The sequence below is a fragment of the Myodes glareolus genome, chromosome 4, assembly GCF_982192425.1.
Source record: "Myodes glareolus chromosome 4, mMyoGla1.1, whole genome shotgun sequence".
NCBI lineage: Eukaryota > Metazoa > Chordata > Mammalia > Rodentia > Cricetidae > Myodes > Myodes glareolus.
This window is the reverse complement of record NC_142029.1, coordinates 72,423,872-72,566,097: the sequence shown is the minus strand read 5'-3', so window position 1 is coordinate 72,566,097 and position 142,226 is coordinate 72,423,872. Positions and strand designations below refer to the sequence as shown.

The window sequence follows — 142,226 nt, the reverse complement described above, 5'->3', positions numbered from 1 at the left end:
CTGCACAAACAGATGAGCAGATATATTAGCTTCCCAGTGCTTTGGTAACAAATTATCACGAGCTGAGAACTTTCCTTATCCCCTTCCTAACTGTGGAGGCTGGATGTCCAAAACAAAAGCAACCGTAAGTCTCCTAGTCTCCTCCTCTGAGATTCTAGAGAACGTGATCTAACATTCTCCATGGAAGCCATGTCTATATTAAGGACTCTAGACTCAGCTTTGACCAAGCGTGGCTCACTGGAGCACTGTGATGGTGGAGAAACAGAATGTTTATCAAGGACCCGGGTTATCTTAACAGCCATTTACAACCAACCTCAGTATCTGACCGAACCTGCACGAGACTTTTAGATAACACTCTTGGAATGTGCTGTTCAGCTTGGCCCAGTCAGGCCTTCAGCAACCCTGAAGCTAAGGATGCTCTGAGATAAAATCTGGGTTTTGCTGCTTTGTTTTCTAGTGAAGGTATTGAACCCAGGGCCTTGAGCACTGCGGGCTAGGTTCCAGCGCCTCCTCCCTGCCCCTCAGATAGCATCAAGTGGAAACTGCAGCTTGCTGTAGCTTGTTAGGCTCCAATCAAGAGCTGGAGAGTTCTTCACAGCAGAGCGAGCACATCAGTCAGGACGTGGCTCAGACAAAACTGTTTCATTTCTTTGAGGCAAAGGTGTTGTTTTTACATTGATAAGAGAAATCTGGTCTGGGAATAATCTGTTATCTCTGCAATTACGTAGTTGAGGCGGGAGCTTCGTGAGTTCAAAGCTAGTCTGGACTACATTTCAAGTTCCAGACCAGTTTAGGTTGTGTATAGAAACCCTATGTTTTCCTTTTTCTTTCTTTCTTTTTCTTTTTTAAGAATCTGTTTCAGGGCTGGGCGGTGGTGGCACATACCTTTAATCCCAGCACTTGAGAGACAGAGGCAGGTGGATCTCTGTGATTGGAGGCCAGCCTGATCTACAAAGCAAGTTCCAGGATAGCCAGAGTTGTTAAATAGAGAAACACTGTCTTCTTCTTCTTTTTTTTTTTAAGATTTATTTATTTTGTACACACTGTTCTGCCAGCATTCCAGAAGAGGGCACCGAATCTCATTACAGATGGTTGTGAGCCACCATGTGGTTGCTGGGAATTGAACTCAGATCCTCTAGGAAGAGCAGTCAGTGCTCTTAACCTCTGAGCCATCTCTCCAGCCTAAGAAACACTGTCTTCAAAACAAAACAAAACAAAATGAGAAATATATTTCATACCTTGATTCTAGTTTCTGATGGCTTCCAGAAAGTCTTGGAGTTTCTTGGGCCTATGGGATGGCTTGGTGGATAGGAGTACTTGCCACCAAGTCTAATGACCTAGAAATACCTGGAACCCACATGATGGATGGGGAGACCTGTAGGTAGGAGGCCACTGGTTAGTTCCTGGCCACTTAGCCCCAAAATCATCACACAGAAACCTTATTATTTAAATCACTGCTTTGCCCATTAGCTCTAGCTTCTTATTTGCTAACTCTTACATCTTAATTTAACCTATTTCCATTAATCTGTGTATCGCCACGTGGCTGTGGCTTACCAGTTAAAGTTCTGGCATCTGTCTTGGGCAGGGCTACATGGCTTCTCTCTCACTCCATCTCCTTTCTCCCAGCACTCAGTTTAGTTTTACCCACCTTGCTCTGTTCTGCTCTGCTATAGGTCCAAAGCAGTCCTTCATTAACCAATGATATTCACAGCATACAGAGGGAATTCCACATTGGAGAACCGACTCTCTTAGATTATTCTCTGACTTCCATATGTGCAATATGACACACACATACCTGTATACCCCCTTACACACACACACACATGTTTAAAACAAATGAAAGTCTTTGAGTTTTTTGGCCTGTCAAGCATATCACATTTCATCTCTGACTCCTGTGACATTCTCTGCAGTGTGACCCAAAGTGAGACTCTTCTTTATTTTATTTTTAATTTTTCTTATGTCCTTTTCTCAAAAGAACAGCAATCATATTGTATCTAGGGTCACTTGAATTCAGTGACCACATTTTAACGTGATTATGTTTACAAAGAATCTGTTTCTAAACACAGTCACATTCATGTTCTCTGGGTGACTGTGGGCTGGGGAAGGACACTATTCAGTACTATACGAAGCAAGACCTTCTCTGAGGGAGACCAGAGTTCAGTGAGGGTGGAGCAGACATATCAACCTGAGTGATGGAGAGGCACATGTGGACACGTTGGAGCTGAAAATGGGCCTGGAGAAGATGCTGAGAAGCCTCTCAGGAAACAGCAGCTGGGCAAGGCAAGGGGGAGTTTCCAGGGGCTGGTGATGGAGATGGGCATTGGGGGCAGTTCTGGGGCCCCTCGGGCACCATGGAAGCCAGCAGAAAGTTGCAGACAAGGAACCATTGTAAGGAAAAATGTGCCTAAAAGATGACCCTGGCCTTAATGTCAGAATGATTCAGAGGAGAGACTGGGGGTGGACCAGCAAAAGGGTTCCAGGCTGTGACTAGTCCAGGCTAGTAATATCAAGCAAACTCCACAGTTATGGCTCCTGCGCAGTTTGTCCTGACTGTTCTTCCTGACACAAACTCCACAAATGCACAGCGCAAGTCTCGTTTTGTAGGTTGAGCATGACCTTCCTTTTTAAAGGAGAGTGAGAAAGACCCCGGAGACTTTTGGGGAGCTGGGTTCTACGGAGGCTTCCAGACAGGGTTTGCTGGCCTTTGGTTTTCTTGTGGGAATCTTCTCTATGGGACTGCTTTCCCCTTTTACCAGCCTAGCTCCTTCACACATGCAGTCTGGAGAGATGGGAAACTATCCCACAGTGTAGTGGTGAAAGAGCCCTCTGGCCTGTAGCTACTCCTTCCTGGAGACTGTGTAATGGCCTTCTTCCCAGGGCTGTAGAGATCCTCCATGTACCAATCATCACTCTTCAGGGGCCTCCTGCCTTATTCATTGGGGCTCGACTTGGTCGCCACTAATCCATAGCAGAGTCCCCATGCGCTTGGGTTACTGTGGTTCAGTTTTCCTCTTCCAGCCTAGATAGAGGAGACAGTCCACGGCGGTCCATGGGTGACAGTGGATGTGAATTTAGGAAGCACCAGTGTGGGTGGGGTTGACTGGCAGCTGACATGCTTCAGAGGCTTGACTGTTGGACACACACACACACACACACACACACACACACCCGCTCTCTGGTGGAGTTAGGCTGGCCAGGGATTGTCTGGGAATGAAATTTGAGGGGATGCAGATAGGGGTGGCTGGGGCAGCAGACATTACTTGCAGCGTTCTAAATAACTACTTGTTGGTGTGTTATACATAGAAAACAACAAACACAGAAAACACTCTGACAGATTGAACTGGGCCAAGATGGTTGGATGCCCTGCTAGCATACTTGCCTGGTCTCCTCTGCTGGGGCTTTCATTGTCTTTGAGCTATTTGACAAAGCTGTGAAAAATTCATAACAACACATTTGAGAAATACTGTAAGGGCTCACAGCAAGACCACGGTCTTCTGTTATGGCCGTCCATACAGACTAAAGAGCTATGGTAGAAGTTCTTTGCGTTTTTAAGGTTTTTCTTTTCTCTTTTTTTTCCTTCTGGGAATCAGTCTGGGAGTGCTTAAATCCTAAATTTACCCCTTCTAAGTTCTGCGATTTTTGGCAGGCTCGGCTAGCTAGCACCGGGATGCTGAGAGCAGGGGATCTTGACTCGAGCACAGGAAAGATAAATTCCAAGCCAACCTGGGCTACACAGTGACCAGCTTCAGCTTTATAATCTCAAATAAATTGCTGGGGGTTTTTTTATTTAAAAAAAATTAGTCTGTGCCTTAAAAGAGAAATAAATGAGATGCTGTGTGCAGAGCTAGGTTTAGGTGCTTAGTAAATGCCAGTCTGCTCATGCTTCCTGGCAGGGATTTTAAAAGTGCAAGGATGGCCCCCGACATGTCCTCCCCCCAACCCCAGTGATAGTTGAAATGCCTTTCAAAGAGGGAACCCCTTTCATTACAGGGCCAGCTAGCCAAGGGCTCTTGTGTAAATAGCCCGGGACAGGAAACCCAGAGCAGGCATCCCCAGTGTGCAATTTGCTGATGCTGGAACTTCTACTTGGAGAGGCTTCAATAGGAATACCCCCCTACTTTACAGCTCCCTTAATCCCCACAGCGCCTATTTGGGAGGGCAGGGCTCAGGACTAGCCTCATTCCATGGAGGAGGGACCTGGGCTTCCAACAGAGAAATCAGCAGCCTGTTCTCTTAGCAGGGCTGAGGAGACTGAACCACACCCCTGTAGAGGAGGCAGGAAAGAAATGGCAGGGTGAGGAAGGGTTATTTCAGGAGGGAACTTGGGGAGACCAATAGAATCAGCCTGGTTGGAGGGCACAGAGCCTATGGGGGATGTAGGCCAGAGTTCCACCATTAACATGCTGTGTGATTCTTATCCACATTGAGCCTTGATTTCCCCTTATAAAATAGGGGTAATTGGAAGTTCAGTTAGTAGAGTATATGTGTAGTGGGCAGGAAGTCCTGGATTTCATCCCTAGCATTGCACAGACAGCGTAGGCTGGGGCATGCCTGCAATGCCAGCACTTGGGAGATGGAAGCAGGGTGATCAGGAGTTTAAGATCACTCTCGGTTACTTAGTGAGCCAATGTGGGCTTTGTGAGACCCTGTTTCAAAGTCAGCCCATCTGCCAATCAAATAAAGTAACAGAATAAAATAAACTGGACAAAGGCAGGTGCAGGTAGGTACTCCTCAGTGTTCACTAAAGGAAAGAGGGAGCAGCTTGTGCTCAGTCCTGTGTGTTGCAGTCATGGGATGGAAAAGAACTCAGTGGAGTGGGAGATCACGGCGGCCTCCGCCAGACTTGAGGGTATCTTCTAGGGGCTGCGGGAACCTAATAAGACAACTCAGCTGCTTTCTAAATTTTTTAAATTATAACTCGACAGTGGTAGTGCACGCCTTTAATCCCAGCATTTGAGAGGCGGAGGCAGGTGGCTCTCCGAGTTTGAGACCAGCCTGGCGTACAGAGTGAGTTCCAGGACAGCCAGGGCTACATAGAGAAACTCTGTCTCAATAAAACAAACAAATCGATTATATTATTTATCTATGTGTGTATGTGCATCTGTGTGTTTGTGTGTATTTGTGGGCACACATGTGCCATGGCCAGAGGAAAGCCTGCAGACATAGAGAAACTCTGTCTCAATAAAACAAACAAATCGATTATATTATTTATCTATGTGTGTATGTGCATCTGTGTGTTTGTGTGTATGTGTGGGCACACATGTGCCATGGCCAGAGGAAAGCCTGCAGCAATCTGTTCTCTCTTTCCTCCATGCGGATCCTGGGGGTGGGGGGGTCAAACTCAAGTCATTAGGCCTGTCAGCAAGAGCCTTTACCCAGTGTGCCATCCCTCCAGCCCTGACGGCTATTTGAAGACTTGGGGCACTTTTCCTCTGGAGCCAGGATATTTGGCACCTAGGCCACAGCTAGAAGCACACAAACTAGTCCCAGGGGGCACTGGGGTCATACCCATGCAAGCCATCTGATGGTCTAAGCCATAGGGGCAGCCTCCAGGAGGGTGGGCAGGGAGAGCTTTGCTATGTTCCTATTCCAGGGGGTAGGGTCGTGGGTAACTACCATCATATCTTTTGAGAACAAACTGCTTCCTAGTTCCCATACCAGAGGCTGGGTGTTCCTTCCTTATTTCAGTTCTTTCTGGGACTTTCCTGGGACCTTACTCCAGTGCCGACAGATTTTCTTGTGGACTTTGCTTTCTGTCCCATTTGTTCCCTCCACCCTTCTCCTCCCTTACTTCCCTCCCTCCCTCCATCTCTCACTCCCTCCATCTGTTCCTTTGTCCCTCCCTCCCTTTCTTCCTTCCTTCTCCCTGAACCCAGGGCCTTGGGCATGCTGGGCAAGCACTCTACCACTGAGCTACATCTCTATCCCTTGTGGTTTTGTTTTCTTGCTATGTTGGGTAGTGTGGCCCAGGCTGGCCTGGAAGATCCCCTTGCCTCTCTGCCTCCCACATGCTGGGATTGCAGTTGTACGGTACCATATCTGGAGCCTCATTGTGAATTTCTGAATCTGCAGATTTGGAAGGAATGTGGGTTGAGGGGAGGCAGAGGGTTCCCCCCACTCCTGAGGCACTCAAGTCTCTGATCCCTCTCCACCTGAGTCCTTGCCAGCTATGCCATTCCACCCTGCTTGCTCCTTTCTGCATCATTTAAATTGCTCAACTCACAAAACAAAACAAACAAAACCCTTTCTCCTAGGGCCCCGCCTGTCTGCTCAGATAACATCTTATCTTTCTCCCCAGTGCAAATCTCTAGACTGTGTCTCTCCTGCTTTCTCTTTCTCTTTCTCCAGTACTTTTCAAGCCATTCAGAACTGGAGTCCCAGTGGCTTTCTTCTTAGGATCTTTACCAGTCTGCCCATTTAAAACTCAGCAGCCGTTCTCAAGGCTGCTGTCAAAAGACAAAATGGCAACAATTTAGCTTTGTTTTTAACTCTAGAATCAGGCAAAGCTCATTCCATAAAACAGAGTAAGTATTCAAATGGCCCAAGCAAGATGCTTCTGTTTCGCTCAGCTTCACAGAGAAGGGCTTAATAAAGAAAGTCAAATCCCAAACCAAAAGCGAATCGATCATTTCAGTGACGCTTCTTGTATGTGGGATATGGGAGACAGAACAATAGAGAAGTAACCGATTGGCTGATGTGGGGTTACTCCAGGTTACCTTTTCCTGTGTACATCTAAGGATTAAGCCAGGGGGAATTTTATTATCATGCCAGTCGAAACCAGCCTGTTTGGAAAATTTGGCTGTTATCTCTCTAATCCTGATTTCTCAGAAGAGGAGATAAACAGCTTAGTTTCAGTTTGGTGACGTAGAACTTTAGCATGAGTGACTCCATTTTGATTTTCAGTCTGGACTGGTGCTTAGTCCAAAACCATGTCTCCTAGACGTTTTACGTTAACTCTGACTTAGGCAGCATTTGACAGCATGGGCTCCTGCTCTGAGATGCTACCCTCTTGGGTTTCCTGAGGCAGACCCATACTGTGCTCTTAGTCTTCCTTTGCTAGTGCCCTCTCCCTACCCCTGTGCTCTTTAGTTATGCACAGGTTCCTCTCTTCCATTCTCCAAGTGAACTCACCCTCCAGGGGCCTTAATTATTGTGTGACAGCCAGAATAGCCTCTCCAGTGCAGGCTTGCCTGGGAGCAGCAAGCTGAGCATCTTCAGCGGACCTTCGCAAGAGTGCCTCGTGCGTGTCTTCTACGTGTGCAAACTTGAACATCCTCTAAACAGAAGTCCCTCCCTGTCTTCCTGATAGGGTCAGTATCCCAGCCAGCTCTGCCTCCCACGCCCCATCACACATCACAAACCCGGACCTTGTCTTTTCATTTTGTTTGTTTTGAAACAGTCTCTTTACACGGTCCAAACTGGCTTTGTGATCACCAAGCAGCAGAGGCTGACCTTGGATTCACGATTTTCCTGCTCTACTTCTGTAGTCCCGCGTTACAGGTGTGTGCCACCACGCCCAATAAGAGCTTACCCTAAAAAAAACTCAAAACACTCAAGGCTAGCCTGGTCTGTGTGATAAGACCTTATCTACGCAAGCAAACAGATACCAAAACTAAAGCCAAGAATCATTCGAGGGAGAATATCTTTCACGCAAGGTAGCCCAAGCTGTCCTCTAACTCATAATCTTTCTGCTTCTGGCTCCCTAGTGCTGGATTGCAGGTATGCACCACTATGCCGGGTCATTACTAACAAACATATATATATATATATATGTTTATTGGATTGGGTGTTTTGTTTTTGACATAAGGTCTTGCTATGCAGCCCTGGCTGGTCTGGAACTTGCTGTGTAGACAGGGCTGTCTTTCAGCTTGTGTGCTGCTCTTGCTTCAGCCCCGAGTGCTGTGCTTATAGACCCTCGCAGGCAGACCGTTCTTTAGGGACTTGCTCTGCCTTCCCTGCGTCCCCAGAATGCCTTCGGTGTGCCAGTCTTGGATTAGTGCTTTTCTATTTTGATGGAAGAAATCTGGCTGGTTTTCACATGCATGCTACAGAAATAGAATTATTGTTCTTTGGTTGCATCCTGCCTTCCGCTTTACCAGCGGCTCTTTGAGTGGGAAATCAATTGGACACTTCCCTTTGGGTTCCTGTGTCTTCCACACACCAGTGACTCCGCGAGGTGTCTGCTGCACTCTGCTGTGGGTGTTAATTCTGCTGTGCTCAGAAAGCACCACTCCAAAGTAGAGAGCTCAGACACGCTGAGCACTTTGAACTAGGGAAAAGTCAGCTAAAAACCCAGCCTCCCCAAGCTCACCCACTTTTTCCTTCTCCCGCGGAGGAGGCTGTCTCTGAAATCCTCTGTCTACTGAAGCCTGGGTCCTCTCGGGGATGATGTCACATGACAGGACAGGAGTTAACCTTTGTCCAGAGCCTTGATGACCAGGCTACTAGCTATTATTTTTTTACTCACACCTCCTCTAAATGCTTTTCTCTTCCTAAACTGCCAGTCTACCCCTTCCTGAGGAGGATGTCCAAGCCCTTAAGTCTCCCTGCTTGGGCCTCACTCTCCTGTGAAGCCTCATGAAACAGACTTGAGCACTTTTTCTCTTTGAAGGCTCAGTTTGAGATTTCAGAGGGCATGAGGCACATTCCTTTGACCTGTACAGATTCATCTTTTAATATTTACATTTTTTGGGACACTCATGTTGCTCAGGTTGGTCTTGAGCTCATGATTTGACTAAAGCTGACACTGAGTTCTGAGCTGCTGAACCCCCTGTTCCCACCCCTGGAGTGCCAGGAGCCTGGGTGGGCACCCCACAATGATGGTCAATGATGGTTCTCATACTGTTTAGACAGAGTCCCTTTATGAAGTCCAGGTTGGCCTGGAACTTTCTATCTTAGGTGTGCAGGTGTTTTGTTTGTGTATGTGTGCACCATGTGCTGGTGCCAGTGTAGATAAGAAGATGAAGTCTCTTCTTCTGGAACTAGAGTTACTGAGAGCTACAAGCCATCATGAGGCTGGTGGAAATCTTACCCAAGTTCCCTGGAAAAGCAGCCAGTACTCATAACTACGGAGCTATCTCTCCAGTCCTGGAACTGTTTTATAGTTGAGGCTAACCTTGAACTCTTGGCAATTCCATCTCTACCTCCCAAGGCTGGGGATAAAGGCATGCCTAGCTCTATCCTTGGGTGGGTTCTGGTAGTCCAAAGCTGGGCAGACAGGCTGGGATCAGCCGGAAGCCCCTATTCTGTCTTTATTCATGTCTTCACTTCTGAATCTTGAGGTATCTGTGCTGCCCAACTAATAGAGAGGAACCTGGACCACTGTTAAATGTAGGGGTGATCCTGGAACACAGGGGCCATATCTGATTGGCTCCAACTCAGGAAATGTATATACATGTAAGCCACACTGAATATGTGTGCTACTGTTGTTGCTGCTGCTGCGGGTGCTGCTGAATTTCAGATCAGGTCTCACTATGTACCCCAGATTAGTCATAAACCAAAAATCTTTTTGCCTCTGCTTCTCAAAAACCATTACATGTGCTACTGTGCCTAGCCAAGAAAGGTCTCTAAAATAGAAGAGCTTGCCTCTTGTGTTAGAAATTTGAGTCTAGATGTGAGGCCTGGAATTGTGGTAGCTATCTTGTGATTGTGAGAGTAGCTAACACGAAGGCAGTGTGGTCAGGCAGAGGCTACAAGAACAAAATTATACAAAAAAAAACCCAACAACTTCAAAAATCACACACGAGAGAGAGAGAGAGAAAGAGAGAGAGAGAGAGAGAGGGAGAGAGAGAGAGAGAAAGAAAGAGACAGAGAGAGAGAAGGAGAGAGAGGGAGAGAGAGAGGCAACAGTAATGTAATTCATTTGCCTTTAAGCAACTGGAAATAAGGCTGTTACATACTTTTTAAATATGTAGTTAATGAAACTTTTTACACAAATTGTAATCAATCCAGGAGCTTCTAAACCTGAGTATATGTAGCTGTGTTTTGAACCTAAATAAAAGTCTTTGCATTCATATCTACTTCATTTTATTTTTAGTTTTTGTTTTTTTTTAATATATTTATTTATTTATTTAGTATACAATATTCTGTCTGTGTGTATGTCTGCAGACCAGAAGAGGGCACCAGACCTGATTACAGATGGTTGTGAGCCACCATGTGGTTGCTGGGAATTGAACTCAGGACCTTTGGAAGAGCAGGCAATGCTCTTAACCACTGAGCCATCTCTCCAGCCCCTATTTTTAGTTTTGGTAATCGTCCATTTTCTACACACATGTTGGGCTGACGGTTTAACCGTTCAGGGTGTTTCTAGTCTTTCTTTCATTTGGAAAGTTTCAGCTTAACATTCTCTTTCAGGGAAGGAAAGTTGTGACTGAGTCTACTAGTGCAAGACTCTAGCTAGTCCTAGCTACGTAGGAGACTGAGGCAGGATGGGCTGCAGAGGGAATTTGAGGCCAGCCTGGCCAACTTAAGGTCCTTATGAAACAAGGACCTTGTTTCAGAATGGAAAAACAAAACAAAAAACACCAAAAACAAATGTTGGAAAGACAAAAAAAAAAAAGTCTGGGCATGATGTTCAGCGGCAGAGGATTTGGCTCAGTATGTACGAGTCCTGGGAAAAACGTAGGTGAGAAAGAAAGCTTGGTGCTTAGCCACACCACACTGGGTAGTTCTCAGTGCCAAGGGACAGACATTCTGAGTCACCTCTCTGCCTTCAAGCCCTCAGTTTCTCTGTGCTGTTCCATCTGGACAAGACCTTGGTAAGGTCAGGACACAGTGACTGACAGATGCATAGAAGGGGAAGTTGTAGTAACCAGCTGTACTGGGCCTGGGTGTTCCCAGCGATGTGTGTGTGCGCGCGTGCCCGCACATGTGTGCATGCGTGCATGTGTCCCAGCAATGTGTGTGTGTGTGTGTGCGCGCGCGTGTGCGCGCGCGCACGTGTTCATGTACACATGCACAGAGCTGGGCCTTTGTGGTTTTCTGGGTTCAGTTTGCAGAGCCTGGGATGTTTTGACTTGGGTTCAGCTCCTCTTTAGTCACTGGGGTCTTGAGGCACTAGCAATTTGAGAGAGGGAATTCACCCTCTCTAGTTAACAGTGCTTTCCGGAGGTGACATGATCCTGCTTTCTATTCAACACTGCTCATCTCAGCTGGTCTTCTCTTCTCCCAGAATGCTTTGGTCCCTTGGTGGTCCTTGAGAAGGGTGCTGATGAGACTCCTTGTCCAGTGTTCAGTCTTTGTGGTGAACAGTCCTTCCCAGGCCGTGGGCAGGTGTGGGAAGTTAAGGGCAGAGGCAGCTGCCAGCATTGCTCAAGTGTTCTTAGGGTCCCATCCACCAGTGCCATAAGACCTGGCTTGGGAGAAGTGCCTTATGCCAGGCCTGAGGGTTTGGATTTATGACTTTTTGGATTGGGTCTCCCCTAGCTAAGGGAAAGTCACTTGGAACTGGACTGGCCTAGATACTTCATTGCCCTTAGAAGGAGAAAAAGTTTGTAACTCGGTTCTTCTGGGCCCTAAAAGCATGGATAAAGAGACTTGGCTAGACCAGTGTGCCCCAGGCTCCGAGGAGCCAACAGAGGCTGTGATTTGGTCCAAGTTACTGGGCTCCTTAGGGGACCTGTCCATGATACCTAAGATGGCGGTTAGGAGTGGGCAGGGAAAAAGGCCTCAGGTTTGAATCTGGAGGCAAGCTGGGGGTACCGGAAAGCAGGGGTATCCACCACATAGGGTCAACTCTGATGTCCCATCAGTAACTTGATGGCTCAACCTGACCGATATTGAACTTGGCCGGCCAAAGGAGAGCCCGGAAGCATCTGTGAGAAGATGGGAAGCCTATACATGGTGGTGAAGATGGTAAATCTCTATGAATTTGCCCTACGCATCTTTTCCCATGTGGACTGTACGAGCGCCCACAGGTATTACACTCCTGTGCACTTTTTAGCTTGCCCCACATGGAGTGCTGGAGGGAAGTAAATTGTCCTCCATTGTAGAAGCTGCTCCCTGGTCCAGCTCACTTGTAGCAGGAGGGAAAGGGGGTGTGCCAGGGTGACAGCACTGCCTCACAAGGGCCAAGGGGATGAGCAGAGTCCAGGGAGGCCAGCGAGAGGAGGGTGGCAGACACTCCAGAGGACATGGCCCCAGTCCCAGTGCCGAAGTCTTCTCGGCATAGAGTGCGAGAAGAGGTGGGGACAGAGAGGGCCCTCCCGTGCCAGGCAGTTCCTTAACTCATTTCAGCTTACAGTGGCTTCTCCAAAATTCCCGGAAGTGACCTTCACTTCCCTTTCCACTGCCCAAGGAAGGTCACGTGGGCAAATGACAGAGTTTGAACTGATGTTTCCTTTGCACCCGTGGCAGGGGTCTAGGGGAGCAGATAGGAGGAAGATCTTTCCTGGGAGGTGGGAGTGGGGTCGTAGGTGGCAGTTAACTTTAGAACCTTGAAGGGAAGGGATCCTCTTTTGGATCCTCACCATGCTGAGTCCTGGAGGGGACACCTCAGGATGCCTCTCAGTGCCATCTGAAGTCTCCGTGTGGCTTCTCTGAGAGGCTCATCTCCAGGGACTGCTTCTGGTCTCTGGGTGTGGAGGCCGGGTGCCCTTCCTGGCATTTCCAGCAGGGGGAGCCCTGACCTCCGGTTACTGTTTCCAAGATCCTATAGACCTCAGGGTGGGAATAACAGGCGGCTTGTTTTTTAAACACAGTGAAGAGGGCTTTAGACTGGACATGTGCTGGCTCTTGGAGAGGACCCCCAACCAACCCCTTCTGCCAGGCTTACAACTCCTAGCCTCCTAGGAAGTTGGACATAGAAATCAGGCCATTCCAAACCTCCTCCAAAGGAGAACCTGGACCCTTCCACCTTCCAGGCTGGGAGAGAACGAAGTCTATCTGAAGCTGTCAGAGGTCCGGGGAGCAAAGGGCACCTCTAGGAAGGGAAGGAAGCTCTCGTCAAAGTTTCAGCACACCCCTACACAGAGAGCTGCTCTTTGGGGTAGAACTGTTCTCCCCCTGCCCACCCGCCCTGAGCCTGGTCACCTCTCGCCAGCACATTTGGAAGCTCAATGGAGGTTGGACTGGACTGGGAAAGTCGGGAGGCAGGGATATTTCTGGTTATTTTATCTCTCAACGTACTCCATGGTCCTGCTTCTGAAGGAGGCACTGCAGTCTGTGACTGTGGAATGGAAGAGGGGCTGGGAGGGAAAGAGGGTGATGGGGGCAGGATGGGAGTGACAGGGGCTGGGGAAACAGGGTGCTATGTGTGTGGCTGGTGTGACAGCCTCCAGCCCCGTGTCTCTATCTGCTGAGATTAATTAACAACAGCATTAGCATAACAAAGGCCCAGGTGTTGCAGGCTTGGGCCCCATTTTGGGTCATCCATCACCTCCTGTGGTTGGAGGCTCAGTACAGGAAAGAGCTAACTGGAGCAGCCACCTTCACAGGTGCTTCTGTGACTCTAGGCTTGGACATTTGATGCCGGTGTTGGAATTGGGGTTTGTAGAATCAGGAAACTGAGAAAAGAACGGATACGTTTCTGGTCCTCTTGTGGGGAGCCCCAGCTCTCCAGCATCAGAGCAAGAGAAGCAGAATCCAGTGAGGACAGAGGGGACATTTGGGCCAGTACTGGACACAGGGAATGAGGGAGGTGTGTCCCAGGTAGAGGGCAAGCTGGCAGCGTGGAACTTTATCAGTGTGACTTGGTGCTAAGCCACACTCCTTCTTCAACCTGAGATCAGTCATGTGGTACAGCAAAGACAACCTGGGGGGCATAGGCTAGGTTCTTGGCCATCCATGCCTTCAAATAGGACTCTGGGGGCAATCTTTCACCTCCCAAGCTGGGCCACTTGCTTGGTAAAACAGGGCCATAACACCTTACCCTAAATCAGTGAGTGGCCACATTTGGCTGCACTGCGGGACCTCTGAGGTCTCGCAGTTCTGTGAAATTATACTGTGTGCCTCCCTAAGGAGGGGTTGAGGCAGCTAACCTGTTATTTTGCAAATGAGAGAACAAGCTTCCTGAGGCTGAGAGACTTTCAGGAGTCAAATCATCCCTGGAGGATCCCTGATGTATCAGGCCAAGGACAGCTTCCTAAATGGTCCCTTAGCCCCACTTTCCACCCATCCAGGCACCATCATCCCTTGGGGGGGCATGGGGTGGGCTTGCAAGAAGGTAAGAACTATCCTTCTCAGTTGTGGGAGCCAAGCTAGAGGCCTGGGTGATCCAGCGATGAAGGGATGCGGCCGAGCATTTAGCAGAGCAAGGGCGAGGGTGGGGGGCTTTGCTGTGGCCACTGTATTCTGTGAGGTTCAGACTCAGAGAATGAGTGGAACCTTCATGTGGTTTGGGTTCCAGAAGGGGGATTTGGGGGCTTTTCAGGACAGCAGCAGGCTTATTCCTCTGCAATCTCACTTTCGTCTCTGTGTGCTGCCACACCGAGGGCCTAAATAGTGAAGAGTAGCAATTTATCCAGAATCTATTGTAAGACAGGCATAGTTGATTTGCTGCCTGAATTCTCTTCTTTAATCCACCCATTAGCCCCGCGAAGCCAACTCTAGTTCCATTTAAAATGTACTATAACTCTAGTTCAGAGAGGTTCAATGACTTCTCCAAGCCCACAGAGCCTACTAGGGGCTGGCTGAGTTAACATTACATATAGCTCATTTTCTGAGCCCAGGATCTTTCAGGCACACAGCCCCGGCTCTAGCAGCAATGATCTAGCTGACCCTGTGCTTCCCAGGGTGGGAGCATGTAGGACTCTGGCCTGTCAGGGAGAGTTATACTCACAGGATTGGGGGGAGTGCTCTGACAAGGCTTTGATGGGGGAGCCCGACTTTGATCTTCTTTTGAAGTTCTGGCACTAGGACCAGGGACTTCAGTGGGGAAAGCGTGTGGGGAGGGAGGAGATGAAAGGGTGGGTTGGGGGGGTAAGCATAGAGGGAGGGGCTTGGGGGATGGCCAGGAGGAAGAAACAGATGTGTGAACAAGAGGGAAGTCAGGCAGCTGTGGAGGCACAAGACAGACTGGTGGGAACTGGACTGGGTGGAGGGGCGATGATAGTGAGGGCCGTCTGGGATGGTCAGGCAGAAAGGGCAATGCTGAATGGCCAGGGTGGGGTGAAGGAGCTGGAGAGAGAGGACTGGGGTTTGGGCTGTGGGGCCCTCATTTCCTGTGTTCTACACAGAAGTCTCGGCTCAGGGTAAACCACACAGAGGTACCCCAGCTCCCTCACCCCCAGTCCCCAGCCTTAAGTCCTTCTTTCCTCTCCCAGGAGGAGGCTCTCAGGCATGGTACAAGTTCTGGACTGAGGCCTCATGGAAGATACCAAATGGCCCCAAGGTGGTATCTTGGAAGGAAGGAAGGAAGGAAGGAAGGAAGGAAGGGAGGGAGGGAGGGAGGGAGGGAGGGAGGGAGGGAGGGAGGGAGGGAGGGAGGGAGGAAGGAAGGGAGGGAGGGAGGATCTCACCTTGAGACTTCTATTAAGGGTCCATGACCGGGGCTTGTGCCCAGTTAAGGGAAGGAGTGGATGGGCTATGCACCTGTTCCTGTCTGACATTCCAGTTTTTGCTATGGGGCTGCCTGGAGGTAGGCCAGTGAGAACATGGCGGGAAGGGACTCACAGAGAGAATCCTCCCCTGTCCACTCCCACCTCATTCTTCATGCTCACCCTGCCCGTTATTTTTCTGGTCCTGTACGAGCTCTGTCAGCTCTGTAGTTCCTGCCTTGTCCTGGGCATCCTGGTTTGACTCCTCTGGGGCAAGGGCCTCTCTGGGCCTCACCCTCTACGTGGGAATGTTTGGCAAGAGAAGCCCCTAGAGGAGGCAGCAAAATCTGTCCCTTTCCTGGACTCCTGCCAGGAGCACCCAGGATTAATTCAGCCCCAGCCCCAAGGACTTCAGGGAGGCTGGGAGGTCATCCAAATGGGGATTTATAGGATTAATCGCTTTTCTGCACATCTTCTCCCCAGCCCCCCAACACCAGCCTGTCTCCCTCACCCTGAGCCTCACGCCTGGAGCCAGACCTCACAAGATGTTGCTGCAGCCCCTGGGAAGTAAAGAGGGCAGGTAGACACCCTCCCTCTTGCCCAGAGAACCCCTTCCTGGTGAGGTGATGCAGAGCCAGAACAGGCAACAGGCCAGTCCCAGAGCTGGGCTCTGGAAGGATGGTTTGCACATGACCCTTGTAAGGTCTAGCCTTTGCTCTCTCTTCTACCAGGCTAGAGGCCCAGTACCCTCCACCTGCACAGTATGTGGGGCACTGGCTTGCTGAGATTTAATGAGATACAGCAGCAGAGGTTGGGGGACAGTTTGTTGGTTTATGAACCCAACTGGCTGGTAGGAGTGAAAGACATTTTGCAGGGGCCTCCACAGAAGTCCCTGGGACTGGACCTGCCGGCTGCCAAGCCCATACCACCTCTCAGTTTGCTATCTGTCACTCCTGGCCCATTCTACCTCCTCCAACCTGTCCAAACTAGCTCAAGCCCAGGGCTACTAGGCCAGGTATATTCATCAACAGACAGAGGGTGCCTTTGCACCTCAGGGAGGTTCCTTGGATCCCCGCCCCCATCTTCCCTAGCCAATGTTCAAGCTCTCTCTGCTCTCTGACCTCCCTGTGACTTGCAGTACCTTCCAGGGCTCAGCTATGTTGAGCCTATCAGCTCTCTTCAGCCTATGGGCTCAGATGTCTAATGGGTACCATTCATGGTCTAGGGACTACCCTAACCTTGAGGCTCTCAGCACCATGCCTGGCATAAACAGGTGCTCAATGACAGTTACTAGAATGGAACTGTTCAGTTGGACTGTCAAATGTCAAAGACAAAGGTGGGCACCCAGGCCTGGTACCAGGGACTCCAGAAAGGAAGGTGGAGCACCTGGGTGTCTGGTGAGGGCTCAAGAGCCATCTGTATCTGTGATGCTGGCAGTGAACCACCTTCTACAGATGTGAGGGCCTCTGGAGCAGGAGGGAGCTGTGGAGATCACCGGGTCCACTCCTCTCTCTTCACAGGCTTAGGGAGAACGGAGACAACCTACCCCAGGTCTTCAAGGTTGGCGGTAGGAACAGGACCGCAGTGCAGACCTCTGGGATCTTGGTCTTCTTCTACCTCACCTGGCTCCTGCCCCTGCCCCACTGCTGGGACCCAGCTCTGCCCCGCTTCAGCCCACCATGTGGAGGGCATTGTTGTCGTCAGGAAGTGGGAAGAGTAGGGTGGTGCTGGCAGGATATACCTGTTGTCCAGAGCTGGGTGAGAGGCTAGGGGTCAGTGCTCAGGTGGGCTCAGCGGGATGGTGGCATACTCAACAGCTTCTCCGGGCCCCGACACAGCGGTCTGTGGCCCTGGTTCAAGTTCCAGGACTGAGGTGTCCAGCTCTGCATAGTGAACGTCACTGTCTTTTAAGCAAGAACTCTGGGAATTGGGCAGAGGGCGGAAGGGGGCAGAACGAGATGGGAGGGTATATGTATGTGCGTTTTGGGAGTGGAGGGTAGAATGGAGAATTGGGGAAGAGAGGGGGTCAGAAAAGCAATTCATTAGTGACAGCAGAAGACTAAGGAGGGGGAGAGATGTTGTAGGAGAGAGAGTGGGCCAGAAGGCATGTGTTCTGCTAAGCTGTGACCCTTTAGACCAGTGACTCTCACTTGTGGGTCACGATCCTTTTGGGGGCTGAACGACCTTTTCACTGGGTTTGCATATCAGATATCCTGCATATCAGATGTTTACATTGTGATTCATAACAGTAGCAAAATTACAGTTATGAAGTAGCAACAAAAATAATTTTATGGCTGAGGGTCCCCACGACATGATGGGTTGTATTAAAGGGTCCCAGCATCAGGAAGGTTGAGAATTCCTGCTTTAGACCCTGGGTGTGGGTTTGGAGGAGCCAATGGGCCTCTTGCTCCTCCTGGGCTGGGTTCTGAGAATTGATTTAGATCTCCCCTCTCAGTTTTCAGGGGAAGACAGGGGCTCTGATGTGCCTGGGGTCATGGAAGCTTTCAACAGCACGGCTGCAGAGGAGTTGGGACGCCTGCCTTTGGGTTGTAGCTGAGCCACTTGCTGTGACTTGCCAGGCAGATTGTTCAACCCACCCAAACTCAGTTTTTCATTTGTGACATGCAGACATAAAATTTATGAGCATTATCACCCCTGTTAGAGCCCAGGCTTCCCTCCCATCCTGGGCTATTTGCGGCACAGCTTTACTTAGGCTCTTGGTTTGATGTGGAAATTAACAAGAGCGGCTGAAAGGCAGACACCCTCTGCCTCTTGGCTGATTAATTCGGCACTGGAGCCCAGCCAAGCCCTTCTTCCCAGGCCTCAGTTTCCTTTCTAGCAAAATGTGAGGGTGGCCTGACAGTCCAAGGTCTCTCTGGATCTTACCTCTGGCTCTTTCTTCATGTCTGCCACCTCCTACAAGACTCTGTGCTGGTCTTTGGGCAGAAAGACAGACTGTCCTGTCTACAGAGTCCAGGAGGGCAGGAGGGATTAGGGATCCATGCAATTGGAAGGGGCCCCTCCTAGATTGGCCCTAGGCTGTGCCTACTCTTGGTTGGGTCATCTGAGCCACAGACAAGGTCCAGTGTACTGATTTTGGTTGTCCTCCAGTAACGCCAGGTGAAGCCCATCGGTGCCTGAGTTCAGGGACAGGGCAGAGCTAAAATGAGTACAATTAGCTTCCAATCTGTCACAGGTGAGAGTCACATCCTGGCACTTTTCTAGGCAGCCTCCTGTCCTCTGAGTCAGACTGTAGTGAGTGTGTGTGTGTGTGTGGGGGTGCAATATGCAATATCTCTTCCAGAAGACAAGAGCCCTTGAAGGAAGTTGGTTAGAGACAGAAGGAAGGGGAAGGGCCTGGACTGGCAGGTGTCTTCTAGGTTCTAACTCTAAGCTCAAGGGCCTGGAGGGTGGCTGTGTGTGGGAAAGAGAAAGGAAGGCAAATAGGGCAGTCTGCATTTAGCAATCATCAAGTGTAGGGAATGCTGACTGAGCGGAGGATAGTTGCATGCTAAGACGGCGTGGAGCCGTCCTGCTGTGGCAGGGGTCCGTCTGACACGTGGAATGTAAGCTCAGTTCACATCCCCTCATCACAAGGGAGCCTAGACTTGGGGTTCCAGTGAATAGGAGGCCAGGGGTTTCTGGGGACTTTCCAGGCTTCATAGAGCCCACCAAGATTTCTGTGGAGAGACCACCAGTGTTCTGGCAAGCTCTCTCTAGGTCCTTCCCAATGACGCTATCATATGGGGGCCACTGTGGCTCTGACCCCAGGAGATTGAAGGCAAGGTGCTGGCAAAGATGGTTTGGGAACACCTTATTTATGTAAGTGGAGGGTAGAAGGGGTGTTCACTTTACAAGTTTCAAGGACTGGGGGCCCAGTGAGCCCTGAACACATGATCTGAAAAAAAATTGAATAAAACCTCCTAGAGATGGACAAGAAAACAGTGACCTCTGGTTCCTGCTGGGTAATGCCAGGGGTAATCCAAGAAAATAGGGACAGAGGGTGGAATGGAGATTTGGGTCTAGTTTCCTCACTGCTCTGCAGTAAAGACTCCGGCTCCAGTAGCAAGTGGGGCACGGGGTTGCTAGTGCACATCTGTAATCCCAGAACTTGGGGGCCAGAGGCAAGAGGTCAGCCTAGTCTAAATAGGGAGTTTCCAGCCAGTGTGGGCTACAGAATGACACCCGATCTCCAAAAGCAAAACAAACAAGTGAAGTCCCCAACAACAAACAAACACAAAGGCCAGTAAGATGGCTGAGTAGGGAGAGCATTTGAGGCGCAAGCCTGAGGACTGCCTTCAATCCCTGTGGAGAACGGACCCTGGGAAGTTGTTCCCCTACCACCACACACAGACACAACCAAATTACAGAGAAATTTAAAACAAGCCAGTGGCCGCCCCCACCCCCTAATGGCTTGGCATGCAGCTTTGGCATGTAGAGGAAGCTCTAGGTCAGCCTGGGTTGTGCAGTGAGTTTGAGCTAAAGGAGACCCTGTCTCAACAAACGACCAACCCAAAAATTAAAACAAGTAAAAACAAAGCAGGGCACAGAGTCCCTAGCACAAGGCGGCAGCCACCACTGAACATTCCGCCAGTTGATAACCTGGGAGAGCATGTTGGTGGAGGGACCCTCTGAGATATAATGAGGCAAGAATGAAACAGATGCAGCGGACAGCGACTTTGGGGATAGCAGAGGTGACTTATTTTGAAGTTATGGGGACACTGATAAATGAATAGTGAACCTTCATCAGAAAAGCTCAGTAGGAAGGCCAATCTTCTGGTAGCTTCCAAAGAGTTCCTTCTGCACTGGAGACGATTCAGCTGAGACAGGACCTGGGAATAGGATTCACAGAGAGCCAGAAGGCTCGGCTGGGAGCAGAGTTTGCTAAAATGAGGTCAGAACAGTGCTCCAGACAACCCTAACCCAGTTGAGAGCGAATGGACAGAGGTCCTAGAAGCTGGGTCCCCAGAGCAGGCAGAGGCGGCTCCTCTTCCCTGCGAAGAGCTACTACTGCTTCATGCAGGAGGCCACCTCAGAGACTTCTTTCCCAAGGAACAATGCTGGCTGCGGGCTGGTAATTAGGATTAGAGCCTTACATGACCCAGCTGGGAGCAAACTGTGCCCAACTGAGGAAGAGAAATAACATCCCCGAAGTAAGGAATTAACTAGGGAGCACAGCAGAATCAGATGGATCCTCCCAGGTTAGTTTGTTTTCCTTTTGCAGCTTCTTTTGTAGGTTGATTGACTTCCATTTTCTGTCCTCCCCTCTTAGCCTCCTGAGTAGCTGGGATTACTGGTGTCCACTTCCACATTTGGATTCTGGGTGGACTTCAAGGATTCTGGCCCAGGGGGACAGAGCAAGAACCAGATAAGGAAGACATTGACTTTGGCGCCAGTTTCTCAGAACCCGGGGGTTGACACACCGGATCTTTGTTACGATTTGAGTCTGAAATATTCTCCACAGGCTCATACATTTGGTCCTTAGCTGAAGGATATTTTTTTCCTGTCGTGTTAGGACTGTGTCACTGCGGGTGGGCTTTGAAGATTCTTCCTGCTTCTGGGTTCTTCTTTCTGCTTCCTGGTTGGTCATGCTAGGAGGAGGAATGCCTCTGCTACCACGCGTATCTCGCCATGATGGACTCTACTCTCTGAAACCGTGAACCAAGACAAAACTTCTGCCCTTGACTTGTGCCTGCCAGGTATTTTGTAAGAGGATGGGAGAAGTGACTAGCAGCACCCCAGCGGGCAGGCAGTTCACCACCTCCACAGATTAGTGTAGTATTGGGGTTGACACACTAACGCCACATTGGCCTCTTGGTCTGTAGGGGAAAGCCAAGTAGAAATCACCAGAGCTGCCTGTGAGGCAAGAGGGTGTATGAAGTGTCACCCCTGAAGACCTAAGGACCTAAAGGATGTAGGCAGTGCTCTCTGTCTTAAGTCTAGTTCATTTGTCAGTCTAGCTTATGTAGAAACCAGCAGACTCTAGAGTGATGGCTGATGCCATGACCTGAATGCTGGTGGCCTCTAGTTCTCATGTTGAAATCCTAAGACGAGGATATTAGGAGCTGGAGCTCTGATAGATGAGTGGGGACCCATCCACTCTTCTACTATGCAAGGGCAGAAAGAAAATGCATCCTCTAGAAAATACAACATGGTGCCCAATGAACAATGAATCTGTTGTGAGTTGACTTTGGGTTTCCCAGGCTTTGGAGTGAGCTATGAGATACATATTCCTTTTATTTATAAGCCAACGGTTTATGAGATTTTTCTTTTTAAATAGCAGCCTGGGCAGCCTAGGACAGTCAACTACTTACTCTGGATTCAATCAACTGTAAGTCCCAGTTCATCTGCTGGAGCAGGCTCTCAAATGCTAGCCAAAGGACTAGCTTGGTAGCATACAAGCATACATTTAAGCATAGCTTCTGAGTTAGACTTATTTATGTGTGTAGGTGTGCTGGTGCATGCAGCAGGCCACAGCACATGTGTGGAAGTCAGAGGACAGCTTGCAGGAGACAGTGTTCTCCTTCCATCACATGGGTTCCAGGGTTGAAACTTAAGCCATAAAACTTGTAGGCAAGCACCTTTATCTGCTGGCCTTCTCTCCAGTCCTTTGGTAGTACTTTTGAAAGACCTCTAAATGGAGTGGTGTCCTTTATAAGAAAACATGAGCCTGAGATCCAAAATACACAAGCCAGCAGGAGTGAATTCTATTGGCCCCAGTACCAAGTGGGGAACTTTGTGTTTCCATCTCCAGATGGGGCTCTGCAAGGCAGAAGGTCCCATTGGGCCAGAACCTGGGGCTGCTGCCTGACCCGTAGAACTCCCTGTATTTAGGGTCTAGCAAGCAAGGTGAGGAGTCTTGTGTTGGAAGGGTTGAGAGCAGGAGAAGGCCAGCTGCTGCTGCTAGATGAAGACCAGGAATGTTTAGAACTTACACTTAGGCCAGGCAGTGTTGGTGCATGCCTTTATTCTCAGAACTCAGGACACAAAGGCAGGCAGATCTGGTCTACAGAGCGAGTTCCAGGATAGACTCTAGAGCTACAGAGAAAACCTATCTCAACAACAACAACAACAAAAACTTACTCTTGGTCTTCTTGACACATCTTCTGACCTGTGAACTAAGAAACACAAAACGCCTGGGAGAGAAGGGCGGGCTTATCGAAAACCCTGGGCCCTCAGGAATGGAGGTCTGATCATTGGCCGGCTTAGCCCTCAAGACCTGGCAAGGAGGTGACTGGATGAAGGGAGCTAATGGAAGCAGGAAGTGAGCTAAAGGTAGTGGTGCATGCCTGTAAACACAGAGCTTGGAAGGTCGAGGCAGGAGGATCAGGAGTTTAAGGTCTCCCTTAACAACATTTCAAGTATGAGACTACCCTGGGCAATATGAGACTGTCTCAGAAGCAGACAAAAGGAAACCAAACAAACAAAAATAAAGAGAAAGAAAGGTGAAGGCAATACCAATCCTGACCCTAAGGTCTTCCATAGCTGCAGGGCTCTGTCTCTCATAAAAAGGACCATATACAATCTGAATTTGGGTGGCCTGGACATCTCTGTGGTCTCAGGATGCTGTAGAAACTGGCTGTAGCCCTACCTGCCACCCTCTGGATCCCCCAACACTATTTGTGCTTAGGGTACATAGGCACATATCTACTCCTCAGTGAGGATTGGTCAGTGCAGGTCAATTCCTATGGGGTGGCCACAATGGACTAAGTGTTCTCCATTGCCTGGCCAAACTGTGTTAACATCCAAGATTTCCCAGGCAATTCTCCTCTGGCCCCCTTTCTTTCACGGGCAGTAAGGCAGCTTTCTGGTTGAAAACTCACACTTTATTCCTTCTGTATCCCTCAGAGTCGTTCTCTCAGTGACCCCCTGCATGCCTGATTTCACTGTGGTGTCTGCTTCTTGGGGGAGACTGGAGACGAGTTAATGGCTTCAGAGTCCCCAAGGTCATTGAGTAGCATCTTCAGTTTCTAGCCTGGACTATCTGCTCACAAGGATAAAGGAGACATAAGCCCCTCTCCTTAAAGGCAGGGCCCTGCCTCCTCTCCCCCTTCTCTCTTAGACATCATGGCTCTTCTGAGGTCCTCCCTAAGATCTAACCGAGGGCTGTTCAGCTTTCCAGTAGTACCTGGGTTCCTCCTAGCCCAGAAACTTCCACAAGCATCCAGGAGAGTGTCAAAGCCTGGGTTAGCATTCTTGGGTAAATGTGCAGCATGGTCTTGTTTCACACAGGGATGAGAACTCAGGCCCATTCAGCTTAGGGCTACTGAGCTTGGTTGAGCTTGGATGAGCCTGAAGTTGCTAGCCTGGAGGCTTCCTAAGTCTTCCTGGCCTCTCTGGAGCTCTGTCTCAGCGAAGAGCGAGTGCTCCCTGACTCCCTCTCTCACCAGTTGTTGAGGAAAATTGATGACAACATCAATAATGTGACTTGTATACAAGCGGCACGGACAACAAACCTGAGTACTGGGGATAAATCCTTTCCTGGCCAGTAATTGCTCTGTAAGGCAAAGGGAATTACACCTTTCTTGGCAACAAGAGTGGAGTCTCCCACGGAGCCCGGACTCTCCTTCCCCTGCAGATCTGCACACCCCACCCTACAGGCCATTCTTTGCGGCCTCTGTCCACACAGATATCCTTGTTACACTGCCTTCTGGCTCACGCAGGACACAGGGAGGAGACAGATCCTGATCCCATCTCTCCTGCCCGTGACTGGTGAGCAGAGGTAACTCCCTCTCTCCTCAGAGGCTCCTGATGGATACGCTTACAAAATAGTGCTTCTCAACATGTGGGTCTCGACCCTCTAGCATATCAGATATCTTGCATAGCACATGTTTACATTATGATTCATAACAGTAGCCAAACGACAGTTATGAAGTAGTGATGCATTGATTTTATGGTTGGGGGTCAGCACAGCACGAGGAACTATTAAAGGGGCGCAGCGATAGGAGGGTTGAGAACCCCTGTTGTAGAGGCTTCTGTTAGTCCAGTTGCAGCAGAGGTGGAGTGGGGCAGACTGCTCAGGAGGGAGGCTTAGAGCCATGAGTATGGGGCATGGTGCTTGGTGGGGACAAGGGAAGAGGAGCATGTAGTGGGGTCTGAGGGTAGGTTCTGCCCTTGAGTGGAAGCTGCACAGTGCAGCCTGGCTGCTTGTATGTCCCCAGGGAGGCCTGTGACTGCTCAGTGGAAGGGGCAGCTGGCCGAGAGCGAGATGGAGGAAGTTGTGGTGGGGATTAAGGCCAGGCACAGCTGTCTCACTGCATCACAGCGATTGTTACGGTATGTCTCGGTCCGCTCTACAGGGGACCCCACTGGAGTCTATCCACAACTTTGCAAATTGCAGACTTCCATCATCTTTTCTCCCTGTGCCACAGCCTGGGCCCCTCCTCCCTTGATCCCCCATACCTCAGTCTCGAGGGTGAGGTAGAAGGAAAATTTTGCAAATCTTGGAAGGGGGGTGATTTTCTCTTCTGGGGATGGTGGACCTCTTCACTCTGCTTTACCTCACCCACTCCCACACTTGCCTTGCCCACACTTCTCCTTGCTGGACTGGACAGGCAGACAATGGACCTGGGTCCTTCTGCACCAGTGGGAAGCAGGAAGCTGCACAGGGCCTGCTCCGGGTGCCTGTGTCTTCCTTTCATCCTGTATGTGTCTGGTGGTCGCACTGGCTACTGCACACACAGCCCCTTGAAGCAGGCTCCCGGGGACCTGGAGGGTGGATGGTGTTGTCCTTACTGCTCACTGGGTGGTCTTTGTCCAGGCTCTCAAGTTCATTGAGCCTCAGTTTCCTAATTTATCCAGTCAATATCAACAAGGCTTGTGGTTTAGATTGTTGGGAGATTAAATGAAGCAGTGTTTGGAGAAGAATTGGTACGAGGCCTGGGGCCCAGCCAGCACTGTACTGCTGCTCTGATCTCCTTTGTGGGAGCTGGCAGGGCCATGCTGCATTCCCTCCAGCGGGGATGGAAGTGGAGTAGGGCTGCTCTCTGAGGAGTCAGTTTCATGTCGCTTCTTGGTCTGACCAGAGGGTGGTCTTTTGTACCCTGCATTGTATCAGAAGGTGGAGGCTGGGCTGTCCTTCTGGGTGCAGTCCCTCGGAAGGGAATGTGACCGCCCTGGGGCCCAGGATTTGGCACCTACGTTGGGCCTTCACTGGCACTCCCAGCTAAGAGGGAGGATAGCTGTGTTGAGGAGACAAAAGCCTGACTTGGCCACCAGTGCCAGGAGAGAGGGTGTTATCTTTGGGCCCAGCCACTCTGGCCTGGGTCTCTAGGCTGGCACGATATGGTACCACCTTCAGTTCCCAAGCCTTCTGAAAGGAGCCGGCCGTGGGCAGAGGTAGCAGCCATTCAAGTGGTGCTGGCCCTGCGAGCAGCTGGGAGTGGGGCCAGGAGAAGGAGCCATGAAGGAGCTTTCTGGGGGTTGGTAGAGCCTGGAGACACGGGTGTAGGCACGGAGCTGGGGGTGATGCTTGGGAGAGTGAGAGCTGGGCATGAGGTTGGTATTAGCAAACTTGAAAGTCCTATCTCCCCTCTGGTATATGCAGCAACCCTTGCTCAGGGGGACTGAAGTGGGGTTTCCTTCTCCCCATCCCTTCTGACTAAAGGTCGTGTGTCCTTTCTCTTCCCCCACCACCCTGTGTGTGTGTGTGTGTGTGTGTGCGCGCGCACACACACACACACGCACATGTGCACACAAAAAACATGAAACGCATGAGCCACAGCATACGCAGAGGTCAGAGGATGGTGTGGAGTCAGTGTTCTCCAACCTTATGTGGGTCACCAGACTTGCCCTTCCAAATACTCTTACCTGCCCAGGCATCTTATTGGCTATTTTTTCTCCTGAGACAGGATCTCATTGTATCCCAAACTTGCTTCAAATCCCCTACATAGCCAAGACTGACCTTGAATTTTCGACTCTGCCCCCTTGACTTCCCAAATGCTGGAATTACAGGAGTGCAGCACTAGCCAATTGAGCTTTATTCCCAGCATGGCATCTCATTCTTTTGTCTGTTTTCTTTCCTCTAAGGCAGCTAGGCTGGGGGGGAGCTGGGTTATGGCCCTGTGCCCAAGGTTTAGCCAACCTTACCAAGGGTCGGTAGATGGGGGAGACTCCCAGGTCATAGTAGGGGGGCTGTAGGGTCAGATCTTCTTCCTGCTGTCTCCCAGGCTCTAGGTGGAGACCCTGGAAGGAAAGAGGACACTGCACAGACCATTCGTTCCACACTGTGCTCCAGGTGATCGTTTCTGCCCTGGAGTTGGTGGGGATGCTGCTCCTGGCTCATGGGCCCCATATTCACCATAGTGGCAATTGGTTTAGAGGTGATAAATGCACCCTGGCAGGAGCCAGCGCAGGTCAGACACCTCACAAGTGCTCAGGGATTGAGACAGTCTCATGTGGCAGAGTAGCCTCGAAGCAGCCAGGGCTGGTCATGAGTGTTCTTTCTCTTAATTTGATTTTTTTTCCTCCCTAACTTTCTTCATCTTTTTAGAAAGGGGTCTCACTATGTAGCCCTGGCTGGCCTGGAACTCAGAGATCCACCTGCCTCTGATTCCTGAGTGCTGGGATTAAAGGCGTGCACCACCACACTTGGCTTGGTCTTGAGTTTTATTTTGTTTTTGCTTTTTTGTTTTGAGTCAGGGTTTCTCTATAGAGCTTTGGCCGTCCTGGAACTAACTCTGTAGACCAGGTTGGCCTGCCTCTGCTTCCCAAGTGCTGGGACTAAAGGCGTGTGTCACCACCACCCGGCTTGGCTTGGTCTTGAGCTCTTGGTCTTCCTGCCTCCATGTCCAGAGCTCACTACCTTACTGAATCTATTCAGTGCTCAACCTTGAACCCGGGGCTTCATGCATGCTAGGCAATCACTCTACCAATTGAACTACCTCCCCCTGGGTGGTCGAGAGGCAGTGAAAGTTTCCTCTGAGGACTCTGGGTTCTGACTAGGCAGCCTGAGTTTGCTGTTTTTCAGCGTGGGGCAATGGAAGTCTTTGATCTAACCTGGGGACTCTGACTGGTGCATGAGGGCACCATACTCTCTCCCCCCACCCCCCCCCCACCCCGCATCCCTGTCTCCTTAGGCCAGGGATCTTGCCCTGTGCTGCCCTAGGCCCACCTGAAAGTCCTCAGGTGCTGATTGGCTCTGCCTGTCTGGAGGTGGCTCCAGCTTCTGGTGGGGAGACATGTCCATCCTAGAGGAACAGAGTGAAGGTGAGTTCAGTGCAGGCTCGAATGGGGACCTTTGTCCCCGTCAGGACACCTGAACATTACTATCCTCAGGGCCCTGAGTCCTGCTCCCAGGCCACCGCAGGTGGACAGTCTGAGGCGTGGCTACACAGCATGGTGAGGCAAAGGGCGACCTGTCCTTCCCAGGTATCCTTGCGATAGTCCAACCCAGTCTACCTAGGACACTGTAAGAATCCTGTGTCTCAGGTCTCCTAGCTCCCAGCAGTAGTGAGAACTCTACTGACTGCTCCAAGGGCCAGGGAAAGGAGAACCTAGGGACCAAGTGTGGGCCAGTGACCATCTCAGCCATCACAGCAAATAGTATTTAATGCCATGTTTTTCAAATGAAAGTTAGTGTAGAAATCCATGACGAACAAAGTAACATTTTAAGTAAAGAGAGGATCAGTAATAGCATGCTGAGCCATATTGGAGCCTGAGGCAATGGGGGAAAATCAGTCATTCTAACTCTGTCTCTATTTAAAATGTGGATGTTTTGTTCATCCTAGACTTTTTTAACACTGATTTTAATTAAAAAAAAATTGCATTCGAGCTTGGCATGAGGGTTGAGGCAGGAGAATGGTTTGGACCCAGAAATTTGAGGCTGGCCTGAGCAACATAGTTAGACCTTATCTAGAAAAAGAAAAAAAATACCAAAAAATAAAACAAATAATCCATCAATCTACACACAATATATACACACACATATAATATATAAAATAAAAGAAAAGAGTTAAAATGTTATTGATGGTGTTGGCTACAGTTTGGGGCTCCTCCATAAACTTTATACCTCAATGGTCTCTGACCCACAGCTCACTCTTGGTCAGTAACTAGGTCCAGCAGTTCTCAACCTGTGGGTCGTGACCCCTTTGAGGCACATATCAGATATTCTGCATATCAGATATTTACATTACGATTCATAACAGTAGAAACATTTCAGGTATGAAGTAGCAAGGCAGTAATTTTATGGTGGGGGTCGTCACAATATGAGAAGCTACACTCAGGGTCGCAGCGTTAGAAGGTGAAGCTGTAACAGCTAAATAGCTGTTCCTTGGGGCCACAGTCTGCCTCACTTTGAGCTGGTGCAGGTTGAACTGCGTCTTTGTGACAGGATGTAGGCAGAGTGACTGCGCACAGGACTGTTCTTCCAGCTGAGACTAATGCCTGTCCCCTCCCACACGGGCTGAGGAGCACTTGGCCCCCTGAATCCCTGAGAGGGCAAGTGCTTGCTGGGAGTTTAAGAGCCATGGGAGATAGATGGCAAGGGAGATAGGCTTGTCCACACTCACCCGTCTATGTCAGTTCCTAACTGGTTCTTCTGCTGCCAGCGGTACAGAAGGAAGACAGCCAGAGTCACGACAAGGACGAGGACCATGGCCAGTGCACCTCCAATGAGCCTGGCCGCACTTCCTGGGCTCCCCTGGAGGAGGGGCTTTTCTGGAACCGAGAGACCAGGGGGAGACAGAGGGAGAGAAGGAGAGGGGGAGAGAGAGGCTCATGAGCCAGGGAGTGTCAGTAAGGTCAGCAAAACCTAGAAATGAATAGAATCAGACCCTGCGACAGCATCCCGTGTCTCCCACTGCACTCTGGTTCTAGGAGGGTGATTGCCTGGTTGGACCAGGAGGTCAGATCTCTCCCAGAGCTGTCACTCCAGTCCATGCCTGGATCCAGATCTAGGGCAAGGAGGTGTGGGGGGGGGACGACCCAGGGTTGGCTGAGGGTGCTCCGAGATGGGGTCCCAACCCCCTCATTCCATTTCTGGCCCTGCAGGGGAGATCCCTGATGAGGAGTTTAATTCCTTCCCCTCCCCACCCAATTAACCAAGCAAATGAGCTAATTGGAGCCCTGCCCTCACAGCTTTGAAGAGGATGGGATCCTGAGGGGAAGAAGGCTAGGAGATTAGATGGGAAAGGGGTGCCTGGAGGCTCCTGAGGGAACCCTAGTCTCTTCAGTATGGAGGAGCTGAGTACACCTCCTGTCTGGGCTGAGGTGTGGGGGCGGCCCCTCTCAACTTGCTCTATATGGGGTATGCCATGTCTCTGGGCCTTGGAAAGAAAGGGGCTTTGGAATTGTTGGGGCATGGGGAGCTAGGTCCCAGTCTGAGCTGAGTTTCCAGCCCACCGTGCGCCAGGAGTACAAGCAGCCTTCCGACTCTGCAGATTTGGCACGTGAAGACACAGAAGGTGCCAGGCCCTTGTTCCTCCCTCTGCTGGGCTCCATGTCTCACCTCTGATCTTTGTAACACTCTGAGAGGAAGAAACTGAGGAGGGAGTCAATGAAGCCCTTTCTCTCCTTCCTCCCCTCCACCACATTATACCTAATTAAACATGGAGAGGACCTGAATAGAGATGCTAAATTGCAGTTTGCAATAAACATCATGTAGCCAATTTTCCTAAAGTGGATTTGACGAGTATCGTCCCCTCCCCCACAGTCCCAATGCTGTGAAGGAGAGGAGGAGGACTGTCTGGCAGGTACCCCAATACAGCCTGGCTATCATAGAATCGGTAGCCCCCTCCCCCTTTAGTTCCGGCTTCTGGTACTCAGGACAGTTTCTCCACAACAGCCCCAGTCTCAGCATCCCTGCATCCAGTCTCAGCATCCCCGCATCCATACACAGCTGTTGGCCTATGGCTCCATTGGGAGGGCTGGGTCTGCTGGAGGCCTTGTATGGTAGTTATAGGCTCTTGGTGCTGGGTTGCTCACGTGTGTGCATGGTGTGTGCATCTATTCACAGGAGCTAGGGTGCCTGAGGCTCCCTTAGACCCTCTGCCTCAGCATCATGTCTTTTGTTCACAGACATCTCGGACTGGGATACTCTAACCAGATAACCAAACCTTGTCGATCTCTCTTCTAAACGCTGGTATCTTGCACGAGCACTTCTCATCTGTACCCCCAACCTTCCTGCTCTTCCCCACCTTCTCTAACGCCCCTCTCTCTGTTCTCTTTGGGTCTCGCAGATGCAGACAGGTAGGAGCATCTGGATTATTCCACAGTTGCACCAGTCCTGGCCACAGAGATGTGAGAGGTGAGGCCGTGCCTCTGACCTCCACCAGTCCTGTCTACTTCCAGGGCTGCTTTATCATCAGCTGCCATGACGGGCTAAACGTCTCTCTGCAGTCAGTCTTGTCCCCTTGAGCTGTTCTCCACCCTCCATCCCAAGTGATATTATTTCCTTCCTCCCTTCTACTTTTTTTTTTTTTCAGACAGCGTTTCTCTGTGTAGCTCTGGCTGCCCTGGAACTCACTCTGTATACCAGGCTGGCCTCAAACTCCCAGAGATTCGCCTGCCTCTGCCTCCCGAGTGCTGGGGCACCACCATACCCAGCTTCCTTTCTTTCTGAGGATTCAGTCTCATGTTGCTCAGGCTAGTGACCTTAGACTCCTGATCCTCCGGTCTCTTCCCTGAGATTCTGGATTACAGGTGTGTACCGCCACAGTCACTTTATGCAGTGCTGGAACTCGAACCCAAGGCTTAGCATAAGCTAGGCCAGCACGCGCTCTACTGCCTGAGCTACATCTCCATCCCCGGAGTGATCTTCCTAAACTGCAAATCTGATCAGTTCCCCCCTCCCCCTTACAAGGTTTTTGAGGCTCGTCGAGGAGTGGTCCTGATGTTGCTGTGTCCTCCTCTGACTGTGCTGGATCCTCACAGCAGGATTTCGGCTGCCTCTCTTGCTCAGGTGTCGTGGGAGCTGACAGCAGGATTTCGGCTGCCTCTCTTGCTCAGGTGTTATGGGAGCTGGTTTTTGCTGGGGCCTCTCCCATAAACTCCTCTCTCTACTAGGTCAACCTGGCATCTGCTGTCCTCCTGTTTCCTCCACTCCAGTGGCTGTCCTCCCTGGCACTCTATTTCACTGTCTGGTCTATGGACTGTGCCTGAGTAACTAGTTTGACATGGCTGTCATGTGCAGGATCAACTAGTTTAGAGGAGGTTGGTTGACCGGTCCCCAAAGGGCAGTTTTGGGAGCGAGGGGGGCCAAGCACTGGAATATTACCTTCCACCAGGGGGTGCTCTTACTATGAGCTGCCTTCATGCTTTTCTGGCTAAAACCCAAGTATATCCGGTACCCTGGGCCCAGCTGAAGCAGGCTGGCATTTCGGAGGTGCTGAGTGGGTGGAATGGCAGGGGAATGAACACATCCCCTGTTTGGCACTCATATTGCAGATGTCCCTTCTACTAATCCACCTGTAGGGCAGCAGCTACACCAATGGAGCAGAAGGAAGGGGCAGCATTAGGGGCAAGGACTGGCGTCTGCTTATGCATGAAGAACCAGGATACAGGGCCTTCACCCATCACTCTCTGGGACCACTTTGGCAAGGAAGATGGCAGCTGTCCTAATAAAGGGCCTGGTACCAAACTGTGTAACATATAGCAAAACAAAACAAACAAGACATCTGGGAAGGGTTTGTATATGTACTGGAGTAGATGGGTGGGTGGGATTAGGAGAACCAAGGCCCACATAGGGGAGCAGGCTCCAAGCAAGCCCTCACATGATCCAGGGCCAGGGTGAAGGCCTCTGACTTTGTTTCTTCTAGGTTTGCCCTCTCAAAGACGAGCTACCCACATTGTCTCTGGGCTCTGCCTCACTGACCTGGAGGATCCCCTCCCCCGACTCAGAGGAACGGGTACTAGTAGAGAGAAGACAAGAAAAGGCATCTAGAAAAGAGAAGGCCAAGTTGGCTTATGTCTGTGGCTTGCCAGGCATTCTGCCCGGCGCCTTGGCTGATTTCTGGCTCATTTGATCTTTACATTAAGCTTACAGAATTAGATAATGTTATTCTTGATGAGCAAAGTCCAGCTTAGAAAGGTGAAGTCATTTGTTCAAAGTTCTCTAGGTGGTCCAGAGTAAACTGGGACCCAGGAGTGTGTGGCTTTCCCTGGCCCAGACTATCAGGATTTCTCAGAGATCCTGGTTCCCTTACATTGCACGGACCTGCTGTGGCCACCCTGTCCCTTCGCAAACAGGGCCCCACCTAGCCCTTGCCCCCAGTGAGGGCCCCTAGTTGCTTTGTCTCTGAGCCTCCTCTTGACAGCTGTGAGGAGGGGGTCTGGCGCTAGCCCCAGCTGGAACACTGGCACCAAGTCTCCAGACACTCTCTGGTTACACCGTGACAAATGTGTTCCCCAGCCTCAGCTCCACGGGGTTTAGAGCGGGCTCTGTCACCTGCAGGCAGCCGGACATGGCTGGGAGGAGAACCAGTAAGGGGCCAGAGGAAGCTGGGAAAGCATGGGAAGAGAAGTGAAGGCTTCCACAAAGAACCTGCACTGAGTGTGAGCCCCGTCTTTGCCAGCCTCGTGAGGCTGCCTGTGTGCCGTGCCTCTTGTTCTACTGAGGATGCTCAGAGAGATTAAGTCACCAGTCCAGAGTTCCATAGCCAGGATCACCACTTAGATCCAGCATGACTTTTTTTTTTTCATCTCCTCTCCTCCTCTCCCCTCCCCTCCCCTGTTCTCCCTTCCCCTATCTCCCCTCCCCTCCCCTCTCCTTCCCTGTACTCTCCTCCCCTGTCTTCCCCTCCCCTGTCTCCCCTCCCCTCTCCTTCCCTGTACTCTCCTCCCCTGTCCTCCCCTCCCCTCTCCTCTCCTCCCTTCTACTTCCCTCCTCTCCCCTGACTTGTCCTCTCCTCTTCTCTCCCCTCCCCTCTCTTCTCTCTTTCCCTCAGCCTCCTTTCCAGCCTCATGTAGCACAGGATATCCTTGGCCCTACTACATAGCCTAGGCTGACCCTGAACTCCTGTTCCTATTGACAACAAGCTTTCTCCATCCTGCAAACTGAGCAAGTGGAATCCAGTCAGTTACGAAAGGGGCCAGGGCTCAGGTCTGGTGGCTTGGATCAGAGACGGGGAGGGACCAAGGCTCCTTCAGGCATCAGTCCCATGGGCTCCCTGGGGAGTTGGGGATCTTATTCTCCCCTCTGTGCCTGTCCAGGTGACTGTGCTTTTGACTCAGGGCTGCAGCAAGCCTCCCAGCTTGCTGCTTGTTCCTGCTGACCCTCCTCTCCAGTCACACCTTAAGCTCTAGAAGCTAAGTGCTGGGGCAGAGGCCTTTCTTTGGGGAAGGTGGGATCAGACATAGACACAGCAAGTACCCCACTTTAAGATACCTGCCTCGAGAGGTCTTTACAAAGCCCAGGATGAGGATAGAGACGAGAGTGTTTATCTCTGGGAGTTCAGGTTTCATGGAGCTTGGACAGCTTGGTGGGGTTTTGAGAGTCTAATAGGAGTTCCCCAAAGTAGAAAGGGACAAACAGTACAGACAGGGGCTTGTGCTACGGGGACAGGTATATGGACTGTGAGGTGGGTGCATGAGAAGAAGCCTAGTTATTGCATATAGCAAGGGAATGGGCTCCAAAGTGGGTAGTGGGGACTGGGCAGAACATGCTTAGAGGTTAAATGGTAACAGCCTCTCTCACGGGGTCCCTGCCTGGGCACAGAGACCCTGCCTTTCTGAGCAGCTGGACTGACTGACTAGGCTTCCCCAGTATAGCTTCCTCAAGAGCTCTTTACCAAGGGCTGTCCTGGGTGGGTCACCTCCTACGAAGCAGGCCAAACAGGTGTTTCTGGGGGAGTCTATGGGTCATACAGGAAAGGAGCTGCCCTGGTCGGAGAAGAAGATGGGGTTTTCATTTTGGTGACTGTTTGGTTGGGAGGGTGGGACAGAGAAAGGGCTGGCTCAGTTCTCTGCTCAGGACCCACCCAGTGGGTCACATGGCCACTTCCCCAGCCCAGATGTACAAGGTGGCTTCTGTCTGCTGTTTAGAGGGAGGGCTGGACAGAGGGTACCATGGGAAAACTCCAGAAGATCCGAGGCCAAAGCCTAGCCTTCCACAGGGTCACCCAGTTCTCTAGGTCTAAGTGGAGCAGGTGTTTCACGATTTTTTTTTCCCTTGGCCTTTTGAGACAGGGTTTTGTTATGCAGCCCAAGCTGACTTTGAACTGACTGCTGCAATCCTCCTGCCTCAGCCTCCCAAGTGCTGGGATTGCAGGTCTGTATCACCACACCTAACTCATTTTAATATTGCAGTTGTACAGAAGCCTGGGTCATATGACCTGTTTCATGGGAACGAGCAACTTCTAGCGGTACAGGTCACAACAGATGTGAGGCTGGGGCCAGGTGATATACCGGGACATCAGGACTTCCAGTGTGGCACATCACAATCAGTAATTAGCAGCCACCGCCCCTACAGGCCTGTGGCCTTGGCATCTAGACTGAGTGCCTCATCTCCCTCGGACCGTGCGCGTACTCCTTAGCCTGACCCCAGTCATGTCCCACACAGCCCTGCAGCTTGCTGCTTGTTCCAGTTCTCTCCAACTCTTTGTCCCATTTCAGTTCTGTCTTCCCAGGACCCCAAGTGTAGCCGGCTGCTGTATCAGCATACTTGGGGGTTATAGGAATAACTCCCTTCTGCCTAGAGATGACTGTATCTCTCTTCTGCCTATGGGAGCCAACTCTCTCAGGCTCTTCCTTTTGACCTGGGCTGGTATAGAATCTACCTAGAGGCACATGGGAAAGGAGCCATAGTTTGCTTTTCTTGTTCTAAGTAGCCAATGGCTGTGTGACTCAGACACAGCCAAGCTCTGCTGTTTCCTTCCCTTTGGCTAGGTATGGTCTCTATTCTACCACCAAGGTGCTCCTGGGCTGGAGCTGCTAAGAGCCTTTAAGCACCTCATTCGAGAGCATCTGCCTAAGGTCGGGGCTGTCTGTGCCTGGCTTGGTGGCCCCTCCAGTAGGAAGAGCCCTTCTCCTTGGTGTAGAAGTTGCTTTGGCTTGGGAAGTGGCCGGAGGTCACTTTGTAGTCACCGTTTACAGTCCTCGTCTCTTTGCTCTCCTGCCCTTGACTGCCACTTTGCTTGCCTGGGACAGGCATAAATGATGTAAAGGGCTCAGCCCAGTGCCTGGCACATAGTCAATATGTAATAAATGGTTACTATTTTTGTTATTAGCTATTCAATAAGTAGCAATTGATGGTGGTGGTGCTGGAGTTGCTGATGATGGGGCTGAGGCCACCGCTGCTGCTGTTTGTGGTGGTGGTGATGGGGGGGGGTGATAATGGACACATTATCACTGCTTCTCCTCTCTTTGGAGATGATCTGGGTGGAGATGAGATGATTTCTTCTCTTCTTCCTCTTCTCTTTCCTCCTTCTCTTCCTCCTCCTTTTTTTTTATGTTTTGAGACGGGGTTTTATGAAGTCCAGGCTGGTCTTGAACCCACTATGTAGACACAGCTGGCCCTGAAGTACTGATCATCCTCTCTCTACCTCCCAAATGCTGGGATTCCATGGGTGCACCGCAAGGCCTGACTCAGAAACATGGTTTGACAGAAGTGACACTCAGCCAAATCATACTTGCCACTGAATCATCATATCAATTGTGTCGCACATATACTTTGACTTAAATTGTCTCATTTGACATCTCCACTGCTTAGCCTCTGTAGACAGATCAGTAACTGAAGCTCAGAGTTCATGACAGGGTCGAGGCCACATTGCTGGTGGAGATGAGAGAGGAACTGGGGAGTCCTGATTCTCAGGGCAGTGTTTTGGGTAGCATGAAGGAAGATCCTGCCTGAGTTCCCCGTTTGGACCCGCCTCCAGCTCACCAGGGCTCTGCAAGGGAGACAGGCCGCTCAGCCTTGCATTTCTTAGCAAGCCATTCAAAACCTCCAAGGGCCAGCATCTCATCTGGAAGATGGGAACAGTGGCACATAGGTTTCAGGTGTTATCCGGCTTTAGCATGAGTGCCTGGACACACTATTGACAAGCATCTCTTCTTGTAGGGCTCCTTAGGAAAATATGCACGCTAGTCTTTCTCCTGCCCATAGCGTTCCTTAGTCTCCTCACCATTATGATTCGCTCATAAAGACACCATTATGAGTGCTTTTATAGGCTTAGGATGAAAGACTAAGTGCGTGTGTATGTGTGTGTGTGTATGTGTGTGTGTGTGTGTGTTGACGACAGTCATTTTCCATTCTGGAGCTCTTCAGAGTGGCCAGGCTCCCTTGCCCCCCCTACCTAACCGTTGCACCTTGAGCTGCCGTTAGGAAAGAAGAGGCAACATCAGGCGCAGCTGGAGAGAGTTACTGGGATTTCATGCACATTCCTGGGGGAGGAGGAGCTATCTTCCTCGTGGGGACCTTGCCCTGCAGGGACCTGACCCTCCACCTCTTGAAGGGCAGGGTATGGCCCAGTCAAATGAGAAGATCAGGAGGAGCCACTATGTTACACAGCCATCCCTTACCCTTCTGGGCACCCTGGTTCCTCTCCTTTGTCAGCTCCTGTTTCTTTCCCAGCTGGTCTTAGAGAGATGCCTTAACTTAGGAGCAAGGACCCAAACTGAAAAATGTGAAGGACCGCGAGAAGACTGAGGCCTGATTCTCCACTTTTAGTAGCATGGCCTTCTCTGGGCTAAGACAGCCTGTTTGTGCCTCTCTGGAAGGAACAGATGCAGGGCATGATGGCCGCTGTAATGTGGAGAGGGAACAGGCCACAGACAGCAGTACCTGACAAGTCCCAGTTCTCACTGTTTTCTGGATAAGAATGGCAGGCAGGGGAGGGGGTCTAAGTTCTGGAGTCGCTATCCAGGGTCCAGCAGGAAATCTGGAGAGAGCAAAGGGCTCAAGACTGACCTCATAGAAACTAAACCTCACTGGTAGCATGGGGTCACCTGGGAACAATGAAAACCGCAGATTCAAGGCCCAGGCCAGGCTTAGATCACTGGAGTCAGGTCCAGGAGTCTTGGGGTTGAGTCTGGGATCTTTCCCTGGGATTTCTATCCACCTTCTCACGCTCAGCTGTGGGAAACCTTGGAAACCCTTGTATATTTTTCCTGGGAAACCCTTGTATATGGGGTGGAAATACCCAGGGAAGGCACCTCTTCAGCTTGCTAAGGGCTCAGATTCCCATGGCCTACCTTCCTGGGACTGAGGACTGAGAATTTTCTGCACCTCAGTTAGGAGAGTGCTTGCCTAGTTTACTTTAAGCCCTGGGTTCCTCTGAGGCAGTGCTGTGGACTTCCTGAACTTGAGGTACTTTAAGCAGATCTTGAAGTTTCCTTGGTAGGGAAGGACCTCAAAAGGTCATTGAGTATCAACCCATCACAGCGTGGGTGTGGAGGTCAAAGAACAATTTTGAGGAACTGGTTTTTTCCTTCCACCATCTGGGCTCCAGGGATGGAACCCCATGTGAAGATGGCATTCCTGGGCACAGAACCCTTGTTTCGTGTCTCAGGTGAACTCACAGGGACCCTGGAGGTGAACATCAGTGTCTTTTCTTTACTCTGTTGGCTCCAAGTCTTCAGTTTCTTCAAAGACAGCCTTGGGACTCCAAGGGACTCTAGACCCGGTCTCACCTTTGTGCTTGTGTGTCTAGGCTGTGCCCTAAGATTCTTGGCTACTGCCTCAGACAGGTCTGGAGCTTTTCTATGCAGCTAGTAAATTGCAAGTCAATGGAAACCTGTGGGCCACAGTTTCAGCTCAAATCTTTTTTAATTAGTTATTTTTATTTCATGTGCATTTGTGGTTTTGCCTTGCATGAGGGTGTCAGATTCCCTGGAATTGGAGTTATAGATAGTTGTGAGCCGCCATGTGTGTGCTGGGAATTGAACCCAGTTTCTCTGGGAGAACAGCGAGTGCTCTTAACCACTGAGCCATCTTTCCAGCCCAAGTCTTTCAAAAACAAACAAACCAAACAACATAGAGTTTCACTCTGTAGCTCAGGCTGGCCTTGCATTTACTGCAATCCCCTGTTTCAGCCACCTGACTGAGTGCTGGGTTACAGGCACCTCCTGACTGACTGAGTGCTGGGTTACAGGCACAAGCCTTTATACCTGGATCACCTCAGATCTCTAGTGAATGTTTCTAAGGACAAGAGTGGTGGAAGGAAGGAGGGAGTGTTAATAAGTCACTAAAACAATGAGTGAATGAGCTAATGAACACACTTGTTTCAAAAGCCTTCCTTGTGTGCTTAACTAAATTTCGGTGTGCTCTGAATTGTCCATAAAATCCCCTAGTTCTCAGAATATGAGTTTTCTCTCTCTCTCTCTCTCTCTCTCTCTCTCTCTCTCTCTCTCTCTCTCTCTGTGTGTGTGTGTGTGTGTGTGCGTGTGCATGTGCACACGTGTGTGTGTATAGTGAGTTGAATACAGTGCAGAGTGCTTGGCCTGAAGTCAGAAGGCATGAGTGTGAGTTCTACATCTGCTACACATTACTCTGTGACTTTGGGCAAGACGTCAAACACCCCTGACCTCGGGATGATCTCCAGTTAATTAGGTCAAGCAGGTCTGCCTCTTGCTTACCTATCCAGGGGGTTACGGAGATTATAGGACACAAGTTCCCATTTCAGAAGTCCAGAGAAGCTAGTCATTCGAATCCCTGCTTGCTGTTGACATGTTCATGCAGGGCTTTGCTTTGTCCTAGTTCTGTGAGTTCTGCCGTTTTCTCCAGAACATGTCTGTTTTACAAAGTTACACTGATATCATCTTTTCTAAGAAATCTTTCTTCATGATTCCTTCAAAACTCAATTTGAAATTAAACATGATTCTCACAAGCTCAGGCTATGCCTGCTTGCCTGGGGCACTTACTGTTTTGTGGATGAACAGAAACATGTATGGGGCCCACATTCCCCTCCCAGGAGAAAGTAAGTCTGGTGTGTGCCCCCTTTCCTGGACCTCTGTCCAGTGTCTCTCCTTGGTGTACACACACTACACCACACACACACACACACACACACACACACACACACACACACACACACACATCACTCCCCTCCCCAGAGTCTGCCTAAGTAGCAGCCTGACTTTGAACTCACTGATCTTGAACTCAGGACAATCCTCCTGTCTCAGACCCCTCAGCCCTGGAATTACAGATGTGGGTCACTGTATTTGCCCTTACCTTTATTCTTTGCCTTTTTTTCACTTTTATTGAATTTGCTCTACAACAATTCCATACATGTATGGCGTGCATTACGACTATGGCACCTGCTCACCCGCTCACACCCTGTGAGCCTCCCCTCCTACAAGCTCCTTTCCCACATCCGTAACTCACAGAGCCAAGGCTCTCCTCAAATACTTGATGTAGGTGTGCTGAGGACAACCTTGGACTTCCGATTTTCCTGCCTCTGCTTCCGGAGCACTAGAATGTCTGGACTGATTGTGTATCAGCATGTCCGGTTCATGCAGGGCTGGGAATTGAACCCAGCTAGACCTCAGACTAGTAAGCAGTCCACCAACTGAACCTCTGGCCTGTCTTTGGACTTTATAGTGTGACGGCCAGGAAAGGGGGGGACCGCAAAGAGGTTAGAGGGGTGTATAGCCTTTGAGGCAAACTGCCTGGAGCTGACGGCCAGCTCCTTACCAGCTAACTCTGTGACTTTGGACAATGCTGTCTGCTCTTCATTTCCCTGTGTCTTCGGATGATGATTGTAATACTAATGTCTCCCAGGACTGTGCTGAGGAGCTGACAAAGTAAAGTGTTCTGAACCAGACCCAGTCCTCAGTGCGTGATGCTGTAAGTCAAGTTGCTATTAATATAGCCCAAGTCACTGTGTGATTTCTAAACGTTATATAAACAGAAGGATTTCTTATCACATTTAGGTTCCTGGGATTCAGTGTCCTCATTTGAAGGCAAGGGGAAATGATGACTGAGCTTCCACCTGTTCTCAGGCTTTATACCATGAGCTCTCTGTATCTGTGATCTGTATTGGAGATCACCAAGTATCTGCGATCTCCAGCCTCTGAGGATATTCAGGGGGCTGGTGAGATGGCTCAGTGGGTAGGGATGCTTGTGCACACAACCAAGTGACCTGAATTTGGTATCTGGAACCCACATGGTGGAAGGAAATGACTGACTCTTACAACCGTCCTGATTTTCACACATGTGCTGTTTTACCCTCACAAACAAAGATGTGGATGTAAGAAGCAGGTGGATCTCTGTGAGTTCGAGGCCAGCCTGGTCTACAGAGTGAGTTCCAGGACAGGTTTCAAAGCAGGTTTCAAGAAACCCTGTCTCGAATCACCCCCCCCATGTAAATGTAAAAAAGTAAAGAAAATATTCAGAAGTAATCGTATCTGAGCGCAATTGTGTATGGCTGTCATCTCAACAGCTGAAGGACTAAGTTAGGGGAATTCCCATCAGGGTAAGGGTTAGGGCTATGAAACCTGGTCTATGTGGTAAGACTGCACTAAAAAAGAAAGCAAGGCATTGGCTATGGTTTGGGTCTGATATGTCCCCCGCAGACTCGTATGCTGAAGATCTGGTCCCTGGTGCTGACTGAGAGGCAGTTGTGTCACTAACCTCACAATGAAGTGATCCATTGAGGAGTTCAGGATGGGCTGTTAGGAGGTGCGGCATGGCTGGAGGAAGTGCGTCACTGGGCTGTGCTCTGGAAAGGTACAGTGTGCCCGTCCCCAGCTTTCTTTTTATTATTATTATTTTTTATTATGTATACAGTGTTCAGCCTCTATGCCTGCAGGCCAGAAGAGGGCACCAGATCTCATTACAGAGGACTGTGAGCCACCATGTGGTTGCTGTGGTTGCTCCGGAAGAGCAGTCAGTGCTCCTAGCCTGTGAGCCACGTCTCCAGCCCTCATCCCCAGCTTTCTGAGTCGTGAAGTGAACAACCCTCTTCTACTATGTGGCATTTGGTCTTTCTCACCCAGGCCTTGATACAGAACAGATGAGCAGTTTAAAACAGAGTCGCAAGGAACCTTCTCCCCCACTAAGCTTCCCTCGGTCGGGTATTAGGTCACATTGGTGGGAACACTGAGACCACCTCTGTACTGAGCACAGGCTGACCCTCCCTTGTCATCATTCTTGAAACCACGCACCACGACAACTCTTTCCATGCCACTTATGTTGTAGCCAGTGTTATGTCATCTAAAGACAGTGCGAGCTATGCGGGAGGATTGTGTGGGTTCTGTGCAAACACTGAGGCGTTTTATAGAAGGGGCTGGAACACCTATGGACTTTGGTATATGGAAGTCTTGGACTCTAATGAGATTAAGGATGGCTGTCTCCTAAAAACTAGGTGATAGATTTTTTTTTTTGCAGGAGATTTTCATGAGTTGAGCTTTGAGGGCAAAAGCAAAGGGCACAGGGCAGAACACCAGTGGCTTCTTCAGCTTTGAGAGAAGCCTCTCCGACCTCTGAGAAGGGCTGGTGGCAGGGGTTGGAAGGTGAGCTCCCTAGTTAGTTGGGCCCTGGTGCCATGCTTGTCCTGGAGCCTCCAGGAAAGCCAGTACCAACCAATTGGCTGCTCTCAGCAGCACAGGGCTTGAGGATGTCTCCTGAAAGACTTTTACATAAGCGAACCCAGTTTTCATTGCTTAAACCTGCTTCTTCCTCCAGTGAACAGAGAGGAAAACTCTGGGGATAGAGTAAAGGCACAGTTTTCTTGAGGGTCTATCTCTGCCTCCACTATGACATGGGAAGCCACTCCCGCTGTGGCTTTCCCTGTAGGAAGGACTTCTCTCCTCATCTTGTCATGGAGGGGATTTGGATCATTTTTTGTTACCACAGCAAATCCTTCATTTCTCTGCAGGGGAAGACAGAGTGGGGGCTGTCACTGATGAGGTGGGTCAAACAGTGTGACTGGCAGTTCCTTCCCCCACTGGTGCTGCAGCAGCCAGGTTTCTCTGCAAGCCTGCACTCACACTCCCGCCCCAGGCACCTGGCCTCAGCATCCACTAAAGTAGACATAGGCTGTGGAATCGGGCACGACAATTCATCATTGTCAGTCTGTGGGGAGCTTGGGGACTTGCTGTCCTGGCCCTGCAGCTTTGTCTCCAGGAGCACCTCAGAGAAGCCACTACGCTCCCATGTCCCCAGCTCTCTGCTTCACATGCAGACAGGGACTATGCCCTAGTCAGTTCTGTCATGGAATCAGAGAGCTTGCTTGGTGAGACACAGAGCAGGGGAGGAGAGCACAGCCCTGGGATTCAGCCCAGACCTCTCCAGTGCTTTCCCTGCCTCCTGCCTGGGGTACAGTTCTAAGCAACGCTCTTCCCCTGTAACTCATGATAGATAGTCATTGGAGAAGAAACGTGAGGTGTGCCTCCCTGTCCACTGCCTTCATTTTGCTACCCCCACCCCCAGGAACTCTGTGTTATGGAATATTAGTTTAAGATGTGCCATATTTGTTTATACTATGAAATGTTTGCTTAATAATACAAAGATGTGTTGCATTCTTTTATGTTGCATTTGTTTAAGTCTGTAAAGTTGTATTACTTTGCCTGCCTAAAATACCTGATTGGTCTAATAAAGAGCTGAATGGCGAATAGCTAGGCAGGAGAAAGTATAGGCGGAGCTGACAGGCAGAGAGAATAAACAGGAGGAGAAATCTAGGGACAAGGGGGAACAGTGAGAAAAGGAGAAGAAGAGAGAAGGATGCCAGGGGCCAGCCACCCAGCCACCCAGCCACACAGTCAGCCATGAAGAAAAAAAGAAAGAAAGGGAGGAAGGAAAAAAAGGAAGGAAGGAAGGAAGGAAAAAAGAAAGGAAGGAAGAGATATAGAATAAAGAAAGGTAAAAAGTCCAGAGGCAAATGTAGTTTAAGAGAAACGAGATAATTTAAGTTAGAAAAACTGGCTAGAAACAAGCCAAGCTAAGCCTGGGCATTCATAGGTAAGAATAAGTCTCTAAATATTTATTTGGGAGCTGGGAGGCAGGCTCCCAAAGAGTAAAATAAACAAACAACAAACAGAAAACTACAATTCTGAGTTATTTAGGAGTCAACCATGGGGGGTGTGGGGGTGGGGACAAAGAAAGTTTCTAAGCAAATTCTACTGGGCAGTCCAGGCGGCAGCCTTAACCCCTCAAGCCAGCCAGCCAGCCACTCGGCTGTCATGGTCTTTACTGCTGGGTTTCCTTCTACTCTTGGACAGCCCCTCCCCCGTCCTGGCTCTCTCCATCCTCTTCTGACTTCCTAAGTCTCCTAGTAGGGACTTGTCCTAAGAAGACTCCAGTTTACCTGGATGGGCAGACATCAGTTCTCCTTCTGGGAAACAGGTACCAGCGGGCTTCCAAACTCTGTGTGTGTATGTGTGTGTTCATGTGTGCGTGAAGGTGTGCATGAAGGTGTGTGTGCACATGTGCTCGCAGGTCAGAGGTGGATGTTGGATCTTGTAGCATGGAGGCCAGCTTGTTGGGGTATCTGTCCCGCCCGGTACCCCACAGCCGGCATGCCCCAAAGAGAAATCAATCACACAGAGATCTCTATAAGTTATAAACTGATTGGCCCATTAGGTCAGACTTCTTATTAGTCCTTGTAACGTGTATTAATCCATTATCATTATCTATGTTAGCCACGTGGCTCAGTACCTTTCTCAGTGTGACAGCTCATATGTTGCCTCTTTGGTGATCTGGGCAGGAATGGCGGAGGGACTTCCCCCTTCCTGGGATACTCCTGTTCTCATCGCCCCGCCTCTACTTCCTGTCTGGTTGACCTGCCTATACTTCTTGCCTGGCCAATCAGCATTTTATTAAAATACATGATTGACAGAATACAGATAATTCTCCCACACCAGGATCTACCTTCCTCTGTCACTCTCTCCCTTAGGTTGTGAGACAGGGTCTCTAACTGACTGTTGAACTCACTGATTTGGCCAGACTGCCTGGGCAGCAGTCCCCAAGGATGCTGTCTCCTGTCTCTGCCTCTGAAGCACTGGGATTACAGGTGCCCAACTCTTTTACTTTATTTTTACAGAACCCTTTCAAAAGATAAAATCATTTATCATCATGAAAAAAAAAACAATAAAAATGTCACTAGTTATCAGGAAAATGCACGCTAAAGCCACAGTAAGACACCATTAGGTCCTTGCTAGGATGACTGAAGAAAGAGAGATGGCAGCAAGGCAGTAGGGCCACGGGCACTCACACACTGCTGGCAGGGTTCTGCTTAAACAAACCGGGCTGTACTTCTGTCTCTAATCCATTCTCAGGCAGGTGCCAGCCGACACAACTGTGATGGGCCCCACAGTTTCACACGATGTGGTAGCAACTGGATGTGTAATCGTGTCAAACAGGCGATCCCTGTCCACAGAATAAAATACACTGTGGCCCCCACACACAACAGAATAATCCACAATGAGGAAACAAATATCAGAAGAGAACTGGCTGCAGCAGACTGTCCCTGACCTCTACACACATGCCACAGCAAAGGACATATGACATATATGTATCACACACACACACACACACACACACACACACACTACTACTACTACTACTACTAACAACAACAACAACAGCTAAAATAAATCTTTGAAAACTATCAAGGAAAGGTAAAGGTACACTTCATGGCTCCAAATGAGGGTCTTGCCTGTAGGTGTGGTGTGTATGAGCTTCTGTCTTGATGGGGAGTTGAATGTGTGTGTGTGTGTGTGTGTGTGTGTGTGTGTGTGTGCGCGCGCGCGCGCGCGCGCATATGAAGCTCAATCTTGACAGTCTAAGCATTTTACCCTTGCAAATGAGGATGCTTAAACATCAAGAGTGACTAACACAAAGTCCTGATAAGTAAAACAGACCAAAGCTGAGACCTGGTCTTTTACTTCCCCTAGGATATTTCTATTTCTTTTTGTAATTAATTATTTTGCAGGGCTGAGAATCAAACCCAAGGCCTTCTGCATGCAAGGCAAGAGCTCCATCATGAGCTACAGCTCTGGGCCCCTCTTTCTACAGATGAAACTTTGCAGGGGGCGGAACCCAGAAGTCTTTGCTCTGAAGTAAGCATGGTCTTTTGTTCCTGCAGTTGGTCCCAACTCCTCACTAATGAAGATAAACCAGTGTGGTGATCCTAGCCAAGGCTACCTCTGCCAGCTACCACACCCATCCTTAAGTTGGGATGAGGCAGAGCGGGGAGGAAAATACTGAGAGGGTGGTGGTTACCACGGCTTGTACGGTGCAGAGCTGGCATCTTAGCTGTGATTTGACATGTTCTGACAGCTGATGTTTTCATGACCAATCCTGAGATACATATACTAAAAGTTATGGTGAGAAATTTATCCTCTCATCTAAACCTAACTGAGCCCCTATCTGTCCAGGAATATATGCGGAATGCTTGGCAAGGAGGTTGTTTTCATTTGCAGTAGCCTGTAGGGAGCGCCACTCTTATTGGTTCTCCAAATAGTTAACTCTGAACCCATCTTTATTCATCCTAGCAACTTGTTGACATAAATCTCAAGGACAGCTGGCACTGTATGTAGGTCCACACAGCTGACATATGGACATAGGGCTTGAACCCTGACCCCTTCCTCTCAGTACATCTCACTTACATCCACAGGAGGTGTCTGTGATGATCAGAACTGATGGTAGAGTCAGAGTCCAAAAACATGGCGACAGGCTGAAGTTCTGACCCTGATCATTGAGATTACATGTAGCAGAGTCCCACGAAAACCACCACTCTGCGGTGAGGGGGTGTGAATAGGGTACCCTAGTATAATGTAATATGAGGGGGCCGGCTTGTTGGGGTTTCCATCCCGCCCGGTACCCCACAGCTGGCAAATCCCAAAGAGAAAATCAACCACACAGAGATCTCTATAAGTTATAAAGTTGATTGGCCCATTTGGTCAGGCTACTTATTAGCTCTTATAACTTATGTTACCCCATTATCCTTATCTACGTTAGCCACATGGGATCAGTACCTTTCTCAGCTGGGCAGGTTACATGCTGTCTCTTCAGTGGTCTGCACAGGAATGGCAGAGGGAGCTCCTGCTTCCAGAATACTCCCAGTCTCTTTGCTCCACCCCTACTTCCTGTCTGACTTTCCCGCCTATACTGCCTGCCTGGCCAATCAGCGTTTTATTAAAATATGATTGACAGAATACAGACAATTCTCCCACACCAGTATAAAGGCAAGGAGACCAGGTTAGAGTGGGGACATATAAAGCCTCAAAAGTCTAAACATCTGCCTGTCCTCCGACCCACCATTTTTTCTCCCTATCTACTTATCCACCTACTCACTCATCCAACCCATTGTTTCTTCCTTTCTCTCTACCCATCCATTTACTCACCCATTCTGTTCATCCCTGTCTCCATCCCATTGGTCCTTCTACCCCTTTCCCTTCCTCATTCCTCACCTACCCATCTACATTTCCAACCATCCATCCACCCACCCATCCATCCATCCATCCATCCATCCATCCATCCATCCATTCCTCCATCCACCCTCCCAATCTTTCCTCCCTCTTCCTTCCCTCCCCCTTCCCTTCCTCATTCCTCACCTACTCATCTACATTTCCATCCATCCATCCATCCATCCATCCATCCATCCATCCATCCATCCTCCCAATCTTGTCTCCTTCTTCCTTCTCTCCCCTTTTCTTCTCCTCCCAATCTTTCCCCCTTTTATCTCCTCTCCATCTACTCAGAAACTCAGTTACCAGGATCGAGCCTCTCTATGTTCCATGCCATGACCATGAAGACAGCTGCTTTGGCTGTGCCCACTGCACAGGAGTAGGTAGATCAGCATCATGGAACACACACAATTTCCCACCCCTGCACCCTAATCGTCTTCTGGTCAGGTAGTTGCAGGCCACAGTATTTCATCTGGCTCCTGAGGATGAGAGAGAGATGGTGTTTCGTTCTCCCAGGAACACTGGGAGAACTGGGGGCTTGTCAAAAACAGACTTTATTTTTTGGGAGTAATTTCAGGTTCACAGTAAGGCTATATGGAAGGCAGAGAGATTTCCCAGAGACCCCCTGCCCTTAGGTACAAACAGCCTCCCATAATCTCAGCAGACCCGCAGCGGAGTGGTACATTTGTTATAATGGATGAACCCATACTGACACCTCGTTATCGCCTGCAGTCCAGAGGTGACTGGGGCTGGGTGATGCCAGCTTGAGTGCTGGCTGCATCCTGGCCTTGAGATCATGCTTTTCCAGAGCTTCTGACCAATTTCCCCCAAACGTAAGCCCAACCTGGCCTGAGTCCCAAGGGCAGGACACGTGCCTTGTGGTCATGGTGCTCAGGGGCGGATCATTACTGTTCAGATCAGGGAAAAACAGTTGGGTAAACAGTGACCATTTCACAATATGCAAAGGGCTATCCTAGGAGGTAGGCTGAGTTATTCTGTGTGACCAGATCCATGAATGAGACTTGGGAAGGGGATTTTTTTTTCTGCTGGTCAGACAGCCCCTAGAAGGCCGGGTTACCCATGAGCTAAGCAACTACCCATCAACAGATGCATTGGGATGCTTAGGGATAGCCCTGCCTTGGGAGAGGTCAGCCTGTGTGATCTTAAGGTCCCTTGACTGTCACTTTGACAAATTCAATTCTACTGAATACTAACTGTATGTCCCTCTTGACTTAGTGCTGGGGATGAGGAAGGTGCTCTCTTCCTCTCTTGGGACTACCATCAAGTGAGGAAGGCAGCTTGTGTGGCTCCATTACTTGTTGCTCCTTGACTTGTAGACTGTGGGTTTCTCCTGAGGCCGAGGGTCCCAAGGATGTTGCAAAATGCAAAGGAGCTATGTGTCCACTAGTTTTATTTCAAGTTGACACAAACTAGAGTCATTTGGGAAGAAGAAACCTCAATTGGGAAAATGCCCCCATCAGACTGACCTGTGGGCAATCCTGTGGTGTGTTTTCTTACTTAGTGTCTGATATAGGAGGGCCAGTCCACTGTAGGTACTTACTTCACCCATGGCAGGTGGCCCTGGGATGTTAAGAAAGCAGGTGGAGTGAGACTTGGGGAACAAGTTGGTAAGTAGCGCTCCTCCATGGCTTCTGCTCTAGTTCCTGCCTCCAGGCTCCTGCCTGAGCTCCTGCCCTGACTTCCTTAGATGATGGGCTGTGATGCTGAAGTGGAAGTGAACCCTGTCTTCCCTAAGTTGCTTTTGGGCATGGTGTTTGACCAACAGAAATCCCAACTAAGACAAGCTAGATCCTTCCATTGAGAAGAAATTAGGCATGAGGAGGTCAGGGGACTTGCAGGGCTCTGAACCAGCCATCCTCCCAACGTTTTCACTTACTGGGTAATTAGGCCTTCTCAGGACATGTGGGGCCAGTCCTCAGACAGGGAAAAGGGCTTAAAGGGTATAAGCATGGCCACCTTTCCTATCGAGGGAACTCAGCTTCCTTCACTTCTTTCAGCACCATGGACCAAGAGTCTTCATTTACAGAGGGCCTATGGAACCTCCCTTCTCTTCTGGAAGATGCCTAGAGCTCCCACATCTAGGAGCAGTGTAGCATCACAACAGCTGCTCACAGCTATTGCTACCTCCTGGCTCCCTACTTACCTGCAGGTGGTGGCTTTTGTGACAGGCATCATCGTCAGGCCATCATGTTTTGAAGGGTAATGATGAGGGTGACTGATAATGATGATAATGACATAGTCGTTACCTAAGTCCTACGCACACTGTCTTGCCGTCATCCGACTACTCCTCCACTTTGCTGTTCCAGATACCACACTTGTTATGCACCAATAGGTCTCTCTCTCTTCCTCTCTCCTTAGAGTATTGCTTTCTATCCAAGGCTTGTGTTGAACTCACAGTCCTACCCCAACTTCCTGAGTTCTGGGATTATAGGCATGCATAGTCATGCTTAGTCCTTCTCCCATCTCAGGACCTGCTTTTTCTTCATGACTGACACCTGAGGATGGTCCCAACTTCAAGTTGGAGGCTTGAATCTGACTGTCTTTTAGACTGTCCTGGGTGGTTTACTAAAAACTCCCATACTCCAGAGGTTCTGCCTATACCTGCCTGGGGCAAGGCTTAGTGTTTTAAAACCTCTACTGTGGCCAGGTGTGGAGGTACATGCCTTTAATCCCAGCACTTGGGAGGCAGAGGCAGGCGGATCTTTGAGGCCAGCCTGGTCTACAAAGTGAGTTCCAGGATAGCCAGGGCTACACAGAAAAACCCTGTGTCAACAACAAAACAAGAGCCTGGAGAAATGGCTCAGAGGTTAAGAGCACTGATTGTTTTTCCAGAGGTCCTGAGTTCAATTCCCAGCAACCACGTGGTGGCTCACAACCATCTGTAATGAAATCTGGTGCCCTCTTCTGGCCTGCTGGCATACATGAAGACAGAACACTGTAAACAAAATAAATAAATAAATCTTAAAACAAAACCAAACCGAACAACTGTGATGGCTAATCTTGACTGTCAACTATGGAAAGAAAAGTCTGTGAGGGATTATTTAGATTAGGTTAATTGAGCTGGGAGGATCCATCCTACATGTGAGCAGCACTATTCCCTGGGCTCTGGTGGCCAACTGAAGGAAAGAAGAGAACCGAACATAAATGCTCACTCCTCTCTACTGTGGCCCCTCCTGATGTCAGGACTTCTTCACCCAGACAAAACACATTGTCAAAGACTGAGTAAGCAGGATCCGAATAAACCCTTTCTTCTTTAAGTCGCTTTGGTCAGCTATTTTGTCATAGCAACAAGACAAGTAATTAACACGTTGGGTGATTCTGGATTAAGTACTCTGTGCTCAGGGACACTTGCGATGTTCACAGATGGTTGTGTTGTCTCTCAAGGCAGATTGTGCTAGTCTGAGCCTGGAGTCCAGGGTGAACTGAATATGATGAGGCCAGAGGTGTGAAGTGTGTGTGTGTGTGTGTGTGTGTGTCTGTACCTGGGGAGGAGTGGTCGTCAGAGGGAGAAAAAGAGGGGACAATGCCTCTGACCGTCATCTAAGAGTTGGCGGCACAGATGAGGAGTGATACAGCAGTCCCCAGAAGACCAGGACTTGGTGGTCATCATCAAGCACATCAACCAGGTGGAGAGAATAGGGCTTGAAGACCTCAGAGGTCAGCATCAAGGACAAGCCTGAAGACTGCTTCCTGGAAACTGTTGGGCTCGGAGGCAGGTACCGAGGTGTTTCCAGAAGCAGGGTCCAGCCAGCGCTTATTCCAGCCATCAGAAACCTTCCTCCCTCCACTGTGCCACCATCCACGTCCCTGTCATTGTTTTAAACCAGCTGTTGGCATCTTTCCAAGGAAGTCTTCCTCAATGAGTCTAATACGACTGGCAGCTCTACTTGGTGCTCAACGCAGCCCCTGCATGCCTACCTTATGCTCCGCTGGGGGCTGGTATTCATTTTTCGGTCAACGGAAATTTGTTCTAGATCTGTTTTCCTGCCCCCTCAGTCTCTTGACACCCCACTTCCCACTCTCGGAGATGGCCCTGCTCAGCATGAGCAAGCTCAGAATACATTTCCTGGGGTGTGGCTGGGTTCCTAGCTTCCACTCTAGACTTCAGATCTCCGCATACAGAGTGAGGGGGTTGGACTGGCATGATCACTTTGGAACAAACAATGTCTAAAGTCTGCGGGTACTTGTGACCCACCAATATCTGCAGAACCCCTATGTATTCTTCAAGGTCAAGGCAGAAGGTCACGTCACCCCCTTGCAAACAAAGCTAGCAATACTCGTCCTGTGCTGCTACAGCTTTGCTCTGCTAGAGCCCTTGGTCAGGAGGCCAATGTCTAATTTGGAATCTATTGTCCTTGGTGTTCTGAATTCTCAGAGAGGCCATAATCACAGACTAGCACAGTGGTCTGGCCTCCAGTGACCCAAACTGTGTCCTAGGTGAAAGAATATGTGACCGAATATATGAACCCTGGACATCGAGTTTATTCCCTTAGTCACTTGCAGCGAGAGATTTGCTCGAAGAATGGTACCAGCTGGGAGTAGCCAATGGTGGCATGCAGTGGGAAGATGACCCTACTAGGGCAGGGAGTGTTTCAGGCTACCCAGCCTTGGGTTCTCTACTCTGGCCAAGGGTTTTGGGTTTGGACAGAAGGAGGAGCCATGGCCTAACTAGCAGGAATTTTCTCCTAAGCCTAACTCAACTAAGAAGTGAGAGTGGATGCTAGCTAGTATCCTCAAAGTTGGGTATCCAGCCTTAGGCTTAGGGAAAGTGTGGGTCTGGCTTCTTCAGCGCAAAGCTCCGCCCACAGAGGCTGTGCCTGAGACTAATTGGCTTGCCCTCCTTCCTCGAAGCTGGAGAAAGTCTTGGCTAATTTGCCGGAACGCTCTAGTTAAATGCCAATTAGGATGTTCTGTCCACTGCTCTCTTCCAATATATTAATAATGTAATTAAGCATTTATTGCTCGCACAAATTAAAAATTAACTTAAACAGACAGCCTGAAAAACTGAGGAAATAACCGCTTAGACAACCAATTTGCATCTCATTCGAATATCAACATCTAAACACAGCTCTGTCTGTCCTGGGTGCCTTGGTTTGGCCTTCCAGTGAGGGACTCAGCCAGCTGCCAACAGCTGCGGGCTCCTCTTCCATGCTGGATTCTGCCTTTCTTAGGGGATCTAATCTTAGGTGTGGAGGAGGTGGCCTTGTTCCCACGTGGACCTGAGGACTTGCTGAGCAGCTGCCTGGGCTTCTATGGTTCCTGCCGAGGCTCCATGGTGTAGATCTCGGTAAAAAGAGATGCCACCAGGGGTGAGCAGGAGGGGGCAGTTCCTGAAGCCCCCTGTCCTCCCACCCTCAGGGGCGATTTGTCCTGCATTCCAGCCCAGGAGACGGGAAGCAGATGTTGCTGGCATGGGGAGGAGGAGAGAAGGGAGGAACAAGAAGAGCTCCCCCAACCATCCCCCTGGGAGGGAAGGGTTAAGGCTGGGACCAGGGAGAGTTGTTGGGGGACAGGGCGGCTACCTCCTCAGAATAGAAGAGGGAAGGATAGAGTCGCCCCCCACCCCGCCCATCTCCAGGGATCTGTCTAACAGCAGGTGCTCTACTGCGTGTTTTCTTCTCCTCAGAGCCACAGGGGACCCGGCAGGGAGGAACAGGATTCGAAGGAACTGGGCAAGAGGGGACCAGCCTGGGAGAGAGGTGGTGACTGAGGCAAGAGCTCTGGAACAGCGGCTGCCTGTGGCTCGAGCCAGAGCACACCGTCCCCAGCTGTGTCCTTCTGTCATCCCTTTCCTGACCCCCACCCCACCCCACCCCCACATGCCTTGGCCCTGCCCAGCAGACGCCAACCATTCCCCCTGTGCCCTACTGCCGTGCCTGGCTCATATCTCCTCACTGCAGGATGGTGCCATTGCAGCCTACCGGTGCTCAACCAGAGATGCCGGCAAGGTGGCTGGTGGGGTACCTCAATGAGTCCGTCCTAGGCCCAGTTGTTCCGGTTATCTATAGTGTTCCTGCATCCTCTCTGCTGTCCCGCTGTCTTCTCTAGCTTTGCCCAAACCCCACTTCAGTGAAGGATGCAAATGGACTTGTTTTTAAACACTTTATTTATAAAAAAGTACATTTTTCTCAGTACATTTTTCAACCCATCTTTTTTTTTTTTAATACAAGTAAAAGGGGGTGGGACACCCCCCCCTCCCCAGGTCAGAACCAGGAGAATTTGCTGGGCTGTCCCCCAGGACCAAAGAGGAAAATGGTGTCAAAGAAATTGAAGCAAAGGAAGCTGGCCACACTCAGCGGTAAGGGTGGCAGCTTCTCCTGGATTTAGTTTCCATTGGTTAACATAAAAACAAAACTCACCACCCCGACCCCCGAAGCCCGTTCCTCACAGCCAGGGTCAGAAAGCAGCATTGGTGAGACTGGATTTCTTACCTCTGGGTGTCTCTGGCCCAGGCCAGCTTGAGCCACCTGCCCTCACTAGGAGAGGGTGTTTCAGTTGGCAGTCAGGCTTGGGGAAGTCTCTACCTGGACCCCCAGAGGCCTGGGAGCACCCCCCTCCTCCCAGTAAAGGGAATGCGGTATCTGCTGGGCTCAGGGCGGCCCCACCCACCTGACGTGAGCCCTGACTCTCCCACCTCAAGGGCAGCAGAAAAGTTATTGCACCAGTGACTGGGGCACAGAGGGATGGCTGGCAGAGGGGGCACCTTCCCAGGGCTTGAGTCCCCGTCCACTGTCTCGGGCCTGAGCATTCGTAAGGGCTTCTCATTCCTCATGTGTGTACTTGTGCACACACATGCCTGTGCTTGGTCTGTGAAAGGCGTGTGCCAGTGTGCTGGGCATGTGTTCACGGATGTGTGCTGCTGTTCTTTTTAGGGCCTTCTGGTAAATGAGACTCAGAACAATATCAACATCTGCAGGGAAACAGGAGTCCAGGGGCGGCAGAGGGAGGGCAATGAGAGAGGACAGCTGGAGAGGCCTTGGCACAGTTAACACACCGAGTTTATTCTCTGTGCAGCAAGGCAGATGCTCAGCTTGGGCTGGGGCCACGAAGGTGACGCAGAATGCCCTCTGCTCTGCTGCACTGGGCCTTCCACGGTCAGCGGGATGTCGCCACTGTCCCACAACACAGTGCCAAGAAAGCCCCTGCTCCTTAGGCCCAGCGACTGACGCCTGCCTCATTTCCTGTCTTAACCCAGGTAGCAGCTGCCTGGTAGCAGCACCACAGCTGGGATCCTGGATCCTGCTGCAGAGACCCCGTAAATTGTGCTTTGCTTGGGGGAAAGGCGTGCAGGTGTCTTAAGGGGAGCTTGGGTGCTTTGTCCGGGCCCAGGGCCTCCTCAGTCCGTCATGAGATAAGGAATAAGGGGGTGACAGTGGAAGGTTCGAGAGGTGCAGGAGGGTAAGTCTTTTCAGTCTATGGTTCCATAGGGGCAGAAATGCCTCTGTGGGGCAGTCAAGGTTCTGCCTCCTGCCTTGGGAGTAAGGGGAACAAGCAGAGGGGCTAGAATTGGCATGAGGAGGAGAGAGAGGTGCTTGTGACAAGGGAGGGTCACTAATACTGCTGGGAGAAGCAGCCCAGCTCCTCCATCTTCCTCTGCCCTGTGGCTAGAAAGGCCCTAGAAGTTTCTTTCCCGAACTCCACCCCATCCAGTGTCCCCAATGCCAAGAGGGGAGAGCCACCACAGGGCTGGCATGGCTTCAGACTTCTGCTACGTGGCTACTGGGCGGCCTGGGCTGGGACTAGGGCAGTGAAGGCCTGGCGAAATGGCCCCAGCTGGTGGGCTGAGGGGTGCCAGAGATGGCGCTTGGACTGGGAATTCAATAGCAGCACCAGGGAAGGGGGTGGGGCGAGGGTTGGGGCTCCCTTAAGAAGCCTATGGCAGGGTGGGTCAGTGCCTGTGGGGCACAGAGTGCTCTGCCTCCCTCTCCCCAACACCTGCTACCCCTCAGAGTGTCCCCTTTGGGCTGAGTTAGTTGAAACCCCAGCAGGCAGGCCCTAGGGCTCTCGCAGCCCACTTTGCCTACCCCAGGGCATAGGCATGCCCATTTAGAATGTGGGGAATTTGGGGCACAGATGGAAAAACTGAGGCACTTTGAGCTTGGGGACAGTGAGCTGGGAGGGCCTTTCTCCATGCACTCAAGGGAGGGCCCTTCATCGTCCACCTCACCTCAGAATGGCACTGGTAGAAACTGAGCAGGAGTCAGACTGTAGACAAGCAGCAGGTTCCGGGGTGCTCCTGCACTTTCTTTGACACCCATGACATCTAAGCTGGCCTTCCCGTATGAGACGTTAGCAGTCCCCTTCAGTCTACCAGATTGTGTTTGCGGAGCTTCCATGCGGACGCCCTCATCATATAAATACTTCTTTGCCTCAAATTCCTTCCTGGGATCCCAACCCCGACTTCCCAGAAGAGTCAAGTGTTGCTAGCACTTGACAGATAAAGAGAAATCCGAGAAACGTGTACACCGTTGGAAAGGTTGGAGCTACACTGAAATCTTAGAGCGGCAGCAGCTGGGTGGTTCATCCTCCCTGTCTCTGGATGCTTCTGTGGACTGATCCCTCCCTGAGCTGGGAAGGAGTAAGAGCCAGAGCAGAGGAGGGTGGGGCCTGGGGCAGTGTTTAGCCTGGGCAGGGCGTGAGAGCACTGGGGGAGACCCAGTGGTGTGTGTGCATGTGCTGGAGGAGGCATACAGGGACTGTGGGTAGAGTCCACCTGGGGTCACCCACTCTGTAGAGAACAGACTGGGAGCAAAGGAAAGCAGTATATGACAGTTATGCCAACCTCATTTTGTAGGCCAGCAGAACAGAGAAAGCATAGAGCCACTCTTGCCAGGAAAACACACTGCCCAGGACCCCAGTTGGAACCTCAGCTCCATCATTTCACAGACAAGACTCCCCTGGATACCACTGAGAACCCCTTATAACCTTCTAGGTGCCCTGGCTGCATCACCAGTTTAGAGTGGGGGGCACTGGGCAAAGGAGCAGCATACGGGGTGAGGTGAGGGTGCTCTTCATCTTGAAGCCCCCTCTGCCCTCTCTCCCCAGAGAAGAGAACACAAACAATTCCAGTGTTGGGGGGGTGGGAGAGGACTGGCTCCCCAAACCCTGGAGGGACGCCCAAGTACACAAGACAAGAACAGGGCTCCCAACACAGAGGGCAGTGGATAGGGTCCTTAAAGGAAAAATACAGCAACACCAAAGTCACAGTCGAACACAACACCGTGGGGAAGGGTGGGAGAGGGCGGAAATAAAAAAACGAAGCCAAGTGGGGTCTGCCCTGAGCTCCCCTGGCTCCCCAGGAGTTTGGGGCTGGTTTAGGGCAGCTGGTCAAGTCTCTGTTGAGCTCCTGGGGCAGTGGGCTGTGGGGTGGGCAGGGGGCGTGCGGGTAGGAGCCAGGGAGAAGTGGGCACAGACAGAGGCTCCGGAAGGTGGGCTACACATACCACTCCTTCTTGGAAATGAAAGACCCATCGTTCTGAGAAACCATGTTCTCAGCCAAGTCCAGTTGTTCAGGGTCGTACTGGTAGCCCAGAGTCCGGTCCCCATAGCCGTCCTGACGGGCCTCCGCTTCATCCACAGTGAAGTAGGGCCGTTTGGCGTCCTCGTCATATTTGGGGTGGGGTCCGCCCACCTTGCGTTCGCCCCCTCCACCGCCCTCCTCCTCTTCTTCCTCCTCATAGCTGCTCCCGCCCAGTGGGCCGGCCTTCTTTTCGTCATCTGAGTCATCAGGGTACTGCAGGTTCTGTGTCATGGGTGGGTGATGCTGGGGGATTCCTGCCTTGCTGTAGCCATTGCCGTAGACGTGCTTCTTGGTGCTGTAGTCACCCTTGAAGGTGTGCCGGCGCCGGCGCAGGGCCACTATGATCCCTCCAACCACAATCAGCACCAGCAGGACACTTCCTGCCACGCCCCCGATGATGGCTGTGGGCACCTGCCCCGAACGCCGCCCATGTTCAGGAGACGGGGTGTAGGGGAACTCTGGGTGAGGAAAAGAGATGGAGGGGAGAGAGTCAGTGTCTGCTCTTCAGAAGTCAGTAGGGGGTGTAGGGAGGCAGGGGAGGGAAAGGCCCAGGATAGGATGTCCACACCCCATGTTTGAGCAGTTCTGATTCCAGAGGTTCCTAGCACCCCACCTCCTTGAGCTCACGTCAGCTGCAGCACTGGGTGCTAGAATAAGGCAGGCGAGAGAAGAAAGGCAGCTAAAGCATCCAGAGCACCCAGCCTTCTATCCTGACCATCCCTGGAGGTAGTGCCAGTCCTGTTCCATCCCGTCATGGTGCAGGGGCACATCTGCACGTACCCAGCTGTGTGCCCCTCACAGCCACCACCCTCCAAGGGCGGTCCTGCTATTCGTTTCTATTCAGTGCAGGAGGCAGTTAGGGAGGTTAACTTACCCAAGGGCACTTAGCCAATGAGATATAGTATTGCTGCCTTTTTGGTTGTTTTTAAAAATAAACCCTGTGCACATGTCACCAGTGTCCGTCCCCTTTGCCTGACATGTAGACATCATTGTGCCAACACCAGGAGTCTAGTAGGTATTCCAGGACTGATTTCTTTTGCCTTCTGGGCATATAGAAAATAGGTATCCAACTTTTGGCTCAATAGATACCCTGTAAGTGCCAGTCATCTGCCAGTGTGCTACAAACCAGGGCTGCGACTCTTGGTAGTGGTCCTGCCCTGCAGAGCAAGGTGGAGATCTGTTGGGATTGCCAGGTTGGGCTATGGGGTTGAGACACCAAAGGGACAGACAGTTAGCACAAAGTAAGGACAGGCAGAACGGGGCTGTGGAGGCCCACATGTGTATTACAGACCCGGAACATACACATGTATGAGCATGTTTAATGGCCTACAGGCCGTGCCAGGCACAACACATGTGTGCACAAGGATATGCAGATAATGAGGACAGACTGAGCCAGGCATAACCACTCATACTTGTAATTTCAGGATCCGAGAAACTAAGGCAGGGGGACTGCTATAAGTTCAAGGCCAGTTTGGGCTATAGAATAAAACTATCTTCAAAAATAAAAAAAGAAAGAAAGAAAGAAAGGAAGGAAGGAAGGAAGAAAGAAAGGGAAAGAAAGAAAGAAAAAGGAAAGAAAAAAAAAAGGAAAAGTAAGGTCAATAATGTGGGCAGAGTAGAAATAAAGCTAATAAAGGTGGGGAAAGACTAAAAGAGTCTGGAAAGAGACGGCGGCGAGGTGGGTGACTTTGACAGCTCTGTGATCTTTTTCTCCTTTGTCTTCCAGGCCTGGGAGGTGGATGGGAGAAGGCTAAGTCAGGCCACACCAGGCCAGAGGCCAAGAGGTCCCAGGACAAGACACAGAGAGACGGTTCCCAGCACTACCACAGGGTGGCACCGGAGACCATGACTGGCCTTGGTAAGGCGCTGGGGTGTAGACTCAGGGCAAGCTGCTGTCCAGTCCTCTCTCCAGCCTGGCCCAGGAGGGCCAAGGCCAAGGTAGGATGCCTGTCTGGGCCCATGTGTCTGCTCCTGGGAGCCCGCTGCAGCTGGCTCACTCCCTAATTCAGCATCACTCACTCCATCGGAATCCTACTCCTCCCATGGGTCCCATGTGAGTGTGTGGGGTGCTGTTGGCTAGCAGGCAGGAGCAGGGCGGAGGTTCGGAATGGGGGAAAGGCTTTCCCGTGGCTCACGGGGGCCCCAAAGTGGGGGGGAACACTTGCCTGAGATCACATGGCTGAGTTGTGGCCACCCAGATGCTCCTGAGCCTGGAGCTGGTGGAGAGAGGCACAAGCCTGGGGGATTGGGTTCCCCGTTTGTCACCAGAGTGTCCTCAGTGTAGGTCACAGGGAGATGGTCTGTAAATGTTTACTGATATCTGTCTCGAACTGCCTATCCCTGCAACAGTCTCTGGGAGCAGTCTCAAGTTCTTCTTGGTTTCCTGGGTCCCATCTGCTTGCTCACTGCCCTTAGAAAGGAAGCACCTTACACATCTGTACTCTTAGCCTTCTCCGCTTCAGTTCTCAGATCTGATCCTCTGCATCTGCCTCCATGTCTTTCTTTGCTTGGTTGGTTTGGAACAAGGCCTCACTAGGCCAGGCTGGCTTTGAACTTGAGATCTTCCTGTCTCGGCTTTCTGAATGTTGAGGCTACAGGCTACCACCACTCCTGGCCCACCCTTACCTGTCTACTTCCTTATTCAGCTAGCAAATATACCCCAAATATCTTTCTCTCTAGTCACGACATTGCTATGGAACCAAATGACATGCTCGGAGTCTCAGCAGCAAGCAGGCATGGAGGGAACCGGCCGTAAAGTGCTCAGGAGTGTAGGAGAAAGAGAACATTGTGGCATGCACCCAGAAAAGGCTTCTTGGAAGCTGGACTTTGCCCTGTCTGGAAGGATGGTATGGTCTCAGAGAAGCCAAGATAGTAAGTGAGGTGTCCATAAAGAACTTCTGAACTGTGCCCCTAGCTTGCTGCGTCGAGATTCCCTGGGTCCTTGGCTTTCCCTCCTCAGTGTTCTGTAACCACGGGCACTCTTGGGCTTTCTCCAGCTGTCCTAGTGGAGACTTTGTCTTTGAACCTCTGTCCCACGCTGTCTTTGCTCATGACAGAGCTCACCTCCATTTCATGACTTAACTGTGATCCTCTGGTGTCCCAAGCCACTTCAAGTACACAGCTCTCACTCAGCTGCAGAACTGTATCTCTGAAGGTTTCTGGGATACAACTCCCAAACTGTACCCCATGAGACCTTGAGCCATTGACTCAGAGCTCAGCAAAAAACCAGTAGGATAAACGCTCTGAGAAACATTGGCTTCGATGACATACGGGAGCCCTTCGCCTTCTCCCACACCCTGGACTTTGAGAGAGATGCAGGGTGGAGTAATTCCCAGCTTCCTGGAGCCTGACACTATCTTCCCACACATAGGGCCATCCCAGGGAACAAACGTTTAGGGTTACAGAGTCGAGAAACTTCCGGAATCACCAACTCAAATCCCACCTGCTCCAACCAGGCTGTCTGTCCTCCTTCCTCATCCTCTCCGTCCACCGGTCCTCCACTGGGCTCTCACTGCCACTGGCATCTGTTATGCCAGTGTTCCTCTCTGGCTTTGGCTGTTTGTAGAAGATTCTCGGGACTCTCACCTTCACTGGGTCTCTACCCTCTTAGCTGTCCCACTCACAGTGAGCAGATTAATTTCCACTGTGTAGTCGTGGGTACTCTCTATCCCAACGACTGGCAGCAACTCCCGATTGCCTGCTGGGCCTTAGAACCTGGCCTCTTATCACACGGCTGTCCTCAGCAAAGGCCTGGGTGGTAAAGGCTTAGTTGCTAGTTCATGGCACTACTGGGAGGGGGTGGTACTATTAGAGCCTAGTGGGAGGAATTCCGATCATGGGGGGGGGTGTCCTTGAAAGGGATATGGGGACCCTGTCCCTTGTCTGTTTGCTTGCTGGCTTCTCACAGTCTTTCCATGCTCTGTCTCACGATAGGCCCTAAAGCCTAGGTCAGACAACCATGGACCCATGAGCTGTAACTTTTGAAACTGTATGCTAGAATTAACTCACTGCTACCCCAAGGACCCCTACTCCACCCCCACCAAAACAAGTGTCTCACTATGCAGTCCTGTCTGTCCGGAAACTCACTGTGTAGACCAGACTGGCCTTGAACTCACAGAGATCTGCCTGCCTCTGCCTCCAGGAGTGCTGGAGTCAAAGGAGTATGAACTTTTCCCCTTTATAAATTTGTTATCTCAAGTATTTTGTGACAGTAACGAAAAGCTGATTAACACATTATGCTTGCTATCTAAGTGGGTTGTGTATGTATGTGTGTTGTGTGTGTGTGTGTGTGAGAGAGAGAGAGAGAGAGAGAGAGAGAGAGAGAGCGAGACAGAGAGAGAGAGAGAGATTTAACATAGAGCCTGGCATAAAGCCAGGCAAGTACTCTACGACCAGGCTATATTCTTAGTTCTCTTTTACTTCATATTTTGAGACAGAGTCTCACTAAGTTTCCCAGGCTGGCCTTGAACCTGTGATCCTCTGGCTTCAACTCCCCAAGTAGCTGAGATAACAGACTCAGCTTCAAGTGAGTCCCTATTCACAAACAAGCTTTGGCTTACACCACACACTCTGCCCACAATTTCAGATTCCAATTTATTAATTAAAAATTCGTTACTAATAAATGCAAATTAGGATTAGCCACAGTTGGTTCTGATTCTCCTTTCAGTAGGGATAAGAGAAGGGCCGAGGGAAGGAGCCGCTCATCCTCTGGGGCTGACTCACTGCAGCATGACCGCTCTGCATAACGTAAGTTCCACCGTGGTTACTTTCCTGCTTTCCCAGAAAAGAACCAATGAAAAATATCATGCTCTTACATTTAACTCAGCTAGATTGGATTTCCTGACCCCACTAATCACAGAATGACAGAGTTTGCTATATCATCTGTCTGATGAGAATGGTTGGTGCCCCAAACTACTCTGTAAATTATATTTTGAAATAAATCTAGAATCTAGCCAGTTCTCACCATTCCATCCCAACCACCCTCATCCAAGACACTACCATCTCTCACCTGGGCGATTTATAGCTATCGACACCTAACTGCTTCCACCTTCAGCTTCTAAGGACTAAATCTGATACAGCAGCCAGCAAGATCCCATCAATGTGCAAGTCACATTCCATTGCTACCCTGCCTAGAGCTGTTAATGACTGTTTTCCTCTCAAAGAATGCCCAAAGTCAGAGTCTAGAATGTTCTCCATGACCTGTGCCCTGCTCTACCTCTGACACCATCTTGTTCTGCGTTCCTGAAGGCTGAGGGCTCTTTGCCATAGACTGGAGCTTCATGCCATCACCTACCTCAGGGCTTGGCTTGAACATCACCTACTCATGAAAACTTTCCCCACCTACCATCTTTAAAAATGCAACGTACAAGTCCCTCATCTCCTGCACAGTGACCTTTCTTTAGCTGTTCTTTTCCATATATCACCCCCAGGACCCCATAAACTTCACAAAGATGGAGTCTGGTGTGTTTTGCTCATTGATTTATCCCAAATGCCTAGCTCACATGGCAATGAAATCTCTGTTAAGTTAAAGAACATACTCTTTCATGCCATGGCTCTGCCTTAAAAGTGAGGCTCACTCCAGGCGGCGGAAAGCATTCAGTCCACAGATAAGGTGGGCCTGGGACACACTGGGGACCTCATTTCATAGGAGTCGGGGTAGGAGGAGAGCAGTGGCTTAGGGACTGATTATACTTGGTTCTCTACCTCTGAGCTCCTCCGTCCAGGTCCTCTACTTTATTTTTCCTAAGCTCTAAGTTTACTGCTCCTGTGGGTCCTTTTGTGACCAAAGGGAATCCACGTTACTCTGACTACTTTGGTGTCGGTTCTGTGTAGAGCAGAGGAATGTCCATGATGCCAAAATAAACACATCAAATGAGTGAGGCCGAAGAAAGGTATGGCTAATTCATGTGCCAGCAGGAGAGGGACATCCTGCCCCTCTCCTCCACCCCTCCATTTGTCACACCCAGCAGTATCTGTCTCTATGTCAGAAGTAGAACCATAAGGGCCACAGCTGCGTCAAGAGGGAAGAACCGAGCACTGGGGTCATTGCTCTTGTTCTGGGGACCCAGCTGGTCCCTCTCACATCCTCTGACAAAGTGGCCCACCTGCCTCTGCTTCTGAGGGGTTGCAGGCTTCTGAGATGGACAGGACCTCAGAGCAGTGGAACCTCTCATTCTGGGTCTGTAGTTCCCAGACTAAGATGGGTGAGGGGCTTTGGATAGATCTGAGGTGAACTGGAGTTAGGGTTTATAGTCTGGAACTAAGTTCTAGGTTTAAAGAAAATGTCTGGGCTTGCTTCCACAACCAGTGTTGAATGTTTTAGCTGGCAGGAAATGACCTACAACAGATCAGGCCAGGAAGTTGCGAGAACTACGTTTCCCAGCATGCAATGAGATTAGCCACAGGGAGACTGGGAAGGCCTGGGGTCATACCCTGAGAAACCCTGTGGTCTTCCTAGAGCTGAAGCAGCTGTGTAGTTCCTCCATTGTCTGATGGAGCTCCTGCAAGTTGGAAGAGGAACTCCTGGAGGTACGGACTCAGCTGTATCCTCAACTCCCAAACATGTGCCATTTGCTGGCTTGGAGACAGGCATATTTGCCCTCAGCATAGCCCCAGGCTTCCATTTGCACACTCAGCAGGCAGACAGTGGTTTGCCTGCTCACACTGGCTTACACATGCTTACAGAAGAACACACCCACACTCATGTCTGGGCACGCACACTTGCAGAGACACTCCCTGTGAAGGCCCACCATCCTTGGTCCAAAGAACTGGCCTAACTGGCATGCCCACAGGACGAGCCCAAACTTCACCGAGAATAAGAGTTGAGACAGACACAATAAGCTGGAGAAGCTTCCCTGCCCCGCTCTTGGGAGTGGCAAGAGGCTAATCTGCCACTTTCCTAATACCCTTAGGGAGGAAAGCTATATCCTATTTGGTCAAGGCCATATCCTGGATCCCTCCCTACCCTTAGCCCTTGTGGAAGAAGGTTGGTCCTCTAGCTACTATGCTGTGGGATCCCTTACCCAGCACTCTAAAACTGCTTCTCAGTACAAGGCTTTGAACATGGGCTTCTTTGAGTGGCCAGACACTGTTAAATGCATCCACAAATTCTGCTAGGTTGTTTCTACAGCTTTCTTATCCTTTGACCAGCTTGGGCCTATCTCACACGAGGGGTCATTCACTGTGACAGTGACTGACTAGTCCTAGTGACACCATGCAGCAATCTGAACATAGCCCTGCTATGTTGCTTCATCATGGGCCGTCCTCCTTCCATCCCCACCCTCCATGTGTGCCCCCTGCCTACTCCACCCCAGCTGCTCTTTGTTCCACTCTCCAGATGTGCGCAGGGCAGTCAGAATGAAATATTAAATTCCCATTTATCCCTTTCACTCATGCATTGCCTTCAGACCAGTGGGGCTGGGAACACAGGGCCCAGATATGCTCCTTGGGGGCGGTCCCCAGAGATTGCAGAGGCTACTGGCTGATGTGGGGAAAATGGCGATGAGGTCGCCTGCCAGTTAAAGAATCAACAGCACTGGAAAGGTTTAAACATCTGGCTGAATCCTTCAAAAAGGTTGAAAGCTGCTCCCTGTGGGGCTGACCCACAGCTCCTGAGCCCATCAGGACAGCGAGGAGTGCCATGTTTTCTTGTCTCTTGGTTCCTGACTAATAGATTTGCTAGCAACAGAACTGGCATGGTATGACCCTTTTCCAGCTGGAGCTCTGGGATGCTTTAGACCACCTATCCTCGAACACACTCCAGATGTTATGTGCAGGTGAGCACACACCACCACCTAGATAGATTTGACCGCAGGTCCCACAGCAGGTACTGGGTGCCCACGGCAGCTTCCTCCCCATGGCTAGTCTCTTCTTCCTTTTCCTCCTCTCTGCTCCTACATCTGAGCCCAGAGGAGCAGCCCTTCCTCAAGACCATCACCTCTGCTCCTGGGCTTTTGGAGAAGGGAGGATGCACCCTCTTGCTGGATTCTGAGGCTGGGCATACTTGCCCTAGCAGGGTTTCTGGTTGGTCTTCTCATGCTGAGAAGCAACATCAATGAGAGGATGCTTCCAGGTTCTTTACTTCCACCAAATTTCCAATCAGCTTTTCCCCCAGAGTTCCTGGGTGGCAGAGTGGGATGCTGTGGTGGCTCTGGTGTTCGTGTTGGAGGGAGCGCTCCATGATCACATGGACAATGGGATGTAAGTTGGACTACCTCCACATTACAAACCGGGAAGCTGAGGTTCAAAGAGGTAAAGAACTTATTCAAGGCCACACAACCAAGAAGAATCCCTGTGCAGACACATTCCTGGACCTCAGGTAACACTGCTCATCACACTTGGTCTGGTGGCTCTTCACAGAAGGCAGCTGTGCATTTCCTCATCCAACCCCACAGCCTCAGGGCCAGAGCTCTGGACCCTATATATCTCCAACTTGTCCCAGAAGGGGGAAGGGCGGTACAGTCCACTTCTGCTGTCTGTCCCTGCCCTGGCAGGTGACCTTGGCTATCAGCAGGCTCCAACCCTGGCACCTCTACTCCTATAAACATTCTCAGTGTCAGGGACAGGGTGCTGAAGAAAATAGCAAGCGACCACACCCTCTCGTTCCAAGGTGACAAGACAGCCCCAAGGACAGGCCAGTGTGGTCCCTGGATAGCTCCATCTGCTCCCTGTGCAGATGTGTTTGGAATGTATTCACAGATGATGTCCTCAGGGCTCCCCCAAACCTGTGTCTAGCTAGACTATGTTACTGCCTAGTTTCCTGGAAGCCCAGGATCACTCTGTGCAAATTACATCCTGTCTCCTTTGGTGGCAGTGGCATGCCCCTTCCTGTTTTTTGGAGGTTCTTTGTGTCACTTTCTCACTCTGCAACCAGCTCAGGTTTGATACTAAAAACACTCCCCCTTTTGAAGTTTGGTGGCAATTTACTCCTTGGTGCATTTGTTTTGATGCTCCTATTAATGACAGTGATAATGATGGAGGTCGCGACAATAATAACAGAGCCTTGGACACTTACTGACAGACTGGGTTGTGCTCAGTTATGTGACCTGCATTATGTGTCATTGGACAGCAGCCCTTCCTTCAAGGCAGGTCACACTACCCCCATTTTACAGACGAGGCTCACTCAGGTCACATCCCAGGTGAAGTCTCTCTGTGGAGCATCACAGCCCTCATTTCCCCTGACTGATTGATTCACCCCTCCCGTAATGACAGAGGAAGATCTGGGAAAAGAGCAATTTGGTCTCCAGATGTAAGTATCCAATGCCTTCAGGGTGCTTGCTCACTGTAGCCTCTACTTTCCTGTCTGTGTGGTGTTCTGCTGTAGGCGAGCCTCGCCCTGCAGCCCTGCAGGCTTCCTCAACTCCAGCTGCAGAACTTGGGAGGATGTGAGCCCACCTGCAGACCTGTTCCACCAAGACAGCAGGACTCCCTGATGCAAGCGTTCAGCCATTTCTGAAAACAGCACTTCCTGCCCCCGAAGGTCACTCTGACTGCACCCTATAACCACCCCCATCATAACGCAAAGAGGAAAGTGTGAAGAAAGAACCATGGCCTGAGCTGCAGAGAAGCAAGGGGGGTACAAAGACACAAACTTCCCACCGGGTGCAAAGAAAGGAGCAGATGCGGCTATGAAAGAACCTGAGGATGGGGAGCGGAGGGGAGGCAAAGATTCCTACCTGTGATATTGACCTCCACCTGGCCTGAGCGGGTACCAATGGGGTTGGTGGCCTCACAGATGTAGGTTCCTGCCAGGCTGTAGCTGATGGGTCCTCGGAAGAAGAGGGTTCTGTTCTGGGCCTCCACACCCTTGGGGAGAGAGCCATTCAGCCTGTAGGTATTGGGAGACACAGGGAAGGGTTACGAACGACTCGTCAACTCCAAGAGTCACCCCTGGGGCATCCACTTGGTTCCAGTGCTATCCTCTCTACCAGCTCTTCTGCTGAGTATTAGGGACTGCTTGGAATGGAGAAAAAATAGGAACAACAATAGTGTCTTGCATTTCAGTTTTCTATTCCTCAGGAATTCATGGGTTTTGAGACAGGGTTTTGTTCCGTAGCCTAGGTAGGTTCTGAACTTGCAGCAATCCTGAATGGGCCTCCCTGGTGCTGGGATGACAGGGTTTGGGTCACTATGCTTGGCAGTTCATGTTTGAGCATCTTGCCACTGAGGCCTATTCAAGGCAGGTGGGTATTCCTCCCGCATTAACAGATGAAACCCGAGATTCAAGGCCAAGGGCACACAGCTGGGAAGCAGCCGAGCGGAGGCCAGCTGGATCTGCAGGCTTCAGGAGAGTGTTTGTTCTACTGCTCCTGGGGCTTCTCCTTGGTCCTTGTCTCCTTGGTAGTGGGTTGACAACAGAGACACCTGGGTCCTGACCCTAGTCCTCCTTCGGTGGGGCCACCGAGGCCAAGAGCATTGGGAGAAGCTATTCGGATGTGAAAGCAGGCATGGCTGAACTCCTACTGATCATCTTGCCATTACTGGACATGTCTCAAGATGTGTTCGTGTGGGGAACGTTCTAGGAGTTTGCCAAGTACAGAAAGCCTTTGTCCTTCCCTTGTTAGCTGTTCTTCAGTAAGGTCAACAACTGCTCTGGCTACAGGGCTCACTAACAAGCAGGTTCTGCCCACCCTCATCTTTTCAGAAGCAGTTTTGTGCCTAGAAATGCAGGCTGAGAGGGATGGCCTGCCAGGGTCCTCTACTTCCTGGAAAACGGTTTAGACTCACTTTTAGCTGCTGACTTCTGGCCATCCATGTCAACTTTCTTAGCTCCCCCCCCACACCCTGAGTCCCACCTAGGTTTCTGGAAACAATGGTGGTTTGAGATGTTTAAGTTGGCTAGGGGGGATAGATTCCCCTCTGAAGGTCAAGAACCAGACTGTAAAGTCAAGAATGGGATAGTGGGACATGGGCGTCCACTGCTGCTTCTACCCAGAGAACCTGGGGTTGTTGTACCGAAAGACTAGGAACAAAGGAAGACTGGGGTGTTCCAGAACACCAGCTTCCCAGGGGACACCTTGGAAAAAAAAATAAATAATGGGCACTGGGGTGGAATGATTCACCAAAGAAAAGTGACAAAATCTTTTATTAGTGAGTGAAGGGAAGCAGGTCAGGAGGGACACCCCCGCTGGCATGATTATTATTAGTCCCAAACCCTAGTACTCCTATGCAGAGGTGTGTGTACATAGTCTGTGTGCGTACATGGGATCTCTTAAATTAACCCCCACGGAAAAATCTGAGCCTAGACTCTAATCCTCCCTACTGTCTGGAGGTGTGAGGTCCAGCAAAGGGTGTTTTCAAGGGATGGGTCCGCCTACAGCACTCACGTGGTCCAGTGGTACTCGGTGGCTGGGGGGTTAGCATCTGCTTTGCATGTCAGCTTCACATCTGTCCGCTGCAGGTACCAGTTGCCATCAAAGCCCTCAATGGTCACCTCAGGTTCATCTGTGGGGCAAGCGAGGATGTTGGAAGAGGGTGAGGTCAGGGGAGCAGGCAGGGAAGGCATAGAAGGAACAGGTAAGGAAGGGAGACGGTGAGGACTCAGGAGCAGCTAGAAGGAAAGGCAAGTTGGCATTCCAAGACTCAGAGCCAAAGCAGCAGGGGGAAAGGTCAGAAGGAGGGGGCAGTGACAGAAAGAGAGGATGGGGAAATTGCATCATCTTGGAGGAGAAAGTCGTGGGGAGAGACTAGGGGACAGAAGAGGAGGGCAGACAGCAATGGGTGGGGAGGGGCCGGCCCTGGCTCACACTGCACATTGAGCGTGAGGCTCTCCCTGAAGCGGTCCAGGTGATAGTTGACGATGCAAGCCAGGGACTGCCGGTGGGCTTCCCGGCTGGGCACCAAGCGGTAACGGCTGATGACTGTCACTGTGCCATTGGGGTTCCGAATTTCCTGGTACTCTGCCTCGCCCTTTAGCCGCGTTTCCCAGGACACCACACTGGGAGGCTTCCCGTTGGCTGAGGTGCAGGTGGCCACCAGGACCTTGTCATCCTGTCCCTTCCTGGCTCGAAGCACTGCATGGGTACCCTCGATCCAGTTGGTAGGTTTGGCTGTGGGCACAATACTATAGCATTAGTTGAAGTTGCCCGTCACCCCTGCCTCTCAGCTGTGCTTTGCCAAAGCCCTTTCCAGAATTTCCCTTGGGAAGTGCCTCATGCCAGCAAATCCTTCTTGCTGCACGAACAGCCCTGTTTTTAGACTTCCTAGAGTCTTGGCATGATCAAGCCAAGCAGTTTCCTTCCTTACTACGGTGTCCCATGTACCTGCCTGTGTCCTAGTCTCCAATACAATGTCCCTTAGTGGAGGCTTCAACCTAAATACTGCCCCTGCCCAATGCTAAGTAAGACCCCATCCCCAATCTTGGGAATTGTGGACAGTCTGGCTAGTCAAGTGAGAGGCACTTGGCTATGGGAACATGCCAACCTAACAGGGGTGTCTGGGGCCACTGGGGCACATGCTAAGAATGGTCAACCCCTTTAGACAGGCAAGGGAAAGAGGCCCAGGGCATCTTACCCATCACAGTGAGATTGAGCTGGCTCTCACGGTTGCCTGTAGGAAAGGTGGCAAATTCACAGATGTACATGCCCTCATCCTCCAGCTCCAGGCGGGAGAGGCGGATGGTGCCATCAATGAAGGAGGGTCGCAGGAACTCCACTCGTTTCTCATAGGGAGGCAAAACAGAGACGCCCATAGTTGGGTTGTAGATGGCCATGTTCTGCTTGGAGCCATTGGTGGACTTCTGCCACGTGACCTGGGTAATCTTCACACTGGGCAGTGGGTTGGCAAAGCTACAGTGCAACACCACGTCTGTGCCGATGAAGCCGTACATGGAGTCGTTCACCTGCACCATCTGCGTGTGAGTGCCTGGTGGATGGGAAGATAGGAAATGGTCAGTGGTCAGTGACAGACACTTACCAGTCTCTGTCCTTTGGTCTTAACTTTTACAGCAGTCATTTCTTTTATGAAAATAATACTGGGTCTGGTGGTTTGTGCCTAGAGTCCCAGCACTTGGGAGGCTAAGCAGAAAGATTGCTATGGGACTTTGAGGCCAGTCCAGGTTTCGTAGTAAGGTCCAGGACAACCTGAGACACAAATGAAACTCATTTAGAATCCCCCCAAAATGAATCAATTAATTACCTGATATAAAAACCACCTGCTAAGGTGGCTCAGTGGGTAAAGACATTGTTCACCAAGAATGATGACCTAAATTTGATCCCCAGAACTCACACAATGGAAGAAGAGTCCCCTTTAAATTGTTCTCAGACCTCCATGTACCCACCACAGCTACACACATATACATAAAATAAATGAATTTAATAATAAAATCTCACTCTAGATAATTCTGAAAAATACCAAGAAGACAATGGCATCATTCACTTGTAGCTCAGAATGGCCCTGGATTCAGGATCCTCATATCTCAGATCCCTTCCCCTCCCCTGAGACATGGTTTTTCTGTGTAGCCCTGGCTGTCCTGGAACTCACACTGTAGATCAGGCTGGCCTTGAACTCACAGAAATCCACCTGCCTCTGCCTCCTGAATGCTGGGATTAAAGGTGTGTACCACCACCAGCCGATGTCTCAGTTTCCTGAGTGCTGTGATTCTCTATTAATGCCACTACAATGCCTGGCTACTATTTGTGGGGTTTTTTTTTGTTTGTTTGTTTGTTTTTGCATGTGTATTACACATGCACATGGGGGTCTGAGGTTGATGCTAACTAGCTTCCTCAATTACGTTCTACCATATTTTTCTTTCTTTGGTCAGGGTCTTACTATCTGGCTGGCCTGGAATTCGCTGTGTTAACCAGGCTGGCTTCGAATTTGCAGAGATCTGCTTGCCTCTGTCTCCTTTGCGCTAGAATTAAAAGGCATGAGCTTCTCTGCCTTATATTTTTAGGTAAGATCTCTCAGTTGGACCCAGATGGTGTTAACTTGGCTAGCCAGATTGCCCCGGGGATCCCATCTTTGCCTCCTAGGCAGGCAACTATGCCCATCTGGCACCTGTGCAGGCGCTATGGCCCTAAAGCTTTTATGGCATGCACTTTACCCAGTGAGCCATCTCCCTAGCTCTCTCTATTTTTTTTTTTAAAAATTAGAATCATACTGTACAGATTGTCCAAATGGTGCTTTTCACTTAGTGATGTGGGTCAGTGTTCCATGTTAGTAACATACATCCACATGCTAGTTTATCCCTCTCGTTCTGTGGATGGAGACAACATGCCTGGTAAGTCTTCCACTACGGAGCTACATTCAAGCTCTGCCTTCCCTTGCCCGCCCCCCCAAATGTCTCTGAAGGCAGTTTTTGACTACATAGTCAAGTCTGATCTTAAACTAACCACCTTCCCGCCTCAGCCTCCAGAATTTTACGATATAAGGGGTGGCACCTTACTAACTTAGCAAGCTGTTGTTTTGTTTGAGGGTCGAAAGCTCTGCTATCCAAGCAGAACTCTAGCTGGGAGCTTTCCTGGGCTTTGGTTCCCTCATCTGACAAATGAGCCAGATAATCCAGTCTTCTCTACCTCACCCGTTGCTGGGGAACCAAACAGCATACAGGTAAGAAACGACAAGGGGGCAGGGGCAGGAACTGGAGAAGGTGCGAAGGTGCACAGATGCACGGCAGCGAGAGGGCCCCTCCCCTTCAGCTCCTGTGAGGAACCCACTCAGGCCCTTTTGTTAGGAAGCTCCCAGTCCGATCTTCCAGGTTCCTCCCAGTACAGCCTCCCTGTCTCAGAATACGGCTGTGTATACCCACTTCTCTCTTGGACTAGGAACTCTTGCAGGGAGTTCTTTCCCTTCCTGAGTCTCCAAAGCCCAGGCCAGCTCAGCATCTGGCTTACATAGCAGGCTTCCGTGTTTTCTTTTCTCTAGTGTAGCAAATATTTATTGCTGGGCAAACTGCAGTGGTAGTCAGGAGAATGGAGACTCCCAGGAAGGGCAGTGGGTGGCAAGGCATAAGTTCCCTCCAGTCTCCACATCTACAGAGTTCTTGCTTTTGAGATCCTTAGCTGGAGACAACCACCCCTGCCCTCCACTTCTGTCCACCTCTGAGTCTGTCCTGTGATTGACGAATGCATACATTTGTGTTCTTTATACCCCACATCTTCATTTTACTGAGTACCATCAGTACCTCTGCTGATGCAGAGGCAGGAGGATGGCTTTGAGAGGTCTGGGATCCAAGAGTGGGGAGCTGGGGCTTCCCCTTGCCTCCTCTGTGTGATGGAGAAGTGGAGGTTCTTGGGAAGGCTCCAAAGCCCACGGTCAGTTCAGCACATTGCTTCCCATCCCGCTCTTCCAGAAATCACATTGACTGTGGGATCTTAGGGGCTTATACTGTATACAACATGCTCTCAGGAAATGCATGCTGGGATGTGCTTGTAATGTTAGCCTTCGGGAGTTAGAGTCAGAAGGTCTTAAGTTCAAAGCCAGTGTGGACTACTATTGAGACCTTGGGAGGCATGTGTAGGTAAGGAGGAAAGGAGAGGTGTGTGTGTGTGTGTGTGTGTGTGTGTGTGTGTGTGTGAGAGAGAGAGAGAGAGAGAGAGAGAGAGAGAGAGAGAGCGAAGAAATATGCTGTTGGCTTTCCCAAGCCATGTCCCTGACATGGAGAATTTAATACATATCCCCATTCTTTCTGCCATTCACACTAGAGTCTTAACGAGTACGTTGAGTGTTCCTGCCCCCCACCCTGCCCCCACTGGCCCTTGGAAGTACCAGACACCTCAAGCAGTTGGGGGCTGGGGGAGCTGTGAGACAGGTGAGGAGGGAGTATGGCACATAGGTGGGGGCTGAATTTCCGCCGACCCGTGAGACCCTAACAGTCATTTCCCTTGCCTCTGTAAAGGAGCAGGCTGGCTGCCTGGGTCTCCCTACCCTTCTGGCTCTAACTGTCTCACAGCAACCCCGTCCACACCCTACCCAGAAGCAGCCTGAGAGGAGGTCAGTGGGTCAGATGGTCTAGCACTCTTGCTGACTGGTCAGCTGGCGAGCAATTAATTCTTCCATCCTCCCTGACAGGATAAATGGGTGCTCCCTGATGCTCCTCCAGCCTACACTCCCCAAGCCTGCTGGAGGCTGCCCAGCAGCTGAGATAATGTGGGCATAATTGGGGAACTTGCGCCACATAAAGCCAAGAACTGGAAAAGCCAGTTGGGAGGGCTTGGGCCACAACGTGAGAGTTGGGGGAAGGGGCATAGGTATCAGGAAGCATGTTGGTGCTAGGTATGGTGGGCCTGGAGGAACACTACCGAGTCCCACTACCCCATCTCCTCTCATCCCTTCTGCAGTTGTGGGACAGGCGGGGGGAGGCCCTGATGCACAGACTGATTGATATTCCCGTGCTGTTTCCCAAGCAGTGACCTCACCCTTCAGGGATAAGTTGGTGCCAGGAGGGGAGGTTGCTGCTGATGCCCCATGTAAGCTGGGGAGGTTTCTGTGCCAAAGCAGGTGTGTGTGTGTGTGTGTGTGTGTGTGTGTGTGTCTTCCCTACCTAAGTCTATGCTGGATAGAAGCCATTTTTCTCTCCTCTGGGTTCTCCCAAAAGCAGCTTCATGGCGTAGAGAGAAGCATTCCTGGTGTCCCCTCATTGTTCACAAAGGCATTTCTGGTCCTTTCTGGCCCTGCAATGGACTGGCTGGGGACATGACGACCTGTCAGTAGTAGGCATGCTCACATTTACTCTTGGCATCTGTCATGACTGGCTATTAACAGAGCCTAGGAGGTAGTCCACGGGTGGCATGTGGGGCTCCTGAAGTATTAAGGGTAAAGCCCCCAGTGTCTTGGAGTTGAGAGGGGAAGATTAGCACAATTAGGCCCTGCTTCAACATTCTAGCCTAAGGGACCCGGTTCCCAAGCTTCTGTGGGGGCTCCCTGGCTTGGACTAAGCATGCCAAATCAGATCTAAGTATCTAGCTCTTAGGCTGGGTGGCTTTCCAAAGAGAAAAGAGCTCACCCTTGAATATGGAGAGGAGGGGCTGGGTGGAAAGCCTGAGAAAAGGAACAGGATTGGTGGGTGCCTGCAGGGGCAGGTGTCAGGAAGGGAGGTCTTGAATATGCTCCGTTTTCTCCATGCCTGCTCCAGCTTCACGGTCTGGAAAACAACATGGGTGGCTCCCAAGCTCTGCACGGCCTTTCTGGCACCCCTATTTGAGGTGTGTGATGGGATTGGGAAGAGTCTGCAATATGAGTTTGCATTCTGCCGCTGCGCCTTCCAGTGGGCCAATGACTCGACCTCTCTGCGACTCAGTTTACACTGGGGGTACATATCTGCAAAATGGGCGTCCTAATAGCTAATGCCTGCCTTATAAAACTGCTGTAAGGATGAGATGAAGGCGTACACAGGACACTCAGAAAGCAGCATCAGCACAAAATAATCAATGCTGTTGCCGCCATCATTGTCGTTGTCATCATCACCAACAACACTATCTGTGAAGCAGTAGGCCTCCTTTTCTGGAACTTCAATCAACAGATGTTTACTGATTATCTGCCTGGCACGAGGCAGTGAACGGGGTGCTACAGGCCCCCTTTTCTGGGACACCAAGGTGATTCTCATTCCTGAATTTCTGGTGGGCACTTCTACTAGGAACTCAATGACATATCACCATGCAACTGTACCCATTACTATTTCCTGCACATGTGTGGAGTCTCTATCCTGTCACTCAAGGGATGTCTAGCTATCATGGGAAAAGCAGGGATGTCCTTGACCTTGGGCTGCTTTGTTGATCACATTACGTCTGCCATGGTAGACAGCACAGTTTGGGGAATCTGCTGACTCTCTGGTTACCTGAGCAATAAGAAAGTACTCTTCCCCTGCAGATTATAGACTAGTGCTTATGACATGGTAGTGCATGAGGGCTCAATGGATCAGGCAACCTGCTACTAACTAGGTCAGGAGTGGTTAGGTCATCTGCCCAAGAACAGACTAGTAGCCCCTCTGGCCTAATGCAATTCCTACCCTAAACCAGAGTCTGGTTCAATCTATCTCCCTGGGGACCTTGTTCTGGGTGGTGACCTTCTGGGAAATACCCTCAGAAACCTTTGAAAACGACACAAAAGCTAATCCCGATACACAGCCCTGGTACTCATAGGTGCCTCGTGTTGACTCGGGGTCAGAAATGGAATCTAGTGAGCTCAGGCTGGAGCACCTACAGAAGGCTCTTACGTGCGCAGTGGGAAGAGAAAAGAGTAGGGGGCAGGAGGTGCAGAAATCATAGAACCCACACCTACAGAAGGGGTGTTCCTACACCTTAGGGTACACGATGAATCTTTCCCTGCCCCGACCTAAATCACTGCCTAGATCCTCCCTGACCACCCTATACGGTCAAGGTCCAAGACTCAGGCCTCTGGGGTCTCAGTTTCCTTAACAGAGCACAGGCGAGGTGGTTGGGGTGACCTGGCTTCTCAGAAGTGCTGAGCCAGCAAGGCAAGCGTCGGACCAGCCCCCCGACAACGTCACAGGGCTGCAAAAACCCAAGCTCAGCAACAAGACACAAAGGCTCTTCAGTTGTGGCAGAGGAACCTGCTCCCCAGGGCCCTGCCCTGCTTGCCATGGAGCTGATCTGCAGGGGGTGGCAAGAGTTCCCACGCATCGGGTGTGGCCACACGAGCAGTCTCTCTTCCTGCCCTTTTTGACTTTAGAACTCCTGTCCTAGCTGGGCAAGCTGGGTCTGGGCTCCGGAGGTGGGTGTGTAAATGAGGGCTTTTGTGAGGACCACTGTCCGGGCAGATCTTCTCCAGGCCTTCATTTCCTGAAGCTTGCCTCAGTGTCTCCAGCAGCGGCTTGAGCAGACTGTTAGCACAGGAGAGAGAATAAAGTCTATGGGTACAGGTGTGGGCTGCTGGGCTCTCTGACAAGGACCTGCACCAAAACAACATCTCTCTTTGGGGAGGGTTTTACTTTGTTGTGAGACAAAGTCTCACACTGTAGCCTAAGCTACCTTAGAATAAGACTATGCAGTCTAGGCTGGCCTCAAACTCATGGCTAGTCTCCTGTCTTAACCTTTTGACTAAGTTTCCTGCCCAGTGTGGGATTTGTTACATGTGAAAGCTACCATGACCATGACACCTGGCTAGAAAAAATCAACACCCCTTCCCAAGTATGTGTGTGTGTGTGTGTGTGTTTAGGTCTGGGACTGTATTGGAAATCCAACCCAGGACCTTGCACATGCTAGCTAATTAAATGCCCTACTAGCAAGGTACATCCCGAGTTGAAACCAATATCCTTTGCTTCTAGGGCTTTCTAGGCATGCTCCCTCCCTCCCCTCCAGGAGCTGGCAGACAGGACAGGACTTCCGGTGGTGAGGAACAGCTAAGTGCAAGCAGGAATGACTCACAAAGGGGAGGGGGAAGGGTCCCTGAAACTCTGCTGAGTCAGTGAGGTGACCTGAAGCTTTAGGACCCTCCCTCCCCTCAGCACAGCTTCTTTCCGAAATGTGATCCCTCAGGAAGTCCAAGCGGGAAGCATTTGGGGTAGACTGGCAAGGAAGACATGGAACCAGGAAAGAACCCCCTTTCTGGGGCCATCTCTTCTCGGGAGGTTTTGCCAACCTGTCATCTGGATCCGATCGTTCTGCCAGCAAGAACCCATAAGGGCAGGGCGCTTGCTGAAGCCCTTTGAACTTGTCCTTTCTTGTCTCTACGCCCCAGGCATGGTTCCCCATTAATTCAGGAGCTCCTTGGCTCCCAGGCTGCATCGCCTGCTTCCAAACTCCCCTTCATACCCAGGACAGGGCCACAGTGACCTGGCTTAGAGGGCACCAGGAGCAGACAGAAGTATCCCATTTCTTATCCCAGTGCCCAGCCAGTCCTCCCAGGGGAGCCACAGCAAGAAGGCACAGCACGCATGTTTTGTGCACGGTGCTTTAGCATCTCTGTTTCTCGCCTCCTGCGGTTCAGGAACCTCTGCTGGTGAGAAGGCCTTGGGGACAGAGCTTCTGGGAGGACTCCAGGGGCTGTGTTCCTTGCACTTTCACCATCAGCCACTCACAGTAGTGATAATGTCCTATGATCCCACAGTCAGGGGCTAATTGCTACTGTCTGAGCCCAGGCGCCTCCACCCCCAGCTCTGGGGTCACAGAAACTGCCCATGTTTTCCTCTCGGCTAAATGTTCCCCCAACTCCCCATATGGAGTTGGCTAATGATGGGCTGTGGGGCTGGCGCCGGTTGCCTTTGGGTGGGGGAGCATGGTGCGTGGGAGAAGAGGGGGCGAGGCAGCCTGGGAAAAGACCCAGGAGGAGCCAGGGCCCAGGATCTTCCAGACAGACTGGGCCAACCCCAATCCCCCTGGCAGTGCAGAAGCCCGAGGGATGGCAGCAGCCATGGGGTGCTCTGACAAACCCCATCTCTTCCTGAAACCTGGCAGGACAGGCTGGGGGACAGAGATCAGTCAGGGAGCTGGACTTTGATTCTCTCATCAAGGAACAAGGGGTTAGGGATGCCTGAACCTCCTCTCCTGCAGGTTCGTTCCCTGTTGTCACCCCATCTCCAGGAACTCTGGCAAGCAGGGAATCTATACTGGTACCCCAAGAACACAGGGCCTCGCTCCTAGCTCTGTCTACTTCCATCTCTAGCCTTCAAACTGTTAGCTCTTGGCCCATTCTACTTCCTCTCTGGCATTACACCTGCCACATCCCTGCCACCTTTCCTCTGGGTAGCGGGAGACTGGGAGAGGCAGGCTCTAGTTCTTCCTACCTGGTCACTGTTGTCATCTGGGCTTTAGAAAGGCCAGTGTCCTTTTCTGTAAATGGGAATGGTGGACCTGAGAATCAGGGAGGGTTTCTATGGCTCTAACCTGCTCAGCTCTCCTCCTCCTCTGGATCTACGTTGGGGAACCTGTGGCCTGACCAGTTGGTCTCAGTCTTGGTATGCTGGCCAACTGCTGGAAGTCCTGCAGGATCAAATCCAGCCTGTACCCCAGCTTTGTTGTGGTTCTTTCATAGCCAAGCAGTTACTCAGTTCAGCCTACAGAAGGTCCTTAACAGCTCTGTTCCTTGTGCCACATTTGTCCAGATCTGAACTCCCCCTAAGCCGCCAGCACCCTCATCTCCAGTAGCCTCTCATTTAGTTTTCTCAGCATTCCTGGGCTGGGCCCCCATGCATAACCTCTTCCTTTGTAACCTCAACACGCATGTCTTATGCTTCCTTCATTCTCTGCAAGCCTTACCCCTCTGCCCAGAGCACCTCTCACTGGTCCACTGCAGGACAGCATTGAGTATATAGTCCCCTGACTAGAGCTCCCACGTCAGTAGAGTAAACTCCCTGAACTCCTCAAGATGAAGTCCCAGGTCACCTAAGTGGGTTTTGAACTCATGACAGTCTTCCTGCCTCAGCCTCCTGAGTGCCGGGATTATAACGGTGAGCCACTGGGCTCCAAGGGAAGAGGCTGAAGAGCCCCAGATTAGGAGGGTTGAGACAATGAGGACACAAGAGACGGCTAGAGTCTGGCTTGCTATCCCTGCAAAAAACACACACTTGTGACTTCTGTCCTTTCCAATCCCTCAAGACTTGACTTCCTGGAGCCCTCTCCTGGCTCTGTCATGGGTTATGTGCTTAGCACACATAGGTATATTACTGTCATAGCACCTTAGTCCAAAGCCTGACACTCAGAACTTACAGGGCACCCCCACTGGTTGGTGGAGAAGGTTGTCCACTTGTGGTTCTGGGCCAAGACTAGCCATTGTCTCAGGCCCAGTGGCAGCATCCTGGGAAATTCATTATTCAAGGGGCAGAGACAGAAAGCGAGCCCTTAGCTGTATGGAAGGGACACAGCTTAAGCCCTGGCTTGTCTTGGCTGCCCAGAAATGGGAAGCAACATCCCCACAGGATGTGGGTCAGTTTGACCACCTGCCCACCTTTCAATTTCATACCTTCCTGCTTGCTTCCCAGCTGACAGGCTTGATTCCCTTTCCCTCTCTTCTGTCCCAGTTCCTAGCACCCTGTCTCCCTTCCTTCCTCACACCAGAGTAGAAGGTGAAAAATTGTTTTCTCACCTAAGCTGCCGCAGAGAGCCCTCTCTCCCACCACCTAAGCCTGTTTATGCCCGCGTGTTCACCAGCTCAACGCCCTCCCTCCACAGCCATAGGCCACTCCTTGTCTGACCTGGCCTTTCTTGACTTGCAGGCAGAGAGGCCTCTGGTTCTGAGGCCAAGATTCAGAGGTTCAGTGAGGCAAGGGCAGCCGACACCGCAGTGAACACCATTGTCTCTCAGCAGACACGGCCTGGGTTTCCCTCCGTGAGCACGCAGCATTGTTACTGACACATTTGGGAAAGTGTAGGCAACAGCCTCTTTGGAAGACGAGTGCTGAGGAGGGAGGGGCTGGGGGCTGCTGAGAAGGCAGAGGAAGAATTCCCTAGGCTTCCCCGGGGGAACTTTCACAAGGCTCAGGACTGACATGTGCCTTCCTTGCCTCAGCCCTCAGAGTCCCAAATACAAATATTCAGCTCTTGGGTCTGCCCTGTACCAAGAAGGGCAGGATGGGCCACCCCAGCACCCACCTTTGCAGATACTCTTTCTTTGGGGATGGATGCAGGGAGGAGGGTTATCAGGCAGGTTCAGCTGCCTGCTGACAGGGAAGGCTCACTGTAAGACAAAGGACTTGGGTGGAAGGAGTGATGAATAGAGAGGGGGCTGAGAGATTTAGCGGCTGTGGTCTGTGGAGAGGATTGGGATGCATGGAGTAATTAGTCCATAAGCACTGACTTCCAGTTCAATTTGGGCAAGATGAGGGTTTGCATGTGCCACTCGTGAACTGGACAACTGAGTTGTATGGATCTCCCCAGTCCTCAATTTCCTCATATAGAAAGTGGGCTACTGACAGTGCCGTTTCCTAGGGCTGACATGAGGGTGGAATGAGTCCATTCCCATGTGCTCCTAGCATGGCATCTGGCGCATGGAGATGCTGCATGATGCCTGGGGAAAGAGCTGCCTGGATTCAGGTGAGCCGGCTTCCTGAGCATGGGCACAGCTGACCTAGACACTGCTGACATTTGGGGCCGGACAATCGCCTCTGGTGGGATCTGTCTTTGTGCCCTGTAAATCACTCAGCAACATCCCTGGCATCTACACACGAGATGTCAGGAGCACCACCTTCATTTGTGACAAAAATAAAATAAAAAATCATACAGAGACACTATCACATGCTTCTTAGGAGAACAAAATTGCCCTAGCGAAGACCATGGGACTAGAGGAGGGGACTATGAGCTCACGTAGGAGAGGTGAAATGCATGATGGGTATGTCTGGCCAGTCATGGCAAGCTGGGTGTAGAGGAGTGAGGAATACATACTACTGTGGGACGTTCCAATGGGGAAACCTTCCTTGTGTGTTCTGAGTAAGAAGAGAGATGCAGGCCTCTTCCTGTCTGAAGGCCAGAGCTGAGCTATGCACGGGGAGACAGGTGGTCAGAACAGTGGGCTCATGGGGTGGCTGTCTGACAGAACACAGGCTGAAGAGACTTTCTTGTCTCCGGAGGATGCAAAAGCACAGGGAAGGGCAGCCAGGGGAATGGATGCATACAAGTAGACCTGCTGAGGGAGCATGGCCAGAAGCCCTTGTCACAAAGGGTGGGGAGGCTGTGAAGGCAGAGGGCTTGGTACGCTCAGGGCTGCACTCAGCAGAACCAAGGTGAGGTAGCATCTTCCTTCGAGGGTAAACTGCTATCATTTTGGAAGGATTTTCACCTCATTTGGTTCCTGCTTAAGTGAAATCCACAACATGTGTTCTCTGCATTAGTGGAGTGTTTGTGCTTAATTAGTGGCAAATTCTTTCATATTAAAGTCATTAAGTTTTGCTGTTTGCTCTCCTCACCCTGGGCCTGGCTCTCCTGCTTTTGCTTTCATGTGGGAAGGCCTAGCCGGAGAAACACAGGTCCCTCCAGCGTGGTGGGCTTAGGAGGTATTCATGGAAACATATGCATACATTCACACACACACACAAACACACACACACGCGCGCATGCACGCACGCACGCATGCACACACGCACTCACACATGCATGCATCCTGTGGCATTCAGATTTCATTGGCCAGTCCTGATGGCTGTCCCACCCAGGACTGGCATCTGTCCCTCCTGGCCCTGTGTCCATACCCCCAGGCACCTGCACATGGCACCTTTGGAGCTACCTTATAGGAAAGGCTAAAGGTCAGAGGAGTATTCCAGACTACTGAGTGAGGGCCTGCCTCTCCAGCGGAGGGACAGGGACAATGCAATGTGGAACACACAACTGCACAGAAGGCTGAGTTTCCATGATCCAAGTGGGCAGCAGGACCGAGCGCAGGGAACCAAGGGCCACTGAGAGATCCTAAGATAAGACAGAAGGCAGGCCTTGCTCCTGCTCCAGCCCCTCTGGAAGGATCGTCTTATCAGTTCCTAAGGCTGAAATACAGAACTTGAAGGTGATGCTTTGTAGCCCAGAACTACAGTGACCCCAAACTCTTATATATGGCATGGATGCCCTTAGAATATTAGCTTTAGGGGTCATAGCCCAACTCCCCAACACACCCAGTGTAGACCTCCAAACCATTCTCCCACAGATACCCAACATAAACCCCGACAGCAGTTCCAGCCTAGTTTCATGGCAACCCAGACTACAACAAAACCAGGGTCGTGACTCCAACCTGAGTGCTGACCTCTTCCGGGTCTTAACCACAGAACACAGCTAACCCAGCATTCCAACCCCACAGGGACAATCCTAGTCTCTCCTTTTTAGACATAGATTTCCCAGGCTGGGTCTGGAATGGTGGGCTTGAGGGATCCTCTTGCCTCAGCATTCTGAAAAGCATAGCTGGGACTACAAGTGGGTGCCACCACGGTGGCTTCCTTTCAATTTTTGTGGAACTCCACGTCTAAATTCAGACAAGCTTACTGTCACAGAGAAATAGGACACTTATGACTTGGTGTGTGTGTTATGTATTTTGTGTGTGTGTGTGTGTGTGTGCAGGTCCGTGGACAGGTCCAGGTTCTGCACAACTGACTCTCCCTCGGTGGCCTTGCCCCCTAACACCCAGGAGGCTGAGGGTGTAGTAGTGGGTTCAGGTTTTCCTGACTGACCTGAATGGGCTCAGAGGTTCCCAGTGCCAGTGCCCACGGCCAAGTCTCATGCCCATCCCCAAACCTAGACTTTTCACCTCGACAGTGAGTCCCAGCGTCACTCTGCTGGGGTGAGGTCACCTCCCCAGTTCTGGGCAGCTTCCTCTGTTCCTGGCACACGCTGTCATTGTTCCTTCCTTCTTTCTCCACAGCACTCAAAATCATCACTTTACACTTGGCAAAATGCTGAGGGGAACACCTCCCTGTCGTCACTGCAGCCTGTCCTCTTCCTGCCCTGCCTGGCAGGGACGCATCGGGTGAGGGGACCCGAGAGTCAGAAAAAGCGCTGAGTCCAGTCACCACCCCGCATCCTCCCAAATCTCCTTCCCAGTTTCCCCTTGTGTGACAGTTTCAAGTGTGGGGTCTTTCCCACCTTCCTCCCCACACCGACCGTCCTTCTGCCCAACCTGAGTCTATCAGGAGCCTCACCCAGTCCTGCTTCCAGCTCAGACTTGTCAAGGTTTCAGGAGTCATTGGTAGGGGCTGGCATGCCAGGGCCTGTTCCTCATCCTGCCTTGCAGAGGAAGCCAGCACGTAGGCACAGGGCATGGCGCCCAGATGCAGAGATGTAGCCGGCTTCTGAGGCCACCTGCTTCCCTCTTTCCCGTTCCCTTGTCCTTCTGACCCTGCCCAGAGTGACCGGAGAGCCTAGGGGCAGCCTGTGGCAGTGACGTGCTGTGTGTGCAGCCATCCCACGTCCTTCAAGTGTGAGAGCAGTATCACCTGCCCCCTTCGACCACCAAGATGGGACAGTAACCTGAGCAACAAAAGCCTGCGGATTCCTGAAGAGACACAAGAGGGTCATGTTCCCTGCTGGGCCCCTCCTGGAGATGGCAAGAAGAGTTAACGTGGTGTGTCAGTCACCTGTGCCAGGCCCAAGTCTGGTAATTTGTTAATTCTCAGGACTCCTAAGTGCTAGGCGTCATTACCATTCTCTTCACAGAAATGAACTCGAGAGAGCAAGGAACCTGTTCAAGGTCAAACAGTCTGTGAGGTCAGTTCTGGTCTGGACAGCCTTCCCCGAGGCTAGGCCTTCCATCCTGGCACCTGATAATAAGTACGTGCCTTGCTCCTGTCCCTTTTGGAGGTAGCAGTGGAGGTAGCACTTTCATGACAGAAACACGGAACCTATCTGAGGCAAGGAGTCCCTACGGGAGTGTGGGCACCATCCCCTCTGCCCGGTGTATAGCTCCAGGAAGAGCCTGAGTCTTTCACCCCTGCCCCCTACCTCTGCCTGGCAGGGCTGCAGGCCAGCTAAGCTACAAAGAGACCTGACTGAGGACTGAAACACACATCATCTCTGTTCTTCCACGCTGCCTGACTCGGGCTTAGTTTTTCTAGTCCTCTGCTTCTCAACCTGGGAACAGTGTGGTGTGAGCTGTAAGGAAACGGAGACAAAACATTGAGGATTTCCAGGAATCATGGGGTGGAGGGTAATGGTGGCTACCAGACACCAAGGAGCTAGAGTCGGAGTGTAAGTATGTATGTATGTGTGCGTATGTATGTAGTATGTATGTATGTATGTATGTGTGCGTGCCCTTGTGTGTGTGTGTGTATGAATTTAATTTTTACAGACACTGCAGGAAGGAAGCTCACTCAGCTGCAGACCTAGGCAGGTATGTGACTACCACGCTGTCCTTTCCCACGGCTGGAGGAGGAAGGTGTTGGTTTTCTTGCCTGTCTCATCTTACCCCAACCCATCCTATCATCATCAGGGCCCCAAGTCCAGGAAGCCATGAGACCCCAGCCCTTCCCTGAGTGGGCCTGGAGCTCCACGGCTGCCCTCAAGGTGATCAGGGCTCGTCCCACCTCCACCACCGCCAAATGTTGGCCAGCTCCATCGCTGGCCTTCCCACCAGAGGCTGCTGGGATAGCATGCCAAATTAGCTTAATGAGTGAGGCCCCGGCTTTAATTGGGGCCCTGGGCTTTGTAGCACTGACTCCTGTTTTCATTTTTAAAGCTGGGAAGGGGTTGGGTTTTCTCTCTTCTCCCTCTCCCATGCATTTTCACCCTGGCTAATGGTTCCTCACTCAGAAAGGCCCCTACAACTGCTAATTGGATTTAATTACTGGGGTAATTAATGATTTGATTGGGAAACTAAAATGCGGTGGGTGAATTCTGGTACATAAATAGGAAAGTCAAAGGGACAGAGGACTTAGGTTGAGATCCAAGGAAAGTCTAGGGTGGAGAAGAAGCAGGTTATGGATTCTTCGGTGGTCCCTTTAGTTGGGAACCAGCTGTACTGGCTCCCCATGTGTTCAGGAGAAAAAAAAATCATAGAGGAATTAGCTGGTCCGACAGTTGTAAAGAAGTTGGTAGGGATTAGAATTGAGGAGCCGGTTGAAGAGGGGTGGGAAGGCAAGGCTTGGCCTGTGATGGCTTAATATGATGATAATGGCCAGGAGAGCACCTGGGGAAGACTTATCAGCCAGCCACAAGACCTTAGAAATGTAGTCTGCTTGTTTCTCTTGTGGTTACAAAGGCCTTGCCTCTGGGTCACAAGATAAGCAAAGATGGCTCCTCTAAGAAACCAGGTGCAGCCAGAGCAGTGGGTGTGTGGCTAGAAGGACTGGACGGCCGTCCGTCTCTAGTCAACGTCTCCAGCCATAACTCTCTCTCCTGCTTTGGTCTCTTTCTCCAGGTTCAAATGTTTCCTAAGTCTCCTGACCTTCCATTTCTTTCATGCTTGGTTGACTCTGCCAGGCTGCAGAACTGGGGAAATGGGGAGGCCAAAGAATTAGCCCCTGGAACTTTATAATAACTTAGGGACTTCCTATGACTTTCAGAAGAGGCAGATGTGGGAAGGGATTAAAGATAATAGAGGAGTGGGTAGCTGGACAGTGGCTGGGTCTATAATTTCAGCTGTTCAGAGTGGCTGATAAAGGATTGAGAGTTCAAGACCAGCCCGAGAAACTTAGCAAGAACATGTCTCGAAAGTTAAAACAACAAAACAAAACCAACCAATCAACCAGGAGCTGAAGAGATGAGAGAGAACAGGCTGCTCTTACAGAGGGTCTGAGATTCAGTTCCCAGCACCCACATAGAGGCTCACAACGGTCTGCAGCTCTAGGTCCAGGGAATCTGAACACCCTCTTCTGGCCTTCACGAGCACGGTCGTGTACACGATGCACATATATATGAAGGTCAACGCTCATGTATATAAAGTAAAAAATAAATACTACTGAGCATGTTGCCTGCCCATCACTCCCTTACCACCCACAAGACTCAACTCTTCAGTTACAGCAGTATAGTGACTTCTGTATAATTCTCCTTGCGAATTTCTAGATATGCTCTAGAGTTTCCAGTCTTTACAAAACTGAGGGACGGCAACTCTGAAGGCAGCGAACCTTCCCTGAGAAGCACCCACGTCTAATTGTGTGAGGTTAGGCAACAGATCTCACAAACACTCTGTTAAGGCAGGTGCCACTGTCATGCTGGGAAACTGAGGCTCAGGCTGGCAAAGTGATTTGTTCAAGCAATACTGCTAACAGGTGGATCTGAATGTAAACCAGATCTTATGACACAGCCTCCTGCCCTCTCCACTGCCGTGGGGCAGATCTAAACCAGTATCAGGCCTTCAATCTACCCCGCTTAAATTCCCAGCTTCCTCTCCTACCCCTCCCAGGTCTCCACCCGCCACACCTCTTTGAAGTGGAAAACTCCTACTTCCAACAGAATCACCTGTTCTGGTCTCAGATTCCCACAGCCCCTAGCTCCGCCTTGCTCAAAGAGTATTCTTTGGGCGCTCCATGATTGGCTGTGCCAGAATCAGAATCAGAAGCCTATGCTTGCACTGGGACCACGTTCCATCTGATCTCCCTGATGAACTCTGCACTGGAGTCCAACCCTGGGGAACAGACTTGGAGATGGTCCCCATTGGCTTCCCAGGTCACTAAGGGCTTTTAATCACGACTTCTTAGGAAGCTGAAGGATCAAAGGAGCACTGGGCTCCCTGGCAAAAGCCATGATTACTTGCCAAAAGAGAGAATTGTCTAAGAGAGGAGGGCTGAGAGCCACAGGACTGGGGAAGTATTCCCTCTCACCTCTGCTGGCCAGGCTGGCTAGCCAGGGCCATCCTACCACTCCTTCCTCCAGCCTCGTTGACTTTCAGCATCCAGAATCCTGAAGCAATCGAGGGGAAGTGCTGACTATTTTGAGGACGATAAAGTTGAGACACAGCAGAGTGACCTGACTTATAGTTAGTTATACAATAAATGAAAGAACCAAGGAGAACCCAGAACCCTTTTCACTTTGTAGAAAAATGGGGAAGCAGGGCCAGCCACTGCGTGAGAAACAACACTCTGAGAGTATCTCTCGGGGGCAGGGGGGCAGGTTGGCATCCCGTGCACACTGCTGGGAGACCCAGTACAGCAGGATCAGGGTGAAAAACGGTGGTGCCCCATCCCTCCGCCACCCCTAGGCTGCAGCTGCCCCGGCAGGGCCTCTTGTGGGTACAAACAGGAGGTGTTCTAGAGTTCAGCCCTGCCTTCCCCCAGGGTAAGGGGGGGGTGGGTGGGAAGGAGGCCTGAAGAAGCAGGCCAAAGCCAACTCTCTCCATTGCCCCACCCCCAGCAAGAGCAGCACAGCCAAGCCTGTAGGACCAGAACCCAGCACATTGTCCTGACACGTCCCGGAGACACAGCTTGAGTGGGAAGTGAGGGAGTGAGTCAGGACTTGGAGGTGGGTAGAGGGGGGTAGATTGGGGAGGGAGTTTGAAGGTCTGTCCACCTTGGAGGATCAAGGGGCTGGCAGGCAGCAGGCCAGGGTGGCATCTCCATGTGGGAAGGTGGCACTTAGAATCAGGGGTTCTTTGTCCCAGACCTCTATCTCCCTAGTATGACTGAGATTGTCGAGCAAGGAAGCCTCTAGTAGGTGAGGGGCAAGGCGGGAGCACCTTCGTACTTCCACTGTGCAGGGAGAAATCTGGCCTGGACTAGATAAAAGCGAAGAGAGTTGAGACTTGAACCCGCACAGCGCACTTCCAACGACAAGAAGCCTGGCTGTGTCCCCTCTTGGTCAGCACTCCAGGCACGGTCCACCATGGCGGCACAGTCTGGCCTTGGGAGTGGCAGAGTCCACACCCCACCAGGGAAAAACATCTTGCCCACAGTAGTGGTGGGGGCGGGGAGGTCCAAGTGAGGATTAGGGCGGGGAGACGCTTTGAACCCCAGAAAGACTGGTGGGAACTGGTTCTTGACTCACGGCAGAGAAAGGGGGCGGGGAATGGCAAGGCTCCTGCCTTTTTATTATTATTGTTATTATTATTATTTCTCCCTCTTTTATGAGATGTGGACTCAAGCAATTAAAAATACACATCTGACTTTAAGCCCTCATCTTTGCTCCAGCCCTGATCCCATCGGAAGGCCGGCAGTTCTCAGTAACCCTCCCTTTCCGAAACACAGATTGAATAAGCTTGTTCCCCATCCTTCAGGCTCTCTGAACCCTAAAACAACAAATACTGGTGGGCAGAGTTTGTACTTCTGCCCGTTTAATCAGAGAACTGATGGCTCTACTCCGGGCTCTTCCTATGCATTGGGCACCCTCTTCTGGAATCTTCCACTTTCACTGCCATCTTCTGGAGCAAATCTTGACACTCCCATTTTATAGAGGTGGAAACTGTGGCCCGAGGTTGGGTGAGAAATCCGCCAAGTTACACAGCCAGGGCAGTGGAACCAGGACGCGGCGCTAGCTAGGCCTTTTGTCTGAGCCATGTCCTGGGTCTTGGAGTTCTGCTCCCTGTCTGGCATAGCAATGTATTTGCTGAAGTCTGCAAATCTCTTTCCTAAGAGAACAAGGGCATTATAGGTTGACTTGCTCAGTAACATACCCAATCTGGGGTCCCTTTTACCCCTTTTAGGGGGAAGGAAGGAAGCAGGTGGGGCTTGGAGCGGCAGTGTTCTTAGATGGGAATCAGCTGGTACCCAGACAGCTGGGTACCATACCCATACCCGCCCAGCCTCACACGCTGCCCCAGGCTTTGGCTAGCAAAGGTGCCCAAGTGGACTGGAATAAAAGTCTTTGGAAAAGTGACCTGCAGATCAGATCTGGCTCTCTTGGCCAAGTAGCAGCAAAGAGAAATCGCGCCTTCCTTAGTCCCAGAAACTTCCCAACAGAGGGTTCAGAGAGGGGCTGTCATACACTGCCTATGGCAAAGCTGACCTCCTCACCTCCCACCTAGTTACTGACTGAGCTCCTTCTCCTTTCAGGGTCTCTGGAGTATGGTGCTTTACCACTGACCCTTTCACTTCTGGGGATGTCTGCCCTCAATTCTTCCTGCTGCAGAGGAAGCACACCCTGCTCCACTGTGTGCTTATTAGACCTGTTTGGCCAGGCAGCAAAGCTAGGGGTCATTAAACTCTTCCTCCAAAGGAGAGAAGTGCGAAAGTAGAGAGAGAGCTTGGGAGGCAAACAGAGCCTGGTCTGGGCTCTTCTTATTAACTAGCAAGTTGCTTCAATCCCAGGAGTCTCAGTTTCCTTACTCAAAAAGTGGGTATCGTATCTCAAAATGGCTGAAATAAAACAACACACAGCTGCCTGGTCAAGGAATTGCTCAGGAGGGGGAGTTTGATAGAGCTACCATGGTATTAAGGCTAGAGCCAGAACCTGCTTTTCCTTTTTTTTCCAGCTCCCTAAGGTGTCGTCTAGATTCATCTTTCTGGATTCTCTAAGCTGCCTTGTAGAAGTCTCAGAGCTGGACAGCTCAACTGCTCCCCATCCAATCAGCATCCTCATTTTGACCTACAGAGCTGGGCCAGGTCCTGAGGTCCCATAGCCAGAGGGCCAGAGACCCAAGGGAGTGCCACAAGGCACTGGACATCCTTCCCGTAGAGATTAAGTGCAAGGGGCCCCGAGTCTTGCCTGGTCAGGGTACAAGTGTGTGATAAGAAGCATGGGGCGTGGGGCATGGCTACGTGGTGCAAAGGGGCTTCTCAGTCTTCTCCTCAAGTTCCTCAAGTCCAAAACAGTTCCAAGTGGCCTCAAGGGAACTCTGAGACTCCCTTCCATGTTCAGACCAACGACACAGACACCAGCCTTGCCAGGCTCCCCTGTCTCCAGCCCCTTCCCCATTGGCCACCCAAAGTCCTCCTGCCTAACTTTGAAACCTGGAGAGCAGATTTCATCCCCCCCCCCCGCCCCACCATGCCAACCGTCTCCTCCACTTCTGCAATCCAGCACCTCTTCCTGGCAGGTGCCAGCAGGGCAGCCGGGCAACCCTGGTTAGAGTCACAGGATGGCCTCAAGGGCCCCATTCCATCCCTGCCTAGTGAGGAGGGAAAGTGGCAGGAGGCTGGGCGGGGCCTTTTGAAAGATACTCAGGAGATCACTGGGCACTGGAGCCACAAGAAGAGCACCACACCCGTAGCTCAGGGAGTCCTTACATTTCAAAAGCAGGTATTCTAAAATGACAGCAGGGAAACTGAGTCTCAGCTTCACTCAAGGACAGCCAAGGTCACAATTACAGGAAAGCCAGGATGCAAACCCAGGTCTGCTCTTTCTAGATACTCATACTGCTAATGAAGAGATGTGGCAGGGCCCTTAATGTCCCCAAGGTCAGAGGGGTGTGGGGGGGGCTGTAACCTTGCCCCTGGACACAAATTTTGTAGTCTGACCTCATTGAGCATGTGCCCCACATCCCCCAGAGGTTTTCTTGGTTCTGAGAGTCCCTGAGGTGACAAATTAATTTACTTTCAATGTCATTTATAAAGCCCTGACACCTGTTCATGAGAGGCATAGCCTGGAAGTTAGGAGACACAAGTGCTAATCCCGGGGCTGCGTTGACGCAGCCGGCTATGGCTCTTCTCTCTCCAGGCCTCAGTGTCCTCGTCTGGGTTACAGGAGGCTACTCAGTGTTCTCTCCCCTTAGCCTGGCCAGTCTGGGGAAATCTCAGCTCTGTGCAATCTCTAACCAACTCCAGGGGTGACCGGCTTGGGCAGGAGAGCGGGTTTTATCTCTAGAGTTCCTAGGCGTCTGGTGTTTTGTGGGCAGGTGACAATGTCTAGATGCTGTCGGTACTGTGGGACCCACAGAACAGGCTGAATTTTGCAACCCTCCAAGGCAGTGTCGACTACAAGGCGTGACCGTGGAGAGGTTTCACAGAAAACCACTCTGACACAGCAGGGCTGGGTCCGACCCTGGGAAGCAAAGCCAGGCTCTCACCCAAATCAAGGGGCAGTTGGGGTGGCTTCCCAGCTGGGTGAATTTGCACTCGCAACCAGGAAGTGAGACAACAGTTAGTAAGACTCCTTGAGGTGAGTCAGGCCTTGTGGTGGGGGAGATGGGTGGGCAGGGCTCGGGCGGCATGACCAGGGAGCTCTTGGGAGCTCTGTCCCTCCCCACTAGTCACTAACGCACATATAACCAACCCCTTAATCTGTACTCCGGAGACCACTGCGAATGTGAAACCCTAAGAACCTCGAGGTGAAGACTATTTTTTTTTCAAGACAGGGTCTAGACTCTATACAGCCCAAGGTGGTCTTGCGCTAGCAACAATCCTCCTGTCTCAGCTTCCTGAGTGCTAGGATTATGGGAGAAAACTACCACTTATAGGCTTAGGATGAAAGAAGAATTCTGAAGAGGTTCTCCTAAGCCCTGTCTCCCAAGTGTCTAGAATGGCACTCGATGCTAGACACAGTCCCCACAGCCTTGCATGAGTCAAGCAGTGGCTTTGCTTCAGTGACAAAGTGACATGAGACGGGTGTCCTGGGGCTCCGTGACCCAGGGAAATGGACAAGGGTCTCTCAGTTGGACTCCAGGGGCCTCCCTTTGAGTGACAGGTCTCTGTCCTCTACTCTAGGGGTGCTGTTAGGCATGGTTGGGACAGGGACCCTGAAGCCCAAACCTGACCTCTTGCAGACTTTCCTCTTTCCTGCACTGAGGGTATCTGGAGAGGAGACAAATCTCAGGGAGCTGTTAATTAGTTCTGACAAATTAATAAAGAAACCCTAATTTATTTTCCGTATCTAATTTCCTTTTCTGTGTTTTATTTTCCTGCCCAACAAGCTGGTGCTGGGGAAATGGAGGGGAAAAGCGAAAGCAGTGATGGGGTTGGTCTGAAGACAGCCCAATCTCCCACCCCCCCCCCCATCTCTGGCTCCATGCCCTGCCCCACCCCACCCTGCTCTGCTCCAGGAAGCCAGCCCCAGACATTAAGCTGTCAAACCGCTCCCAATTATCTCCCTCTATGCCCGCTGGCTTCAGGGGCGACAGTTGTAGCAAGCTGGTGTTGACTCATTCTGTCACCGGCCTGCCCTGCTCTGGGAAAATGCAATTTAATGAAGTCCAATGGCAGGGCTGGAGCAGATGGGGTCCTAGGAAGAGGGCGGGACCAGTGTGGGGACAGCCAATAGTCTCTCTTTTCTGTGGGACAGCGTCTTTGGTCTGTAGGACATGGTCTCACCTCCAGACTCTAGCGAGGTCAGCTTGCATACTTTCCCTCACTTCACCTCCCACAAGAGCTCGGAGCAATGACAGCATTAACCTTCTCTGTGAGGGCCTCCACCTTCCTGGGCTGCCCGTTTTAAAAGCGTATGGTCCTGACAGCTGGGAAGGTCTTCCTGCTGTTTAATCTCCATCCTATTTTGCTGAAGGGGAAGTCCATTTCCCCATACTTTTTGATGCTGAGCCCAGGAGTGGATCTGTTATGCCAGACACCACCCAGGCTAGGGTTAGAGATGGATACTGTCCATCCACTATCCAGTCACGTCCGGTGCTAAATCCTGGGAGATTCCCTTTTGTTTGGGTTAGGGCTAGGTCCCTCTCTCACGCTGCCTTCTTGTTCCACCCAACCAGGGACCCTTCGGTCTCACCGTGTAGCCGAGAACCCCCTCTCTCCAGTTGCTGGATCCAAAGCCCCCCTCCATTACACTAGTTTGTGTGACTACACTTTCAACACCATGTTCTCATCTAGGACCATGGAAAGAAAGCCAAGTATGGGAGCACACGCCTGAAATCCCATGGCTGAAGATGCTGAAGCAGGAGAACCATACCTTTAAGCTAGCCTGCGCTATCCAGAAAAACTGTTTCACTGAAGAGAAAGAGGGAGGGAGGGAGGGAAGGAGGGAGGGAGGAAGGGAGGGAGGGAGGAGAGGGGAGGTGGAAGAGGAGGGGAGAAGATCATTATTTCCTCATTCACTAATTAGTTATTGGAAAAATCAAATGACTAAAAAAATTAACTACATTTTTATTTATTTCGTGTGCACATTTGTATAGGTTGCTGTGTGCCATGGCACATGTGGAGGTCAGAGAACTCCTTGCAGGAGTCAGTTTTCTGTCTACCACATGAAGATTAAAGCTAGGTCCTTGGGCTTGGTGGTGGGCACCTCTACCTGCTGAGCCATCTTACTGGCTCTGAAAGATCAAAGGACTTTCTATAAGCTCAGTCTAGGAAGCTGACCCTGACTTGAAGCACCTGCTAAGTAATGCCCATGAGTCTCATGAACACACATGGTCCTTCCGTGATAACAGTGGGTGCTTGGAAGCTGCCAGGGTGTTTACCTGGAAGACCAATGGTGAAGAGCTGACTGATGAGCCATGTGACCAGGAGGCCAGGGCATCCTACTGATTCCCCAGCCCCCGGGGAAAGGACTGGGGCTTAGTTTCAGTAGAGTTTTAACCTTAGGTTTCTTTGACTGACCCTCTAGAGTCCACATGCAGAAGGCCCTAGCTGTCACAAAGGGCTCCTGAGCATACCAAAGGGACAGCTAAGTAAAGGCCTTACACAAGAGGAGGGAGGCATCTCCAGAGGCCACAAAAGTCTCGGCCCTCACTCTTGTGTAACTTGCTTGTTAGTTTGCTAATGCTTTGACAAGGGGTAGGAATGGGTGACAGAGTCACATACATCTGCTGTGCACAGAGCATGGCACAGAAGATCCCAAGAACCTCTTAGGAGCTACAAGGCCAGAGGACAGCCAGGGTGATAGCAAACCACTTTCCATATGATTCCCATCCTGGATGTCTACCACCTAGCTTATCACTAAAGTACCCTGATGTCCTCAAACATTAAGAGCCTCATGGAACCTGAAAGGTCTGCCCAGCGAGTGGAGTGTGTGCGTGGGACAGCACATACAAGCGCTAGTCATGTGAAGACGAGATCAGCCTTCCTTACTCCCGACTCAAATCACACACTTTCTGGGCTTTCCTCTCTTCCAGTCAGCTCTCCTTGCAGGAACCTCTTAGGATTCCTACCCAATCATGCAGGGGACATAGTTCGTCAGGCTGAAAGGAGACACCCCTGTTAGGTGGCTCACTAAGAACATTATTGTACCATTTTCCTGACCTGAGAGTAGGGCCTGTCCTCCTCCTTTCTCTGACCTTCTGGGACAGTTTCAGGGTTCCCTAAGATGTAGCCAGATGGGGAGGACTTCAGGAGGGAGGGTGAATGGGGTCAGAGGCCACGAACTAAATTCCTTGGCTCTAGCCTAAGGAGAGATTTCTAGGCCCTTCCAGGTCCTGTGTCCATCTGTAACTACTGGACTAACATCAGAAGGGCTCAGAGTGAGTTCTCTCCTCCTTGGAGGAGTAGAGACTCCTCTGCTCCCAAAGTGCCTCAAGATACTCTGGGACAAATGGGACAAATGGAAGACTCAGGAAAGCAACAGGAAGCTCACTGTGGCCACGTGGACATCAGGGGCAGTTTCCTGGAGCCCACCCAGGTGAGCAGAAGATGTGTGCACGTGTTTGTAACATGAGCATGCACGGGAGGGTCAGTGTGTGCAAAGGCACTGGCGGTGGCTTCCCTCTGGGGTGTCCGCTCAGTAAAATAGTACTGTTATCACAGGATCCTATCAGGTCCAGGGATCTAGCACTAGATAAACCATGAAAATTCTCTGTTCCTGGGAAGCTTGGATGCTAATGATGGAAAAGACAAGAAAGGAGAGGCAGTGTCTAGGTTTCTCACTGAGAAAAGGCATTTGAACAAAACAGCAACCATGACAAGTATTTACCGGGGAGAGCCACATTCCAGCAGAGAGCAGAAGGTGCAAAGGCCCTAAGGCAAGAGGCCTGGTGGTTTTGGCCTGTGTTGTTGAGGTGAGAAACACAGGAGTCCCATGACACAGGGCCTAGACAGAGGGAGATGGGAGGCCCTGGGGGACACGTGGAGGAGGCGTCTGATCTGGCTTGTTTTCTTCAGATCACCGATAACTGCTGGGAATAAACCTGGAGGGAATGGAGGCTGGGAGCTGCACCCAGCTACTGTACCAGCCAGGACACTTCATGGAAGCCCCCAGGCCTGACGGTGGAACAAGGCGTGAGGAGGCCTCCAGCTCTTCATAGTCAACCTCTCCCACCTGTGCAGGTGACAGCTGGCAGCCCACTCCCTCTCCCTGCAGACAAGCTGTCTCACCCATCCTGGCCTGAGAGAAGAGGAACGGGGTGGGAGTGGGGAAACACTGCATAAACAATGCCCTCGGGTCAGCTGTCACACAGAGAAGAGCCTTCTGGGGTGCCCCCCCCCAGAATCTGGAGCCTGGCCACACTCCTCCCTCTCCTTATATTTTCCCAGACACTTCAAGATCAAATAACTTTCACTCCAGGGGAAGTTCTCCTTTCCACTGGACACACACCAGCAGGCCCGCACCCAGATTAAAAGGCGATTTGGTGACTGGGCTTCTGTTAGGGCAGGGGGTCTGTTTGGCACCTTTCTTGGGAACTGAACCCCCTTGTAAGGCAGTAACATGGGCCTTGGGCCAACCCCTACTTCAGCATCAAGGAGTAGGGAAAGACAGATCTCTAGGCTTTGAGAACTTCTGCCTCCAGGTCTTTGCATTGCCCAGGAAGATCCTGCAATCCAGGGTTCTGCATCTCTCTCTGCAGAAGGGACAGAAAAACCCATTTCCTCCTATACCCAGAAATCACAGTGTGGGCTTCTCTCCAGTCTGTTTCAAATGCACGGCCTGGGCCTGCCCCCACTGTGGCTTTTAAACCTTTGGGAATAGCATAGAGGACATCAGAGGCTTTGGTGTGGCCTCTACTTCCATTCAGTTAATGGTGCCCATGGCACACCTGAGGGCAAACACTGGCACTCCCTTCCAGCTCACTGGTCTCCGCCATTTCTTTCAGTCCTCATAAAAAACCCTTGGAGTTGGCGGCACAACAAAACAAACAAATAAATTGTGTATTTATTTAGTAGTAGTTCAGGCTTGCCTTGAACTCCTGATGTTTCTGCCCTAGCCTCCTAAGTGCTGGGCTGACAGGAATGCCTTATTGTGGGCAGCTGGTCAGTACTTCAGAAGAAGAAACTGAGGGCCAGACCCCTAGCCCTCAGATCAACCCTTGTCCCTCAATTCTATTTTTTAAGACTTATTTTTATTTTTGAGTACACACAGCCACGGAGGTCAGAGGACTTTGGAGCCTCTGGAGCGGAGCTGGAGTTACCTACAAGGTTGTGAACCAACTGGCATGGGTGCTGGGAACTGAACTTGGGTCCTCTGCAAGAACAGCAAGTTGGCAAGTGCTCTTACCTGCTGAGCCATCTCTCCATTAAGTCCCAACCCCCTAACTCTTCCATATAAAGCTATGTGGGTGAGGAAGGAGAAGCATTAGCATCTATCGTTCATTCATTCGCATTCTAGTAGTCTCTCCATCAAGTGAGCCATTCTTAAGTGACCTTGAAGGATGAGGGGTGAGATGGGTACTATCGATTGTCAATTTGACAGGATTTAAAATCACCTAGGAGATAAACCTCTGGGAGTGTCTTCAGGGCAGGGTTGTTTTTTTTTTTTTTCCTAAATTAAGTTAATTGATGTGAGAAAACCCACTCTATGGACTGGCATCCAAGACTGACTAAAAAGGGGGAAGCAGCAGTTCCAGCCGGTCTCAGTGTCTCTGTCTCAGCCTGTCTGTCCTCTTCCTGGATGGGGCTGTGGCTATGATGTTCTCAGTCACCTTTGCTGCTGTTCCGCCTTTTCTGCCAGGATGGACTGTACCCTCTCAAACTGTGAGTCAAAATAAGCCTTCTTCCCTTGAGTTGCATTTTTCAGGTGTTCTGTGTGACAAGAATCACACAGGGACACTCCCAGCAGGTGCAGGCGTGCAGGGCAGCTGGGCCCTCACTCCACCTGCCCAGGCTCACCACTGCTCTTCTCTTCTCCTGTGCTGGGCTCTATGCCAACATATTTTAGGCACTGGTCCCCTTCTCCCTCTGGGTTTTTGCACCGTTTCCCCATCTGCAGGGACGCCTTCCCCAACGCCCACCACTGTGACTTTCTGGCTGAAAGTTACCTTGCCACATCTTTGTGGTTAATCCCCATTCTGCTCCCACCTCTGCCAAATTTTCCAAATCCATTTCCCATGCTACTACTGACAACCTGGACATATCGCAGAAGCTACCTCCCCTGTCCTTTGGCCCTCACTCCCTCGTAAGACACTACTGACCATACGCTGTGTGCCTACACCGTGCCTCTTGTTACAGGTGGAGACAATAGTGATGACCACGAGAAGACAGAGGGATGAGAAAGACAGAGATAGTTTCTTTTCCTTTGGAAACTCAGGCTAACAAGAGTCCCAAGCATGAAAACAAACAATTACTGCATGCCAAGTGCTGGGTTTTGTTTGTTTTGTAAAGTATGAATCAAAAGTGAGGGCGGAAGCTGTCTGAGAGTGATGGAGGTACTACAACCAAGATGAGGCTTTTAGTAGGATCTCATCAGAGAGGAAGACATGAGGGAACAGAAGAGAAGGGTACCTTTAGAAGTGTGTGGGGGAGAAACATCAGGATCCATGGCAGAGGGGAGAGTAGTGGGAAGGAGGCAAGGGAGGTAACTGTGTAGCTAGCACGCATGAGCCCCTGGGTTCAATCTCCAGCACAACACAACACTGATTACTCAACTGTGATGCTGGCATTTGGGAAGTGGAGACAGGAGGATAAGGAGACAGATAGCCTCTGCTACATAGTGAATTCCAGCCTGATCTACAGGAGACCCCCTAAGTAAGTAAGTAGTCCTTATATTAGACGAGGTTGTAAACCTTACCTATGAGCCACTGGGTGCCATTAGTGCTCTCTGGGCAGAATTGTCACATACTCACTTACGGGGGAGGGCTTGTGGAGTGAGTGCTAAGTGAAAGAGGCCACACATTGCATGGTCTCACTTAAGAGATGTGTTTAAATGGGCACATGGGCAGGGGTGGAGAAGGGGTAACAGGTCTAGGGTAGCACAGATGTTCTGAATGCTAAGGTGGTGATGATTTCTCAACTCAGCAAATATAATAAAAGTCATTGGGTTGCATATTTTAGACGGGTGAATTTTATGGTATGTCAATTACATTGTAATTTAAAGAGTACACAGAGAAGGTTGGGTGGTGGGGAGCGCTATTCAAAGGTCAGCCATGAAGGGTCTCTGTGAAGGTCTGAGACACCTTCTTCCCTCCCAAGCCCAGAGCTGATTCTGCTTGGGTAGGGTACTGGAAAGGCCCTAGGACCCCACGCCAGGCACACCACCAGCCCCCTGCTAGTGAAAATGTCTCATGCACGTCCTGCACATGATGTCTGGGACCAGCATAACAAACAGGTCACCTGACAAGCTCCACCACTTATTTTTGAAGACAGGCAGGTCCCCTGACAATAGAGCAAGCACGGAAAGGCTTTGCTATAGATGAGGAAATTAGGGCAGAAAATAACATCACGAAAGCAGATCTGGCTGTTGGATATGGGAGGGACCCCACACCCCTTCACATCCCAGTGTGTGGGGCCTGTCGGAGCTCCTGGGAGACTAAGGGTCACCTGACTTCAGACTGCAACACTGTCTCCTTAGAGGCAGAGTTATCCCAGCCACTGTACCTTCAAGGGCCTAAGGTGCTCCCTGAAGCAGGTGGGGAGGGGTTCAGAGGAAGTCAGGACCCCTTCAAATGATGGCCCTTGCTGTAGGACACTGAGTCACAGGCTCCATACTCTGAAGACATCTACTTCCCAGTGGTGGACGTAGAAGGCCCTGCTCCTTAGGTGGTTCATTTGTGGGAGCTGGGGTTCCCCTCACACTGCAGAGTGGGGAGATGAGAAGTCACCACGGGGAAACTCTGAAGTGGGGTGGGGCAGGGAGACAGAAAAGGTACCTGGAAGGTGGCAGAAGTTGCAGGCTCTCATTCTGCTCGGGAGAAGGACAAGGGCAGTCCTGCACACCCCAGTGTGCACGCATGGAAAGTACTTATGAATGGAAGTGAAGGGAGGTGGAGCAGTGTGTGGGGGAGGCCACAAGAAGCCCGGGAACAGGCTGGGGAGATGACAGACAGATCCAGGGAACTCCAGCTCCAGGACAGCGGTGCTTCTTATGTCACGAGTTCGCAGGTGAAGGCATGGCAAAGACGAGGGGACGAGACAGAGCAGGTTGAGGGGAGGACTTAGCTATTTTTTCCCAGCATCCCCCAGGCCACTTCTCTCACCACAAACCTCAGTCTCAAGCCACTTGGTTGTCATGGAAACAGGATGGAATAGAACAGATGGTCTCTACTAGCCAAATTCCAATTAAACAGGGCAGAGATAGATAGGAAAGGGGGTGTGATCTGATGGGGCCACGGAGGGCTCTGCCCCACAACCCACCTCACACATATCCAGGGCTCCCCTAGGATGGATGGGAGACTTGGGCAGAGAGTCTCACTGCCAGGCACCCCTACCCTCACGCCTTCAGTTCTTAAAGATGCAGGGCAGGGAGGTCGAGGAAATGTCAGCTGTGGGGAACGCACTGGGGGATGCACCTTTAAATTCAGCGCATCAAAATGAAGGCACACATGCATACGTGCACACACATATATACAAGCACGCCTGTGCACCGAAAACACATCTACACGAACAGAAGCACGCAGGAGCAGTGCAGAAAGGTTAAGCAAAGTCATTACGGAGACACCTTTTAACATGGTACAAAGAAAATGCTTCGGAAACAAAATAAGCAATTTATTCCCATTTATTTAATTAACATCTTGGAAGACTCTCATCAAAAGCCTTCTAATAGGGATATAAACATACACCTGTGATCGGATACAGTCCCTGGCCTCAAAGACACAGGACAAATGGACTAATAACATGAGCGCTGCTTCGTTCCGACTGTGCACGAAGTGCGGTGGCCGCAGAGGAAATGATAGATCTGCAGAAGGTGACTGGAGATGAGAGGACCTACGCAGAGGATGCACGGGGCTTTGAAGGGTGAGTAGGAGCATGCCAGGCAGTGAGGCCCGGCTCTCCAAACAGAGAAGGTGACCAGAACAAAGCTGGAAAAAGAATGCAGCTTGCAGGGGAAGGTATTCGTTTGAGTGGAATTGATGTGTAGAGCAATTAGTGGGAGGAAAGACCCCTAAACAAGGCCTGGTACAAATGGTACCACTTCTGATGCAAACACACCAATATCCGACACACAGAAACATGCCACCACTCGGTTCCCGCTTGCAAAGCCACCCAGCCACACACAGCTTGGCACACACAACTACAGTGCTCCAGTACTTAGCAAATGGGAAAAAAAAAAAGAGAGACGATTTTGTTTGCTCCGAAAAAAGCGAGGTGGGTTTAGAGGTGTCAGGAAAAACGGAGCATCCGAAGTTCTCTCTTGGCTACAGGGTGAGAAAGGGTGCCAAGAGCGGCACAGAGATGGGGTGCTCCAGAGCCAGCTGGCTCCCATCATGTTAGCATACATTCATGAGGCACCTGCTGCTTATGAGGCTCTGAGCTGGGCTGTGTGAAGGCCTTCCTTAAGGAGCAAAGGGCCTAGAGGAAGGGAGAGGAGACAGTCACACTGAACAAACTGGGTGTCTCACAGGCAGATGTGCTAGGGCTCGGGGCTCAGCCATCAGCAGGAAGTAAGGCCCAGGAACAGGAGTTGGAGTGATTCACTCTATGCCCAGGTACAGGATGGGAAGTAGCTTTGGAAAAACAGGTCTGGTTGCAGCAGAAGGCTAGACCAGCGATGCTCAATGTGTTGTTGCCTGGGGGAACCGCAGCAATGTTTTTGGTGGCTTGTTCTGCTTTGGTTTTGTTTGTCTGTCTGAGACAAGGTAGACTAGGCTGACCTCAAACCCACAGTGATCTGCTTGCCTCTGCCCCGACTTCCCTAAATTCTGGGATTTCAGGCTTGTAATCCTGTCTTGAAGACATCTATTGTCATAGTACCCAGGATAAAGGGGTAGATGCTACTGGCCTCTAGTGAGTAGAGGCCAGGGAAATTGCTAAACATGCTTCTCTGTGCATGGTGGCCCATGCCAAAGGATGTCTGGCTTCCAAGTGAGCAGTGCTAAGGCTGAAAGGCATGGCCTAGATCATGGGGCACGAACTGAGGTTGTCAGCAATGAAGAGCCCATGAGGGCTTCCCAGTGGGACGGTGGTATTGCTCGAACTTCTCTTCATTCTGCTAGTGATGAGTGGCTGCTCAGGAATGGGGAAAGGCATTGGGGAAGAATAACAGTACTGAGCTCAGAGGTGTCCCAAGGACAGTGCCAGGCCTTGCAGCAGCAAAGGGAAAAGAGTGAAGGGCAGCGAACAGACCTGGGGGTTGCAATGGCACAAATGGGAAGAGTCCAGGGTAGGTGGTAGCTTGGGCAGAGGGAGACAGGTGAGTAAAGATCTTGGGGTGCAGGACTACACACAGGTCAGGCGGAACTAAGAGGTGGAGGGTTTCTCGTTAGCCCTCCCCCTTCCCCAGGGCCTCCCAAGGCTCCATGCCCACCTCCACACACAGGTCTTCCTCTTGGGGCTGTCCCTGTCTGTCTCCTAAGGCTTCAGGGCTCAATGTCAAGCTCACTGTCCTGGAGCAGCCTCTAGACCCACCCTCGTGAAGGCCATGTCTCCATCCCAGTCTCTGCAGACTTTATCCACTCAAGCAGTTCTGACGGTCCACACAACTCACAGGTGCCAGGAACCCCACCTGTCTTGAGGATAGACTCCCCCCCCACTTTGAGTATGCAAAGAATGAGGGTGAGTAGGAGAGTCCACCCTGGCACCCTGGCTTCATTCAACTCTGGCCTTTCTCTGGCTTCCCTTTCTGTCACTCTGTCCCCTGATGGCCAGTTTGTAAACCAGCTAGGGAAACTGTTCTAACGGCCACCAGGCCAGGATTAGACCCAAGATCATAAATCAGAGGAGGGAAACCTGGCCAACCTCCAACCAGCAAGTGCTCCTCTGTAGTCAATGAAGAAATGCTAGAACCCTAGAACATGTGACTCCCCCCTCTTTTTACCTTACATTGCAGGACCCGGTGCAACTGGTCTTAGGTGCCCCCAATATGGACCAGTTGAATAAACTCTCAAATCATGTTTTTAGTTGCTTAAAGCATTTCTTTTTGACACACAGTACCTGGCACAAAGGAGCTGTCCAAGGAGAATCCGTTGGCTCATTCCTCCTTACAGGCACCATAGGGCTGCAGAAAAGGCCCACATATAATGGCAGCCTTGCTCTCTAGGGTACCTGGAGACCCTCTGTGGGTGGCCTGCCCTCCCAGCAGGAAGAATCTAGGGACATCCACAGCCTGTGGGGGAGGGCAGGGAAGGCTGGTCACTAATCTCTCTTGGAGATTACACAGCAGGCTGATTCTGGGTGCCAGAGACCAACTGGGGGATGGGGGCATGATGGGAGGCTCTTGCCTGGGATGGGGGTGGGGGAGGCGGCAGGAGCAAGCAGATGGGGCTTCTTTTCTGGGACCTGGACATAGCCAGAAAGATCTCTAGGATTAAGGACTGAAATTTGGGGACAAAACTGCCAATGATTTATTAACCAGAGTTGCCAAAGATTAACCCAAACGCCTAGACCTTTAGGCTCAGGCTTCCTCTGTCATCTAAGCTGAACAACCCCCACCCCCAACCCCCACCCCCGTGCAATTAGGCCACTTGGGGCCTGGATCTTATCTTCCGGGGCCCTGATGGCTGCTACTATCCAATGATTCCTACACCCAGGATTGACAGTTGTTTGGGACAGGTCCCCAGCTTGTCTGAGTGAACAGGGAGGTCCTCAGCCCTGTCCAAGTCTTCATTTCAGCCTCTCCAATGGCTGGTTTCGCTGACTGCTGTTAGCGTCTTACATCCCCAGACTCAGGCTTGGACCAGGCCGGGGGTCTGAAGGAGAGGAGGGAAACACTATCAGACACCGTCTCTGCTAGAGGGGGACTAGTGACAGGCGTGGCGGCAAGCATCAGTGAGTAGCCAGGGGTGTGGGCTCTACACAGCTCAGTCTCAGGGAAGCAGGAGCTGGGTAAGGTGGAGGCAGCTTGAGCTGGATGACCCCTCACCTCTCACCTGGCATGCTCAAAAAACCTTCTGAGTGGCCCTGAAAGTAGAGGAAAGCTGATTGTCCCCCTCAGCCTTCACTTTGGGGAACTGGGAGCCCAGTGGCTGTGTGGGTCTCAGCATAACTCTGGCCATCATCTGGTAAGGACTCCTGAGACAGGCCCACCTGGAGTCATTTCAGTGCCAGGACAGTTCTGACAGACTACCTCTGCCCTTGAACTTCCCCCTGCAGAATTTGCTTCAGTATCTTAGAGCCAAAAAGTGAGCGCCCCACCCTGCCACATGCTGGATCTGGCCCTTCCTGTGTTGTGACATGCCCCAGAGCTGCTGCCTGTACTGGGTCATGAAACACCAGAAAACAGGAGAGGCTACTGGGAGATCACTCCACCTGCGACACCCCCTTCCAGTCAGAAATTTGGTCCCCAGGAGGGCACAGGAACCTTGGAGCCCACAAACAGCACGCCCCACCCTTGCCCCACAACCTCCCAGGTAACAGACATAGGCAGAAAGGGTCCTGTCCCACCACCCTGGCTGCCCCCAAGCAGCCTCAGGGCCGCCCCACACATCATGATCCTCTGCAATATGCTCCAATATGCTCCCTCCACCATCCCCCTTTCCCCATCACTAACTTAATTCCTTAATTCCCACTGGAGATAAGCCGATCTTCCACTGCAATTTATAGTTAATCCAAAAGAAAACAGGGGTGGGAAGGGGTGAGGGCTGGGTTAGAGGATGGGGGCGACGGTGGAGGGAGGTGTGAAGCCAGCCTGCCCACTCCGCCTCCTCTTAGATCTCTCACAGTCAACTGAGAATTGAGGCCAAAATCCCAGGCTGCTCCGTCTACTTCTGGTACACTGGGTTCAGTCTGGGGCAGTACTTCTGCTACTAGATCTCCAGACAAATTGTTCCCAAAGACAGCACCAAAGACGGCGAGGTGTGTGACGCTGGACCACCAAAGCACATGGGATCGGGGAGAAAGCCATGGCTTGAGGCCTCTCTGAGCAGATGATAAGGGTATCAGATGTGCCCCAGGCAATTTCAGGGGACAGCGGAGGAGCTGATGCATCAGGACACAGACCTTGATATAGTTGTATGGGGAATTCAGGGCTTCCAAGGAGAGTGGAGAGCTCCCTGTCCCTAGAGGGGTTCACCCTGAAGCTGGAAGCTCTAGCAACCGGTAGGGGCTTGGGTAAGGGGGTTCAGGATGTGAACGTGGTAGTACTTTATTTGATTTTGCCTCCAATGCTGAGACTCCAGGATTTTGACCCACCTGCTCTGCCCTCTCCGACGGGGCAGGAAAACTCCCTAAGTTGTGGTTCTGCTGGGAGGCTCTCTCTTGTCCTGGGACTGGTGGGGAAGCAGGGGCTCTCCTTGAAGGGTGAAGGAGAACCTGACCTATTTCATCTAGCCTTAAGTTCTAAACAGGGAAGATTCAGGAGATGAGCGCTGACATGGCCCTCCAGGCTGCAACACTCTGTCTACACAGCCTCCCAGGCATCTGTGTTGTGGGCATTCTTGCCTAAGGGAGAATTCACCTGAGGTGTCATATGCTGTATGTGAGGGCAGAGGGCAGAGGCTGATGCCATCCTCTGCTGGCCAGGACATTATGTTTGCTGCAGTGTCCTTGGCTGCCATCTCCAAGGGAATGTAGGAATGCACCTGCCCACCAAGCTTGCACAATGGTGGCCAGGAGTGCGTGGAAGACTCAGAATCTTGAGCCTCTCTCATTTAATCCTGGCTTCCAACTTCTTAAGAAAGGAGACCAAATGGCCCCAAAGAGGCACCAGGTGACTCCCTGAGGTGGTGGCGGGGAAGGCACGTCTCTGTCCCTAGTCTGGAGTAGGGGATATCTTGACCATATGATAGGTTACTGCTGCTAGAAGGGACCCCCTCCTTTGGAGACTGAATTTTCCTTCTCTAAGCTCAGGGTCCACAGGTGAAGAGCTAATGATGGCCCATGGTATGGCATCAGGCTCTCTCTCAGCTTTCAGTTGCTTCCTCTTTCAAAGCCTCCACCCAAACCTAACAGTTAAGGGAACCTACGTTTACAGGTCATATGGCATCGATCCACAGGCCAGCACAGGTCACTCGTAAAATCTTACGACCAAAATAACTTGTGGGTTCAATCTTGAGAAGAAAAATAGTGAAACATGTTGTTACTGATCACACACACACAAAAAAAATTTGCAAGTGACCTCCGAGTGTCTCTACATGGCACTGGGGGCAGAGCAGATATTGGTTAGGGGAGGCAGCAGTAGTCAGGGGCTACCTCTCACCTTCCAGGACCCAGACTCTGAGCCAGCATCAGCAGCTTGGTGAGAGCCCCCGCTCCATGAAGATGTTAAGCAGCTAATCAGGATCAGACACATACACACATCGCATGTGACCTCACGTGTGCACACATACACAATCATAAACCTCCCTAGTACACACACAGGAGACACAAAAGCCCTCATGAAGAACACACATAAACCACACAGATTATTACCACAGCACAAACCATGTCCACAGTGCTGAGGGGGATGGGGTAATGGAGTGATAGGGCGTGGACACCGTAAGAAGCTCTGCCTGGGAATGATGCTTCCGTGCAGGGCTTGGGGCGGGGTGGATATGGAGAATTCCCAGCTATCCCTGCGGCAGCAGCGCTATGAGGTGGGCGCCAAGGATTGTCACTGCATCCCCTCCTTTATCACCCCTGCTTCTCTTCAGTGCAAGACCCAGGCCCATTATCTGCCTCCTGGGAGGGCTGGGAAGGGTGCTGTGGCAGGGCCAGAGGAGGGAGCAGGGGAGTAGGGTCTGTAGCCTAAGTTCCCCTAAAGGCCCATCCATCAAGTCGTCGGAGATAATCAGTGCTCAGCTGGTTCAGGACACTGATGACTCTCTGGGCACCACAGACACAAAGAATAAATTTAGGAAGGGGCTGTGTAGGAGGTATCTGGGTAGCAGGGCTGCTGTCTTGCCTGGGAAGGGAGAGAAGGCCCATCCATCATTCTGAGAGATGCAGCAATCTAGGCCAATGAGATGGCAACGCTTCAGGGCGGGGGTGGTGGGCAGTAATAATAAAATCATCTCGTGCACGGTGTGGCTGCTCCGTCAGTATCTTATTTACACTTGGGAGATGCCTGCCCCTGCCTGTGCTCCAACCGAGAACCCCAGAGAAGCTGTACAATATAGCCACCATAGTTGCAAACCCTCCTGGGTAGGGGGCCCCTTTGTGATCTCACTGGACAATTCCCGAGTTTGGGGAGGATCCAAGCAGATCCTAAGTCTGCTTCTTCTAGGGGCTTTCAAATAGATTCCAGTCTGGGATGACTCCAGCTGGTGTTTGGGCCACAGGGGCCGCATTGTGATTCAAGCTAGTGGAGCATGGACAATCTGAGAGGGTCTGGGAGGAATTTCTCTTTGGCTTCGGAACCGATCAGATGACTGTGCTTCGGCCCAGCTAACTTCCCAATTAAGCCAGTGGAGCCGTGAGGCCAGAGTCCACGGGGTGACCTGTAGGGTCATGAGGGCCCAGGAAAAAGCTCTAGCTCTGGGTGACCCTGAGAGGGCAATGTGTTCACGCTCTGTGCAGAGGCCATTGTTAGTCCCGAGCCACAACCTGGGTTTTTCACTCCCAGGATTGTCTCTGCTGGGCTTCTTCTCCAATTCTTTACCCTGCTGTCCCCTACTGCATGGCTGAGGATCCCAGGCCATGAGGGATGCACTGCCCCCACTCCAGCTCCTGGTCCCCAGCTTCCCTGGGGCAGAGGAAGCACTGGTCCTTTCATCCCAAGAGATCAAAGCTTCCTACACAGGTGAACACCCTAAATCCGCCCCTGCAGAGGCCCCTCCCTTTCCATCTTTCGGGATCCCTAGGAAGCAGCAAAGCACATAACCTTCCAGAAGCCTAAGGTGAGCTCAGGACCCACCTAGGATACCTTGATACCTGTTGTGAAGTTCACAGAGAGAAGTCACCGCCCTGCTTCTTGTGTCTGCATGGAGCATGGTGGGAGGCTCCCACAATGGCGCTGGTAATGTATAGACTCAGGAAGGAAAGAAGGATAACATGGTATCTATTTTGTTCCAGCACAGCTCAAGGACACTCCTGAGGTCCAGGAGGGGCAGGGACATGAGAAGGGACAGGATGATCCAGGATCATATTGATTGCGCTTCTAAAACTAACATAGCTAAAGGACACCACATAGCTCCAGGACTCTTGAAGACGCAATGCTCCCAGGCCACGCAACCACAGAACCGGGCTATATGTGATCCTCAAAGGGACACAGATGTAAGCAGTAGCACTATGCACAGGAGTTGAACCACTCTTAACGTACTGTCTTGCAAAGACTCCAGGCTTAGCAAACAGGCTCCTCTGCCATTTGCCCACAAAGCTCTGGAAGAGAAGCGCCTCAGCCAAGTGGAAGCATCATGAACACTGGGTCTGACTTCCTAGACCCAAACTCTGACTCTACTACTCGTCAGCTGAGTGACCACAGGCAAGTCACCCAACCTGTCTGGGTCTCATCCTTCCAGACATAAAAGTCAGCACACCACATCTACCATGAACGTTCCACGTGACCTGTGATGATCATGAGTTATTAGATGATGCTGCCAACTGTGTCTGGCACCCAGGATCTTCGAATTCAACTTTGCTTTCACCATCACTAGTATTCATGAACCTGAATATTCACACAGCAGCACTCCTAGCCGTCTATGGGGCTGGCTCCACATTAGGCCACGAGAAAACTCAACCAAGAGGTACCCGAGGCCTTGTGAAGAAGATAAAGCCCAGGTTCAAATAACGATGAGGCACCAATGAGGTACGGCTAGGCTGATGAGAGAAGTTATCCGTAGCTGGAGGGCAGACCATGAAGGCTTCATGATGCTATTAGCTCAAATTTAGTGTTTAGAGTTAGCCTTTAAAGGAAATAGTGGATAAGGTGCAGGAACAGAAGGTACAAAGGCACTGGAGTGGGGAAAACACTTGGCCTGAACTGAGGAGTGTGCAGGTGGGGGCACTGAGCGACTGCAGGGAAGGAGCAGCCATCATAGGCTCCTGAGCTTGTAAGAGTCCTTCTCGGGTGTATCCTGGGAGTGTGGGAACACGGGAGCCTGGCGTCAGGGCCAGATGCAAGCCAGGAGCTGCAGTAGCAGCCTTGCCAAGGAGATACTGTCACCAGAGTTCATAGCAGTGGCTTGATCCGGAGGCACCTTCTCTAACACTCATCTTACCAGTTGACAGGAGGGGGCGCCACCTGAGGTGTGGCTCAGAGGCAGAGAGGGGATCCACCTCCCCATCCCAGTGTCACTTACACAGCAGAAGTGGCTTGAAGGGGCTTCCAGGGAATGCCCTGGAGCTATTACTGGCTCCTTGCCCCCTTCCCTCCGTGCAGAGTTGACTGTGTCTGCCCAAAGAGACCATGCTTCCCTCTCCACTGACTCATCTGGCGGTCCTACCAGCTCACCTGCCAAAGCGTGGGCTGCCCTGCATGACCCTCTTATGGGAGCAGGGCAGACCCAGGAGCCTGAGTGTGCTCACACCAGTTATTTGAGTCTGGCCTGCATTTTCCCAATAAGCCCGAGGCACCAAGAGGGATCTTGTTTGTTTTTCATGGTGACATCTATGGTGTCCTGGTAGTGCCATGCTGGTGTCCTGGTAGTCTGGGTTTTGGGTGAGACTATAAGACAGGAACACGGGGTACAGGCAGAACAAAGCTGGCTGTTCGTGGGCACTACAGCCTGCTATGAAACAGACAGCCCCATTTTGGGGGAACAGAACTCTGGTCAAGACAACCAACTCCAGGGAGCAGGTGGGGCAGGATGTCCTGCCAAGGGTACTAAGTGGTTCTTGGGAGGAACTGGCTCTTTCAGTCTTGGATGAAAGTCCCGTTAGAGATGAGGAAAATGCTTTGACCACAGGGTCTCTAGTCCTCTATCCTCTGCTTTTTGGATGGAAAGACAGGCCAAGATTTAGTCCAAGGCCACTGAGGATCCCTGGTTGTATCTTGGCTCCAGTTGCATGTGGGGATGGTATGCTGTCCCTGTCCCCAAGGGCCCTCATCCATGGGATGATGATGGTGCAGCCTATAGTCAGCTCCTTTCAGGGAACAGCCTGGAGAGGGAGCTGGGTCTTCTCCCTACAGGCAGGAGGCAGAACTGAGAGTCCAGCTGGTTTCCAGCTTTGCGGTGCAAGCATTCCAGGACTTTGGAGGGATGGCCTCCATTGAAGTCCATCGATTGACCTCAGTCTCTCAATGGGACATTCTTGTGCCCATGGCCAATGGCCCATTTTGCTTCCTGGACCACGCCTGCAGCTGGGTCCCAAAGGAGCCACGAGCCAGCAGAACTAATGTCCTCTAATGAGATTCGGGCCAGAGTGGTCAGGCGGGTTTTATTGTCTGTGGCTGGGTAATGAGAACTCCTCATAAACTGAGAGAGTGATTTGGGGTCTGTGTAGGCTAGGGGTGGCAGGGGTTGTCCGGGCAAGGGAGTTGACTCAAAGTGCCAAATTGTACCCCCAAACCTCTCTTGGGTGCTCCATCCACCCCATGATGCTTTCTGGGTTCCTGCTTTCTGCCTGAGCCAAGCCCACACCCTGTCCTGGCATGCCCATACCCTGGGGCTCCACGCTCACACCTCAGGGCCCTGCCCTTGTCTCAGCCCACATTTCCAGGGGAGGATGCTCCCTGTCTCCCTCACCTTCACCGCTCCACTGGTGAAGCGTAGGCTTACCCTGTGCCGACCTGGGTTCTGGGTCACCTCCAGAAGCACTCTTCTCCAGGTTTTCCACTTACCCCTCACCTCCTCCAGGAACTGCCTACCTGCTGTAGGGCAGGAAGGTGGCAGCTGGTAGTGGCTGACAAAGCCAATGACTCTATCCATGGAGACAATGGTGACCTGGCTCAACCCCTTCTGTGTGCCCATCCCAGCTTGTTCCTTCTTTCTGGTCTACTGGATTCACCCCCAGAAGCCCGGTGCCTAATATGGCCACACCCGCATGGGAAGTCAACAAGTCATCAAACTAAGATCCACTTTCTTTGTCTGTGAAAAGGAAACAATATTAATTCTAACACAACTCGTGTGAATTCTAGCTGAAGCTCCGAGTGGAGAGTAGTACCCACCACACACGGCTTCCATCTGCATTATTTCCACGACAATTTAGTGGAAGTGTTCAATTTGTAACAGAAGACCGGGAAGAGAAGGAGGTAACCCCAGGAAGGGCTCTTTACCTGGCCTCTATGGCCTCACCAAGAGCTGTTATCTCCCCTCCCCTCAGATGTAGAAGTTTAGAGAAAAGCAGGGGGCAGAGAGTCCCAGGCTCTCCCTGCCAACCCTGGGCCGCTGCCTCTGCAAGCACTCCAGATGGGCAATGGCGCCCCAGCTGGGCTGCAGCCAGGGAGTGAAGCCGGTGCCTGGAGAGCCCTGGGCAACATGCTGCAGAACAAAGGCTGCCCAGCACCTGCTGCCTGCGTAGTACCGGGCCTCCACAGGACTGGCCTGGGCAGGTACCTTCAGCCAGTCAGGCCACCCGAGTCCTCTCACCGTGCCAGCAGCTCCCAGGTGGCTGCAGCATCATGTCCAAATAGGGGCAGGGCCACCCAGAGGAAAGACATTGGAGAGAACCTGGGCTCTTCCTTATTTTGTGCTATCACATCATTCTCCATCTCTCCTTGAAAAACTGGATATCATAGCAACATTTAGTTCCATTTTACAGATAGGAAACCTGAGGCTCATGCAGCAACCCTGCTAAGGTTTCTCAACTAGTCATCAGTAGAGCTGGGATTCCAGTCTAGTTTGGCCAGTTTTACTAAGCTGGGCCACCAAGATGGGGTGAACACCTGGTTACAGGAGAAGGACAGCTAAGGGACCTGCTTCTCTGCCCTCTACTGAGAGTCTGAGAAAGGCACAGTTCTCAGGCCCTACCCCTGGAGAATAAAACCCTATAACTTCCTCTTCTGCATTTCCCAGGATAAAGATTACCTACCAATTGCCCTCAAGACCCTAACCTCTGCTATCACACAATCTCTGGGTCTGTCTTGTATCTCTTCTGTTACACTGGCTTTGCCTCTGCTTGTGGAAGGGTCAAGGTTCTGAGAGTGTATCTGACGTCTTGTCTCACACTTCTTCATTTTCCTCTTCTTCTAGCTCCACCAAGCACTCGGAGCTTCAAGGGTTAACTGGATGCAGGGGTGTTATCTCCAGCTTAGGGCATTCCCTCTGCAAGGTGATCTGGCTCAGATCTTAAGTTACCTCCTGTCCCAGCCAGCACATCTGCTGTTGGCTCTGAGGGCTTGTTCTCTATGGAAAGGGTCAGCAGCCCAGGGGAATACTTGTGTGCTAGGCTTGGGTGAGGAGGCTAAGCCCCCAAGACTGCTGTGTCCTATTCCTTGTCCCTTCCTGCCACCTCCTTTTCTAACAAATGGGCTCTCTCCTTCTGTTGCCCAAGCCTAGGATTCTATCACGTACATTCATGTTGCTGACCTGGTCACCCACCTGGCTCTGTAGACTTCTACAGGGACCAAAGCTCTCACTTGCTACCTTTGAAAAAGGACTGTGTAGTACCTAACTCCCCAAAATTCCTTTCTCTAAGTGCCCACGCAGGAAGCAAAGATATCTAGGGAGGAACTGAAAACCTATGTCCCTTGGCCCTTTCCAGACATTTCAGGATCTTGAGAGCCTATGGAGTAGGCCAGGCCCTTTACGGCTCCAGCATTGCTCTGATGGCTGAGAAGACAACAGAAGATTCATAAGAAGAGAGAAGCCTTTCCAGGTGTTGTCAAGGTCTTGTGCTCCTCCCTGTAAGGATTTAGGGGAAAGCCAAGGACAGAGAAGCAAGAAAGCAGCACCAAGGCTTCCTGGGACCCAGCAGTTTTTCCTGGAGTAAGCTAGCTAAGAGCAAATTCTGGGTCTCTTCCCAAAGTCACCCTCAAGTCACTGACATAGACACAGGCATTGTCAAGGCTCAAAGCTACCGAAGCAACCCATCCGGATGCCATAAAAAGTCAGTAATGTGTGAACATGCATTTGGTACTTACAGCCCCAGTTCCATGGTGATCGCAAATATGAATACAGATACCCCCTAATTCTAGTCCTTGCAGATCTGTGCTTGTAACAGTGAATTGGAGGTGACCAACATCATCACACAAAGCCCCATGCACATGTGCATACACACCCACTCTGGAGCAAAGGCGAGCCTATCAGAGTGTCAGAGGCCACGTCCCACAACTGGCTACAGAACATTCTTACCTGGAGTGCTGGCTACTGTTCAAAGCTAAAGGTGGAAAAAAAAGCAAGCCCAACAGGTGATGCAGACACCTCTCTGCCCCTTCCTCAGTTGAGAGGTTTTCAATCTGCCAAGCTAACCAGGAAAGATACCATCAGAAGACCAGAAGCTACAGTCACACCTCCCTTGGGTGTTTTCTATTTGTGCTGAACAATGAACATTAGTCAGCTGCTAAACAATGGCAGCATCATAGATGCAGCAATGGGAGCCGACCCTCTGGCCCTCCAACCCAGTCCACTGGCTCAGCTGTGGGCACAGCCACGCTGGCAGCCTACAGCTGGGCCCACAGGCCAGGCAGCCCAGGTGATTGCCCAGGTGGACTCATTGTGCAGAGCCAAGTGGTCAAGGAGGGAACTGGCAGCCTACAACTGGTCCCAGCTTGCTTTAGGAAGCCACTGGCTCCGTGGACTAGTCCAGGCTCAGAAACCGTCTAGGCTACTCGGCCAGGACTGTGGGCTCATGCTGTGCAGTGTCCAGCCTTCCCTCCAGCCTTGAGGGTTAGGCCTTGAATCTGAGTGAGATGCTCTCCACAAGGCTACCTGACTAATAGGCCTGGAGACGGCTGTGTTTTACACTGCAAACCCCAGACCAGGAGAATGGATGCTGCTATAATGCCCGGCCCAGTAAATCCAAGCCCACCATGGTCTTTGAGAAACAGGCAAAAGGAAAAAAAACCCAACAGCTTAGCTTGGGAGGCTTCAAAGAAAAGCACCAGGAATGGGTGCTGTGCACAGGCAGCCTAAAGGGAATGAATGCTGTGGCCTGTCAGGTCTTTGCATGGTGAGCTTGACACCTAGGGTGTGGGTTTCTTTCTAGACCAAAGGTGTGGGGAAGCCAATTAGAGAGGGTGTGGTAGAGGTGGGACACATACTTCCCAGGCAGCTTCTCCACCCCATCCTCTTCTGGTAACACTGTGGATAACACTGACCCTCTCCTCTAAGTGAGCACCCTGGAAGGAACCTGTCATCTCCAGGAACAAAGTCCTGGGCCCTTTCTACCCTACCTGTACTGTCGGTCATACCGAAACATACTTCTCTTTGTACACTTCAAGAGCCAGATCAGCTGTGTTATGAAGTCAGGAGTTATCACATACACTGGCGGCTCCTTTCTCTTGACGTCCACAGTGTTCCCTGTCACAGCCCAGGAGAACCCAGGAAAGAGCAGCAGACTGGCAAATCCCCAGAGAAAGGCCAGAGTAGGCAGAAGCAGAGGAAGGCAGAGGAAGGTGCACAGTGGGGATGGGGTGCCAGCTGGGCCTCCCTAGCCTTCTCGGTTGGAGGATCAGACTGAGTGTAGCCGTACTGACCTGCTTTCTGTCACAGCGGACCTCAGAAAGCAAGCAGAGCAGCAGGCACATGGAAGCAGGCTCCATCTAGGAGCTAGGTGAGCCCAGGAACTTCAGTTGCCTCAGCTGCACTCATCCACCAGTCACAATCGGTGGCAGAGCACCTACCAAATACCTCTGGGCTGTGATTCCTTTCTGGGCATCCTAGCTTCTCGCTGGATTTTTGGTGGGGGAGCAACTGCTTTGAGCCAGGTGAGTGTCACCTCCCTGTCTTGTAGGCGGAGCACACCGGGGCCTCTAACCCCCAAGGATGGAATTAAACATGCTTCGACCCATGCACCAACCCAAAACGGAGAAACAGAGCAACAAACAGAGAGGGGTGAGCTTCCTTCCTCAAACCCTCTGGCCCTTTGTCCATCCCAGGATTGGTTAACCCCTAGTGTGCTAGGAATCCTTAGGGGCTCTTGGCGAGTTCTCCTTGCTCTGGGTTCTGGGAAGGGTTAGGGATTTAAAAGGATTTAAGCCTGTGCTGACCAGGTACATTCTAAAGGCTGAGTTTCTGTGTGTACTGCTCTTGACATCAGCAGCAAGAAAGTGGATGAAAACCTCTCATTACCACCCCGACCATACTGGCGGAGGGTTCAGCATGCTCCTATGAACAGCGTGGAATGCCCCCTCCTGGGACACCTAAGGGGCGAGTACTCCACACTGCCCAAGCCCCTGCTTTCCCAAATCGCTTTCCTGGCACCCACCACTGATGAAGAGGTGCAGTGCCCTAGCAGTGAGCTGGCTGGCAGAAGGAGGCAGGAAAGGAAGTAAATGAGGCCAGGCTCTTGTCTTCCAGGAGTGCATCCAAGCCACACCTGGACAGCCAGGCCAGTCTCTTCCTAACAAACTGCCTGGCAAGCCTGCAGAATCACACTGGCTGGGAAGCCAATATTCTTAATCCAGCACCTTATTCTACCACCCCAGGTTGGCGACCACCAGTTACAGTCAAGCTTCCCCTAGCCCCCCAAAGTCCCATCTTGCTAAGGCCAGAGCTCATCTGAGGTTTGTTTCGGGGGGGGGTGGCTAGAGAGATGCTTCCCCCACCTTGACCCAAATTAGTGTCCTGCTGGCAGCCCAGTTGCTTCCCCAGGGACACAAGGGGTTAAATCCAGGCGAGGGGACTCGGTAGGATTTGCCTCCTAAACGCATTTTCCAGTTCATTCCCCAGCACAATATGCCTGGGCCGGTCCCAGCCTCCGCCCCCACCCCAGCCGTCAGAACGGGCCACCACGGGCCACCTCAGGGTCGGGCGCGGAGTTAACCCCTCTTCTGCCGGCAGTTCACACCCTCGAGGAAAGACTCGCGGGACACCTTCGGGGCCTCTCGGGAAAGTGGGTCATGCGGCCACCTGGCTGGCATGAAGCCCATGGAGCTTCCTCCTGGGGGAGCCCTCTGCTTTAGAAGTGGAGTTCCAAGGCGGAGCCCAGTCCCGCGCAAGGCCGGGAGTTTGCGATCCCAAGGCGGCCCGGCCTCACCCTCCAGAAAAGGAACCGCAGGTGAGCAAGAAGCTGCTTGTGCCGCAGGAACCGGCTCCAAGCGCCCGCTGTGGGGCGATGTGGGGCAACAGGGGACCCCCCGCGAGCCCGAAGCCTTCTGACAAGAGGCCGCCAAAAGAAACGAAGCCCCCTGCAACCCTCCAAGCACACAGCCCACCAGCTCCGAGACTGACGCCCTCCCCCAGGGGCTGTTGTCTCATACCCCAAACCCGTGATTACGGTGATTATTTTGCATTTATGTAACACTCAGTGTTTCCAAACTGCTTCTCGAGCTGAGAACTGGTTATTAAATAAATAGAACCCTATTACATATTATTATTTTTGTGAAGAACTAAGCGGAGAAAGTGCTTTCTTGCTACATAGAGACGTGCATCCGATTGCTTCCCTGCGGGGCAGGCTGTTCGGCTTCTCAACCCCTTTCTCCACGGTGCCACCTCCTGCTCCCCCCATCCAAGCGTGACCCAACTTTTCTGGCTCCGCTCGCCCCCTACAACCCAGTCGTGCCCGTCATCCAGCTCCCAGTCCCGAGGAGACTCTGGTTGAGTGGGGGAGATGGGGGGTGAGAAGCAGAGGCGATCGCCTTACCTGGGAAGAAGGTGGCCAAACCAAGAGCGAGTCCCCACCAGCGTCCAACGGCGCCCGCAAGCCCCATCCGAGCCATCGGAGGGCGGGGGTCCGGTGAAAGGGGCGGCCAGGAGGGCGCTCCTCGCGCTCCAGAAACCAGCCTGGAAGACGAGGGCGGATCGCTGGCGGCCGGCTGGCGCTCGGTGGGTCCAGGTCAGCCGCAGCCGTCGGCCGGGGCGGGATGGGCTGGGTGGGATCCGCGCGGCCGCAATCCGGGCCCGGGCTGCCGCCGGCTCAGAGCCTCGGCAGATGCCCGCCGCAAGTTGCACGAGTCATGCCCCCTTCGCCTCCTCCGCTCTCCTCCTCACCCCGGTCCCCGCCCTCTTCTTCCACGCAGAGCCGGGCTGGGGAGAGGGACCCACCCCCGGCGCGCCCGGCTGCCCGACTAGCGCGGCGCAGGCTCCCGGCCCTGGGCGCGCTCACACCCTCCCGCTCGGCTCCAACTTGCAAGCGTCCATGGTCGGCCGTTCTCCGAGGGTGGCCGGGCGGTGCGGAGGGCTCGGGGCCCAGGCGGTGGTGTGCGGCTACGGCGGCCAGCTACCCTCGAGGCTCCGGGCTGCGCGGTCTTGGAGGTGCGAGGGGAGCGAGCCGGGTGCGCCACGGGTCCCCACCGCTGCCACTACGCCCGGTGCGGGTGATCCGCAACAATGTGGAGCTGCCTGGGAGCCGAGGCGAGCCGCGCTTGCTGCTCTCCCTCTCTTTCTCTCACTCGCCGATCCAGCCTCTCACCCGCTCTCCCGTGATGTCAGCCCGGGGGGAGGGGTTAGCGTTAACCCCCTCCTGGCTCCCACGCGCCCGGCCCAACCCTGGCCGGGTCTCCGCCCGCGCGCCTGTACCTCCCAACCCCAGGCAGCTGCGGCTGCGAGCGTGGCCGTGGGGTCCCACGCAGACCCCTTCGCTAGCAAGATGCCCCTTGAGTCGCCTTTCGGCCGTGGAAAGGGCCGGAGGGCGGGCTGCCCTCCCCGGTCGATGACAAAGGGAGGCAGTGACCCCTAGCGGCCGGCAATGGGGAGAAGCTGCTCGATAGGGGTGGAGTTAAGATGGGGAGGGGGCGGCCATGGGGAGCCCTGAGAACGCTGGATCTGGCATTGTCCGAGCTCCGAGGGCTTTTTTAGCCCTTTCCTCTAACCCTGGGCCCATTTCGCAGATGAGGAAACAAAGGCCCAGAGGAGGGCGTAGAGTGGTCCCGGGTAGAAAGAAGCAGAGAACAGTCTAGAACTCAGCTGTCAAAGCATCTGCACCCCGAGATGTGGACGTAGGACAGAATCTGCTTAAAGGAAGACCAACCGCGAAAGCTGTGGAGAAGCGGAGGGAAAGCATTAGTGGATGAGGTCGGGGCTTCTAGTGGGACGTTCTTTATAATCCTCATTGCCTTCAGAGGGTCCTTGTCCCGTAATGGAAGTATTCTGCTTTCCCTCAAAGAACAAGAAACCAAGTCGGCTATCATTGCTTGCACCTCGTTTCTGAGCAGTTTGCGGGATTCCCGCGAAAGTGGTCCATCCAGTCGGTGTCCCAGAACGGCCTGGACTCTCCGCCCCATCCTGTTCGCCACCCACCACATCCGGGTGGCTTCTTGCCAAGGTGACTGAGCCGGAGGGGCCCTTAGCAGTCTGAAGCCTGGACCTTCTGTTCCCCATCCTTGGCCTGGGAGAGGCAGACAGACAGGGTTTCCCAGTCAAGAGAGCTGAACACTCCCAGGAGGCCTGATCAGACAACGCCCCCTTTGCCCTTTGCCCAGCCCCAAGGGCACAGAGGAACAGGGGAGCAGCCACAGTCTGATAAAATGTAAATTTCCCTTTCCGGGAGTGGGAGGGGCAGGAGGGTGGAGGAGGGTGACCCTTTCCCGCTTCTGAGCTCGTGGCCTCGATCTCCCAAAGAAGCCACTCCACTCACCCGAACACTCACTCCCTGTAGCCTTTTAGGTTTCACATGCATAACTCAGGAACAACTCTCCAACACACTAACTGCCAGACCTGGGAATGCATTGCTTGGTCTCACAGTTGATCCTCGCCTGCCCGAGAGGAGCTGGGTGTAGTCTGGGGAGGGACACAGAAACAAAAGTTCCGAGCAGTCACTCACCACAGTGTAGTGGGTTTTCATAATCACCAGGAAAACATCTACCTTAGCCTGAGCTGGACTGGACCCTTCTATGGAAGGGAGCGCTGGGAACGACTGAAGGTCTCAGACTCAGTCCCTAAAGCAACTGGATTTAAGGTAGGGGTCAGCACAGGGAAAAACCACAAAGCTGAGCAACAGTTAGGGTACTAGGGTAGGGAGCTCTTAAATAATTGGTCCTAACCCAGCCTCAGCTTGAGGTAAGGTCAAATCTGTAAATCAGAATTATGCCAGGTAGTGGCCGCAGGAGGGTCTTAAACTGGGGAATGCCCTGTTAAATTTAGCAAGGGGTGGCCAGGCTCCCAGCCAGGAAGATCCCATCTGGCTGGCAAGTGCTTTTAAGTTTGCCAAAGCCAAAATGATTTTCTTGCTTGTGCCTGACACATCATAGGGTTGGGTTCAAGGGGGTACTTCAGATACACCAAGTTCTTTTAATTTTCCTATTTCTCCATCTGATTTCCTCTGCTGATAGGAAGGAAAATAAGATCAGGCAGCAGGAGGGCACAAGCTGTGGTCCCAATTCTTTTTTGTTTGTTTCTTTGAAATAGGGTTTTTCTGTGTAGGGTGTCCCTGTCTGTCCTGGAACTTGCTCTTTAGATCAGGCTGGCCTCGAACTTGGAGATCTGCATGCCTCTGCTTTAGGAGTGCTGGGATTATAGGTGTGTGTCACCACTGCCCCGCCCTTTGCATGCTGACACTACTTCACTTCTGCGCTCATCAACCTTGTCTCCGTGCTCACGGTTTCTGTGTGGTCCTCACAACACCCTCGGGCGTAGACATGGCAGAGCCATCAACTTTTGCTTTCCAGCTGGACTGTGACAATTAAGTGGAAAGAAGGACCCCTGGGCTCCTAGTTTAAGAGATGGGACCACAAGCTGAGTGGTGGTGGCACACACTTTCCATTTTGGCTGGGGCGGGGGTTCGAGACAGGGTTTCTCTGTGTAACCGTCTTGGCTGTCCTGGAACTCACTTTGTAGACCAGGCTGACCTCGAACACACTGATATATGCCTGCTGCCTCTTCCTCCCAAATGCTGGGATTAAAAGCATGTGCCACCACCACCTGGTCACCCCCCCCTTTTTTAAAAAAAAAAAAAAGACAGCTCTGACTGTCCTAGAACTCACTATGTAAACCAGGCTAGTCTTGAACCACGGCATCTTTCTGTTTCTGCCTTCCAAATGCTAGGATTAAAGGCCTGGGCCACCGAGTTTAAGAGGTGTTTTTGTTTGTTTGTTTGTTTGTTTTTGTTTTCTTTTCCTCCCCAATCCTAAAGATTCCATTTTTGTTATTTTGGTTATTGGTTTTGTGTTTGAGACAGGGTTTTTTTTTTCCTTTGTATTGTTTTGTTTTGTTATTTTGACAGGGTTTTCTCTGTGTAACCTCCCTGACTGTCCTGGAACTTGTTTTGTAGATCAGGCTGGTCTTCTGCCCCAAACGCTGGGATTAAAGGCATGCACTACCACCAACTGACCAGACAGGATCTCTTTACATAGCCCTTGCTATGTAAAGTTGAAGTTACTATGTAGACTAGGATGACCTCAAACTCACAGATATTCACCTGCCTCCACCTCCTAAGTATTAGTAATTATAGCTGTGCATCACCATGGCCAGCTCTGACTTCAAATTATTTTTAAAATACGTATTTTATTATTTTTAATATGTGTATATGCCTGTGAGTGCAGGGCCTGAAGTGACCAGAGACATCAGGTCTCTTGGAGCTGAGTTATAAGTGGGTGCTGGGAGTTGATTTCATGTCTTCTAGGAGAGCAATATTCACTCTTAACCACTGAACCTTCTCTTCAGCTCTGAATTCAGGTTCTTAAATGCCAGTTCCTACCCTGAGTAACTGTGTGTCTTTAGATGATGGCCCTTAGTACCTATGTGTCTTTATACAATAGCCCACAGTAACTATGTATCTTTATACAATAGCCCCCAGTAACTATGTATCTTTATACAATAGCCCCCAGTAACTATGTGTCTTTAAACAAGTTCTTTCACCCATACTTGCGCAAGCTGTCCCATAAACCTGTCATTCTCTCTCTTGCCTCTCTTGGTTCAAATTTGATCCATCCTTCAGGTTTGCAATCAGTTATCAATTGCCAACTTAACTTCCATGTGCTCAGCTTCCTTATCTGTATAATAGGAATTGATAACACACATGTTTTAGGATTGTGAGGATTAAACATGGTACACACTTGGAACAATGCCTAGCCTACAGAGAAAACTGTTTTAATGTTGGTCATCATCATTCCTATAATCTCTGTTTCCACATACACTTGTCTTCTTCTCTGCCAGAGGGTACACACACACACACACACACACACACACACACACACACACACACACTATGATACAGACCTTGCATTCCCATCCTGTGCATTTAAAGTATATTTTATTTTGAAATAGGTTTGGATTTACAAAAGAGGTATAACAAAGGCAGAAGAAATGGCTCCATGGTTAAGAGTATTTGCTACTTATCCAGAAGACCCAAGTTCAATTCCCAGAGTCCACTTTAAGTGGTTCATAATCACCTGTAACTCCAATTCCAAGAGACATAACATACTTTTCTGCATTTACGCATGTACATACACATGGGCATACACACAAGCATAATTTTTTAAAAAAGATCTTTAAAAGCATAAAAGAGAGTGTAGTTTTCATTTGACCCTCACCTACTTTCCTAAATGTTAATAACTTATGTATGAGCCGTGTAGCAAAAATAAGAAATTAGCATTACTATGTCTCTATTAAATGAACTAAAGAATTTATTTGGATTTTCTCAAGTTCCTCACTAACATCTATTTCCTCTTTATTTTCTCTTCTAGGATCTAAATCAGGACACCACCTGGCATTTAACACAAGTGATCTTCTAATGCAAGTGATCAGCTCCAAGCTGATCCCTTCCCTGGCCTGCCAAATTCAGGCCATTATCATGGCCTCAGCAGTGTCTCCTGGATCCTTCCTGCTATAGAAGTCTCACATTCCTCTGTTCTAGGGCTTTGCATAGGGGAGACTTCACTTTACTGGGGGTCATCAAATGTATTTCTTCTGTAAACCCCACCTCCTTTTTTTGATCAGCTTCCTTTTCTTTTGGCCTTCCTTTTCTTTTGTGCCATGTCCTCGTGGTAGGTAGACCAGGCTTGTCCCCTGTCTTCCCACAGTTCTTTCTGTATTCCTGTTGTCTCATTGGTGATTGATTATTTGCAATGTTTGATGTACTCTAGGCCAGGGACAATACCTGTTTTGCATCCCTAGGACCTGGAACACAGGGCAGACCCACTAGGCACCTGATGGGAATGCTTTGTCTTCTTGCTTGCATCCTGTGTGCCCTCCTGCTGATCACATGTTCTCCCTGGGCCTCGCTTTTCTCATCTGCAGACTGAGGAGGCCAATGTCCCCACTGGATTTCAAGGATCCCAGCTCCCTGCTTCAATAGAGCCATGTTTAAAGAACATGTTGTTTTCACACACTGTAAACATTGGCCTTCTGAAAAGTGTTTCTCTTAATGGGATTTGAGGATCTGGCTGTTCAAAAAGTTTGAGACTCCTGACTGATTACTGTACTGTAAGTTATGATTGCATAAATGTTCGCGATTTCACAATTCCATGATGGTTGGTTTAAATAAATGTTTTTTCTTTCTTTCTTCTTCTTCTTTTTAAAGGCAATAGTGAGCCATTGAAGAGTTTTGAACAGAGAAGTGCTTATTGGGAACTGCTGGAGCTGGGCTTTCAGGAGATGAATCTGGCAACGATGTGAACAGGACAGACAGATGATGATTGGTCAGTGAGGGAGGAGGGGGAGCAGAGAGAGTGGGTTGTCATGGAAGCCAGTAAGAAGAGAAGAGGATTTAACTGAAGAAGAGGAAGGGGAGAGAGGGGCGGGGGAGTTGGCGGCGGGAAGGCCACCACCAAGAGTGACAGATTCTGCAGGTGCAGGCAGGGATCAGATGGCTCTTGGAAACAGTGGCCAAAGCACCAGTGACCTTCGAGAGAATGGTGTTGACCTCCAAGGGGGAGCCGAACCCAGATCCAAGCAGGGGGTCAGAGGAAGAGTGAGGGGGAGCGGTAGGTGTCCTGCTTCCTAGAAATTTGGTATGCTGAGTAAGCAAAATGATCAGAAGCACAGAGAGAGCTAGGCCGGCGAAGGGGCTCTCTTTCTCCTCCTGAGTGGGAAATGAAAGACCAGTGAGGGACTGGTGAAGCTGGTGAAAGAATTGGAAATGAAAATCCTTTAGGGAGAAGCCCTGGAAGTGGCAGGGAGGGGGAAGGGGAGAGGCAATGGGATGGGGGGGTGGGACCCAAGTCCTAGAAGTGGCACGGGGGTGGGGGGGCCTGAGGGTAGGGGAGAGGCAATGGGGTGGGGAGGCATGGTGGGATCCAAGCCCTGGAAGTGATAGATGGTTGGGAAAGCAATGGGATGAGGTGATGGTGAAACCGTGGCAGAAAAGAGATGAGGCATGGATTTCTGAGCATGGAGGAGGTGAAGAGAGCATGGGTGAAGAGGATTTGGAGAACAGAACACAGGAGGGGTGAGTAACGGGATCACTGGCTGGAGGTAAGGGCTGGAGTTCCCTGCAGGGAGAGGTAGGAAGGTGGCTTCAGATTTCACAAGTGGGAAGACTAGAGAGAATGGAGGGGAAGCTTGATTAACAGTGTCCCCCACCACCGGGGAAAGAAATGAGTGTGATGGGTGTGCCTTTCCTGGGGAGTCAGGACGGAGGGTGTCTGCTTAAGGAAATTCGGGTTCAATTTAATCTGTTAGAGATTGTTTAGAGATTCGAGCTAAGAGGCAAGGGAATGAACTCCAGGTCATCTTCCCACTGAGGCTGCAGTCCGTTCGTCAGACTGCTCCTGATGGAATCTGGGTCTGGCTTGGACACAAGTGAGTGGGTTCTACCTCCCTTTTGGGCTCTGAGACCTGACATGCCTCAGTGTGACAGGTCACTCCCAGAGCGGGCACTTGGTCTTTCCTTTCTTACCTAGTCCAGCCACAGGGGTAGAGAAGGTGGCAACTGATCTGCCTGGGAGCAGCCCTGGGAAAGCACACTCCTAGGAGAGTCTCCCTGAGGCACACTCCCAGCTTCCACAGGCCCTTTCAGACAGGCAGCTGTTGGGCCTGGAAAAGGCCCAAAGTCAACACAATAATGACTTCCCCTCCCGGCCATCTCCCAGGCCCCTCTGTGTCATTCAGTAATTAGCTAATAAAGCTTACTTTGATGTGAGGAAACCCTTATGAAATCCCCAAGGTTCCCCCAAACCCTGAACTCTGCTGGCAGGAGAAGTGCCACACTGATTAAGAGGTTACCCCACCCAGGGTCTCTGGACCTCAGGGTAAAGTCAGCTGAGGTTGAGGTGTGAGGAGAGAAAGATGGTGAGGATGGTGGAGGAGGAAGGGAGGGGCAGCAGGACCACAAACACAAACAGGATCAGAAGACAGAATCCCATGGAGAAAGGATGCCCAAAGCTCTGGCCAATCCCCGGGATGCCCCACCTGCCATAGGCACTCCCTTCCCTCACCTGATAGGTCATCATCACCCTGGGCTGTGCTCTTGGGGGGAACTGGAAACCACAGCCCCTAATTACTGTTATCATCGCCATGGTAGCTGTGGTGATTACGATTGTGCTTCTGTATCCCACAGTGCTTAGCAGCATTTAATTATTGTTATTCCTAGAGAGATCACCTCAGAGCTTCCTCATTGCCATGGCTGCCATTGCTCTTGGGACGACCAGCTGAATACCACTGCGCCTCACCCCCAGGTCCAGTGATTTAGTAAGTCGAAAAGGAACCAAGATGGTTAACTGAAGAGCAGCCTCAGGAGATGTTCCAGGAACCTTAATGGCTGGTGGAACTGAAGTCCAAAGGTTTTGTTTTGGTTTTTTTTGTTGTTGTTGTTTGCTTTTGATACAAGCTCTTATAGGCTGGCCTCAAATTTACTTTATTTCTGTCTTAGTTAAGGTTTACTATTGCTGTGAACAGACACCATGACCGTGGCAGTTCTCAGAAAGGAAACATTTAATTGGGGGGCACCCTCTTACAGTTTCAGAGGTTCAGCCCATTATCATCATGACAGGAAACATGGTGGCATGAAGACAGATGTAGAACTGACTACATCTTGACCTGAAGGCAACAGGAAGTCAACTGACTGTCACACTGAGGGAAGCTTGAAAAAAAGAAACCTCAAAGCCTGCTCCAGCGGTGATGGTGGCACACTTCCTCCAACAAGGCCACACCTCCTAATAGTGCCACTCCCTTTGGGGACCATTTTCTTTCAAACCACCGCAGTAGCCAAGGGTTACTTTAAGCTTCCAATCCTCCTGCCTCCACCTCACAAATGCTGAGATTACAGGTGTGTCCCTGGAATGCCTGGTTTCCATATTGATAGGAATGAAACCTAGGACTTCATGCATGCTAACAAACTGTCTACCAACTGAGTTACATCCTGTCCCATCTTGAACCATCCGATTCTCTAGAAAGAATGAAGCCTGGAAGAAAGTTAATGCATTCCTTCTTGCTTCTGGTCCAGGTGCCTTCCTAGCATTCAGGCCCTTTACCACCCTGAATCCAAGGAGTTCTGTGTGTGACTTGAGGCGTCATGCCTGTCCTGGGTGGGGGTTCTTAAACTCTGGGGCGGTGTCTAGAAGAGGGTTGAGTGAAGATCTGCACAGACAGTTGTCTTAGGTCATGAGGATGGGAAGGATTGGGCCGCGCTTCGGTGCAGGGACCCAAGGGGCAAAAGATTTTGAGAAAGGAAGAGGACATGTCATCTTCCTATCTAGGGGTTAAGAAAATTATAAGGGGATGTCTTCTCAGTTGGGGAGCAGACTTTTCAAGAGCCATGTGAGGTTAAGTAATAGAATTATTAAGTGTGGAGAAGCTTGACTTCTCCAGCTCAGCTCCCGTCCAGCAGAGAAGGGCACACTGTGGACATTTGCCCTGGACATGCTGAGCTGAGGCTGGGCCCGAGAGTTAGGGCTGTTACACTTGTTAACCTCAACCTTTCAAAGGAAGGATGGAGGAAAGCTGTGTCCCTCTGTCTGGGAGCCCACACATCTGTTTAAGGACAGTGTCCATATGGCAAGCTAGCTCTAGCAGGCTTTATAGAGCTGCTGTTCTGTGTCCAGGCTGCCTGTTACCAGACAGTGACACAAAGACCCTGGCAAGAAGAGAGTCCACGTCAGGTTTTTATGGTGTGAAGCAGGAACAACCAAGCAGGTTTCACATACTGTTTTACAGTTCTCTACAGAAATAGGCAACTATAGAGAAGGTAATGTGGAGAAATGAAAATAAATTGTGGGTGAAGATTTTTTATTTTAATTTTATTTAAATTTTTGCTTTAATACCATTATGAAGTTACTTTAATAATTTAATTTTTCTGTATTATGAAAAGTGCTTTTTCTGCAGAAATGAACTCTGAATTATATTTGATTTAGGTTAATATCAGTGCCCTGTTCTCCTTGAGCACACGCCTCTGGGAAGAGGTGCTCCAAGAAGGTGGCAAGTGGCCTGGGGTGACAGCCAAAGCACAGACAGTGCCCATGCAGGTAACTGAGATTTAAAGGAACAGAGACCATGTGTTGTTCTGTTGCTTGGGAGGCGGCCTAGCCAGCGGATGGGGTGTGATAAAGAGTCGAGAGAGCTGGGATAGGGTTCTGGATTGGCTGTTTGTTAGCTGTGAAGCCGGGGACAAGAGTGGCCTGCCGTACTGGCTTGCCTGAAATTGAGGGGACTCCAGAACACGAGGCTTCCCTTTGTTAAAACTAGGAAGGCCACGAACAAACTAGAACAATCACTCACTTTCTTTTTTGTGTGGTTATTTTAAAATTTATTTATTTTATGTGCATTATTATTTTGCCTGAATGAATGTCTGTGTGAGGTTAAGTGGAATAAAAGTTACAGACAGATGTGAGCTGACACATGGGTGCCGGAAATTGAACCTGGGCCCTCTGGAAAAGTAGTCACTGCTCTTAACCACTGAGCCATCTCTCCAGTTCCTCGTTCACTTTAATGAGCTACTGGTCCTCTTAGTAGCCTCACTTGTGAGATGGTGCTGATGACTCTGAGAATCTCCATAAGTGCACTGCAAACTCCGTTTCTTCCTACTTGTTGGGAATGACAGACGCTACTGGAACAGGGAAGGCTTAAGGAGGAAGGAATTGGGGAAGAATGGTTCTCTCTGGCCTTAAGACCTTATAGCTCCGAAGCTTGCCTGGATTAGCACCACAATTTATATGTGAAGAACTTATATTTATGGGGACTGAGGATGGAACTCAGTAGTAGAGATTTACCTAGCATTTAAGAGGTCCCAGTTTTAATTCCTAGAACCCAGAAAGGAGTTACAGCCAATCTACAACCAGGTGCTACGCCCCTTTCCTTCCTGGGAGCAAAGTCTAGTAGGGTAGGCAGGAATCCGGAAGTGGGATCGTAGGGAAATTAGGAACCTGTGGGATTGTCATGTGTGTAGGGACTTGTTGCTAGTCCAGGAGACTGGAAAAGGCTGGGAAGTATGCCGCAGAAATTGAGGATGGTCTAGTCAGGCAGGTGAACTCCCTCTTGAGAGAGAGTTCAGGGTGCCTGGGGCTGAGCAAGAGGAGCGTATGAGCCAGGTGATGGTGGTGCACACTTTACTCCCAGCACGTGGGAGGCAGAGGCAGGTGGATCTCTGTGAGTTCAAGGCTACCCTGGCCTACAAGACAGCTAGGGGGGCTGTTAAACAGAGAAACCCGTCTTGAAAAACCGAGGGGGGGGGGTGCGAGGAAGGGGCTGGGAGATACATGCTATGTGGGTTTTATGTGTCACCTCCTGAAGTCTAGAGTGAGTTCCCAGGGCAGTCAGGAGCTGTGGTAAGGCCTGTCCCTTCAGCAGCCGCTCACCCCAAGACCGCTCAGGTGCTGCTTTGTCCTGTCATCTCCAGGTCCTCTAAACATGGCAGTGCTGGCTCTGCCTGTCTTGTTCTGAAGGCTTTTGAGTCTTTCCCACCTGCTGCACACCCCTGCTGCTCCTATCCTGGTGCATGAATCTACACCATCCTCGGGCAGGGGTCCTGACACCTTCACAGACAGTGACTCCGAAATGCTGAGTTCTACCCATCTGCCCATCCCAAATATACTGCTGCTACCACATTGTGTCTCTGTGGACTAGATGGCTCACAGCAATAGTGCTCAGAGCCAGTCAGGGACTCGCAGCAGCTGGTAGACAAGGAATAATTATATTAATTGGTCCAGGAGTGGAGAGGCGTGTGCACACCCATATGTACATGCAGTCACACATCCATGAGAACATGTATGTTTAGTCTGCCTGACATTTTTGCTTACATGCATACTGAAAGTCAGGCAAGCCCACAGAGGCCCTTCCTGCTAGTTGGGTGAGATGAATAGACTTTCAGTTACATTAGATTTATCTGAGACATAACTCTTTCAATACTGACATACCTGTGTTGAAAACACCATTATACAGCCTCAATAGTTGCTTGTGTAATATGTTGGCCTGTGGGCCTTTTCACACCCTTAAAGACACATCACAGAAGTTAAAAGGAGCATCCGCATCAATGCCTGGCATGTAGGAGTTTTGTATTGTATTTTATATCATGTATACCATTATATGAAGACACTTTCATGTGTGCACAAACACTTGCAGATACATATATGTTACCTCATCTATTGCCTTTGGAAGCAGGTGCAAATATGAGAACTCCGCCCTTCCCCAGAACAGGTGGGTACTCTTTTGTGTACACAAACAAGCTCACCCTGGCTCTTGCAGCCTTCCTTTCCTCTCCCTGTTGCACCTACATAGAATCTCGCAGCAGTGATAGTCTTAGCAAACTCAGGTCAGGTGATCACTATCTATATTTCCAAGGCCTTCAGGTCTGGACTCTCACTGGGACCTTAGAGCAGCTCTTGGGGTAGATAGGAGGAATAGGCATTATGGCTCCACATTTATGGCTGAAGAATCAGAACCAGGAGATGAAGTTCTGCCTCTGGGAGGTAGTCAGCTGTCAGATGGTGAGCTTCTTGGTGGTGAGCTTCCTATAGTCACCTTGGATGCCAGTTTGACAACTTCCAGCCCTCATTATAGAAAGCAGTGACCAGGACAGCGCCTGCTGGAGTCTTGATTCCTGGTCAAAACATTTCCCGGAGTCAACTCAGGCCAGCCGAGAAGTGGGAATTGGAGGCTGATAAAGGGAAACTGCCATCATTAGAAATCCCATAAAGTCTCATTTACAGTCCCTGTCAGATGAAAGGAGCAATTGAATGTGTTGGAGAGAAAAGCAAATACCGATTTCCTTTAGGACACCCAGCCTCACACAGCTGATCCCAGAGGCCCTGGAAAGGCCTGGGGGGGGGGGGGAGAGGAAGTTGTCCTCCCTGGACTCTCCCCAGCTCTGTATACTTCCTTGTCCTTAGGCTGTCTATGAGTCTCAAGGCTCTGGTTGAGGGGAAGAGAGGAGGAAAGGACAAAGCATGGGGTGTCCCCTCCCTCGGAGTCCTCTTTTGCAACACATTTACTTTGGCTAAAATGAAGAACAGTTTTCAAGCCTCTAAATACCTGCTTGCCATGTTCTCTGAGTTCAGGCAGACTCTTAGACCCTTCAAAAGGTCATGAGGGGAGTTCCCTTTCAAAGCCCGTGCCCAGTAGGGAGGTTGCCTGATGGGAGGGCAGGGAGAGTGGCTGTCACTGCTGCCTCACTCTGGTTAGTCATCACAGTTGGACCTTAATATCTGCAAAATGGGGCCGTGAGGGCCAGTTGAGATGAGACGCACAGACCCCAGCAAGGTGCCTGACACACTGCTGCACCCCAGGGTCAGACCTTGCCCTCTGTGTTGCCAGCTTCCTGAGGAATGCCTCCACTGACAAGACTGGGAGGTGGCCTGGTGAGAAGGGCATCACCAGCCTTCTGGGTGTGCCTGATGGGGTTGAGAGGGAGGGAGGAAGGAGGGGCAGGGAGGAGACATCTGTTTGACACTCTTGTAGGCATCCGTTACCTGGTGTGTATTTTCCCAGGAGCTGATTACATTACAGCATGTGTTGATAAACATTTGGAGTCGGAGCAGAAGGAACTGAGCAGAATGTTAAGCGGATGGTAGCGTGGTCAGGAGATTCGGAGAAAGGGCTGACTTGGAAGAGCTGTGGGAGATTCTTAGCATCTCAGCTGAAGGCTTCTTAGCCTGGCTGGCCCTGATCTTCTGATTCCTCTGCTCCCATGTTCCGGCCCTCTGGTACAAGTCTAGTCTTGGTCCAGAATCAGCCAGCACCTATAGCAGAAGAGGTGTGGAACTCAGTCTGTCATGGATCCCAGGCCTCAGTCTGCCATGGATGCTCTAGTGGTACTCTGGACCAGTCCCTTAAGCCTCCCTGAGCCTCAGACTTCTTCACTGTAGTGGTCTTAACATCCACTCCTGAGTGGAGCAAAGGCTAAAGGAAAAGGTATTCACTATGCCTTGCACATGGAGTCAGGATCCGTACTTCCTTGTTTTAGTTTGCTGAGGAAGCCTAGAAGGTGGTGCTCTTCTAGAAGTCAGGCAACCCTTTCTCATCTCAGCCTTGACCTAAGAGGGGCTTGGCTGGTATTCTTCCTGATGCAGAATCCCCTCCTTCCAGCCATGGCCCGGATTGGAGCCTGCAGCCTCTGCAGAGCACTTGTCCCTGGAGGTGAGTGCTGAGGGCTTCCTCCCCCAGCACGTGAGCTCCAGAGCACAGTCTTTGTGCCAGGTCACAGAGTTTAGGGCTTAGCTCAGGCTGACTGCGACAGAATAACCCATCCGAGTTCAAGAAGGCCTCGTTTCTCTCTGGGTCTGGATTCCCAGCATTGGCTGTAACTCTGGAAGCTTTCTCCAAACAACCCCGGGTGACATTTCTGTGTGCAGCTCTAGTTTCTGAGGCTGTGACCTTGAGGATAACGGCTTTTATATCTTCAAAGGAGTATAACTGTCCCTCTGTCCGATTTAATGGACATGTACAAACTCAGTTTGAACGAGTGACTTCGTGAGTCTGGCTTCCTACGTGCCTCTCATCCGGGCCACTGCTTCCAGGTGCTCCAAAAGGCCTTCCAAACTGCTGAGCCTGCCCCAAGTTGCCTGAGCACAGTGAGGCCAGCGCCACCTAGCGGGTGTGGGGCACGGGGGCTGCACGTCAGGGTCTTTCCTAGTACTTAGGACCATGGAGCTCACCACTGTGGTCACAGCGCAGTACGGAGAGACTCTGGCCACTGCCTAGTTTGACTTCGTGTTCTTTGCATCCACAGAGTGCATAGACGTTCCTGGACAAACTCTTCCCGGGTTGCAGGGGTCACTTCGAGAGCAGTAGGCCCGGTCCGGTGCCCCAGTGTCCTAGAAGCATCCTGTACCCCTCCCCCCACACTGCTTGTCCTAGCTCCCCTCCGCTCTGTGCCACAAAGAGGCCATTGACTGGCAAGAGTAGCCGGGCTGTGGTAGGGAAACTGAGGGGACAGGCATGCACGCGCGCGCATACACACACACACACACACACACACACACACACACACACACACACACAAACATGCACACACACATTCACGAACACACTAGCGCGCGCACACACACACATTCGCATGCACACACTCACAATGCCTCTTTGCAGCCCCATCACTCAGGGGGAGGGCAGGGTGGGGACCCGGTGTGGAGGAAGAGATCTGCCTTGCGATTGCAGGTTCCCTGCTCTCACCCTCCACGCCTCATTTTTGCAAGCGCCTTCGGATGCATCCCCAGCTCTAAACCTTCATTCTGGCCAGCAAGCCACCCCCATCCAACCCTTCCCGCGCCGGCTCTACACTCCCTGAAAAGCTCTTTCGTGGCACTTAGGGACCCCTTTTAATACCAGGCAAAGCCGATACTGTTAGGAAAGAGGAACCGCCATGCAGCTGCTGCACAGATAAATACGATGCAGCAAAGCCTGTGGCTGCTGTGGCTCACCTGGCCCTCCCCAGGGATGCCCAGAAGGCTGTGTGCAAGAGGAAGTCTTGAGGCTGGGCGAGGTGGGGGAGGGGAGGAGAAGATAGGAGGAGAGCTGGGGGCAGGAGTCCTTGATGCCTCCTCTACATCTTTAATTGGGAAACTGCCAAGGCTTCAGGATGGCGCTGGATTTGTGCCCGTCTGTGGGGCTTTCTGACCCTTCTACAAAAGACTTTGTGACTCGAGCTGGGATAGCAAAACATCAACGTTCTGGGCCCCACGACTGCCCGCTTCCCTACAGGTCCATCTACATATCCAAGGAGCTGGCTTCCTTCCTGGTCCCAGCCCTCACGGCCTCCAGCTGGGCAGCTGGAGGTGGGGGGCGGGGTAGGCAGCTGGTTAGGGTAAAAAGAGCTGTGGGAGTGGTAGGGCTCAGGCTCCTGGGACAAGCTCCTTGATCTCTCTCAGCTCCTACTGGCCACCTGCCATTGTTGTGTGCACAGGAGTTGGCTGGGAGGTGCTGGCTGGTGTGTTTTATGGTGTGTCTTCCTGTTATTCGTAGGTATTGTGGAGGGAGTGTCCCAATTCATATGCAAGGGTTTCCTCACGTGGGTGCCGCTGAGAGTTTTCCCATATATTCACGGACTTTCAGGATTGGAAAGGACTCCCCCCACCCCACTCATCTAGATTCTTCCCGATTATCCCTGATGACTGCAAGTTCACTTCATTACCAGATGGCCCATCCTGCTATAGGTTGGAATGCTGAATTGGAAATTGCCAGGCTACCTCTGCAGGAAAACAGGGCAAAGACCACAGAACCAGGAGCAGGTGCCAAGAAAAAGTACTTGGAGATAGAAACGGGTAGAGGCCTGCTACCAGTAGGGTGCTGTGGGAGCCTCTATATTCACGCCCATGATGGTCATAGAGAGTCATTGAAGGGTTAACTGAAGGGGAAACTGAGGCCCAGAGAAGTGAAGGCACTGGCCCAAAGTCTCATAGCTCATAGCCAGGAAGTAGCTACACTTCAATTCAAAGCCAGGAAGTGTGGTTCTGTCTGAGTTCAATCAGTACCACACACACACACACACACACACACACACACACACACACACACACACACACATCAGTACTAGGGACAGAGAGACAGGGTACTCATGTCCAAAGAAAGAATGACGGCTAGAGAACAAGTAAGCACACACACACACACGTGTTTATATTCACCAGTTTGCACAAAGCAGAGCTTCGTGGGTAAGTAGGAATCCTAGATAAGACACTAAGACATTGGAAATCGCCTTCTCCTTCTCTCCTCCCCACACCTTTTCCCATCCCTTCTTTATCCTTTGTGCTTGTTCAGGGATGAACCCAGGGTTTCTTGCATGGGAGACAAATGCTCTATTCCCGAATGCCCCAGCCAGACCCCTCTCCTTTTTGCACTTCTCTGTACCCCTCTTTATCTGCCTCCACCATTGTCACCTTCATCTTATAAAAATACAAATAAATAAAAACAAACCGCTTAAAACAAACAAACAAACATGGCCTCCCTCTGTAGCATAAACTAGCCTAGAACACCCTTTGTATCCCAGGTTGGCTTTAAACTCCTGACAATCTTCTGCCTCTGCTGGGATTGTAGGCATGCAGCACTATGCCCAGCTAAATTGAAAATCTTCTTTTCAGTGTACGCTCTGAGGTTTTCCCAATCCTGGTAACTCTACCTGGGAGCTGCCAGGCCAAGCAAGATGCATTGGTCTATCCAGACATTACGTCTGTATTCACTGAGGTGGCGTGGAATAAATGTGGTTGGTAGATGGGAAATAAATAGGGGACTCTGTATTTATGTTCCGTGCCAGCCACAAGTTGGACTGTGCACGGTTCAGGGAGCTTTATGTTCAATTTTATGTCTAGACAGAGTTTGGGATGAGGTTATCACTTCTCTAATTAGAGCAGGAAGGCTTCCCCAGGCGCTGCTTTCGGGAGCTCTCCTGCTGTCTTGGCTTTACCATCTGTCCCCAAGAGTAAGACTTGGGTAGAAAGGGGCAAGAGAATGAACAGTGGAATTGTAGTCAAGATCTGTCTTTTTTTTTTTTCTTCACCTTGGTTTTGTCACCAGTAGCCACATGACCTTGAATAAATTATCCCTCTTTGGCTCTTCTCATCCTCGTTTGTAATGTAAAGGGGTGAGCTGATTCAGTTAGTGGATATGTTTCCTGAGGTCTGTCAAATAGACTACTCTTTCAGCTCTACCTTATGTGGGTGAATTGGAGTTGGGGGTCCTAAAGAGGGCTTATCAGAAGGTGAGATGTGAGTTGGGGTTAGAGTAAGGGCAGTGCGAATGGCACTGGACTTCAGAAGTAAAGAAGAGACGTCACCTAAGCGGCCAGTGGCTCCTGCATGGGATGGGCCCTTTGATGGAACAGTGTGCCCCATGGAGCACTGGTTCCCTGACACCTAGCTCACTCCTGCTCTGTTCTCACAGGTATCTGCTCTGGCAAGAGTGCCCCCCCTCTCAGCTCCCTGTTGGAAGAACCCTGGGGTTTCTAGGGTTCCTTTTCAATGGACATTTCCTTCTCCTACCCCTGGATTTGGGGCCTGTGTTAATTACTGTTCTCTCTCCTGTGAGAGAAACAATCTAAGGAAGAAAGTATTCATTTGGGCTCACAATTTGGGGGTCCGGTTCATCATGGTTGAGGCCATGGTGGCAGGTGTTGGTCATATTGAGTCCATAACCAAAAGAGAGAGAGATGAGTGTTGGTGTTCATCTGGCTTCCTCCCTTTGCCCTTGTTATTCATTCTGGGACCACAGCACATTGGATGAAGCTGCCTACATTCGTGGAGGGTCTTCTCAGGAGAAAGCTCTCTGGAAGCGCCCTTACAGATGCTTCCATATGCTTTCTGGGTAATTTAAACCCAGTCAAGTTGACGATGAAGATTAAGCACTACAAACCTACCCCTTGTGAACTTGCTACTCAACACATCATTTTAGAATCATAACATTCCACCCGTGGTCCTCAAAGCCTCATGGAAATCTTGCAATAAATTATTCTAAGTACCCTCCGGACCCCAAGGCAATCTCTTAGCTGTGCGCTCCTATAAGATAATTTTTAAAAAGTTAATATACTTCCAATATACAATGACACAGAATCAACATTTCTATTGCAAAAAGAGAGAATCAGAAGTATATCAAGGAAAGATTGAACCAAAGCAAGATTGAAACCCAGCAGTGCAAACATCAAACCTTGAAGCTATGTGGCATCTGGAGCTATGATGGCCTCGTCTGGGCTCCAATGGCTTTGCTGTGTGCTGCCCTGTCTCATTAATTCTTCTTTCTGTATCACACCTAACTACTCTCTCAGCTTGGTTCTGCCTAGTGCCTACAGCTTCCCTCTGCAGATACCCCACATTTGGAGTTCCCCCAAATCTGAGATCTTCACTGCAACCTGAAGGTCATGTCTGTAGCTTCATGCGGTTGCCTCTTAGGCCTTCCTTGCCCGAGAATCCAACCCTGCTATTCAGTGTGGTTTCAGCAGCTTTCTGGAAACCTTGGTGCAAATCCGTACGACCTGTAACACTTGCATTTTACATGCCTGCAAAACCAGCACTGTATAGATGCTGCTGCCAAATCCTAGGCCAGCTTGAGGCAAATTCTGATTCCTTTTTACCATAGCTGTACTGCACTTTCCCAGACTAACCTGAAAAAAAAAATCGCTTTCCTGGGTGATGTAATTGTTTTCTAGCAGGGAACCCTTTTCATGGCATTCCCATTTCAGGCTCTCTCCTTATAAACTAATTTGCATTTTCACAACTTAGAGCTTTTAATTGAGGGAGGGGGAGGGAGTGTTTTGCTCTAAGGGCATATTTCCTATTACACCAGTTTGGAACATGAGGTTGATCTTTGTAACAATTATGGTTGCTTTATCTTCACTGGCTTTTCTGCAACCTTAAACTTGCTCACTCCTTTCTTTATCAGACTGCGTATTTTCCCATATATGTTTGCCCTCTCTCGCTCTCTATCTGACTAAGAGCAGTGTGGAGTAGTCATGCCGCAGCCTGGATATCATGCTGACTTGAAATTTCCTTCACCAAATAACTTAGTTAATTGCTTCTAAGTTCAGCCTTACTTGAAATTACAAGACACTGACAGACTGTGGCCAGATTCTTTGCCAGAACATAACACAAATAGCCTGTAACCCAGTTCTTGATGGAGTCCTTGTCTTCTTGGGAAACCTTGGCCTGCATTTTCTTGAACATTTTGATCTTTCAAATCCCCAGCAGAATGATCTATTAAGAGTTCTGCTTATAGTACCTTATCTAGAGTTTCTTTAGCCCAATGCTCCAAACTCTTCCATATTTCTTTTACAAACCAGATTCAGAGTTTCACAAAACAACTTCATATTGTTAGGTTCTTCAGAGCAACATCCCCACTCCTGGTACCAATTTCAGTTAGCTTTCTTTCTTTCTTTCTTTCTTTCTTTCTTTCTTTCTTTCTTTCTTCTTCTTTTTTTTTGTTTTTTTGTTTTGTTTTGTTTTTCAAGACAGGGTTTCTCTGTAGCTTTGGAGCCTGTCCTGGAACCAGCTCTTATAGACCAGGCTGGCCTCGAACTCACAGAGACTGCCTGCCTCTGCCCCCTGAGTGCTGGGATTAAAGGTGTGCGCCACCACCACCCAGTTTAGTTACTTTTTTTGTTGCTATGATGAAATACCTGAATTAAACAACGTAAGGAAGGAAGCACACGGGGGGGGGAGGGGGTGTCTTGGCTCACACATCTTGGGGGTGCAGTCCATTGTGATAGGGAACCGTGATGAGAACGACTCCAGCTATGACAGTGAGAACTGGGGCAGCCAGTCATGTTGCACCCCCAGCTGGTCACTAAGCAGAGAGAGATGAATGCTGATGCTCAGCTTTTCCCGTTTTTGTTTTTTTTTTTTTTTTTTTTTTTTTTTTAATTCAGCACAGGACCTAGCTCATGAGACAGTGCTCTCCACATTCTTTCTGTGTTAACTTCTTTGAAAACGCTTTTATAGACATGCCCAGGAATGTGTCTTCTAGGCTATTTTAAATTCAGTCCTGGCTGGGTATAGTCAATGAATACATTTAATCCCAGTACCTGGGAGGCAGACGAAGATATATCTCTGTGAGTCTGAGGCTAGTTTGGTTTATATAGTGAGTTCCAGGACAGCAAGAGCGACATAGTGAGACTCTGTCTCAGAAAATAAGCAAACAAACAAGCAATTTAGTCCCTCTGGGATCCTGTGGTAAATAAGTAGTCCTAGACCTTGCTACTAGCAAGCTCATGTCACCTAGGTCCAGTGTGGCCTGGTCTGACAGGAAGTGTCCCTGTCACAGGGAAGTCTATGAGCACTAGACCATTCTACACTGGGCTCAGTCTGGTTATATAAGAAGCCCTTTCCCTTAGAACCAAGGACTATGAAAGGCCACCAAGTAGAAGATCCACCGGGGACAGATGCATATACATCTTTTCACGCTGTCGTGAGGTAGTACGGTTACCGAGGGGACCCTGGGGACTAGAGTTTCTGCTGAGAGGACGGTGAAACTGGCCGGAGGTACTGGGGAAAGTCTCACTGGCTAGAGCAGTAATGAGGAGGGTTACTGGGGAGGTGTATTTTGTGGATGGGTGATCCATATTTGATTAGCCAGACTGAGTTTGTGGGGGCCATCTTGTCTCCTTCCCCATTCCCATGTTCCACTCGTAGCAGGACAGAAGAATAAATAGCCCTTCTTACTTATCAGGTCTTCAGAGTAAGTCCTACGCTATCCGGGCACCAGAGAAGTTCTCCTTTTGTCTGACTCCAAGTCCTTCCTATGGCATGTCTTGTTTATCGTACATTGCACAGTGGGTGCAAGGTTTGCTGCCAAACCACTCCTAGGGCCAAGACTTCCTCAGTCACCCTGCCTCCCTGACAGTACCATTGTAAGGAGTGGAATAGGGTACAATTAAGCTCCCAGCTGTCATCTCTGCAGGGGCAACTATAGGAACATCTTTGTGTCTGTGCTAGATGGGCCCACCCCTCTCTCCCGGGTGCCCACCACTGTTCTTTAAAAGAAAGGGACTGCAGGGGTGCTGATCATCTGTCTTATATTTACAAAGTGGCTGTGCCAAGTGACTCTTTGCTCAAGGCTGACCCTACCCACTGGCGGTCTTCCATCCAGTCTCTGCTCTCCAGTAGAGTGTGGTCCAGGTTTTGAGCAACTCACATAGGAAGCAACTGTGCATCCTCCATCCTGTCCAACCATAAAGATAACGAAAGTGACAATGAGGTGATGTCTGTTGCGCTTTTATTGTGTGCCAGGCACTCACAAAGGGCTCAGCACGGGCATGTGTTTCCTATTGAAGCTATAACAAACTGCCCAAACTCAGGGACTCACAGCAACAACCCTGCGTCCATCTTGCAATCCTGTCCAGGGTTAGAAGTCTGATGAAAGATTCCCCTGGATAAAAGTTAAGTGTAGCACCTGCTTCTGGACTCCAGGGTCTAGGTGGGGCTCTTCTCAGGGGAGGCAAGAGCTGGGGGTCCTGTTTCCCAGAGACTCCTGCTATATCAGCTCTTGGGGGTCCAGGCTGGGTCAGCTCTAGGTTAATAGGGATGGCTTACTGTGTGGCCATCCCTCATGATGGAGAATGGGCCTTGGACAAGCTTGGGACCTGCAAATCACAGAAATTATGACCAATTACAGGGGGAGGCAGCAGCTCCTGGCAGAGCTGAGGGCCACAGAGGCAGCTCTGGAGCTTTATGGATGCTCCCTCCCACTTTGTGGTCCACCTGGGAGGCAGAAACATGCCAGCTCAGCACAAAGCCATGTTTGGATGCTCTGAGATAGGAGTGGGTATCCTCTCCCCAGAATCCACAGTTCCCACCTGCTGCCACTCTCAAACATCCGCAGGGACCACTAATGTCAGCATTCATCCAGTGGAGCTTCTTCTTAGCCTCCTGTTGCAGGCTACTTTCTCCCCACACTGGATCTGTCCTTCACACAGACCTCTGGCGGCCCGAGCCTGGGGACCTGGAGGAGGGAGGGAACCCAGTCAGTCACCTTGAGGTTGTGGCTCAGTCAGTTGATCTCTACTTCTGCCTCTCCCAGTGTGCCTATCCCCACACCAGCTGGAGGCACTTTTTTCTTCTCTGTGTGGGTAACTCTGGGACAAACAAGTTGTCTGTTTGATATCTCCAGGAAAAAGGAGAGGTGCAGACCCTTTGCATTTGTATGATTATGGCAAGACAGTACCAGAGGCTAAAAACCAAAATCCAGGTTGATCCTCTAGGTTCCCAAGCTCTCTAAGGATCTCACCCTTGTTCTTTTGTGCTCGTCTTTCATTAGACCTCCATTGTTCTGAGTTGAGGGGAACAGAGCTGGGTCTACCCAATGGAGGTGTGAGGGGCTGGTTTTGTAAATGTCACTTGAGGGGCTGGGACTAATGGGACCTAAGTTGAGCTGATCATTGACCCTGTTCTCTGTGTGGAGTTGAATAATGCAAGGGTATCGGCTGTCATGCTGTCTCGGCTCTGGGTTCTAGGTACTGGGTCAAGCCCATGGTGCTGGGCTGGTTACCTTCCGAAGAAATAAACCCAAGGAGAGGAATAAGAAGGAGTTTCAGTGTCTGGCCTCCATCTTTCTGAGGCCTCTGGGCAGAGTATCAGCTGATTCTTTTTCATCACCAAGGACCAAGGAGCCCTGGAATTCTGGCCAAGCTAGTGGATGACAGAGCTGGGTGAGAGTACTCCAGCCATCATCAAACTGGGAGAACTGGAGGGGAAAAGAAGAGGCCAAGTACAAGAGGAAGCCAGACCCTTGGCTTCTTGCAGATACTTCATAGAGGCAGCTCATGGTGGTGCAGACTAGGCTCTGGGCATCACTGCCCCATCCATACCAGGACTCATCTGTCTTCCTTCTGAGCCTGTTGTTACTAAGTGACTCATGGTTCTAAGTTACTCCTGGGTTACTAAGTGACTCCTGGTTCTTCCAGTCTGATTTCGAGCAGAAAGGCTCACCTTGTGGCCCTTGAGTAGGGGGTTCAACCTTTCTGGGTATCAGACTGAGCACTTGTCTCACAGGTTATGATGGAGATTAAATAATTCAAGTATGTACAACATATAGAAAGGGAAGTGCTATATAAGTATTAGCTATAATAATAGTTATTACTCATACTATTTAAAAGAGCATATTATGAAGCCAGGGAGATGGTTCAGAGGGTAAAGGCTCTTTGCCATATAAGTCTAAGCTGGAGTTCAGCCACTGGGACCTATGATTGAGGGAGAGAAAGGACTCCCTCCCCAAAGTTGTCTTTTGATGTCCCCCCCCCCGACACTGTGGCACATGCAGGCATACACAAATTAAATTTAAAAAAAAAGAAAAGAGAAAAACACATTATGTTGGCTTAAGATTGCAAAATGTGGGGGAGGGAGACAAGGGAATGAATATGGTCAAGATACATTATGTACATGTATGAAATTGTTACAGAATAAATTTTAAACATGTCTTTGAAAAGAAAGAAGATTGCAGGGTTTCCAGGCAAGCAGGGTTTGCATGACCTTAGTAAAGAGTTTTCACTGTTCTGAGTTTCTTTTTCCATTGGCGAAGTGGAGACAATAACTGTAACAATAAATAGTAACACACCTTGCAGAATACACTGATTTTTTTCTTTCCTTCTGATGAGGCGTTAGGTTGGGACAGTTGGCAGAAAACAGCTATGACCCACAAGGAGGCCAGCTGGTGCAGGAAGTCCGCAGGAAGAGGACCTGCTTACAACTGGACAATGGGAAACCTTGGAGGAGGAAGCCTGGTTCTGCCACACCCCAGCCCCAGTACTGTTGCCCTGGGATTTAGAAGTGAAGTCGTAGCAATTGAAGTTCATGGCATGTGCCTTGGCTAGATCAGCAGGGCACAACCGAGCTTTGTCCACTTCATGTACCTGTGGATGCTTACATGTACACAGATGTGCAGACACAGTGGGGATATTTGGGACTTGTCCCTTTCAGAGAGCCTGCCTTGACCTTCTACATTCATTAGGTCTTGTGCTAAAGGTCCTCTGTTAGCAGAGACTGTGTTTTTGTTCCTGACCACCCAGACCTGAATAATCACATAAAAACTATATCAATTGCAACACTGTTTGGTCAACAGCTCAGACATATTACTAGCTAGCTCTTATATCTTAAATTAACCCATTTCTATTAATCTGTGCACCGCCATGAGGCTGTGGCTTACCAGTAAGGTTCTGGCGTCCTTCTCCTTTGGTATCTGCATGGCATCTGCCTGACTCTACCTTCTTTCTCCCTGCAGTCAGTTTAGTTTTCCACCTAGTTATATTCTTCCCTGCCATAGGCCAAAGTAGCTTCTTTATTACCAATGGTCATAAAACATATTCGCAGCATACAGACAGGAATCCCACATCAGTCCTGAGAGTGCTTGGCTTCATTAGGATTTCGATTGCTGTGAAAAGACACCATGACTACGACAACTCTTATAAAGGAAAACATTCAGTTGGGGGGGACGTGTACCATTTCATAGATCCAGTCCAGTATCTTCATGGAGGGACTTGGCAGTGTTCATGGTGCTGGAGGAGGAGCTGAGAATTGTACATCTTGATGTACAGGCAACAGGGAGCAACTATGTGCCATACTGAGTGTAGCTTGAGCACAGGAGACCTCAAAGCCTTCCCCTCACAGTGACACACTTCCTCCAACAAGGTTACACTTCTTACTATTGCCACTCTCTTTGGGGTTGGTTTTTCCTTCAAACCACCACAGTCTTCTATTATTTACCTTCATAGAAATTTGTTAAATATGTAGATTTTACATGATTATTGGAAGACTGAATTAGGGATGGAGGTCAGTCATAGAGGGCTTCCCTAGCATGCCATGCTGAGGGTCCTGGGTTCCTTCCTCAGCATCCTACCTATGGTAATGACCCTGGTAGATGAATCTTGTCCTTTGTTGTTGTGGCTGTTTTTTAGTAGATGAATAACTAATAATCACAGTTAGTACTTATTTAACTTTTATTATGTGCCATCTGTTATTCTAAGCACTTCTTTATAATATACCTCAGTGTGTGATGGTTTATGCCTCTAATCCCTGTACTTGGGAGGCTGAAGCTGTAGAATTGCTGTGTGTCTGATGCCAGTCTGGGCTACATAATAAGTTCTAGGCTAGTGTGAAGTAAGGAGATCATCTCTCAAAACAAAACCAAAATAAAAATCACAATATATCTATGAAGCATCTATTAATGCAGGTGAGAAAGGGGAGCACAGAAAGGTTGCATGACTCGCCCATGTTACACAGCCAGATCAGACAAGGGGGCTGGAAATAAGGCGGTTCGGTTTCTGCCCCATCGTCCTCTCTGGCGCTTCTGCTGTGCTCTCTCTCCCAGCCAGATCACTTCTGGGCCTCATCACCCCTGGCTCACACACCTACTCCTCTCTCAAGAAACCTCCCATGCTGGGTCTGGCAAACAGAAGGGACGTGACCTCTGTTGTCCTCACGACATTCCTTCTTGGGACTCTTGCTCAAGGGAAGGACAAGTCCCAGCAGAGACCTGCTGTCCTTAGCACTGCGGGTCACAGCTGAGGTGAGGAGCAAGGTACAGGCAGGAAACGGAGGGGATCTGACTTGGGCCGTGCAAGTTTGGGCCAGAGCAGAACTGATCAAGACTCCTGAGAAGGATGGGACTCTGCTCCCCGCCCCAAGCCCCGGTGTTACCTCCAAGCCAAAGGGAGCCAACGCTGGAAGCTCACCGCTGTGACCCTTCTCTGGCTCTGACTGCAGGCTGAATGCTGAGGCCAGAATCAGTATGCTCACCTCTGCTCTATGATCAGTACTCAATCCTCTTCAGGAAGCACAGTCTTCATTTAGGGCTCGGGGAGGTGGGGCCTAGAACACATGACTTCTAAGGTCACCTCCAGGTTCAGGCAGAAGGTGTGACTTGGGAAGCCCCTGGGACAGTGAATTAGAGGCCAGAAAGGAAGTGTTTGCTTTGTAGTTGGTGCAATGCCAGGGGCTTCACGTTCTTTATCCCATTATCTCATTTAATCCCCTACAAGAAGTCTATTCTTTTTAAAGAAGTAAAAGAAGAAAGAAGAACTTGGAAACCTAACTAACTTGCACAAGGTCACCAGGTTTAAGAGGCAAACTCTGAAGTGGAGGCTGTGGCTCAGGCCTTTGTTTATTCCATTCATTATTTACATTCAGAGTCAGGTGAGGAGGATGGGGTGGGATTGGAACAGGCATTTATGGTTATTGCACTGGCTGGAGTGCCGTTGCCATCCCCAGAACAGAGAGGCTTGTCCCAGAGTTGGGGACTGTCATATTAGCCCCTAGGGAGGAAGAAGTAGAGGGGTAGAGGAGCATCTTGAGATTAAAAGAGAGACTCTGAGTAGTAGCTTAAGGTGGGGAGGAGGGGGGAAATGGAGGTGGGCTGTGAAACGACAACAGGGAAGGGGACCCTGGAAGTGTCTGATTCCCCCAAAAGTGTGAGAACGTGTTGTTGGCTGTCGACTGCAGGGATAGCCACAGGTTCCCGAGGCACACACCCATGTGGCCCACAAGCACAGGCATGCTCTGTCCTCTTCTGTCACAGCCTGCTGTCACAGACACAAACAAGTCTGTTCTTGGCTTACTCTGACAGCAGTTCAACCCTTGGCTCTCCCGTTCCTTGTACCGCCTACACACAGCCTGTGTGTGATTGTCTGTGTGTATATGCATGAGTCCATATGTGTGCATGTGTATGTGCATGCCCATGTGCATGCCCATGTGCATGTATGGTATGTACTCAATGTGTGAGCACATGTATGTGGAGGTACATGCCTAGTTTGTGTGTTTGTCCTTGGCCTTCACAATTCTCTGCTAGCCTCTCTTTGGTTTGATCAGATGTTTTCAAGCTATTTGATGCACACACACACACACACACACACACACACACACACACACAGAGTTTCTTAGCTCTGTCTGCTAGTCTTTCTGTCCAATCCACACCTCTGGGTTCCAGAGAACCCCATTCACTTTAAGGGCCTGGCTGTCTTCTCTCTGCTGTTTCTCTTCCTGTGATCACCTGCCTCTAGATGTCCCGTGGGCTCAGATGGCTGAGGGGCTGTCAGGCCTGCTGTTGACCTTGAAGCTCCTATAACTCTCGGGACACTCTCTAGCCTGGCTGTAAGCGGGGCAGGCTCCTTCCTGGAAGTGGCATCCTAGGAGCATCTGGACAGAGTATGACGATGTGGGTGGGGATGGCACGGCTGGCAGGGATTTGTCTGCTTTGGATTCTTTTCTGTGAAATTTTTGTCTCGTTGCCACAATGCTCCATTCATTTCAGCTGATGTCAGTGTGGTGTGCGGGAGCGCCTTTGACATCGAGGAGAGCCAAGGCAGATCCCTGGCCCAAGCAGCAGGAAAGCCTGGCTCCAGTTGCAGAGGGTACCTGTCTGCTCACCAGATCCTCCAGGGGCTTAGAGTCCAGGACTTGGGAATTGGGGGTCTTGAGCTGTGAAACTTTGAGGGTTGGGGGAGACTTCATCAACTTCTTTTCTTCTTCCTCTTCCTCCAACTTCTCTTTTCCTCCTATGCTAACTCCTCCTCTTCCTCCTCCTCCAACCCCTTCTCTTCCTCCTCTTCTTTTAGACGGTGTTTCATTATATAACACTGGCTGTCCTGGAACTTACCGTAGACTAGCTGACCTTGAGCTCACAGATATTTGCCTGCTTCTGCCTCCAGAGTGCTGGAATTAAAGAGACACTCCACTGTACTCAGCTTCCAGGAGGCTCCTTTCACTAAAATGTGTCTGCATCCTGATCTCTCCAATTAAAACTCTCTTGGTGATTTTTTTTTTGTACTCACAGACATCACACATGTGTACATGCTTATTCCCTTGCAAGTCTACATTGCTGCTTAACCTTGCCATGTTTTTTAGGAACTTCCCAACCCA

At 50.8% G+C, this 142,226-nt stretch overlaps 1 protein-coding gene and 2 long non-coding RNA genes across 3 annotated transcripts; 1 reads left to right on the top strand and 2 right to left on the bottom strand.

Moving 5' to 3' along the window:
• Positions 1–52,863: 52,863 nt before the first annotated feature.
• Positions 52,864–115,032, bottom strand: Nectin1 (nectin cell adhesion molecule 1). Its single transcript, XM_048416903.3, has 6 exons — positions 114,245–115,032; positions 68,806–69,156; positions 68,040–68,342; positions 67,620–67,737; positions 65,970–66,121; positions 52,864–56,753 (listed from the first exon to the last, which is right to left on the bottom strand). The coding sequence occupies exons 1-6, from the start codon at positions 114,318–114,320 to the stop codon at positions 56,209–56,211; spliced, it is 1,545 nt and encodes a 514-aa protein (XP_048272860.2). The 5' UTR covers positions 114,321–115,032; the 3' UTR covers positions 52,864–56,208.
• Positions 115,033–115,344: 312 nt separating this feature from the next.
• LOC146894467 (uncharacterized) lies at positions 115,345–120,038 on the top strand. The gene is made up of 2 exons (XR_015001607.2): positions 115,345–115,864; positions 119,223–120,038. It is a non-coding gene; the product is annotated as an uncharacterized LOC146894467 (long non-coding RNA).
• Positions 120,039–135,595: 15,557 nt separating this feature from the next.
• LOC125388605 (uncharacterized) lies at positions 135,596–140,116 on the bottom strand. The gene is made up of 3 exons (XR_007228291.2): positions 140,010–140,116; positions 136,175–136,320; positions 135,596–135,961 (listed from the first exon to the last, which is right to left on the bottom strand). It is a non-coding gene; the product is annotated as an uncharacterized LOC125388605 (long non-coding RNA).
• Between the last annotated feature and the right edge of the window lie 2,110 nt (positions 140,117–142,226).

Excerpts from the sequence above, each read along its gene's own strand:
- Nectin1 (XM_048416903.3), bottom strand. The coding sequence starts at position 114,320 with ATGGCTCGGATGGGGCTTGCGGGCGCCGTTGGACGCTGGTGGGGACTC. Across the intron at positions 69,157-114,244 it reads TTTGGCCACCTTCTTCCCAG|GCACTCACACGCAGATGGTG; the intron begins GTAAGGCGATCG and ends CCCATCCACCAG. Across the intron at positions 67,738-68,039 it reads CCTCACGCTCAATGTGCAGT|ATGAACCTGAGGTGACCATT; the intron begins GTGAGCCAGGGC and ends CTTGCCCCACAG.